The sequence below is a fragment of the Struthio camelus genome, chromosome W, assembly GCF_040807025.1.
Source record: "Struthio camelus isolate bStrCam1 chromosome W, bStrCam1.hap1, whole genome shotgun sequence".
Lineage (NCBI taxonomy): Eukaryota > Metazoa > Chordata > Aves > Struthioniformes > Struthionidae > Struthio > Struthio camelus.
In genome coordinates, this window is record NC_090981.1 from 9,694,882 (window position 1) to 9,839,060 (window position 144,179).

A 144,179-nucleotide genomic window follows, 5' to 3' on the forward strand; every position below is an offset into this window, starting at 1 on the left:
AAAGCATCATATCCTTTTTAAAGCACAATGCTATGGATATCATTTTCCAGAGGAAGCAACTACAGCATCCCCTCGCCACCACCTGCGGATATCACTGAATCTTTTTCCTACATCACCATAACAATGGACTGCCTTTTGAACAGCTTTTAAAACTGGACTCTAATGATGTAGTACAAAATGACCAGATAGTGATACATTTTGTAAAAAATGAATACGGAGCTTTCCCTGTGACCAGAACTACTCAAAATACGTTTCAAAAGACCCAGACCTGTGTTAAAGTTATCTTTTCCCCTTTTGTTCATTCGCGGGCACTGACAATGAGCAGCAGGAGTCAGATTTCTTAGTTGCTAAGTTTTTTATTGCTAGCAATAAGGTGCCTCATGGCTGGGAGCACAAGAAGGACCCCGAGTAGCTTTTTGTTACAGTTTTTAAGCGAAGGTAAGTTGTTACATATTCAATGCTTTAGTTTACATAACCAATCAGATCTATCCACGGTTCTTTTATGCTACCAATCCCCTTGCCACGTTACAGTACAAAGTAGTTCCGTTCCAGCCTTAAATGGTCCATCTTATGATTATTCATTAGCTGATTTGTACCTCTTCTGGTGTTACCTTTGAACAACTTTTGCACTGCTGGCTGGATTAAACTGGTTTCTTTGCAGTTCTTCAACTGTGTACAAAAAACAGGGCTGAGGCAGGGTCAGATAAGATGTTCTGCTTGCAGGGCGCGTGACCTTGCATGTTTTGTCTGCAGAAAACTAGAGTACAGTGGAAATTTTCTTAACACTTGCATCTCTTGTAATGATTTTCATAAATGTATTACATAAATAAAAACCCAAGTGAAGGGCTGTGTATGTTTTTGTGTTTGTTCTTTAACCAGCCCCCCCCCGCCCCACATGCACACATTTTTTAAATGGACACTACAGACAACCAAGTTGAAAGGTTTTATGGATATTTATTTTCAATAATAAACTTTACAGGGTGAGCCACTGGGCTTTAGGTATCTTTCTCTTCTTAGGTGGTATGTGTGGTGCTTCTTGGTCCTCCTCAGTCACTCTTAGTTGTTCCAAGAGTTCCCAGTTCACTGTATAACCCATGACAGAAAACGGGACATTCACCGCAGTCATGATTTTCATAGAAACATTTCAGGTATTTTCAGGCTAGAAGGGGTATGAGTCTGAAGGACACCTTGGACTAAATCAAGCTGGCTGGACCCCTTGATGACATCTCCTTTGTATACAAAACTTCCCTGGTTGTCCCAAGAAGAAATATGTCTGTGTTGCCCTAGTTTACCTAGGAGCGCTAGTGCATTCTTCCAATACCATGGATGCACATTATCTGATACTTCCTGAACAACAGGGTTGGGGTCCTCAGGAGTCTAAAGGGGCTTTTCCACTTCTGTCTCATTTTCTTCTGGAAAAACAAGAGTTCATTTCCCCCTTTCCTGATCTCTCTGCTTCACATGTGTCAAGTACTTTTGAAGAGTAGCTGTATACACATTAACTTTTTCATAGGCTGTCAAGCCTGGTTTCTGGAGAATGTCCCTTTTTCAGCATCCAAAGAGTGGACTGCATCAGCCCTAATGTCTTCCCCGGGTAATGGCAGCACCCTTAGCTGCTCCAGCTGATTTTCAGGCACCAGATACATTTTTTCCACATATTCCATCACTGCTTTACCAAAAGTCCCATGATGAACAGAAGGGCAAAACTTAGAAGAGGACTGATAAACCCACCAGCTTGCATCACCAGCAGCTTCTTTCTTTTGAAGGACACACTTTTACTTCCCAGGCTTTTAATGAATTTGCAGCCCTTTTTCAGCATGCATATCTGGTGGCATGTTAATAGAATGTTCCCCTTCAAGGTATTAAGGGCAGTTTCAGAAATGGCCTTCATCAGGTCATCAGAAGCAGTGCAGAGTACTGCTTTCCTCTGCTGGGGGGAGGACTGGATCAACAGCTTCAGGAGGGATAGGTTACTCTTCAGACACTGGGACATCACGCTCCTGAGTCTGCACTGATAGCAACTCAGGGTGTCAGTCTGGCTCCTCTCTATTTATTGCTGAGCACCAGTCTGTTTTTTTTTTTCAATATGTAAAAGGCCAGCCTCTCTGGCGGAAAAAGACCAATTCTTAGCCTAAAAGCCTCCAGCACAGAAGTGTTTAAATCAACAACCAGGTACTCATATGGTGCCTTCTTAGCATCCTCAAATGCTTCTAAAAAGAATCGGGCCTTGCCAGGATACAACTGCCTGTCTAGGGATACAACCTGGAGCTCATCTCAGAGGTTCTTAAATAACATCATATATTTTGCGTTGAGAATGATTGGTGCAGCTCTTTTTACCCTGGCAAAAAAACATTCTGGATAATGTACAGGATGCTAAGTTTCCTGTGATGCACATACTAAAAGCTTTCTCAGTTTCATTGCTCTCACATGCAGAGTTCATCAAATCATTGATCACAACCATGTTTACTTAATTGGGGGAAATAAACAGCTATCACTAAGACTTTCAGGCAAGTCCTCCAAAAATTTGATAAAAGGATATTTACACAGCAGTTCCTGATACAACAGTTGCCAACAACTGTAACACCACACAGTTTTCTCAGGCATAACAGAAAGCAAGCAGTTGGCATTCTCCAAAAGACTTTTTACACAACAACCTTTCCCACAGTTGCTAGGCCCTGCCAGAATAGCAGAAAAGGGGTGCTTCCAGTGCATGCCCATGATCAAAAGTCACAGGGGAGGCTTTCAAAATTTTCAGTCAGTACCCTTTTGTCATAGACCACCTTCTGCATCTTCTGGAGGGGGCCTCATTTCGATCACCTACTTCTGCTTGTTCCTGACCATAGAGTGCTGCTTTATCACAATCTTTTTAGGGTTGTCATTGTCTGGATTTATGTCATAGTCCAACATGAAGTCCCTCAACACCTCAAAATTGATCTTTTTTCTGTTGGTTGCATTTAGAGTGATGCCTTTAACGTTTAAACATCACTTTCCTCCAGACTGCAAGTAGCCATAGGATTTGGGGCCTGATGATGCAAACTCAGTAATGTGCTCATCTGGCAGCAACTTGCTCATGAGCTTCCCTAATCAATCACCAGGTGGGGGGGTTCCAATCCCCTGGATGGCTCACGAATATCACAGAATCTGTGTCATGATAAAGGCAATAGTCCTGCAGGGCATCTAAGAGATTGTAAAGCTCTAGGGGTGCATATGCCATGGTGAAGCAAGCTATAAAAATGTTAGTGTTGCGCTCCAGAGTCACATGTCCTTTGGCATGTTTCCACAAGACAGTGACTGCATCCTCATTGATAAAATCACAGGAGGACACATCATAAGTCAGAGAAAGGTAACCATGAAACTCATCTGGTTCTCTTACAATGGTGGTGTTGGGAAGGTTGGATCCCTGTCCAAATTTACCCCACAGATAATTTTAAAACAGTTTGATAATTTGGCATTTTGCAGGGTTTTTCTTAATATGTTCAGGCTTCAAAGCAACATCTTCTTTCTACCTGTAATCTTCAACATATTTAGCTTTTTTGTCATCATCTGTGCACTAGGCTGGGGAGCCTGAAGCTTCCTACTTCTGGCAGAGGTGTAGTTTTATATAACCTGAAAAAAGCCTCTTATCCCTCTGTTCAGAATGCCAAACCTTATAGATTTCACAGACCCTGTAGCCCTTCTCCAGAGCCTTGTTCTACTCTGGGGTACAGTAGGCGCACATCAGAGCTCTTTATTCACTGCTGTGGGTGCAAAGGGCCTGGCAGGTTTCAGCACAGGTATGGCACCAGGGAAACAATAACTTGCTGTTTACCCTCACGGGAAGAATGGGGAAAAAGAGCCCACGAGGTGGGTACACCTTTACTTTGACCATCCAAGAACTTTGCTGTCAGGGTGTCAAAATTCTCAAAAATAATATTTTGGTTGTGAAAGAGGGCCCACATAACTTTGATTTTCAGCAGTGTCAAAAAAAATGAGGGAAATAACCTTTGCAGCCCTTGATACTCAAAGCATGGGGAAGGCTGCTTCTTTTCATGGGTTAAAAAAAATTAGAAAGAGTCTATGAAATATATACTTAATCTGGGGACGTCTATGCACATGAGTTTACCTCCTTGAGTGATTAATTGCACGTCCATTTTTTCTTCAGAAGCTGGCTAACAACGTAGTAGCCATCATAGCCTTTGGCATTATGTGCTAGGAAAGTGTAACCTCAAAACTTTGTGTCCATAAACAACCCCAAGAACAAAACCATCCGGAGTAGGGTGCTGTGAACCGCCCACCCCCCCTGCATCTTAAAGCGATGGTGCTACCTGTGATTGGGGGGCGGGCACAGTGGGGGAGGCCGCAGCGCTGCTCTCCCGGGTAGCAGAGGCGTCCTCTGTTAGCAGAGGTGGGCAGCTGGGAAACAGGCGGGTAAACGTGAACCACAAAGAAAGGGCGAGTCGTGGCTCTGTGTTCCGAGACCTGCGGCGAGCGGCATGCCATGGGGGAATGTGGACGGCGAACCCAGCGCAGAGCTGCTCCAACGGTGGCTGCAGCTCCAGCTGGAGCAGCGCACGCAGCCCCCGGGGGTGGGGGAGCGTGGTGAGCAGCCTGGGGAGCGCAGGGGGGACCCGCGACACCCACTGTCCCGCCGGCAGCGTGCACGGAGAGGGAGCTGCCAGCGGCACAAAAACAGGCCAGGCAGTGTTGCCTCCATTGCACCCGCTTAGCTCCACAGCAGTTGCAGAGCAAAAAGCGTTATATCTGCAGAGGGCAAAAGCCTGGGGAGGAGCGGCAAATTGATTCTATTGGACCCTCACCGGAGAGCCAGCAGCGCAGCTATGTCTTGACCGCTGTAGATGCCTGCTCTGGTCCATCGCACACCCACTCTTGTGCCGCAGCTACCCAGGCTCACACCATTAAGAAAGGCATTAGAAGACTTGATTGGGTTATATGGTTCCCTGGTGGAAATCCAAAGTGATCAGGGCACTCATTTTACAGGGAATGACGTTCAAGATTGGGCTGGAGAGCGAGGAATAGCCTGGACATATCACATACCCCACCATCTGCAAAGGGCAGGATTGATAGAGCGAATGAATGGGCTGCTCAAAGAGCAGCTGCACAAGTTGTCCCCTACTGGTACAATCATGGGCTGGAGCAAAAATGTTTGTCAGGCAACTGCCTGCCTCAGTGACCGCCCACCGCATGGCTCTCCTCCATGTGCTCATTTCAAAGAGGAATCCATGGAGCGGCCGCATGTGCTTAGAGTGCAATGGCTGCACTTCCCAAGCCTACCTCCCCATGCAAACCATGCTCGGGAGTGCCAGGTTGGATCTGCAATTGCCATGCAAAGAAATAACCCTAGAACCGGAGAGCTGTCATCTTGTGAGTATGGGGTTGGCAAAAAAATGTCCTTACATTCAGTTTGCCTTGTTGCAACCTGTGCCTGTTGCTTCTCATCCTATCACTGTGCACCTCCAAGAAGAGTCTGTTGTTGTCTTCTCTACACCCTCCCATTAGGTAGTTGAAGACAGCAATAAGATCTCCCCTCAGCCTTCTTGTCTTTAGGCTGTGTGATGACACAATCAGGGTCCATGTGGGGGTGGCCCAAGCTGCAACTCAATGGAATTGGAAGCACTATTTACAAGCCCGGTTTAAGAGGGGAAGAAAGGACATGAGTACCCAGCATGCAACCTCATTAGGGGAAGTACATTTTGAACACATGCCTCTATTGTTTGAGCCAGAGGAACTGCCCCTCCCTGCTCCCCCAATAGAGCCATCGCCTGTCCAAGAGGCCCCTCCTTTCGAGACATGACCTCCTGAGCAATGAGAGTGGGCCTGGTTTTCTGATGGCAGTGCAGTATATTCCTGGGCAGGAGAGTGAGCGTGGTGCTCTGTAGCATATCATCCTGCCACGGATACTATCTGTTTTGCCTCAGGAATGGGATACTCAAGTCAGTGGGCCGAACTAAAGGCTGCAGCTATAGCTCTTGATGAGGGAGATGCACGCTACCTCTATACGGATAGGACCTGGTTACCAACATGGGCCACCGCACAGTGGAAGATACGTGATAAGGAACTCTGGGGGAGCCCCTTGTGGGAAAGGATTTGGGACACTGTGCAAACTAAAGCTGTGTCTGTGTGACATGTTGACGCTCATCAGAAACAAGAGACCCTCGAAACTCAGCATAACACAGCAGTCGATCAAATGGCAACCCCATCAGAGTTAAAGCAAACTTGGCAAGCGCACGAAAGATCAGGGCATCGTGGCCCCATCACAGCTCAAGCTTGAGATCTATCACGAGGGCATCCCATGTTAGCATTACATTGGTATAAGACAGCACGTGCTAACTGTCCCGTTTGTATGAAGATAACAAAAGTGCCTTTCACCATCAAGCGAGGCAAACAACCCTTTGCAACCTGGCAAATAGATTATGTAGGCCCATTGCCCCCCTCACAGGGCCAAAAGTATATATTAACTGCTGCAGACACTTACACAGGCCTTATGTATGCATATCCTACCTCCCATGCGACTCAATCCTCTACTGTGCAGGGCTTAGAGCAACTCATGTATACTTACAGTATACCAAAAGAAATACAGAGTGACCAAGATACCCACTTTGCAGGCCATGTAATATAAGAATGGGCAAAGGACTTGGGGATCACCTGGGTCTTGCATGTACCGTACCACCCTCAAGCTACTGGATTAATAGAGAGAATGAATGGCCTGCTGAAGGAACAAATTTGAAAACTTACCACCATGCAGATGTTAAGGGGGGTGGGTGAGCATGCTCCCACAAGTGCTGTTTATGCTTAACAACAGGCATGTTGGAATGCTTGCTCCCTATGAGTGAGTACAAGTCAAACCAATCATAGCAATCCCTGCTCAGATATCTGTAATGGAAGAGGGGATTGCCCCCCACATACTCGCCTCCGGGGAGGTAGAATTCTATGTACCTGAGCAACTGATGATTACTGAGCAAAGAGTTGTAAGCGTACATTTAAGACTTGACTGCCCTTCACAGTGTGTATGGCTGTTTACACCTTTAAAACCTGTTCAAATAGCCCCACTCTTATTAACCTCTCCTCAAGATTTATCTTTCCAGGTATCCATATCCACACCAGTGAATGTCTCGCAGGGAGCACCAATGCTGCGAGGAATTCTGATCCACAGTGCCGGAGCGCCTCAAGTTCAGCAAACACCCTCAGTGCACTCTTTAGCCAGTGTGTGGATACTAACTCCTCAGAAGGGAAAAATGGCCTGGCACTGTTTTAGCAGATGGCCCAGGAGCCACTGCTCGAGTTCTTCCTGATGGTGATACCATGCCTTTCTACCTTCCCATCAACAGGTTATCACGCTGGCATCTGTACGTTGCTGTTGGAATGTTGTCTTTTGCTGACTACGACAGATACCATTGACCTACAAGACCATCCAGTTTCCCATGTAAATACACGGATTTGGCGCGCACAAGATCAGCTAACCTTTCTGCTTTCTGCATTGCAGGGGGACGATCAGTGGATGATGTCTTAACTACGTATTACATCGATGTGCCGACTCCACTCGTGGTATTGCAGAGTTATACTTTCCTAAAAAATTTTGATACTTCTGTTACTCCCATGAATTTATACGATTTGGGTATTGCTTCCCAAAAGCTGACACCTTGGACTTACTCTTTTCGTATAGCTAACCTATCTAAAGCAGATATTTGCTTTCACTTTGTAAATGCTACCTCTGCTCTGCGGAATGTAACCAATACACAGCTAATTTGTAACAACACTGAATATTACCTATGTGTCTGCTCACCGGATACTACCACTAGGATGGTTCCTTCTGTGGGGCACTACAGCATATACATATGTGCCAGCCAACACCACAGGTGGCCCACGCACTGTGGGTCGTGTTACTTTAAGTGTCCTTTCCTTTATGATGGAGTGGCCAAGGACCCCACGGCATGTCCTGGATACTTGTAACCCCCATATAAATTTATTTTCTCATGCAGCAGCCTTAGGCCTATTGTTAAGCCTAGTTGGGATCCTGGGGGTGGTAGCACATAATTCTAAACAGTTAGAGCATGTTGCCTGTGCTTTAGCTCAAGGCTTAAATTGGACATCTAGAGCCATTCATTGCCTCTTTAAACAATGAATTGGGAGCAGTATGGCAAGGAACATTGCAAAACCGTCTAGTGATCGACTATCTCCTGCTGCGACATAACCATGTCATGTCATGACTTCGCCAGAATGTGCTGTTTTAACATCACTGATAAATTGGCGTCTATTGAGAATGCTATCAGCCACTTACAAGATATTATCTAACATATCTGGCAGAATAACGGAGATGTCTGGCTGGCTAATTGGTTTGGCTCCCTAACGGGATGGCTGAGCTGCCTCATACAAGGAGGAATCTTGTTTATCTTTGCTTTGTATTATGTTATGTTTTGATTTCATTGCTTTGTAAACTCCCTTGCCCTCATACCCCATGCCCTTCTGAAGATTGGGACAGCCTGTAACTAGCTTTCCATCACGGGGGTGGAGTGTATGGGAAAATGTATAAGAATGTTGAGGAGATAGGCGAGGGAAGCTAGCCAGACTGTTCCGTGGGAAAAGGAGCATCTGCAGGGCAGGCTGACCCATAGTCACGTGGCCGAGCCCATGTCAGAGTGGCGCTGCACCTGGGCTTTGAATCAGAAGTAGCGATGAGCTCAATATGTTTACTGTGCATGTGTATAGTCCATAAAAACCTCATATAGTGCCCCCCCGCCTGGCGTTCCTCGCCATGGGCTGACGCTCAGCAGTGCCGGGGACTCTCCTGCTCCATTATTGCCTCGATTGGGAAATCTCTGGTGAACCCCCACTCAGATGCAGAGGTAATAAACGCTCAGTATCAACCCTAGTGTGCCTTGTGTTTGTGTATCTGTCCCTGCCAGGAGTCCAGGCGATGCCCCTGCCTTACCCTTACACTTGGGTTTTATTTACGCAACAACACATTTATGAAAACCATTACAGGAGATACAGGTCTGGGTCTTTTGAAATATATTTTGAGTAATTCTGGTTATGAGCTGTAGTGAGAAGACCTGTGGAAGATCTGTCGAGGAGTCGAGGGACTGTCAGAGTACGTGATAGCAGTCCCAGAGTGTGCTCTCTACACACTGACCAAATTCCCGGCAGCGCCAGGCATGCGTATTCCATTTTGTCAGCAATGTCTAGCTGCTTCCCGGACAGTAGTAGCTACTCAAGGTTAGCACAGCTGAGATAAGGAAATAGCTCTAGTAGATTTAAGGGGCCCTTAGGATATGATGAGTCGAGTCCCGCCTGGGCATCTGACCTGTGCCTCCAGCAGCCTCCCATCTGCGGCCCCTCCGTGCAGTTCCTGATGCTCCTTGTGCAGCTTGGAGCATAAGTCCTTCATTAAAACTATCCTGTTTAACCCCTCATGAACCTTGAGTGCCTCTCTCTGCCAGGATCCGACCCTCCCTTGCCCACCTTGCAGTCACATTTGGCATAGCCAGCAGGATACCAGTGCGGAGATGCCTCTTTGGGGGTGAGAGGACAAGGGGGAGGCAGGGAGCCGCGTTCCTGGGTGGCCCACTACGGGTCGATGGGCACCCATGGCTCACAAGCTGACAGGACAGGTCACCCCTGCAGCGTGGCTGGAGCTAGAGAGTGAGCCAGGGGGATCCCCAGAGCAGCTCATGGAACTGGTCTCCAAGCTCTGGCTGGAGAAAGCAGGGCTGGCAGCGGGGGATCTGGGGTGGGTCTCGCTGACTGCGCTCCGCATCCCGGACGAGGCGTTGCTGATGCAGCGCCAGCGAAACAGGCAGGTGGAAAGCAGTCTTGAAGCCTCTAAGGAGGCTCGACAAATGACCCAGGAGGTCACAACTGCAACGGTGGATTGAGCCAAGAAGCTGGAGCACTGGTGTGCTGTTGTGGCCACCTGCATTGCAAGTCGCCAGTGGCAACAGCAGGGCAGCGAGATGTCTGTCCCTGGTGGTGCGGGCACTGGTGCGAAAAGCAGATGGGGATCTGGAAACTTGAGATGGCAATGTCTGGGGCCCCGATGAGCCCCCCAGCTCAGAGTCGGACCTCGAGCATGAGGGGGAGGCAGCCACCTGGCAGGTGGCAGCGCAGCCGCTTAGTGGACCGAGCGCAGCCAATCTGCAAGGGACCACAACTCCTCACGATTTTAAAGCATCAGAGCTGCAGGATGTGCAGGGGCGTGGTTAACCTGGCCAACTGCTGTGAACATTGATGACAGGCTCACCGGGTGGACTGCTATCACGGCAGGAACGAACTGGCTGCAGCTATTAGGAAATTTGTCTGGTATTTACTCCTCTGAGCTTACTGGACCAGATCAGATCCCCATGAGCAAAACCATCCGGAGTAGGGTGCTGCAAACCGCCCGCCCCCCTGCATCTTAAAGCGATGGTGCTACCTGTGATTGGGGGGCGGGCACAGTGGGGGAGGCCGCAGCGCTGCTCTCTCGGGTAGCAGAGGCGTCCTCTGTTAGCAGAGGTGGGCAGCTGGGAAACAGGCGGGTAAACGTGAACCACAAAGAAAGGGCGAGTCGCGGCTCTGTGTTCCGAGACCTGCGGCGAGCGGCATGCCATGGGGGAATGTGGACGGTGAATCCAGTGCAGAGCTGCTTGAACAGTGACTGCAGCTCCAGTTGGAGCAGCACACACAGTCCCTGGGGGTGGGGGAGCGCGGTGAGCAGCCTGGGGAGCGCAGGGGGGATCCGCAACACCCACTACCCCACCAGCAGCATGCACGGAAGGGGAGCTGCTAGCCCAATATTGATGGGGGGTGCGGGCCCCCCTCGTCCCTCCTCCAGATTAGACGATATGTCATGGGAGACCATCGCCCTTTTGTCCCAACTGAAATTTACTGGCCTAACGTGGGACGACAGCGAGTAATGATGCTGGTGGACATGGCGGGTGGAAGTTACCATTTTGCATGGGACCCGCTGGGGAGGCTCGGTAACTGTGAGCGGTCTCGGTGGGGCTGATGTGCAAGCCACTTCTGTGCAATTGGAACTGGCGATGGGCAAAACACTCCCTGTTAAGGTTGCTGTGTTGGTGGCCCCAATCCAAGAGTGTACTTTAGGCATCAATATACTCAGAGGGAAAACAATCAATGCTCAGTGGGGCCCCTTTTCTTTTGGGTGATCCCTATACATTAAAACAGCTATTACTATTCTGAGAAGGCACCCTAAATGGGACCTAGTAGAACTCCCAGTGCTACCACTGTGGTTAACACTGAACAGTACCGTATACCCGGAGGGCATGACGAGATAATGGATACCGTCCGTGGCCTTTTGCCTTCTGGCATCATTCACCCAGCAGCCAATGCCTTTAATAGCCCCATTTGACCAGTGAAAAAGAAAGATGGTTCCTGGAGAATGACGGTGGATTACCACAATTTCAACTGCATAACTCTGAATTTGACTGCAGCTGTGCCCAACATGGTGTCCATCATGGAACAATTGGCCACCAGAATAGGACACTGACATGTGGCAATAGATTTGGCAAATGCCTTTTTCTCCATTGCCATCACACAAAAGAGCCAAGATCAATTTGCATTTACCTGGGAAGGCCACCAATATACCTTTACGGTGCAGCCACAAGGTTACAAACATAGCCCCACCATTTTTCACCAGCTGGTAAGCAGGGACCTCGACCAGGTGACCCTGCCCAATAAGGGAATAATGGAACACTATATGGACGACATTTTGCTAAGTGGTCCCACTGAAGCAAGCCTTGTTGAAGCAAAGGCATGAGTCCTAGATGTATTAACCGATAGAGGGTGGGTAGTGAACCCAAAGAAAACACAGAGCCCCAGCAATGAAATTGTCTTTCTAGGTATACTCTGGTCAGGTCCCCAGGGGAAAATACCACAAAAAGCCATTGAGACCATTACTCACTTCCCTGAACCAACGTCAATAGGTCAGGCCCAATCCTTCCTAGGGCTTATGGGGTACTGGTGAACCTTTATCCCACATCTTGGGTACATTCTACAGCCCATACAGGACATAGTAAGGAAGAAAGCCGCCTTTGGGTGGGGCCCTAAACAGAAGGCAGCCTTTGCTCAAGCAAAAGAAGCCTTAAGTCAGCATGCAATTCTGAGCCCAGGAAGACGAGGAACCCCTTTCCAGCTGGAAGTCACCATAGCAGGTGACACAGCCTCATGGGGTCTGTGGCAACAGGGCTCGACCTGTAAAGAACCAATTGGATACTGGTCCAAAACATTACAGAGTTCGGCTGAACGATGCACTCCGATGGAACAGCAGATACTGGCTGTAGTCCAGGCTCTTCAACAAACAGAAGCTATCACAGGTCCAGATCCAGTGGTAGTGCTGACTCCTTTGCCCATAATGGGATGGATCCGAGATGAAGGTCCACTAGCTAGAAGTGGTACTGCACAGGTCCAAACTTTGTGGAAGTGGAAACATTATCTGCATCTATGCATGAAGGCCTCTAAACCAGGCATCACAGATGCTCACACTTGTCTCTTAGGGGCTGTCACCTTTGAGGAATTACCCCCAAGGATACTTGGCAGCATAGCCCTCTAGCCACAGCCCCAGAATCTCCATGCATAGAATCCCCCCTGTACAATCAGCTGACAGCGGAGCAGCAAGAACGCACATGGTTCACTGATGGCTCAGCCTCATACAAAGGGGCAGAGAGGTGGTGACAAGCTGTGGCCTTCAATCTGACTGTCAAAGAGATTCTGTATGAGACTGGCCTGGGACTATCAAGCCAGTGAGCCAAACTTCAGGCAGTCTCTCTGGTGCTCACCGAAAATGAAAGGCCTCTATTCATATACACTGAGAGTTGGGCAGTGTACAAGAGTCTTATTGTATGGATGGCGGCATGGTATACATCGGGATGGGCTATCCATGGCAAGCCAATATGGGGACAGCCCCTATGGCCTAGTATCTGTGAAGCCTGCACCCAATGTCAAATTGCCATAAGGTATGTGGACACCCATGCAACTAGTAATCCCGAGGAAGCCAAGTACAATGGTGAGGTAGGCACTATGGCAGCTGTTAGTGTGGCCATTGCTCCTGGTTTAATAGACTGGATTCACCATAGAAGCAGCCATCTGGGTGGAGATAGGGCCACCCAACGGGCTAGTGATCAGGGTCTTCACACCACCATTGCAGCACAAAAAGGTGCAAGGCAGCGTTGCCCACACTGTACCTGATTATCTCTGCAGCAGTTGCGGACCGAAAAGGGGTATATCTGCAGAGGGCAAAAGCCTGGGGATGTGTGGTAAATTTATTATATTGGACCCTTACCAGAGCGCCAGTGGCGCAAAAATACCCTGACTGCTGCAGATACCTACTCTGGTCTATTATACACCCACTCTTGTGCCGCAGCTACCCAGGATCACACCATTAAGGAAGTCATTAGAAGACTTGGTTGGGTTATATGGTTCCCTGGTGGAAATCCAAAGTGATCAGGGCACTCATTTTACAGGGAATAACATTTTAAATTTGGCCAGAGAGCGAAGAATAGCCTGGACATATCATATACTGTACCATCTGTAAGGGGCAGGATTGATCGAATGGGCTGCTCAAAGAGCAGCTGTGCAAGTTGTCCCCTACTGGTACTCTCACAGGTTGGAGCAAAAATGTTTGTCAGGCAACTGCCTGCCTCAGTGACCGCCCACCGCATGGCTCTACCCTGTGTGCTTGTTTCAAGGGGGAATCCATGGAGCGGCCGCATGTGCTTAGAGTGCAACAGCTGCACTCCCCAAGCCTACCTCCCCATGCGAGCCATGCTCAGGAGTGCAGGGTTGGATCTGCGATTGCCACACACAGAAATAACCCTAGAACTGGATAGCCGTCATCTTGTGAGTATGGGGTTGGCCATTGCCACACTTCAAGGGTACTATGGTCGCTTGTTGCCCTGCAATAGCTTAGCTCTTCCAGGGGGTGGACATTGTTGCAGGGGTCATTGACTCAAATTACCTTAAGGAGGTAAAGGTTATGATCCATTACACCGGATCCCAACCCCTGTGATGTACACAGGGAGAGCAAATAGCCCAACTGATATGTGAGTGGACAGGGGTCCCCACTATCCAGGAAGTAGATTCCTTGCGGCCTACCCAGCAACCAGGTGGTTTCGGGTCTCCAGGGCATGCTATGTGGGTGCATGATCAGACTTAACATGAACAGTCAGAAGGGGAAATTTTTGCTGTAGTCTCCGAGGACTACATGATGTAAAGTCCAAAGAATCAGCGTATTTAGGACTACAGGGAAAATGCATTATACTCCTGGTCTTGTGGGCTGATTAGTTTTGTGTGCATACATGTTCTAAATTACTATCACAGAATCACAGAATGGCCAAGGTTGGAAGGGACCTCTGGAGATCTTCTAGTCCAACTCCCCCCTGCTCAAGCAGGGTCACCTAGAGCACATTGCACAGGATCACGTCCAGGTGGGTTTTGAATATCTCTAGGGAAGGAGACTCTACCACCTCTCTGGGCAACCTGTTCCAATGCTCTGTCACCCTCATAGTGAAGAAGTTTTTCCTCATGTTTAGACAGAACTCCCTGTGTTTCAGTTTGTGCCCGTTGCCTCTTGTCCTGTCACTGGGCACCACTGAGAAGAGGCTGGCCTCATCCTCTTGACACCTTCCCTTCAGATACTTGTACACATTTATGAGATCCCCCCTCAGTCTTCTCTTCTCCAGGCTGAACAGGCCCAGCTCTCTCAGCCTTTCTTCATAGGAGAGATGCTCCAGTCCCCTCATCATCTTTGTAGCCCTCCGCTGGACTCTCTCCAGGAGTGCCATGTCTCTCTTGTCCTGGGGAGCCCAGAACTGGACACAGTACTCCAGGTGAGGCCTCACCAGGGCTGAGTAGAGGGGCAGGATCACCTCCCTCGACCTGCTGGCAACACTCTGCCTAATGCACCCCAGGATACCCTTGGCCTTCCTGACCACAAGGGCACACTGCTGGCTCATGTTTAACTTGTTGTCCACCAGCACTCCCAGGTCCTTCTCTGCAGAGCTGCTCTCCAGCAGGTCAACCCCCAGCCTGTACTGGTGCATGGGATTATTCCTCCCTAGGGGCAGGACCCTGCACTTGCCTTTGTTGAACTTCATGAAGTTCCCCTCTTCCCATCTCTCCAGCCTGTCCAGGTCCCTCTGAATGGCAGCACAGTCTTCTGGTGTGTCAGCCACTCCTCCCAGTTTAGTATCATCAGCAAACTTGCTGAGGGTGCACTCTGTCCCTTCCTCCAGGTCATCGATGAATACATTGAACAAGACTGGACCCAGGACTGACCCCTGGGGGACACCACTAGCCACAGGCCTCCAACTAGACTCTGCGCCATTCACCACAACCCTCTGAGCTCAGCCATCCAGCCGGGTCTCAATCCACCTCACTGTCCACTCGTCTAGCCCACACTTCCTGAGCTTACCTAGGAGGATGTGATGGGAGACAGTGTCAAAAGCCTTGCTGAAGTCCAGGGAGACAACATCCACTGCTCTGCCCTCATCTACCCAGCCAGTCATTCCGTCATAGAAGGCTATCAGGTTGGTTAAGCATGATTTCCCTTTGGTGAATCCATGCTGACTACTCCTGATCACCTTCTTGTCCTCCAGATGCTTAGTGATGACCTCCAGGAGGAGCTGTTCCATCACCTTTCCAGGGATGGAGGTGAGGCTGACAGGCCTGTAGTTCCCTGGCTCCTCCTTCTTGCCCTTTTTGAAGACTGGCGTGACATTGGCTTCCTTCCAGTCCTCAGGCACCTCTCCTGATCTCCAGGACCTTTCCAAGATGATGGAGAGTGGCCTAGCAAGAACATCCGCCAGCTCCCTCAGCACTCGTGGGTGCATCCCCTCAGGGCCCATGGATTTATGGATGTCAAGTTTGGACAAAAGATCTCTAATTCAATCCTCCTCAACCAAGGGAAAGTCTGCCTTTCCTCCAGACTTTCTCTCTTGTCCCCAGGGTGCCATCTGGCATCCCATGTCCAGTTTTGGGCTCCCTCAAACAAGACAGAAATGGACATACTGGAGTGAGTCCAGCACAACACCACCAAGATGCTTAGGGGGCTGGAGCACATGTACAAGGAGAGGCTGAGAACTGGGTTTGTTCAGCCTTAAGGCAGCAGCTAAGGGGAGACCTTATTGCTGTCTACAATTACCTGATCAGAGAATATAGAGAAGATGGAGCCAGACTCTTCTCGGAGGTGCACAGTGATAGGATGAGAAGCAATGGACACAAGTTGGAATATGAGACGGTCTAAGGTGATATAAAGAAAAAAGGTTTTGCCATGAGGGTGGTCAAATACTGGAACAGGGGCCCAGAGAGGCTATGGAATGTCTATCCTTGGAGGTGTCCAAGACTTGACTGGACAAGGCCCTGAGCAACCTGACCTAATTAGACCTGATTTGAGCAGGGGATTGAACTAGATGGCCTCCAGAGGTCCCTTCCAACCTAAATTATTTTGTGATTCTTTACTTCTAGGGATCTGAAAAAGATGAATCCTAGCTATGGTGAAGAGGATTAATTTTGCTATGCAGGGATTTAGTAGAAAATACATAGGTGTGCAAATCAAACAAAATAAAATATCAAAAATCATTGCCCTGTGCAGTTTAGCAGATAGATTACTCCTCACACAGGTTCAGGAGTGGGATATATAGGGCAAATGACATAAAATTGATGAGTCCCATTTGGAATGTTTAGTTTTTGCAAAGATGCAGTACATAGAATGAAGATTCACTTATCTAATTCTTTCACTGTCTGTGAGTCTGTCCCTATGGCGAATAATTTCTCTTAGGGGAAGCTATCCTCTTTTACAATGGTTTTGGTCTGGGAGTTTTGCTGGCCCAGGGTTCCTGCTCATAACAAAGGCAGACATGTAATAGGGCTCACAGCTGCCTCTTTGCTGCAGATGTTAATTTTAATGGTTTGCTCACTTTTTTCATCTTGTTGGAAGGCAGTGTGAGGGTATTATTTTCCCCAAAAGTTTCAAGGTAATATCTCATACATTATCATGTTGTCCATGCAAAGTCCCACAGTTTATGACTTCCATAAAGCAATAATTTTATTTGCAAGGGCAGAGCATGGCATGTTATGTATGTAAATAAAATCAAATCCTTTAGGATGATCAAGTCCAACCACTTTGCTTCCAATAGTCAACATCTTCTGAAGTGTGAAAACATGTTCTGGAATATTTCTGCTGATAGCACAATGCTATTTCAAGTATTTTCTTGATAGTGGTAAATCAACATGAAACCCAGATCTGAACAAAGATAGTGGGCTGACTATGCTGAAAGAGGTCTAACACAACATGATACCCTAGCGTCAGATCTCAGAATGTTCTTGCTGGGAGGAGATTCACTGATGTGAAGTACAAAATTCTTGCAGGGTTCCTCCTGCTGCTGCACAGTCAAAGCCACTCCATCAGCACCTCAGGACCTTCTGAGGACCAAATAACAGCCCTCCTCATTTGTAAATGGCTTTCTCTTTTCTTTTGTTAGTGGAAAGATTTTGCAGGATGAAGAGTACGACTTAGGAACTACAGCCACACTTAAAGCCAGGAATGTCAGTTTGGTTCATCCAAGCTAAGATGGCAAATAACATCTGAACCAGGGCTGTAACATAACCAACCATCTCAGAGGGCAGGCAGAAGAACCTGTGTCTACCCCTAGACACACCCTATTTACACATCTAACTCAATAGGGTGAGACAGGTGTAAACCAGCAGAATATACCCCCTACCTGCCTGTCCCACTCTAATCTCTTGAGATGCCTGTGGTCAGTGGAGAGAAATGGATATGAGCTAATTAGCCTGCACCTATTAACTCACCAGATCACATGATGAGGGGCTGCTTGCCATCCTTGAGGGAACATTTTCTCCCACCTGCCCAAGGACAAGCCGGCATGCTGGGGCACATGCAACTGAGAGGTGCATTCTCCCAGAGTCACCACTCCCGTCCTGGTCCTGTGGTCCTGGCAGCACAAGCTTGTATGGCAGAGAAGAGCGTTCAGCACTAAGCTCTCCTACACAGACTACACCAAGCACTATAAGGACATTAACATCTAGTTCATGCTTGCTGGAGCTCCCAGCTGTTCTAGTTATACAGATATTAAGTGATAACTGTAGGCATTAAAAATCCCAGTTCTCTAAAACTAGGGGAATTGGTCTGAATCTCTTGGCCTAAGGCCAGTGTCCCTCAGCTAGGGTTTAATGTTGTCTAAGCGATTGCGATACAAACTCTAAGTTCACAACAGAACTCCACCTTGATACTCCCGGGTGGGGGTGGGGGGGATTGGTGCCTAACTAACCTTGCACTTAGTCCAGTGCAAAAAGCTAATATTTTTTACAGCATTTGATAGTCTTAACCTACATGCTTTTCCTTTTGTATTTCCTGCTGCTCTTCTGTTTCTGACCTTAGCTTTAGATGGTGGCTGACACTTATCTTACTTCCCTTTAAGGTAGCTTTTCTAGACTGGGAAAGCAAGTAACACTTTTTGCCAATAGTCTTCTCTGCTGGCTGATAGGCTGAGGACTCATGGCTGGGAATCTTAGGAAAAGCAAACTTATCTTGAGAGAACTCCCTATATCTCTGGGATACTATTAGTAGCCCTGGAGAAGAGCCTTTACTCAGCATTTTATATGTCCCTTCAAACAGATACAGTAGATAATGATTGGCAGTACATAATAGATTATGCAAGCATCTTGTAGAAGCTGCCTTATGGTCTTGCTACTCTGAAGCTCTTCACTCAGTGCCAATGTTGTGCCACATGCTTTGTGAATGCCCCACGGGCAGGGGCTGTGCAGTCTGGTCTTCATTGTACCCTCAACAATTATGACCTGAAAAAAATTGTGTTGTTGACAAACTGCAGGGTTCAATATGGTGTTGGGGGGATTCTGGACTGGTAGTTTTATTCATAGGGAACCATTCAAGGTGAACGTGATTGTCTCATGAGGAATAGGAAATAAATGGCTGAAAATGCTTATGTAGATTCCCCTTTTCCTACAAGGAATCTTCTAGGTACTATTCCTTTAGTTCCCTGTGAAATTCTTGGCCACAAAACCTATCAGCTCTGTATTGCTTAGCTGTTGAACACTGGAGGATGGCAGTGGGGAGTGAATTACTACCTTAAGGCCATAGTACATGTAAGTGGGAGCTCTGTTAAAGCAATGGCTCAGAGTTTTTGAGAGAACAAGTTGCTTTGTTACATTCTTGATTCAGTTTTATTTATTTATCATACTAGTTCCATAATTTGATTAGAAATACTCAATGCAGATCTTTGGACATTAACATGTACCTGAAATACAGCATAGTAAGATATTATCAAGCAGTGAGGAGCACATTGTCAATCTCAGCTCAGAGTCATTGTTCAAGAAGGTTTTATAACTTCAGAATTAAGATACAAATGCTGATTTTTTGTTAACCATTTATTGACAAATACCACATTAAGTATTCCCTTGAAAATTTTCCTTGAAAATATCAATATTGTATTGCATGCAAGTTACCAAAATATGACATTTTCATATTTTTCAGGAAGAAAACACTAGTTTAAACTATGATTTTCTTTTTTTAAAGTGAATGACAACTTCAAGACCAAGAGGCCTGGTTTCAGTGCTTAAAGATAGAATCAGAAGTGTATTTTAGCAGGCCCCTGTAAAGAAAGAGAAAGTAAACTTTAGTCCATGCAAAAGCCAACTTTTGCAAAAAGTAAATTTGCAAAGCCAACCCAGTGCTTTAACAGCATTTTTGGTCCTCAGTGAAACTGCAGCTACAGCCATCCTAGGGTACTCCTGAACCACGGTACAAGAGTAAGCCAAGGGGACTGTTTGTATTGTTCTGTGCCTGTTGGGCAGGTTTGAGTTCTGTCAGACTTCACCAATCACAAAGGGCCATGAGTTTTTAGCTTGCTCTAACACCTAGGCACTCAGCCCACAAACCAGTTACCCTCTCTGCTACAGGAAGCAATACAGAGGGCAAAGGGCAGGGATCCCTCTACCAGCTCTATGACCTTACAGGATGTCCATATGTGCTCTGCAGCTGAGGGCTGGCTCACACAATGACATGCCATTCAGAGGTTTTTAGCAGCTACTTCCTGTCCAACTAGGCCTAACACATGTGCTACTGAGGGAATCCCCCAGTCTAGTTCCTTAAACCTGGTTTAGTTAAGAGCTCATCCCCAGTGAAGATGGTATGCATGTGGAGGGTGTGGGGCTCAAGCTGGGATCATGCTATCAAAAAAGTGGAGTTCTTGCCTCCAGTGTAACACTAGAAACTTATCTCCTCATCTCAGGGACACCAGATGAGCTGGAAGATAAGCTTCCATAGCTCCAGTCAAAGGTCCTCTCAAAACAGCTGCAAGACCCAGCAAAATGATCTGTTAATCTATTTGCACTTATGTGGAGCAACAGCTCACTCTCACTACCAGCAGACACAGGCAGAACTGCTGCTCAAAGTCTCTCAGTCTCTGCAGCCTCTGTTACACAGGAAGTCTAGGGTTCAAATCATGCTGACAGCTAAGAAAGATGAGTGTGTTCCTCACTGAAACTGGCTTTTCCTGTAGGGAACAGTGCGCAGAGCTAAAGTAATGCAATGTTATCCAGGTGGTCATGCCAGATATTTCCAAGTTCAGAAACACCATCTTACACCTGTCCAGGTCTATGTGTGTATCTCATGAGGAGAACCTGACAGAACTGGGTTTGTTCAACCTTAAGAAGAGAAGGCTAAGGATGGGGGGAGGGGGGGAGGTGGTCTTATTGCTGTTTTCAAATACCTAATGAGAAGATGTAGAGAAGATGAAGCCAGACTTCTCAGATTTGCACAGTTATAGGACGAGAGCCAACGGACACAACTTGCAACATGGGAAATTTTGACTTGATATAAGGAAAAACCTTTTTCCCTGTGAGGGTGGTCAAACACTGTAATAGGGGCCCAGAGAGGTGGAATCTCCATCCTTGGAAATATTCAAACCTCAACTGGACAAGGCCCTGAGCAACCTGCTCTAAGTTAGCCTTGCTTTGAGTAGGGGGCTGGACCAGAAGCCTCCAGAGGTCCCTTCCCACCTAAATTATTCTGTGATTCTTTTGGGATAACAAAGATGTTCTTCCTTTTGTAGAGTGCCAGCCTCAGAGCACAGGATTGCTATAAGGGGAAAATAAAGGTTGCAGAACCACCCTAAATCTGGCTCGCTCTCCCTTCCACAGACTTTGCTTTGCAGCCACTTTCTTATTAAATATGACATTACAAAAAATGTTTCTAAAAGAGTAAAAGTTAGTTTGCAATGGCTCTTTTGCATTTACAGCAGGTACAATTGCCTGGTCCTACAAGCTGCCAATATAATCACTCCAATGCATTTGTTAAGTAACTCAAAGTACCTGACTGCAGCACAGGCTGGAACTGGCCAGACATACAGATTTCCTCCTGCTTCTGATGAACAATGTGCTGAATGGCTGGAGGAAGGCCATGAGGGTTGCGTGAGAAGATCAGGGAGTAGCCATCATCACAGGAGCCGTCCTCTTTCAGACTGCGGCAGGCATAGGTAATAGCATAGTTGTTATAGTCGGTGTCAATCACCCAGTAGTTGTCCCCTGAAATATCATATCAGATGTGTTTGCCATGGTGGAAAACATAGGGCAAAGACATGCACATGCTCATTTAGTAGACAGAGGCTTTATATGGCAGGGACAGCTTCCCAAAGGACAAAAAGTCACCTCTGATTGTTTAGCTTATGTCTACATTGTGAAGTGAAGAATGGGGGCAAACATGGTGTGCCCTGAATCCACCATCTTCCCCATCACCTACAAGATAGACTCTTGTTCAGCCAGAATTTGCGCTTAGTGCATTTCCACATTTGTTTTCTGTTAGCTGGACCATCTCTCTTCAGGCTTTAGATGGCAAAATCCCTTTATATTTTCTGTCTAGGTGGGTGTGTGGGGACAAAAGGCAGGCAGATCATATTTCCTACATGAATAGTCTCAGTAAAACATGGCTTGTATTTCCAGCATTGTTCTTCAATTGAGTAGATTTTAGTGTGGTTTATCTGCCAGTACTGAAGGAATGTACTTTGTCATGCACTAGCAGGTTGAATACTGCCCAGCTTCCAGAATTAGCCTCTCTGGCAACCCAGCAGCTGTGGGAGATTCAGGCAGGAATTACAGGGTGTGAAGGATGCATAAATGAGTGTGGCACAAGGAATTTTTGTAAGGGGGACTTAAGGTAGTACTACAAACTCCCGTCATGCCTGTCTGATAGGATTAGTGCCTTGTTGCTGAGATGAAGATTTGGGTCCATGCCTCATGTTCCACTAGTTATGAGAAATGCTGGGAGTCCAGGAAGAATTGCTTCGCTAGGTTCAGCACAGTGCTTGGCTGTACAAAACTGATTTGCAATGCCAGCTCTCTGTAAGCTGTATCTTCCCTGTTAACTAAACTGGTGGATAGGTAGGGTCCCTGGGGAAACTCTGTATCCTACCCCTTCTGTGGAGATAAAAAGCACTGCTTGGAAAAAGCTTCCACCTCCAAGGATGCTTTGTCTCCATTTGGAACAATTTGAGCTCAGCTGTTTTGACTGCTCATCTACTAAAATACAGAAGTCTGGGCAGCCATAAACTATAGACTGACCCCAGGGGGGCATGAAGAAATTCACTCACCACCACTGGACAGGTAGCTAGCCAGGCCCTGGTAAGTCATGTACATTTTTGCTGGAGTGGTTGGGTCAGGTACCGTGTACTGAGCAGCCATATCAGCACAAATTACCCAGAACCTGTAATGAGATCCATGGGATTGAAGAGACAACCCTGCAATTCGTGCACTTCAAACGAATGTACCAGCCAAAGTCTCATTCAGGGCTTAGGCAAATACCAGGCTATGGTTCAATGCAACTGAACATCTCCATCCTTGGAGATATTCAAACCTCAACTGGACAAGGCCCTGAGCAACTTGATCTGGTTGGCCCTGCTTTGAGCAGAAGGTTGAACTGGAGACCTCCAGAGGTTCCTTCCAAACTAAATTATTCTATGATTCTATGTACTTTAAATAACACTTCTGTGTTTTGTCTCATTGTGATTAGCATTGGCTAGTTCTGTGGAGTGCTGAAAGGATCTTCATTCCCTTTTCTATACAGGGCAATCTTACTTTTTATCCTGATTACATACTACATATTCATGGAAACAGACTGAGCTCCTGCATGATTTCTGAAGAGGCCATTCAGAAATCCACAACTATCATTTGTTTATTCATCCCACACACGTTGCATGCCATGTTTAGCTTCATTTGGCCTTGTCTCAAAATATTCTAGAATGCTTTGCTATTAAACCTAAGGTTCAGGACAGCCTGCTTTACTCCACTGTTCACTCAGTTAAATATTTTTGGTTAGTTAACATGAATAGCAACAGAGTTAGTATTAGCCTGTAGAAAGTCTCAGTTTTTCTTCTCTATAGCCTGAAAGCCACTTAATCCCTTCACATGTTGTAATCCCTTATAGTAGCCATCACCAAGGGACTCTTAAACTGCCTTCCATCTAGCTATTCAGGTCTCACAAAAGTATCCAAGAGCTAACAGTATTTTCCACAGATGTCTAAACAATATCACATTGAACGACTCACTAATGTAACACTCATTTCAACTAATTTCCTTCCCTCAAACCTTCTAAGGAAATCTAATCTGTTGAGCTACTCACTTTCTTGCAGGCTACACTGGCTCCTCTCTTTTTATTCCAATTTATTTGCTTTACCAGTCTATCATTAAAGATTTGACTTTATCATTTAACTGGCAATTTTACAGTAGCTTTGTGATGGGCCTAGACCAGAACCAGGCTGAGAACTCAGGACTCAATCACCTTTGGCTTCTAATGTATTAATTTTATTGAGCTTCTCTTCTTGATAAAGACAACTCAGTCATGTTGTGTGCTCAGGACAGATTACCATTCACACCATCACTTTAGTATATCATGCCATCAGCTAGAATTAGGAGTTAGGCACACACTTACCCAAAAAGCTTCACTCGGCCTTTGGAAGATGCTGTCATTGTGCCATCTTCCTCAACAGTGTATTCAGCGGAGATATTGTCCTGAAGAAAAAGACCTTCTGGATCCTTCTTGGCTAGGGCATACCATTTCCCTGCATACTGAAATGAAAGATTATTCATGTCTGGATTAATCATCACTGGAAGACTGGCAGAAGACTAACTAGCCACTGCCTGGCCTATGGTGAAAGTTTGAGTTTGGGTGGGTATGTACCACACAGGTTTTGCTATATACTTCAACAAACTCACCTGTACGTTCTTTTGTGAGGCACTAAGAGGAAGTCTGAGCTTCTGTATGCATTTATGCTTTAGCACTTGAGACATTCATGGAGTGGTGGCCCAACACTGTAAGCTGCTCTGAAATGCCATCCTGAAATGCCTTACCCATAACTCAGTATCCACTGTTGTGAATCAGGCCAGTTATTCTCTGTTCTCGTTTAGGCCCTGGTTTCTTTGTGGAGGATGGCAACAAGGAGACCAAATCATAGCCACAAAGCCATTATCAAACTGGCTAGAGCCACTAGCCAATTTCCCCTATTGTTGCTGACAGGGGCTAAAGTTGAGCTTTTGCTCATGATCTTTAATGGTGTAAAGTGTCTACACAGAGAAGCAGATTATGCCCTTGACAAAGAAGAGTGTGTTAGGGTGACTAGCTGCAAGGGGAACTGAAATGAGATTAAGAACAATAATAAAATTCCTAAAAAAAAAAAAGTGACTTTGAAAATTTAAAACCAGTATCTGCTAAAATGAAAATAGGGTACAAGCAAGTCATTGCATGACTGGAAGAGCTTCAAAAGTTACCTGTATCAGTAGAAATAATGGGGGAAGCAGAACATAGCTCTTATCAATTGAATTCTTCAGTTAAAGTGATTAAATCTGTCTGGAAGTTACATGCTTAAGGAAGATTGAGATGGAGTTTATAACCCTCAAGTACATGAGGCTGAGCATAACACTGATTTATTAAAACACTATCAAAGCACTTTCCCCATAAATGTGGGGTTTTTTCAGCAAGTCTAATTTTGTAGGAAAAAAGTTCTGGAATCCCACAAATTCTGGTTGTGGCTGGAAGTGATATGGTAGCATGTTTTGTAGACAACCAGTCAAAACAGGTACTAGCACATCATTCTGAACCATTCTAAAACAGTTAGCCTTGGTTTTCTGTTCAGAAGCAGACAAATGAGACACCCTATTTAGAACTTAAGACAGTCTGTGTTTAGGACACCCAGTTTAGTGAAAAGTTTGGGTTGACCTGACTCCCAAGAATGGACAGCAGTGGATGTAAATCTTCCAGGGTACTTGTTTGAGCTTCCCCTCTATTAAGGATCTAAAAAGTGTTTCATTCATGGGACTGCCCAAAACAGAGCCATACCAAACTTGAGCTAATAGAAGATTATGCCAGTTATAATAGTCTAGCATCCCCAACATTTCTGTGGCTGGTGTTACCATAATGTCCAGCAGGTTAAACACTAGCAAAGAAGAGCAAACTATAGAAACAGTGTTCAAGAGACAGTATATATAAAAAATTAACTTCCTAGTGAGGAACCCTTTTAGATTAATACATCCTATACACAGGAAAACTAGTTTATATAGTGATGCTTCTCCTGGTATATTGTGTTTAGCAGATGAAGTAGCCATAATTACCCTCTTTGGATCAAAATTGTCTTTCACAGAGAAAGACTCCACTGAACAGGTCTGAGCTAGGCTATATTCAACAGTGGAGAAGAGCAATGCCAGGAAAACATACTGCGCGCATTTCATTCTGCAAGACAAAAGCAAACATGCAGAGTCTTATTTCATGTAGCACATATCAATAGTTAGTGCTGTGCCTACAAATCCATTCTCCCCATTTTAAAACTAGTTTCATTCCATGCTGAGCACAGTACTATTTCACTGAGAAACCTGGATCACTGCTATGCCTGAATCCAGTCAGATTTGTATCCCTGACCACCAATGGCAATTACTTTACCAGAGCATTTTGCTTGCCATTTGCAATACTGCAATTCACATCACTTTTACATTATAAATCAAGCCAGACTCTGGATAAGGTTGGTAAGAGTTGATAAAATTAGAAATTCACTGAATTTTTGTTTTGACAACAAAGATAATGTTCTGATGAGCTCTGGTAAAACCTTGTTGGTTGGAAATACATTGTTTCTAAATATTTCATGGTGCTTATCCATTTTTCTTTAAAACCAGCAAAACTGTGTTATGTTCAGTTTTCATCACCTAATCAGGCATTTCCTAGCTGTCTGCTCTAATGACAAAATACATTTTAACAATAGTCTCAGTCAGACCATTTACCCTACAAACTTAACAGATGATATTCAATCTCTGGAGGCTTGATCTGCAGTTATAACACAGCCATAAGCTGGCCAAGGTTGTATTTATCTCCTAGTCTATGCCAGCTCATCCATATCCCAGCATGCTTGATCCCAACACTTTGGGAGAAGAGAGCACCTACCTATACATTCTCACAGAATATTCATCCCTGAATATCTATTCTGATGCCAAGTTAAAACACAAATATTTAAAACTGAGCTGAGCTACCAACCCAAGGCTTGCAAACACCCAAGTAGCTATTCTGTTCTCAACTGCAGCCACGCAAGCTTCAGTTTCTTGTTTCTGGAGACACTAACCTGATTCCTCTCTGCTGAAGAGACCTACCTGTTAGGACAGAGATGCTGGAGGTCCCTGAGACTACTCTGCTACAGTCTTTGGGCTGCAGTCAGCAGGAGAGTTTTGCATGAATTGTCCTTCAGCTGCCTTTAAATAATGAGTCTGCAAAGTCCCTCATTGGTTATTTTTGCTTGTGTGCCTGAATAAAACGTTTAATCTTGGATAATCCATTATGTAAAAACCAACAGTAATCCCCACATTGGTGGGTCTGACTGCTATACTAATACAAATACAGCTTTTGCATAATGGAAAAAGTAGCCCAGAAAGCTAAGTAGTTTGCTGAAGCAGCTGTACCACACTTTTTCCTCATTTAATTCTTCCTGCTCCTTACACATGTTAATCAAACTCATGGATCAGACACATGCATCTACGTAGGCATGTGTTCACATTTGCCCACTTGCCTGGGGTAGATCTATCATGAGTGCTTCTAATACTTGCATCATCAAATTAAGGTGATCCTCCTGCAAGAGCTGATAGATGTTACGCATTATCTGCTGAATGGAAAACAAGATTTTGCCTCTAAGTCCACATCAAAACCTTGGAATCCCCAGTTCTCTTATGCATCAAAACTTCTCCATACACATTCTTCCCAGGTTGTCTCATCAACATTTCCAGTTGCACAAATGCTATAGCGCTCTCCTTCTCTAGATGTTCCTGCTAGAACCTTTCCACAGGGTTACAATAAAGCACAAATTAATAGGAAGACAGAAAATGCTTGAAAAAACTTTTTTGGTAGTGAACTGCGGTTACCTTGCTTATAATTTCTTTGACTGTCCAGAGAATTTCTCTTCTGCACAGGCTATCCAGGTACCCAGACTTTTTCTACCCAGAAAGTCTCACCTGGGTAGAAGTTAAAGATGTTGGACATTTATCCAGGACTTGCCAGCTTTGACAGTTACTTCTCCAACTGGGCTGCTGGGCATCCAAAAGTCTAGGACATATCCATTAGGGATGACTCTACAGTTCCTACAGAGTAAGCCCAGAGTCCTGAACTTTTGGTACTGCTTCAACAATCTGAACATTCATCATAAGTCTGAAGCTTTCTGAACACATTGGACTTGCTGCAATCACTTATCCAGGAACTCCTGAACAGAAACATGCAACCTCTCCCTATGCCTCGTGTGCAATGTGTTGCTTTCCAGACAATTTTTTTTAGGGTTGCCCATTATGTGGGAAAGACAATGCTTGCTGCCAGGGGAAACTGATTTGAGCTGCCTCTGTGCAGATTCCATCTACATTTTAGAGGCAGATATTCTGCATGCACGTCTGAGGGGAAGAACTTGGTGTAACCTGTTCTTCCAAGTGTTCAGAGTAAAACTGTCTTTTGGTGGTTGTTTTGCATGCAAACCCTTCACAAACGCCCTAAGTAAAAAGGCAGAAGCTTGCTGAGCACAGAATTGCTGCTCCCCTCTCATTCCGAAAGGCCTTGGCCCATTGGTCAGGAGAGCTGGCTTGAACAGTACCTATTTGCATAGGCTGCTCCAGGAACAAAGCTCTGGTCTCTGGGGCATCAGAGCTGCAGGGGAGAAGTTGCACATGGAGCAGGCAGATGACTTTGCTCATGGTAGGGATGCTAAGAGCCTAGAATAGGACCCCTTTGGAATTTTAACTTAGGGATTTTTTTTCCCCCCATCAGTCATATCAAAAAGTAAGTACCCTTGTGGGTGAGAGGATAAATGAGTTGTACACTATGCCTTTTAGCTTCCTCTCTTCTGCATTCCTTCCCATGCTTGTTTTCGTATGTTCTAGTTCATGGGAAGTGGCTCATGGGAAGCAGGACTGGCTTGGAGATGCAGATGATCCTGTGGGAATCCAAGCTTCTGCTCCTGATCCAAGATGACAAGAGGTTCCAGCTTAGTCTCCCTTCACCTGCTCTGAAGAGGGAGCTGAAGCACATCTCTTGTGTAGCTATGCAGCAGATTACTGCTAGCTCAGCTTTCTGATCCACAGAGCCCTGCCACTGGGAAATTCCTTTGTAGGAGAACACAGAACTGCAAGGAGTCATTGCCACTTGTACAGAAAGTTTTACGGAGATTTACAGAAATGTTTACACTTCACAACCTGAAACACCACCAACCAGTTTGTACTCAATCTCTGCCCCAGACATGCACACACAGAATATTGGTAACTATCCATGAAATGTAAGTAGAAGCTGCAGAGGTGTCCACCCTGAAAGTTTCTGCTGGTAGTGGGCACTGTCCTTCCCATAAAATGCGCATAAAAAATTGCCTCCTGAAAAGGAGGCAAGATGGTTAAGTCATGGATTTCATTGCAGCAGTATGTTGTAGATGCTAAAAATTTACATGAGCTCAAGGTAGACTGGACAAGTTCACAGAAGAGAAATCCACTGAGGACTGTTAAATACCTAAAACCTGCTCCTGGCTCAGGAACTGCTTAAGCTGCAAGTTGTTGGAGGCTGAGAGAGTACTTGAGGGAAGTTCCACTACATTCTTGCCCTCCTTTTTATCCTGTTCCCTAGGAGTCTGCTTTTGGGCACTGTCAGGATACCATGCTAGATAGAGCTTTGGTCCCCTGGTACTGATGAAAGGGGGTAGACAGGACCCTGCCTAGCCAGAGAGTGACCAGAAGAAAGTGCCACAGCATGCTTCCCTAAGCAGTGATTGAGGGGGCTGAATGCATTCTCTGTGTCCTCACTAGTAACAACAGGGCTGCACCATTCCACTCTGTATTGCTGCCAGCTAGCATAGCACCATCACAGCAATGCCTCAGGATCTACATTTCCATAGAGCTCAGTGTTCTTGGTAAGTGGCTTTCTTTGGGGAAGATGGAAGACTTTAGCGCTGGCCAGCATTACACTGCCAGTCCAGAAAGATTTTTGGAAAATACCAGAGGTTCCTTAAAAAAGAGCTTCACTCCTTACCCGACCTGAGGGTCTCTCAAAGCAATGGCCCCTTCTTCTCCCTGGGCATTTTGGATGGGCTTATCCAGGGATAGCAAGACCTGGAAGCATAGGGAGATGACATATGCTCAGCTGCTGTGACAAATTCCTGGATGCTCCACACCCTGGGCAATGTGGCTATACCTTGTACTGCTTGAACCCTTGGCTTATTTTTCTAGAATGATGCCAAATGACCATTCTCTTAACTAATCCTTCAGCTGCAGCTGTCTATGATAAAAGATCACTGCATATACTGTGTCACTGCATATGCTGTGCTCCAGAGATCAGCAGGGTCCTGGAGGAATTGCACAAGGTATGCTTTCCATACTGAGTGCCACGATAACAAGCTCTGTTAATTCAGGCACAAGTTGATACGTAAGTCCTCATGCACACACTACACCAGCTACCTGTTCAGCTTCCCTGGGCAGCACTCTTTTTCCTTGCATTCTTTGCCAACAGCATTTGCTCTGTTTAAGAGTGAAAGTAAAGCCAACTAAAGGCCCATTTAATTACTTTAAATTGTTTGGCCATTTAAAGAACAACATAAATCTTTTTAATCTGCTTTTTAAGGCCTGGATGCCCACTAACTTTTCAGAGGACTCTCACCTGAAACAGAATCCAAGTGCAGAACTGTTCCTTTCCAACACAAACAGAATGGTGATTTGAGAGAGACTGAATTGCAGTACTTACTGTAAATTAGAAAGGTTTCAAAACACTTAGCCTGTTTTCAACAAAAAAGATTAGTTTATGTCCCTGTGAGACATAGGTGACACCTGAAGCCACACTTAGGTGACCAGTTAATCCCATGGGGATTATACACATGCTAATAATAGCTAATTACAGCACAAGCTTTTGGTTGGTGGCCATAACATTGGCCACTGCATTATTTGCGGTTTGCAGCAAGAAAAAAAATACACTAACCTTTCAGTTTCACAGTATTGTGGTAGTTCATGTTGGGCATATAAAATAGAGAGGATTCTAGAAAAGCATCAAGGCATATTCCTGAATCAGTTAAACTTGATGTAACACGAAACGGCTCTACAAAAACAAAGGGGTGCAGGATGAGCTGGCTAAAGAAAAGGAGGGCCAAAGGCCTTTCCAGGTCTTCCCATCATGATGCTTGTCTTCAGATCAAGACTGAGACTGACTGTTATTTTTCTGAAAGAGTTGATCTGAACAAACAAAACATATGTTCCATTTACTGGACTCAGCACAGGAGTAATCAGTAGATTTAATGGCTTGCAGTAAAACATATATTCAGACAAGATGCTTTAGTGATACCTTCTGCCCTATCCTATGAAACATGGGAAAAGGAATTTTGGTCTTCCTATTTCAAACAGACCCTGTCCTCATGCCTGTATTTATTGGAATAAGCACTGGGTAAGCTGTTCTAGGATTTATTGCAATTGCTCTGCCAGCTTAGATTTAGCAACATGTGCTAGCTCAGCAGCAGATGGCACATTGTGAGATCTCTAAATAGCCTCCCCCATCGGGCATTAAATTCCCTGCTGTCCAGCTAGCAATCAAGTTGTGTGCTTGTTTACCAAGGTTCTTGAGAGCAACTAAATATAGATGTGTTTTGAGATGCCTTTGACAAATATTGGAGTGGTTATTGTTCGTTAAGTAGAGAGGATTTCCTGCTCTAGCTTTATCTCTAATTCATATTCTTAACAAAGCAGGGCTTCCTTACAGAGTATCATATACTCATACCTACGTATTGGGTGACCTAGGTTCTATTCCCAGATTTGCCAAGGACTGAAACATTGGCAGATTTTTTAGTCCCTCACCAAGACAAGAGGCGAAAGAAATAAGACTTTCCCATGGTGGTAGAGCACATGAAGGCCATCGGTTAAGGAATGCTTAGTTTTTGTGACATCAGCTCAGAATTGCTGATTTTTCCCAAATCAAGGAAGTGATACAATATAGATAGACAGGAAATCATTTGAAGTTTGTTCCTGCGTGATTCAAGGGTAAGGTTCTTGGGTATGTTACATCATTAGATAAAAGCAAGATAAATCATTGCCTTATGACTTTGAAGGTGCCATTTAAACACCTCACAGTTTTAAATGGCATAAACTGAAATGCCCCTTTCCTTTCTAGAGTAGGAGAATGTTATTCTCTTGGTTTGAAGACCAGGGCCTCTTGCTCTCTTGTGAACATGACACAGCTTGAACAGAGACAGTACACATTTCCCTGCACTTCTTAGCAAATAAAAACAGGGAGCAGCTGAAAGCAGGGAGGAGTGGACAGCCACAGCTCCTCTGATAGCAAAGGGGAGTCACTTCTTAATGGGAATGGTCTCTTCCATACTGTAGCTTCCATATAGTACTAATGGAGTTTAACCACTAGCTCACTTTCCCTAGGCTATGTGGGCAAAAAGAAAGGCTCTAAAGCACACTACAATTCCTTGCACACCACCTGCTTCCCTCACAATTTAAATGTTTACCAAGGAAGAGACCAGTGACTGGACTGTGCCAAGGACACACCAGATTGTTTGGAATGGGTTTAAGGCTTTCTACACTTCACTGGCTTATATAAAATAGACGTACTCTAGATGGTAGTGTTAGGGGTCTTCAGTCTCCCTGCCCCCAACCTCTTCCCCTTAACATACAGGCAGTTGTTTCATTTTGAGCAAACAAGTTGTGCTTACGTTTTGTTATGCAGAGCTCTAATTAGAGACAGTGTTATGAGAAGCATGAAAATTACTCTGTATATGGGCCTGGCTAGAGTCAATTCTTGAACTGAAGTTCCCTTAAAAAGCAGAAGTCTCAGTCCAGGATAAATTATATCTTATAGAGGACTGACTGCATAATATAATCATCAAATTACAGACTAGGCTAAGTAACGTATTAGAGATTAGCATGCTGAGGTTTGGCCTCTAAATTGGGTATTACAAGGAAATCAGTGTATGTAAGAAAGCTTGGAAAACCATAACAGAGGTAGCCATCCTATAAGTGATTATCTTCTGCTGAGCTTGACATAGATCTCAGGAATACTGCATCCAGCTGGGAGTATCACATTCCCATAGAGAAAAATAGAAAGAAGAAAAAGAGAAAGTTGAAGAGTGATATGATATCAGCCTTCAAACATGCAAGCTGCTTCTGTAAGGAGAAAGGGAATAATCTGTTCACCATGACCATGGTGGATGGGACAAGAAACATTGGCTTCAATTGCAGCCATGGAGACTTAGATTAGCATTGGCAATATAGCATTGGCAATATTTTCTAACAATAGGGACATAGCAGCATTAGAATAGATTGCCTGGGGACACTGGCTTCTCCATGTTCTGGGATCTTTAAGAACCATCTAGACAAATATCTGTTAGGAATGAGGTAGGTGTAGCTGACTCTGCACTGGAGTAAAGGAATGGACCAGGTGATCACTTGAGGTCACCTCCAAGACTTATGATTCCATGATTTAAAATCAGGGCCCCAAGAAAACATACTAGGCAATAATTAATAACTTTCATTACAAAACTAGACAAAGTGACATTTCTGTTATGACCCAGTATTCACAATACAGCAAAGTTATATGCCAACATCTGGCTTAACAACACAGGCTGGTTGATCACCTCTGTTCTAGGACTAGAACATGTGTGTGCATAGACAAGTTATACTTTACATATCCCAATCCTCAGTTCACTGCTTTATTCTCCTAATGGACAAAGTTCTAGACATTCATTACTACCCATTACATAGGGCAACAGTACACTCATGTAATTGGGATTTAACATGCTTATATAGGCCAATACAGAGACATTTCCAATTTGGTTATAGCTAGTATAAACTTCTGGGGGTGCAAATTGGCCCTTTACTTCTTAGACTCCCTGCCCAATGTTTGCTTCCTTCCAAAAGTTACATTAAAGTTATGCAGTTAGTATGATCATTGCTTTTTTTATTCCCACTAAGCACACTGAAGCATGTACTGCAATTGTCTTGCTGCAATAGGCCTGTGGACATTTATCTGGTTGTAGACCAATTGAAAACAAGGATTATCTCTCAATTTCATATGTTCTGGTGCTTTGAGAGCAGAATCGCAACTGTGGTGTTCCCAGAGCTTTTGTCATCAGGCTTTGCAGCAAAAGTAAACTACAGCATCAACCCCAAATCCTTTAGCATCCTGCTGCCTTAGAAGCACAGATTGGTTGCAGAACTGGCTGCTGTACTAAAGTGGGATTTTAAGTTATAGGAATCTGCTGGCCAAAGGAGCTACTCAGTTTCTGTACTGTTGCCTGATTTTAGCACAGCCACGGTGCAGTCTTGAAGATGGTTAAAACTTGAACAGCAAGCTGCTGTATTTCACTCTCCATGCCAGATTCCCTAACAGCCTCTCACTCATCTGTGCCAAGAGACCATCCAAGCCTGAGGAAACCTGATCACCAAGGTGGATCTTTTGGGTTTGCTTTCCTGGCATGTCTAGTATTTACTACTACTGTAATTGGGTTCATAAACAGTGTTTGCAGATTTTGTCATTTTAATCATAGCTCTTATAGTATTTGTTTAAAAAATTGGATATATATTTATATTTAATTTCCTCAGCTTCTGGAGTGCAGTGATTACCCATTTCAACAAAGAAAGTTTAGAGCACTTGCATTTTTCAGAGAGGATAAAGGTAATAACTACAAGCTAAGAAAGGAAAAAAAAAAAACATGAAGGGAAGCAAGCTTTCTGGTCCCCAACATCAGAGAGCAACAAGGACTGGTTGCCCCCTAAAGAAGAGGGAGCCAAACATGATAACAAGGCCAGCAGGACAGGGGCTGCGCCAGCCAGGGCCCAGTCCCACAGTACGTGAGGAAGGGAAACAAGGTAGGCCCAGAGTTGGTAACCAGGTTCAACCAAGAGTGCAGACCATCAGGCAACTTTGTGGTGATGAGACAACTCTGAGGTCAAGCCAGAAAGTCTGTCTACAGGTCAGGGTCCAGATCAACAGGATCCATGACCAAGCACAGGCATAACTGTGGCTAAGCTAGAAACTGGTACTCCTACAACAGACTCTCAAACAGAGAGTGAGGTCCCAGGCCTGGGCCTATGGGCAGAGGGTGTGGGGTGGAGGCCCCAGGTGAGGCTGGTCAGGGCCATTAAAGCCTATTAGTGCACTCAGGGCCCTGACAAGCAAATCTTTGTGCTTCAAGCTAGCCTCAGGATATTTTAATGGACTGATTTTTTTTTTTCTTTCTTGGGGGAAGCCTGGAGGAAAAATGGTTGTTTGCTTGAGGTAGACAGTACCCCTTACCACATTTTGTAGTGAGGTAACAGATCAGAGCCTATTTTATTCCCTGTGTTATTCCCAGTATGCCTTCTAAAGATGTGAAGTGTAGATTGTATATCGAGTGTTCTTGGGGAATTATGTATCATTTTGGCTCTAGGTCCTTTTTTTGTTCACAGAACTAAAGAAACATAGCACCAAAACTACAAGACCTATAAGCTCTAAGTTGTTATAAACCATGGTATAGAAATAGAACATCTTCTCTCCTATCATATTTTGCAAACAGTAAGTACTCCTTTCAGTATATTCCAACAGGACATTTAGTTTTTTTATATGATGTGCGTCTCAAGGTGCTTTACAAAAATGATACTGTAAGTAAGCAGCTTGAATAGTCCTGGATAAGTCAGGATGTACATGCCAGCCCTAAAGATGGATTTAAAAGCTAAAATGAGAAACACAAATTGCCAAAGCCAAAGGAAATTATAGATCTGTATGTGTATGCAGCCAAAGGCCATGAACCAGACACCTTGCTTCAGTAAGCTTTAACAGACAGTTTCAATCTGCAACAGAAGGTGGAAACAGACTGAGGAGAGAAGGTTTAAGTTAGAATATCCCTCTGCATTTCAAGGAGAGAGCAAGTATGAACATGAAGCTGATTAATGAGTCACAGAACTAGAAAATAAGCCAAAGGCTGTGCTGTACAACTGTATTTGAGTTTGCTGTCTGTGCTTTCTCTGCTGAAGAAAATAATAACTTACGTTATATTGCTTTCAATTTGAAAATGACCTGAAGGGAATCAGACTTTTGCTCCATTTAAGCTATAAAAGATATTCTAATCTCTCTCTTTTTTTTTTCCCCCCAGAGGACATTTTTTGCTTTAAACCTTAAACAGCTGATTGTCTCTGAGATAGGAGTATATTCTTCCATGGATAGAAAACTTGAGGATCTTTCCCAAGCCATTCTTTTCTTCAGCTGAGAACACTTAGGTAGCAAATTGATTTGTATTACAGAGGAGCCCAGAGGCTTCAGTCAACTCTGAGTCCCAGATATGTTACCAACTGTGCAAACTTGCAACTGGAATATCCTGGCCCCAAAGACAAAGTTTACATCCACTTCAGATTGGGCAACAAACTGGAGGAGTTGAGAACTGCAATACTGATTTGAACAGGTAGTTATCAATGTCAATTATGAATCTCAGAATCAGAGAATGGCCAAGGTTGGAAGGGACCTCTGGAGATCATCTAGTCCAACCCCCCTGCTCAAGCAGGGTCACCTAGAGCACATTGCCCAGGATCGCGTCCAGGGGAGTTTTGAATATCTCCAGAGAAGGAGACTCCACAACCTCTCTGGGCAACCTGGTCCAGTGCTCTGTCACCCTCACAGGAAAGAAGTTTTTCCTCATGTTCAGATGGAACTCCCTGTGTTTCAGTTTGTGCCCGTTGCCTCTTGTCCTGTCACTGGGCACCGTTGAGAAGAGTCTGGCCCCATCCTCTTGACACCCTCCCTTCAGATATTTATATACATTGATGAGATCCCCTCTCAGTCTTCTCTTCTCCAGGCTGAATAGGCCCAGCTCTCTCAGCCGTTCTTCATAGGAGAGATGCTCCAGTCCCCTAATCATCTTCGTAGTCCTCCGCTGGACTCTATCTATCGCTGATGAACACTACCACTATACCAAACTTAACCAAAGTTAAGTGATAAACATTAAGCGTTCCTCTTTCTGCAAGGAGAAAATTAGATGATTTTTTTCCACTGACAGAGCAGGTCATAGAGTGCCCAAATACCAGTAAAAACTGGTAGGCCCTGGTTCTCATGGGGGACTTGAACTACCCTGACATCTGCTGGGAAGACAACACAGCTAGGCACAAACAGTCCAGGAGGTTCCTGCAGAGCATTGAGGATAACTTCTTGACACAGGTGGTGGAGACGCCAACAAGGAAAGGTGTGCTGCTAGACCTTGTACTAACAAACAAAGAAGGTCTAGTTGGAGATGTGAAGGTTGGGGGCAGCCTTGGCTGCAGTGACCATGAGATGGTGGAGTTCAGGATCCTACGAGGAGGAAGCAGGGCAATAAGTAGGATTGCAACGCTGGACTTCAGGAGAGCTAACTTTGGCCTCTTCAGGGACCTACTTAGGGGAATCTCATGGGGGAGGGCCCTAGAAGGAAGAGGGGTCCAAGAAAGCTGGTTAATATTCAAGCATCACTTCCTCCAGGCTCAAGATCAGTGCATCCCTCTGAGTAAGAAGTCCAGCAAAGCGGGCAGGAGACCTGCATGGATGAGCAAGGAACTCCTGGCAAAACTCCAGCAGAAGAAGGAAGTACACAGAATGTGGAAAAGGGGACAGGCCACTTGGGAGGAATACAGGGACGTTGTCAGAGTGTGCAGGGATGCGACAAGGAAGGCTAAGGCCCATTTGGAATTAAATCTGGCAAGGGATGTCAAGGACAACAAGAAGGGCTTCTTCAAATACATCAATAGCAAAAGGAAGACTAGGGAAAACGTGGGCCCACTGCTGAATGGGGCGGGTGCCCTGGTGACGAAGGATACAGAGAAGGCAGAGTTGCTGAATGCCTTCTTTGCTTCAGCCTTTACTGCTAAGGCCAGCCCTCAGGAATTCCAGACCCTGGGGACAAGAGAGGAAGGCTGGAGAAAGGAAGACTCTCCCTTGGTCGAGGAGGATCAGGTTAGAGATCTTTTGTCCAAACTTGACATCCATAAATCCATGGGCCCTGATGGGATGCACCCACGAGTGCTGAGGGAGCTGGCGGATGTTCTCGCTAGGCCACTCTCCATCATCTTGGAAAGGTCCTGGAGATCAGGAGAGGTGCCTGAGGACTGGAAGGAAGCCAGTGTCACCCCAGCCTTCAAAAAGGGCAAGAAGGAGGAGCCAGGGAACTACAGGCCTGTCAGCCTCACCTCCATCCCTGGAAAGGTGATGGAAAAGCTCCTCCTGGAGGTCATCACTAAGCATGTGGAGGACAAGAAGGTGATCAGGAGTAGTCAGCATGGATTCACCAAAGGGAAATCATGCTTAGTCAATCTGATTGATAGCCTTCTATGATGGAATGACTGGCTGGGGGAGATGAGGGGAGAGCAGTGGATGTTGTCTACCTGTCTCCCATCACATCCTCCTAGGTAAGCTCAGGAAGTGTGGGTTGGATGAGTGGACAGTGAGGTGGATTGAGAACTGGCTGGATGGCCGAGCTCAGAGGGTTGTGGTCAGTGGCGCAGAGTCAAGTTGGAGGCCTGTGGCTAGTGGTGTCCCCCAGGGGTCAGTCCTGGGTCCAGTCTTGTTCAATGTATTCCTCAATGACCTGGAGGAAGGGACAGAGTGCACCCTCAGCAAGTTTGCTGATGATACTAAACTGGGGGGAGTGGCTGACACACCAGAGGGCTGTGCTGCCATTCAGAGGGACCTGGACAGGCTGGAGAGCTGGGCGGAGAGGAACCTCATGAAGTTCAACAAAGGCAAGTGCAGGGTCCTGCCCCTAGGGAGGAATAACCCCATGCACCAGTACAGGCTGGGGGCTGACCTGCTGGAAAGTAGCTCTGCAGAGAAGGACCTGGGAGTGCTGGTGGACAACAAGTTAAGCATGAGCCAGCAGTGTGCCCTTGTGGCCAAGAAGGCCAATGGTCTCCTGGGGTGCATTAGGCAGAGTGTTGCCAGCAGGTCGAGGGAGGTGATCCTGTCCCTCTACTCAGGCCTGGTCAGGCCACATCTGGAGTGCTGTCTCCAGTTCTGGGCTCCCCAGTACAAGAGAGACATGGCATTACTGGAGAGAGTGGAGTCTCCTTCCCTGGAGATATTCAAAACTCCCTTGGATGTGATCCTGGGCAATGTGCTCTAGATGACCCTGCTTGAGCAAGGGGGTTGGACTAGATGATCTCCAGAGGTCCCTTCCAACCTTGGCCATGCTCTGATTCTGTGATTCTGTGATTTTTTTCAGCTCAACCCCCAAGCCAAACATACTCAGCTCAGCTATTTGCATACCTCTCAACAAAACAACCATACCCCTTCATGTAAGATTCTACATAAAGAATGAAGCCACACAACCTAAAAAGCACCATATGGTACTGATTCCAACGGACTCTCTGTTCAGATAAAGGTCATCCTGAATATATTCTTCAGCTGTATAGCTGTGTTGTGATCTCCATTTGGTACAGAATCCAAATCAAGGCCAGTCTTTGACATTGAAATAATTAATGGAAGTGGCTTTGAACTCCTGAGATAGCTTTTCTACCTCCACAACTCTGAACTCTTGGGACCAAGAAATTCCACTAGGACAAGAAAACTGCCAGGAAATAGTATCCTCGGCTGTAAGGAGAGCTACACCTTGCCTCAGCTCTCCTCCTTCAAATTCCAGGAGATATGAGGCTTCATTCTTTTGGGATATCAAAATCCAAAATAAAATGTCCATTTTTAAAAACATTTTTATCTTATCTAGTCCTTTTTCTCCTTATCAGTACAGGATAAAATAAAGTTGGCAATTTTACAATATTCTGGAAGCATCCATGTTGATACTCGGAGGGAGGCTATAGAAGGTAGAAGGCTGCCTCCTGCTTTCAGCATGCATTAGTTAAGAAAAACTGCAGCAAGGAAAGTTTTTCCTGGTGTCTAGCCAACAGTTTCCTGATATCTAACAGACCATCTTGGGAGGCTGTGAGTTCTCAGAACTACAGGAAAAATATGTCCCTTGCAGTCCTAAGAAGTTGTTAATCTGTATCACTTCCACCAGGCACGTGTCATTACACTTACATGACATTATACTTACCTGACAGATGTTTGCTTGGGAGAGGATGGCATCTCCATTTTTAGAGGTACATATGATCAAGCAAGACAATCCGAGTGCTTCACTATTCTTACTGTTGAGAAACCCCTTCTAATGTCAATTTGAAATCTTGTCCCATCCAAAATGACGATGGAGAATTGACTATTCTTTTCCTTTTTGCAGTAGCCTTTTATGTATTTGGAGACTGTTTAGTCTAGAAAAGAGAGAACTGAGAAGGGACATGACAAACCTAACTCCTTCAGTCTTTCCTTATGGGTCACATTTTCCAGCTGTCTTACAGGTGACACTTCTGTTCAGTACATCCTCATATAATCTGTTATATAATAGAATGCACATTCTTTCTGCATGGCATTGTTGACATGTTCAGCCTGTGATAAGCCCAGATCCTTTTCTAGCTAGCGATTCACCATCCTGAATTCTATTATAGGTGACTGTTCTCCCCATATGTAGAGCCTTACACTTACCCTTGTTGAGTTGTATTCAACTTCCCCTGTACACACCTGTCTCCAACTCAGTTCTAATTTTGCCCTCAAACACATTTACAGACTCCTGACCTTGGCTTATATGCCAATTTAATATGCATATTTTCCACCTCATCAGTCAGGCTATTAGTAAAAATACTGACAAACTCTAGACCCAGGACAGCTCCCCCCGCCCAAGAATCCTACTCAATTAAACCTTCTATTTTGTTAGTGTACTATTAACAATCACTCTTCATTTTTCAAATAGATTTGTGACCACCTTATGGCTACTTAATCTAGGCTACACTTCCCTCATTTTATGAGAAAGAATATCTCATATGTCATTTTCTAAAGTCAGTATCTATGACATCTGTTACTTCTATCCCTAGGTTTGCTATTCTTGCACAGAGAAAATTAGATTGGTTCAACACAGTGGGCTCTTAACAAAACCACATTGGCTGCTACTTATATCCTTGTTATCATCTAGGTACTTATAAATAATTTATTTGTTCTAGTATTTTCTCAGGAACTGAATTTAAAGCTGTCTGTTGTAGAATTCTCTAACTTCCCCCTTTTTAATAAAGGGATCATTACATTTGCCTTTTTCTAGCATTTCAAAACCTCAAACATTCTCCTCAAATTGTCAGAAATAATCACTAACAGCTCAGAGAATACTTCAGCTAGTCCTCTAAGTACCTGATTAGGTATTTTCATTAGGTTCACCTGATGGAAAACTTTAATTTAGGTAAGTACTTATTAACCTGTTCCTTCTGTATGAGTTGAGTTTTTATTTCTTTGTTGTGGTGTTAACTGTATTAGCTATCAGATTACTTCAATTGTTTAATCCAAAGGTCAAAAAAGTATTTATTATCCCAACCTCTTGGTGTTGGTTCTGATATTTTTCCCTTTCTGCTGAGTAGTAAGTCAATACTTTCCTTGATCTTCCTACTCTTAGCAATGTACTGATAGAACAGTTTCTTGCTGCTCTTTATGTACCTTTCTACTTGCATCTTATTTTGCATCTTGACCTTTCTGACTTTTTTTTACTGGTTCCTGCTATTTTTTTTACTTGTCTTTACTAACCTGGTCTAGCTTCCACTCTCTGTGCTTTTCTTCTTGTGTTTGAGATTAATGAAGAGCTCACAATTTAGAAACTGGCCTCTTACTACACTTCCTATCATTCCTCTAAGTTGTGCTTTTGCCTATAATCACATTTCTTTAAACAATTGTCTGCTCTTCCTAACTCATTTTTTCCTTAGTTCTTGTCTCCCATAAGTTTTCATTTCATGGTCACTGACACCTGCCTTCCATCTTTGAATTTTCAACTAGTTCCTTCCTCTTGCCTAGAGTCAAAACCTAAGTAACCCCTGTTAAGAAAATGTCCACTGTACTCTAGTTTTCTGCAGACAAAACATGCAAGGTCATATGACCTGCAAGCAGAATATCTTATTTGAACTTGCCTCAGCTCCTGTTTTTTATATATAGCTGAAGAACTGCAAAGAAACCAGTTTAATCCAACCAGCAGTACAAAAGTTGTTCAAAGGTAACACCAGAAGAGGTGCAAATCAGCTAATGAATAATCATAAGCTGGACCATTTAAGGCTGGAACGGAACTATTTTGTGCTGTAACATGGCAAGGGGATTGGTAAAACTAAGAATCGTGGACAGATCTGATTGGTTATGTAAAATGAAGTATTGAATATGTAACAACTTACTTTCACTTAAAAACTGTAACAAAAAGCTACTCAGGGTCCCTTCTTGTGCTCTCAGCTAAGAGGCGCCTTATTGCTAGCAATAAAACTTAGCAACTAGAAATCTGACTCCTGCTGCTCATTACCTGTGCCCACAAATGAACAAAAAGATAATTTTAACACCCTCCTCGTGTTGTTTCCTCTATCTTCTGCATCCAAATGCTGTCACAACATATTCCAAGAACTTGTTGGACACTCTGTGACCTGGTGTATTCCCTTCCCTACAGATGTCAAACAGATAAAACTCCACATTACCATCAAGTCCTGTGTTTGGAACAATTCTGCTAGTTGCTCACAGAAAAGTTAATCTACCCAATCTCCCTGCTTTGGTGATCTAGAGTAGATTCCCCCCGTGACAGTGCTGAGCAGATTCTTGTCCCTCAATATTCTGGACATCTGAGCTACTATATTCACCATTACTATACAAAGCAACACCTCTTTCTTTTTTCCTCCACCAGTTTTCCCTTAGCAATCTTTTCATTTTGATATTCTGATTATGTGAATTATCCCAGCAAGTCTCTACTATGCTAGAATCAGAAACTGAAAATCCTCTTATTTCCCAGACATTTTACTCCAGCATAAAGGTATCTAGGATGTTTAGCCAGTTGACCCAATATCCTTCTTATTATGTCTCCAACAATCCAGAGAACTGGCAGAGAGAAAGGGAGGAAATGGGATTGTTAACAATTTGTAGGTCTTTATCCAGGTTGCCACTGTTTTACCTGTGATCTTTTGAGAACAGACAGCAGTTCTCTTTTAAGCCCTTCATCGCTGGTTTTGTGACCAACCAATAGCCCCTATTCATGGGAGAAGACTCAGACAGAGAGGCGCCCCTTTGGATCTCAAGGACAGTGTAGGATGCGGCTAGTTAATCCTTGCTGTTGCACAGAGAACTGACTTTATCTCAACACAAAGGGGGCTGGAGGGTGACCTTTGTGTTAGATAAATAGCCAGTTAAGTAGTTAGACCTGATGTAAATGTTTCTTCTGAGTTGTCCAAAAGAATGTGAAGGTCTCCCTGAGAACAGCCAGATCAGCATGGGAGAAGTGTATACGTGGCTCAGCCCAACAAAAAGTATAAAACCTCAACAACTAACAAAGAAATTTCGAAGAGAGCAACAGACTTGAGCTGGCATCAACCCATGTATTCCTTCCTGGCGACTGGGGACGCCCAGCATTGTGATGGTGAGTATATTTGAGATCAGTAATGGCAATCACATTGGTATTGTGATTGAACTGTCTAGCTAGATTTTGTTAAGTGTATACACTTGAATTGTGATTTCAGTATATTGCTGAATTACTCTGCTAAACGAAAAATCCTGTGTAGCATTAAATTCCTTAAAAATAAACTTTTATATGAAACATTGCACTCTCCGTATGCGTGGAATATCTAAAAGAACCTAGTCAGAGAGTACTGGACTCTGACAGGTTTGCATAACTCTGTGTGAAGATGCTCACTCCATTTTTCATGAGATGGGCAGAGATGGAGCCCAACAGTTCGTGGAACATTATTCTGTCCCTGAGGGAGCCAAAGCCCTCCTCATGCATCCATCTCCTGAGCTCTTGACCCTCAAATGGAAGGATTTATAACACTGCCACCAAAGCTCCTTCTCTCTTTATCCTCCTCCCAGACACTCATTTGATCTGCTTTGCACCATTTCTGGTAGCATTATTAGCACTCACATGGACAGGCAGCCTGGGATTTTATTGTATGCACAGGGTAACCCTCAACTTTCTTCCAATAACATATAGGATTTAGACTGATGGTTCCCTTTATTCCCCTCAGGAGGGAGTCACCAAATATCTTCTGCTTCATCTTAGGAGTGGTGGCCATTAATCTTGTGGCCTTTGTGGCATTTTGTCTTCCACCACAATACTGATCCTTGCTTGCTGTTAGGACAGCATGGTTGTTCTTGCTCTCAAGAGGTGGCTACATGAACATAAAATACCATCTGTCTCCAGATTCCTCCCAGGCATACAGCCTGCCCTTCCTCCATTGCCATTGATGTGGCAAACTTTTCTAGTTGTCCCAGGTGTTTTTTTTGTCCGTGGAGTTTCTCATGATCCCCAAAGTGTTTCAGCCCAGCCACCACTACCTGAAGTTCTACAATTTTCTTCCTAAAGTGATCCCACCAAGAGGCGCCTCTCATATTGGATGTTTTCCTATTTCTTGGTGTTCACTGGCAAGAAACGTGGGCCATAACCCTTGCAAATTCAGTTCAAAATCTCTATTGAAGCATTCAGGATTGGTGTCCCCATCTGGGCACAGCCCTTATAGCAGCAGATAGAGGAATATGTGATAATGGAGATGGCTCTGGGAGAGCAGCATAAACTCCCCATTCTTATTCTGTCTATTTTGTTCTTTGTTATCATAGAATACTTTAGATTGGAAAGGACCTCTGGAAGTCCAACACCCTGCTCAAAGCAGGGCCAAATTAGAGTAGGTTGCTCAGGGCCTTGTCCGGTCGAGGTTTGAATATTTCCAAGGATGGAGATCCCACAACCTCTCTGGGCCTCTGTTCAAGCGTTTGACCACACTCACGGTAAAAAAATTTTCCTTATATCTAATCAGAATTTCACATATTCCAACTTACATCCATTGCCTCTCATCCTATAGCTGTGCACGTCCAAGAAGAGCCTGGCTTCATCTTCTCTACATCCTCCCATTCAGTAGTTGAAGACAACAATAAGATTTTCCCCTGAGACTTCTCTTCTCAAGGCTGAACAAACCCAGTTCTCTCAGCCTCTCCTCATACATCATGTGCTCCAGCCCCTGACCATCTTGGTGGCTCTCTGCTGGACTCACTTGAGTATGTCCATATCTGTCTTGTTCTGGGGAGCCCAAAACAGGACACAGTACTCCAGATATGGTCTCACCAGTGCTGAACAGAGGGAAAGAATCATTTCCCTCAACCTGCTGGTTACACTCTTGCTAATACAGCCCAGGATGCAGTTGTCTGCCTTCTTTGCTGCAGGGGACACTGCTTCCTCATGTTCAACTGGGTGTCCACCAGGACTCCCAGATCCTTTTCTGCAGAGCTGATTCCTAGCCAGTCAACCCCCAGCCTGTACAGGTGCATGGGGTTATTCCAGCCCAGATACAGGACTTGGCATTTGTTTTTGTTGAACTTCCTGAGGTTCCTCTCTGCCCATTTCTCAAGCCTGTTGAGGTCCCTCTGAATAGCAGCTCAGCCCTCTAGCATACTGACCACTCCCTCCAATTTTGTATCATCCACAAATTTGCTGAGGGTGCACTCTGTCCCATTGTCCAGGTCATTGAGGAATAAGTTGAACAGGACTGGATCCAGTATCAATCTCTGAGGAATACCACTAAACCAGCTGCCAGCTGGACTTTGAACCACTGATCACAACCCTTTGAGCCTGGTGGTCCAGCCAATTTTCTACCCACTTTATCATCCACTTATCTAGTCCATATTTTACCAATGTAACGATAAGGATACTATCGGATACCATGTCAAAGGCCTTGTTGAAGTCAAGGTATACAACATCCACTGCCCTTCTGACATTATCCAATGAGTCATTCATGTCGTCATAGAAGGCTATCAGGTTCTTGTCCTTCATTTGCTTGGACATGGCTTCCAGGAGGATTTGTTCCATAATCCTCCTGGGGACTTAGGTTAAGCTGACTGGCCTGTAGTTCCTCAGATCCTCCTTCTTGCCTTTCTTGAAGATGGGCATGATGTTTGCCTTTTCCCAGTTACCAGGAACCTCCCCCCATTTCCATGGCCTTTTGAAGAGTGGCTTTGAGATGGCATCAGCCAGCTTCCTCAGCACTCTTGGATGCATCCCATCTGGTCCCATGGACTTGTGTATGTCCAGTTGGCTTAAGTGCTCTACTGTCCTCTGTTGTCAACTGTTCTATTGTCCTCTACTTAAACTCCCTCCTCTGTAAAACTTCCCATTTGCTACCTCTTCTATTGCAGTTCTTTAAGGAAACATTAGACCAACATATGTCAGGAACTTTTAGGGGTAGAGCTGATACCGTCTTGGGGCAAAGGATGAACTGGGTCACCTTATGAGATCCTGTCCTTATGAGGTCCCATTTTGCAATTCTTTGCAGGAGGGAGTAATTAAAATATATCCAATATTATTGTTTTTGCTTTACAATGGTCTCTTGTGTATTGGAAAGCCAGTATCCATATGATAACTGCTGTCATTTGACAAGACAGCTGTATGCTATTAAGCATAGGTGGGGTTCAGGTACTTCTCACTCTGTTTTAAAGCCTGTTCCACATGACTTGCTTCATACTACTGCATCCAGACTTATTATGATTGTGAAAGTCCATACTACTAGGTGAAATCCAGACTAACAAATCCGTCAGCATGCAGCTGTAGAGGTTCTTCATCACTATTGCAAGTGTTTGGACAAGATCAGCTCAAGGATGAACTGCAGCTGACTGCAGCCAAGCCCAAAAGGAAGAGCTGATAGCATTAGGCAGAGGAAAGCCTCTGAAGCAGGTTATAGTTGTGGTATGGCCTATAACGGTTGAAGGTGATCAGTTTAGTCCATAATTTTAAGTATCATGGGTTCTATCTCCCTGAGGCTAAGCTCTCCTCTCTTGAAGGTGGTTTGAGCCCAGTTTAACAAAAAGATCACCTTGTGTACTGCAGTGTCTGATGGTACAACACAGCTTTCAGTGCTAAGAACATAGCTCATCTCAAAGGCACAAGCATCAGCAGAAAGATCATCACGAGATTTCTGTTCCACATATTAGATGTGCAACTTCCCTTCTCCAGCATGGAGAGCAGAACAAAAAGATATACACAGCTAACCAACCAAAACCCTACCAAAGCAAGAGACATAGAACTGCAGTCAGTTTTTCTCTTCAGTGTTAGGGAGATTTTATCTTTTGATGCTGGATGTTAGTCATGTGGTTCAATGCACTATTCTGCTGGAAGAAACTCCAGTGCCCATTCCAGAACAGTGCATAAAAGGTCATTCTGAAGGTCACTTCCATCTTAGCCAACAGCAAGTTATTTTATATTTATTATATAAAGCACAGGCCAGAGCTGCTATATATTTCCCATAACAACAGGTTTACACAGTTGATATCCAGTCTGCATGGACATTCAGACTATGTGTGTACTTACCTTATCAAACCTCCCATTCTTTTTAGGCTCACCCATCATTAACCACCTTAGCAGTGAAACTTAGAGTAGCCAGTAAACACACATTGTTCACATGTTGTGCTGATCCTTCCATTAGGCTAAAAAGGCTGACAGATTTAACATTCAGTGAAGACTTTCTTAGACAATCTGGGAGAGCAGGAATAATAAGATGTTCCCCTTGTTAGCCAAGGATTAGATGGAAGCAGTATATACTTAATTAGACTTTAAAGAGCTTATTTCAATGTTAGGAGATGCAATTCTTCCATGTTTCTGGTGCTCAGTATCATTGTTTCAGAAAGTGTTCTGCTTATCAGGAGAAAGGAGACTGTTTTAAGATATTCTGAACACTCATTTTTGTTTGCATCTAGATTAAGGAGAGGAAAATTGACCCATTGCTTTTTTAGAGGTCATCTAATCTGTTTGGTTGAGAAGATCTATCCTCCCACATACTCACCTTCAGCACTATAAAGGAATATCTTCCTGATGGCAATCTCTCTTTGCAGTGTTCTCTCACTCCTGGCCATTCTAGAAACAGAATTTTAGAGCAGATTTTTTGTTATGAATATTTAAGGACTACATCAGAAAGAAGAGTGCTGTTCGCATAGACAATATTCCTGGGTTACTATCTATCACAAGACCCAGGAATCAAGGACATTCACAATGAGCATTAGTGAGGATGATGTGGAAAAGTTTCTTGATGGCAACTCTGTTTTTGCCAAGCAGTACTTTGAGAAGAAGATGAGAACAGAGTCTTGGGATGGCAATGAAAGTGACATCCTTTTTGAGCTGATCCAAGACATGCAAGAAAGCATCAACATGGAGAAAGTTGTTTTCAAGACCCTGAGAAGAATCAGCTCTCTCATCCATGCTGACCGCTGCAGCCTTTTCATGTACAGGCAGAGAAATGGCACACCTGAACTGGCTACAAGGCTTTTCAACGTCCAGGAGGGAAGTATACTTGAGGAATGCTTGGTCTCCCCAAACTGTGAGATTGTCTATCCCTTGGACATAGGTATTGTGGGCTATGTTGCTCAAATGAAGAAAACCATGAACATCAAGGATGTCAGCAAGGTAGGTTTGTCATTTATCCACTCAATAGAAGAAAGGCTCACATGCATATTAATACAGGGAGGGCCAGGAGAAGGCAGAGCATCTCAGGGATTGTACAAATCTTATGCAGTGTAACAGCTATATGAAGGGAAAACAAAGCAACAGTTGTCAGTCTGTTAGTGGTTTTTACTTTCTTTTACAGGGTGAGGTGGATCTAAACAAATTGAATTACACCAGATGTTAATGCATTGCAAATATATGCAGTGTCCCACCTTACCCTGTCTCAGGATAAAAAATAATCCTCTTCTAGTGCAGCAGAGAAGAGAGCCTGGTACTTGCTGCAGTCAGACCTGCATTGAATATACATGGATTTTTCCACACACATCTATATTCCATGAGTAATTGGAAAAGAGAGGAGAAACCTTTAGAGAGAGTCAAGAGTTTTCCAACACAAAAGGCATTTGAAAATATTTGCTGTCTGATGCAACCTGGACCAAAAGGCATTTTTATCAGCCAAAAAGAATGGTCCTTAGAGCAGGTAGGGTAGTTGTAGCCTGTGTACAGGTGAACTTCATAAGAAGCAGCAAGAGACAAACTTTGGCCAAATAACCCCTTTAAACTAACACTGCAATACTAGGAGGGATACAAGGAATTTTAATGTTATGTTCTTATGCATGCATGAGAATATTTGGCCATCACACTCCTTGGTTGAATTATGTAAATTTGCATGGCATCAATTACAATCTGCTTGCTCTAATCAGAGTTATAAAACGAAAATCCATGTGACCCAAATCTGGTATTTGGGATTATTCCATCTACTGTTTGCTTGTAACAAAAAGACCATCTGTTTATCTATCCACTCTGTGTTCAACATCAGTGTATCCAAATGCTTCATCAAAAGCTTCCCCGTCTAACAGGGAGCACACTAAAACATTGGTTTGGTATTGCAACCATTCTTGTGCAAAGGATGTACAAGAAGATAGATTTTTTTTTAAACCTGTCTGTTTAAATATTCCACCCATCATACTGAAGAGTTTCAGAGCTGTGAGCCCAGTGCTGCACTCCAAATCTAGCACTTTCAGGCATTGCTACTATTATGGCAATTCCTTTGAAAGACACAGAGTCTGAATGCTTGGTCTACCCCAGGCAGCAGGGAAGACCAGAAGTGGGGCTGCGGTATGGGGAGTAGGTATGTATGTGAGTGATTATTGATTTAGATGCAGTCTATTGAATATGCTCAGAGGCTCCTATACTTGGGCCTCAGTATATTCTACCTCAAATAGAAGTTACTGTAGCTGAAAGCTTATCTGACAGAGTGGGGAGAAGATTGGTAGGTGGGATCCCGTAGGAGGCAGCTCTGAAGGGCAAAGGAGATCAAAAGAGTTGGCAGGTCTTTAAGGGCAGCCTCCTCCAAGCGCAAGAACGGTCCATCCCGATATTCAGGAAAATGAGTAGATGTATCAAGAGACTGCCTTGACTAAACAGGGAACTCCTGACTGAGCTCCAATGCAAAAAAGACATATACAAGAAACGGAAGCAAGGACAGGCTACAAAGAAGGAATATAGAAACGTTACTTGGGCATGCAGGGATGGTATTAGGAAAACCAAAGCTCAACTAGAGTTGAGACTTGAAAGGGATGTCAAGGGCAACAAGAGTTTCTAATACTACGTTAACAGAAAGAAAGCAAAAGAAAAGAAAAATATGACCCACTGCTGAATGGGATGCGTGATTTAGTGACAGTGGACACAGACAAGGCTGAGGTACTCAATACCTTCTTTGCTTTGGTCTTCATCAACAAGGTCTCCCAGGCCTTTGTGCCTAGAGACAGCATTCAAGGAGGAGAGGAACTACCAGTAGTGGAGGAAGATTGAATCTGGGATTTTGTGAGAAAGCTCATCCCATACAAGTCCATGGGATGAGATGGGCTGCATCGAAGGGCATTGAGAGTGCTGGCTGATGCCCATGCAAGGCTGCTCTCTAGCATCTTTGAAAGGTTGTAGAAAACAGGGGAGGTGCCCAATGACTGGAGAAAGGCGGCTATCTTCAAAATGGGCAAGTGTCAAGGCCCTGAGCACACTCCCAGTCCTTCTTCTAGGCATTTAGCTGGCTGTGTTCAAGGTCACCTCGCTGATAAGAACTGTTGTGAAGAAAGAGCTGGAAAAAGCCTCAGCATAGGATCCCCCCACCTCCTTTGGGAGCTGCTTTTAAGCTGAGCCTCTCACCCTTGGCCCCTTCCTGAGCTACATTGCAGCTATGTTACACCTATATCTGTGCCTGGCCATGGATCCCACTGATCCAGATCCTGACTCATGGACTGACTTCCCAGCTTGACCTCATACCTGCTTCATCACTATGGACTTGTCTAGCAATCTGGACTCTAATCTGAACCTGGTTACTGTCAATGGGCCTGCTCTGCTCACCCTGCTCGTGTACTGTGGGACTGGGCCCTTGTTTGTGAGGCTACTGCCTCTGCCTGCCTTGTTACCACACTCAGCTCCTGGGTCCCTTCCCTTAGGGAGCAGCTGGCCCTTGCGGCTCCCTGACAGCAAGAAGGACAATCTGGGAGCCCTGAGCTGAACACCATGGACGGTGCCTCAAGACTCCCCTGTGTTGGAGGTATGGAAAAAAAGGAGATTAGGGCATTATTCAGTCTTTCACAGGTAGTTAACAAAACAAGGCCCTGAAGGAAGGAGCAAGACAACACCATTAGGCAACCAGATAAGGAAGTTCCCAAATAAGCCCGAAGAAGAGAACAAAAACAGTTGATAAACAGGAGAGAACTACTTGAACTACGGGTGAACTATCCTAATTAGCAGAATAAAAAACCCCACCCACAAGCAGGGAAGCCCCCTGCTGATCAAAGCCCCTTCCCCATAGAGCATGCATAGTAGAAAAAGAGGATACTGTGACTTTAAACGAAGATGAGACCTAGCAGAGCCATGTCTTAATGTAGTTGTAAACTGTAGTGATAACTGTTGCTTAAACTGTATAAAGTGTAGGCTGTGTAGTGCTAGGTGTGCTAGCTTTGTGGAATTACCACCTAGCACCCATCTCTGCGCAGAAATGAATTAAACAAATATCTCGACTCTGTGTTTCTCCGCTCATTGCCCACTGGGTGAAAGAACCCTTCTTTGGTACAACACCTGGGCCTTACCCCACAGTGCCCTCAGGACTCCATAGCAATCCTCCCGGCCCTGGGGCTCCTCAGTGCCAACACCTCCTCTCTGGCCTGGCTCTGGGCACCACTCAACAATACCCCTGAGCCAGCCCTGGGCTTCACAGAGCTAACCCTCCCCCGCCCGGCCTCCATGGCTCCTCAGTGGCAGCTTGACCCCTCCCCCAGACCACCCTTGGACTCTATGGCAACCCCACGGCAGCATCTGTATGGCACCACAGCAACTGTGGCCTGATCCCTGTCGACCCCAGCTAAGACACATGGAACTGCAAAGCCCCCTGAAATAGCCGCATGGTGACTCCTGACCTGGCCTGGGAACAAGTAGACAATGAACATGCTCCAGCTAAGACCAAGACATTTCATAACAATACTCCTCCAAACTGAGACCTTCGTAAGGTGTGATGACACACCTTGTTTAGGGGGTAGACTGCTCTCAGGGCCTTGAGCATACACAACCCCTTCTAGGAGTTTGGCTGCTGCACTCAAGGCCAGCTCACTTGCTAATAAGAGATTTTATGAAGAAAGAGGTGGAAGAATCCTCAATGATGGTTCCCCCCTCCTATGCTTGGGTGCTCCCTTTAAGCTGAGGCTCTTGCCCTTGGCCCTCACCTGAGCTACAGTTTCAGCTGTGTTGCAGCCATGTCCATGCCTGGCCATGTAACTTATTGATCTGTACCCTGACCATGCTTAACCAACCTGATAGCCTTCCATGATGGAATGACTGGCTGAATACATGAGGGGAGAGCAGTGGATGTTGTCTACCTGGACTTCAGCAAGGCTTTTGACACTGTCTCCCATCACATCCTCATAGACGAGCTGAGGAAGTACGGGCTAGATGAGTGGACAGTGAGGTGGATTGAGAACTGGCTGGATGGCCGAGCTCAGAGGGTTGTGGTGAATGGCGCAGAGTCTAGTTGGAGGCCTGTGGCTAGTGGTGTCCCCCAGGGGTCAGTCTTGGGTCCAGTCTTGTTCAATGTATTCCTCAATGACCTGGAGGAAGGGACAGAGTGCACCCTCAGCAAGTTTGCTGATGATACTAAACTGGGAGGAGTGGCTGACACACCAGAAGACTGTGCTGTCATTCAGAGGGACCTGGACAGGCTGGAGAGCTGGGCGGAGAGGAACCTCATGAAGTTCAACAAAGGCAAGTGCAAGGTCCTGCACCTAGGGAGGAATAACCCCATGCACCAGTACAGGCTGGGGGTTGACCTGCTGGAAAGTAGCTCTGCAGAGAAGGACCTGGGAGTGCTGGTAGACAACAAGTTAAACATGAACCAGCAGTGTGCCCTTGTGGCCAGGAAGGCCAATGGTCTCCTGGGGTGCATTAGGCAGAGTGTTGCCAGCAGGTCGAGGGAGGTGATCCTGCCCCTCTACTCAGCCCTGGTGAGGCCTCACCTGGAGTTCTGTCTCCAGTTCTGGGCTCCCCAGGACAAGAGAGACATGGCACTCCTGGAGAGAGTCCAGCGGAGGGCTACAAAGATGATTAGAGGGCTGGAGCACCTCTCCTATGAAGAAAGGCTGAGGGAGCTGGGCCTGTTCAGCCTGGAGAAGAGAAGATTGAGAGGCGATCTGATCAACGTGTACAAGTATCTGCAGGGGGAGTGTCGAGAGGATGAGGCCAGTCTCTTCTCAGTGGTGCCAAGTGACAGGACACGAGGCAATGGGCAGAAACTGAACCACAGGGAGTTCCATCTGAACCTGAGAAAAAACTTCTTCACTGTGAGAGTGACAGAGCATTGGAACAGGTTGCCCAGAGAGGTAGAGGAGTCTCCTTCCCTGGAGATATTCAAAAGCCATCTGGACAGGGTCCTGTGCAATGTGCTCTAGATGACCCTGCTTGAGCAAGAGGGGTTGGACTAGATGATCTCCAGAGGTCCCTTCCAACCGCAACCGTTCTGTGATTCGGACCCAGACCCACAGAGTGACTTCCCAACTTGACTTTGGGCCTGCCTCATCACTATGGGCTTGTCTGGCAACCTGGACTCTAATCTGAACCTGATTACCATCACTGGGCCTACTCTGCTTTCCTTGTTTGGGTACTGTGGAACTGGGCTCTTGTTGGTAAGGCAACTGCCTCTGCTTGCCTTGTTATCATGCTCAGCTACCAGCTCACCTTCCCTTGTAGAGCAGCCTGCTTTTTGCTGTTCCCTGACAGCAAGAAGGACGATCTGGGAGACCGCAGGCTGGTCAGCCTGCCTTCAGTCCCTGGGAAAATCATGGAGCAAGTCCTTTTGGAAGCCATCTCTTAGAACATGAAGGAGAAGGTGATTGGGAATAGCCCATCATTAAGGGAGTGGCTGTTGGTTCTGGCAGAGTTTGACATATTAAAGTTTATGATTTGCAAGATCTTTACAAAAGAAGAAAAAAAGTGCATGTGTTGAAGGCATAGGAAAACACAGCCAGGTCTCTTGATACTAGTTTTATCACCTTGACTTTGTCCAATTTTCTGCTATTCCCTCTCCACTCCCCAAGCATTCTTTAGACAAAACTTTCTTTAGGCAGTTTGAGCCCACAGGTTTCTGGCTTAGTTTTAAGACTGTAGACATTGTGCATAATGCTTACTTTGGAACTTCTCCTTTGAACAGTGTGCCCAGTTCAGTCCATTTGTTGATGAGCTCACAGACTACACTACAAAAAGCATCCTTGCAACACCCATCCTGAATGGCAAAGATGTAGTTGCTGTCATTATGGCTATTAATAAGCTGAACGGTCCATTCTTCACCAGCTCTGATGAAACAGTAAGTGGCCAGTAGTTAAGTTTCTATCATGCAGTTGTCCTTCTTGCCACATAACATACTCTTCTACACTAGGGATGTTTGCACTAGTGAAGCTCCACCAGTGCTAATTTCCCTACAGGAAACACCCTGTAGCAAAAGAGGCTTATATTAAAGTTGCTTATCTCAGTAAATTACCGGGGGAAGTTACAGTGGGGTAAGCCTCATCTTAGACCAGTGCAAGGGAAAGCATTTGCCCATAGGAATTACCATGATATTGTTGAAGCAGGGTTACGCAATCCAGTACACGCAAGGCTGCTACTGCATTCAACTGAACCTCACTGTTTGCCTTTTCAGCTTTTCCTGAAGTACCTGAATTTTGCCTCCTTAAACTTGAAAATTTATCACTTGAGTTATCTTCACAATTGTGAGACTCGAAGAGGCCAGGTAAGACTAAAAATTCAGGTGCCAACATTCCATCTTCCAAATCTGGGGTTATACCTCAAAATCAAGAGAGTTCATTCTTCTGATTTAAAAGGTATAGCCAATCTGCTTCAAAGATATGTGCCTGAAGAGCAGAGAGAGAGGTGTCCCTAAGCAATTTTGGGATACAGGTTCCTTAATCACAATCCCTCATTAATCTCACTTCCTGCGGCCATTGGCAAAACGTAGGAGTCGGGGCGGAGACATCAGCTTCAGCAGGATTGAGCTCTAAGTGTATTTTATGTTTGACTGCCAAATAATCTGAATTTAACAAAACACTATTGGGGTGTTTTACCTCTTCAGCTAGCAGTACCACAGGGACCTCTCAAAGCAATTAAGATTTTTTTTTCCCTCAACTGGTTAAAAAATGTTATAGAATTGATCCTTAGTACAATTAAAATAATTTCCATATGTTCTCAGTAAAGCCTCTAGCATCTGTTAAATTTGTCTCCTTAGGTATAAATGAATATATTTGAGAGTCTTAGAATATTTTGAATCAACATAATTCAGATCTCAATCTTTCTGGCAACTGTTAGATTGTGAGAAGACTCTTGAATTCATTGGAATGAATGTGAATCCATGGAATCAGTTTCTCGCAGCAGACAATTGGTTGTCATTGAAGAAGAGATGCAATTGAGTCTATGGTTCATGGCAGCCATGCTGTTGTCTCCAGTGGAAATTCATATGGGGGATAAATGTCTGTTTTAGCACAATGGATAGCAAAATCAAAGCTTATTTTCAGAGTTCTAGAACAGCACTTATTAACTGATTATCTCATGTTCTTGATCTGATTGTTTCAATAACCATAAAAACGTGAACGATGAACAGTTATGCAGTACAGCCACCTAGTAACAATGCCAAGTTATTCAACTAATGAATTCCTAAGATGTATTCCTGTTATAGGCTTAGTGGTAACACAATAGAGGTTGACTAGGAGGATGTTAAGGTTGCTAAGTCTCACTTGCAAAAGTTAGGAGATACTGTAAGTAATATGGCCTCTGCAGAGACAATCGAGCTAAACAGGGAACTCATGATGGAGTTCCAATGCAAAAAGGCGGTATACATGAGATGGAAGCAGGGACAGGCTACAAAGGGAATACTTTAGAAACACTGCCTGGGCATATAGGAATGGTGTCAGGAAAGCCAAAGCCCAACTAGAGTTGAGACTTGAAAAGGACATCAAGGGCAACGAGAAGACCTTTTACTGCTACATTAGTAGTAAAAGTCTGAATAAGGAAAACATGGGCCCATTGCTAAATGGGGGCAGGTGATTTAATGACTTAGTTGAGCTTTCTCACAAGATCTCAGATTCAATCCTCCTCCACTACTGGTAGTTCCTCTCCTCCTTGAATGCTGTCTCTAGGCACAAAGGCCTGGGAGACCTTGTTGATGAAGATTAAAGCAAAGAAGGTATTGAGTATCTCAGCCTTATCTGTGTCCACTGTCATTGGACATTGCACTGGACAAAACATGTTATATGGTCATGTAAGAAGATTCATAATACATAAAACACATCTCTGCAGAGGCCCTATTACTTACAGTATTTTTATTTTTTTATTATAGCTTTTGCAAGTGTGACTTAGTAACCTTAACATCCTAGATGAACTTTGAGAACATCGTTTCCTCACTCTGCATTTAACTACTTTTTAAAGCTATAATCCAACACAATGAACCATATTATCTTTAAAATTGACCTTCAGATCAGCAGCAATCCTCCCTAGATAGCAAGTCAGGTCAGCAGATGGGGGCTTCTGTTCCCCTCAGGACAGTGTCTTCCACTGCTATCACTTGTTGCTTCCTCTTGGTGCTGATGCATGGTTTAGGCTTGGCCAGCTCTGATGCCTCCCCAGATATGGCTTTCACCTCTCATCTGCTACATGAGCACTGAACTTCTGCAGTTGCAGGTCTGTGAGTGGAAATTTCTCTAGGACTCAGAAAGCAAAGCACACATGCTCACACACATACACACGTGTTCAGGCTAACCCATACATCTTCCATAAGTGACTCACCTACTCTTTCATGGAAACAGAAGCTCCCTCTGCTACCTCCCACTTCCTTGGGCCACTAGACCCTCTTTTTGTTGCCAGAAATACCTGCCTCATTCACTGATTAACCTCCTTTTCTTCAGCAAATAAAGCAGACAGCCTATAAGCAACAGCTTCCTTAAGGGTACACCCCCAGAGCAAGTGTGTGCATGGCATGGAATGGGGCAGGAGTCCCATGGGGAAAAAGATCATATGGTGATGCAAATACACAAGAGAGCTGTGTTAAAGCTGTGAGGACAGTGTTAATTCAAATATTTCCAACTTCCAACCACTTGACTTTGCAATTCTAATGTTAACTATTTTGGATGTAATATTTTACTTACAGAAAAGATACCACTCCAAAGGTAGAAAATGTAAATGGGGCAATCTCTTTAGGACTGCTACATTTTTGCATTATATTTCTAAGGTGGGATTTTTACATAGCACATAGCATTGGCCTAACTCTGCTCTTCAGAGTACATCCTTCCCTAATAATAGACCATGAATAAGTAATGTTTTTAAGTTCTGCAGTATAGAGTACTATTCCACTTTTCAGGAACTATGGCATAAAAGAACAATTACTTCCTTGTTCCTTCCCAGGACAGGCTATGCTCACATTTGGTTCTTATCCTGTAGGTGCTGCTGTGGTCAGCTAATAAGGTTTTTGAGGAACTGACAGATATAGAGAGGCAGTTCCACAAGGCTTTTTACACAGTAAGAGCATATCTGAACTGTGACAGGTACTCAGTAGGTCTCCTGGACATGACCAAGCAGAAGGTAAGCATTCACATGTGTGTTATACTAACACAGTGTATCTTTCTGCACTGCTGCTAGCTACTAAGGGGCAATTTCTGGGGATGTTTTATTTTGGCAGTCAAAGTGCAAGTCATGTTTGAGTCATGATTACTGGTTTTGTTTGGCATTTTTTCTTCCATTATACAAATGAAGACCCTGAGGATAAAGAAAGAAGGGGTAGAGGAGAGAATTTATCACTTGAGAATCAGGACCAGTAGAGGAAACCTGGGACAGGCTGGATGTGGAGAATGGATAAGTAGCTAGAGATAGAGAAGACAAGGGAGGGGGCAGATGTGTCTAACAATTAAACAGCATTCCTGGCTAGAGCCTGGAATGCAAGCCCAACCTCCCAAAGTCTGTGGCTAGCAAAAGTATAGTGAGATATCTGTGAAACCCCCAGTGGCAAAGTATCCATCTTCCTCAAGTACTCATCCACATAAACATTATCCAGGCTGTTAGGTGAAATGTTGATACATGCAAATACAAAATGACAGAAGTCAAGTTACTTGTGCAACACTAAATCCCACTATTTGCACCTTCAAATCTTTAATTTGAAGGTCATATTGCATCTTTCCATAGGACCCCTGCTTTGTTCCATGGTCAGCTGGACTGTGACTATCATTGGCTTTAATCTGTGCCTCATCATCAGAGCCTTACCACTGACCTGGAAAGAGGTGTATTAAAATAAGTTAACTTATGTGTTGAAGCCATATTGATCAGCACAATAGTAAAGCTTAAGGAAAAAATAATATTTCTGTTTAGCTTAATAGCAAGTGGTAGATCAGCCCAATGGCCACGCTCTGGAAAATGAGGAACACAAAATATTGAAATAGCTTCTTGTTAAGTGAGTACAGTCTGAGGCAGAGGTCTTATAGATAAGCAGTACATGATCACATATTGCTTTATAATGCACCTGACAATTCCTAAATTAAGCACACAATTCTGCTACCTAATAATGATCTAGCTATATTTTGTGCCTTGTGTACAGAGTACCAAAGACAGCATGGTAGAGCAGCAGGTATTTTGTGGTTTAAGGCAAAATACACTTTTTCTACATTAAAAATATTACTTTCATTTTAACAACAGGAATTTTTTGATTTGTGGCCAGTCCTGCTGGGAGAAGTTCCCCCCTACTCAGGACCTCGTACTCCTGATGGAAGAGTAAGTAATAACCAGATTTTTTAAATTCTTTCCTGTCTGGCTGGATTTTCTCACCGTTAATTTTAACACCACTCTTTCTATTTGTAGGAAATAGTCTTTTACAAAGTTATTGATTATATCTTACATGGAAAGGAAGATATTAAAGTCATCCCGTGAGTACACTAAATATTGGTACCCAGCCTACTGCTATTGTTTCTGCATAGTATATACTGATACAGAGTGTAACTGAAACAAAGACTCCCCATGATTTAATGAAATCCATAAGGAAATTTTCAAAAAGGCAATAAATGACTGAATAAGAGAGCCAGAACATATGTTGGTGCTTTAACTGTAAGCTCTGTAGGGCAAAGGTTATTCTTTTGTTCTGGGTTTGTATAGTTCCTGGCACAATGGGGTCCTGGCCTATAACTTAGTCTCCTAGAATCACTGCAATAAGTCTATATTGATGGATACATGGAAATAAACTGCTTTGATTGCCTGCAAATGCAACGTCCTCCTTATCACTCTCTACCATCACCCCTCATAGGTACACTTACTGCTTTAGCAGATATATCCATCTAGCTTTCCCCTTCTGTTCAGGTATCCATTGCCATTGCCCCTCCTTTCACATCTCAGTCTGGGTGATCTGCTGACCTTTTATGGTTACTTTCACAAATTGTTCCCCTACCAATCCTCAAGCTTCCTTCCTCCTCTCCTTTCCTCTGGGACACAAACCCAGTCTCAGGGCCATCTTTGACCTTTCCTTCTCTCCTGACCCTAGATACAAGCTCTTTCTTCTCTCTGGAAACTACCCCCTTTTCTTACCATTCAGTTTTTCATACAAACCTTGGGCACCATTTGACCTGGGCTCTGTGACAACTTTCTCCACAAACCACCATCACTCCTACTGACTTAGTTCTCCAAACTATGGCTTCCAGAAGTTCTCCTCTCTTTTTGGTCTCCCTTCACCCCCTCCTTCCAAAAGATGGGAGGGGAAAAGCAGCTTGTTGAATATCCCTCAGATGGAACTTTCTAGCCAATCATTGAGTCCAACAAGTTTCTTTCCATCTCTCACAGCTCCCCTCTACATATACCCACATCATGTGCTCTTCACCTCTTGAGATGCCTTCTTTTGTACCCTTCCACCTCCCTAAACACCCTCACTTTCCACCCTTTCTCATGCAGCTTTCCCAAATGTGAATTCTCTTGGTTCATCCAACCACCTCCATCATTCAGAACATATGAATTTCAACACACCAAAACAGAACATGTCCAAATGTCAAGTGACTGACTGAAATATCTGCCATTCTAGAAGTTCTGTCCAACTCTGGGCCACACCACTTTGCATCTACATAAGTTAGATATCCAACTTCATGTATCAAGAAGGCCTTCCACTATTTTTTGTAAAGCATTGTTCAAAAGTTCAGTCCGTGTAAGACTGGCAGGACTTGTCACACTTTTTACCTGACTGTTTCTTTTATCTTTCTGTGTGTTTAAATCCAGAAACACAAGCCCCGCTTCCAGTTACACCTTTTTATTCTAAATTAAATACTCCAAAGACTACAATATTTTATGAAGTATTCTGTACTGAATCCTTGGTAAGAGTTCTCCAACCTTAGCTACTAGAAAGAGCCTAATTCCATATAAAGCATTTACTTATATGATTTACTTATATGATATGATTTACTTACTAATTTTTCCTTGCACAATTAAGTTCTTTGAATATAACAGGACTGTTTGATAACTAAGAATGAACCATGGAAATGAGGGTTGTACAATTAATCAGATACATTTCAGCTCCATGATTATTAGCCTTATGATAAAGCTATATCCTGATTTTCCTTTTTCTTTCATTCAGAAATCCTACCCCAGAACACTGGGCACTTGTTACTGGACTCCCAACGTATGTGGCTGAGAGTGGATTTGTGAGTATTTAACTTAGGTTTCATTAAGGGTTTCTGACAGGAAGGTAAGTTAACACTGCTTTTCAACAATTCAGTTTTTGAGTTTAGTATTTAAACTTCACAATGCTCACATTGTAAACAGACAATGTTTTTTGATTCTCTAGATTTGCAACATTATGAATGCTGCTGCAGATGAGATGTTTAACTTTCAGGTACCATGAAAGTTCTCAATGCTATCAAGAATTCTTTTTTTCCTTTTTTTTTTCTTTTTTTTTTTTTACAGAAACGCAATTTAGAATCAGTATTAGGCACATAATGTTCCTTTAGCTCATAGCTTTGATGTAAAAAGGGAGTGCTGATACATTTAAAAATATATTAAGTATATGGCCTCTTTCTGCTTGCTATTGCTTCAAGGAAGGTCCTCTGGATGAATCAGGATGGACTATCAAAAATGTTCTTTCCATGCCAATAGTCAACAAAAAAGAAGAAATTGTGGGTGTTGTCACATTTTATAACAGAAAAGATGGGAAACCATTTGATGAACAAGATGAAATTCTCATGGAGGTATAGTTCCTTGCTATGGCCAAGAGTAGTTCATTTGGTTAATAGAGGTCATTGTTGCTCATTGTTGTACACCTGTACAAGCAGTCTCCAATGTTCTGCAGCTATGTTGGCTTATTTTTTGTTTATATATGTTTATGTATCTTGTTTATATTGGTATTATGCAGTAGCTTGAGGACTGTGAAATTAGCTCTATGAAATTTAGGCTCTTTCAGTTTTCTGGAAGCTGAGCAGATGATAGTGTTGTGCCAGAATTGTCAATAGATATTTCCATGATCTCCCTTCAGGGCATCCATGCACAACTAGCATATGGCCATCTAGCCCTTTCCTGTAGCACCCAGACTTATGGAACACACTGTGGAGCTGTGTATGGAATGCTGAGTGAGTTGGAGGAAGAAGCCCTTCCACACCCAGTTGTGTTTGCATCATTTAGTTTTAGCATTCTTTGATTTGACACTTAATTATAAACAGCTGCTGTATAGTAACATGGCCATTTTGACCTATTGTCTAAAGGTATAATAGTTTGAGTCACATGGGCTGGACAGCACACAACAAATTGCACAAAACCAGCATGCACATCTATGAGAAATAGTGTGGCCAGCTATTGTATCTGTCAATGACATCTGTAATTTAAGCCACTGCTGCTGAAAAATGTTACTATGCTAGCTTCAAATCCTATATAGACATCCAGCTCTTGGCTTCTCTTGAAAAAGATTTCTGTTAGCAAACAAAAGGACTGAATTACCAATTCAATTTACATTGGCCACTGAATAGCAAAAAATGTTGAGACCAAACACAGAGTCACTAAATATGTATGAAAGGTGACCAGACCATCTTGCTTTCCCTTCCAGATCCCAAGGTTTTCAGACTTGCTCTCACAGTTCTGATGTCTTGCCTTTCCACAGGCACAGAGTGTTATACCAACACCAAACTAGCTTTCCACATGCTGAACTGGACTGAGGTTCCTTGAGCCTCTATAGTACAGATACTCCTGAGATCTAGGCAGATTTGTCAGTTGAGGAGTTGGTGTACCAAAGGATCAGTAGTTGTTGGGAACCGACAGGTTCAGAACATACACACAATCACTTATTGCTAGATTGTGGCCAATTTAGAACTTAGGTTTACCTAAAAGTATATAATGTAATCTTATATTTCTGTGTCTTTAAGAAACAGATGCTTTGGCTATTTCAAAGTTTCCTTCTTTTTCCCTCTCCAAGTCCTTGACACAGTTTCTGGGCTGGTCCGTACTCAACACAGATATATATGATAAGATGAACAAACTGGAGAACCGGAAGGATGTTGCTCAGGATATGGTGCTCTACCACGTGAAATGTGACAAGGATGAAATTCAAGAAATTCTGGTACTGTCTCAAAGTGTGTATCATACCTTCTAGTGTACTTAAGTGTGGACTGGTCAGTGTTGAATAGCAGTTGTGTCTGTGGATGTAGTGCTCCTGTCCTAGAAGAGTCCTTCAACCTTTTACAAGAGGGACCATGTTCTCCCCTGCCCTGAGCTCCACTACTTTTGATAGGGAACAAGCCCAAGGAGCCATTACCTGGGAGTATTCAGAGCTCCATTCTAGACAAGAACAAATTCCACTGTACGGGCCCCTTATTAACAGAATTTCTCCTTCCTACTCCTCACTCTGCTGCCTGCCTCCCAAGTTACAGGCTACATCCATTCTTGACCACTGAGGGGCAGCCACCTCTAAGGTGTGAAAGCAGCATACAGAAATACTGTGCTGTACTATGGCAGAACAGAAAGGCAAGTCTTTATTCCACCTTGGAATGCTGAGCTATGGTCTTTCGAATTTTGTTCAGCAGCAGCAGCAAAGCCAACCCTAGAGGTGGATTCACACAAACACTACCCAGAGCAGGGCTACCCAGTGGGGTAATGGAGGAGCTAATTCAGCCTCTAGAACCTCCTTGATATGGAGGCTGCATGAGTTAGGGAATGCAGCTGGGACACTGTCCAGGAGAATTTTTGCAAGTGGGGGAAAAATTAACCAAAACAGTCTTCTGGGGAAAAAAAAAATCAATGAATGTGAATATGGCAACCTGCCAAAACCATGGAAGGGAGACACTTTTATAAGGAAGCCCTAGTAAAGATCAGAAATGGCAGTAAAATCCAGAAAAGAAAACAGAACTCAAATGTGAGAACTATGCCAAATGGGTTCACACTAGAATGCCCCAAAGCTGTGCAGCTTGAGATCCTATGGGATTCAGTAGTCAGTCTAACATGTCCATACTCTTTGTAGCCAACACGAGAAAAGCTGGGGAAGGAGCCAAATGAGTGTGAGGAAGAGGAGCTGGCAAGTATACTGGTAAGAGCTGTGCACTGCTGGACTTGACAGCAAGGGCAAACATTTCCTTGGCAGAGACAGGAAAGAGTTATCCATGGTGATAGACTGGTACCTGTCAACATGGCATCTCAGTACCTGTGAACAGTAAGGGCAAAGCCTACCCTCCCTTCTTCTGCTGTGCTAAGCGTGTGTGTGTGTGCGCACGTGTGTGTGTGTGTTAAGGGGTTGGGGGGGGTTATTAGGTATCAGGGAACATGTTCCAGAGCTCCTGGGAAGCAGCTGCTTTGTGTCAACTATTGCACAAGGGGCTCAAGGCTAATCCAAGAATAGCTCAGCCACCTGGGCTTGCCATGCATTTTGCTCTCCAGAGCAGTTACAGAGGGCTTTAAGGCTTCCCCTCTAAGATCTATCAAGTTTGGACTCTCTAAACTATATCAAATTTACCAGAAGATTGCTTACCAAAAAGTAACCAATTTCTAGTGCATTTGATAAAACACCCCCCTTTCTCCCCCTACTAACAGGGTTATCTTAAAAAGCTGCATTTCAGTCTACCTGCATGTCACTACTCTAAGAAGGTAATTTTCCAACATCAGCCTGATAAACTTTCATTGAGAGAAACTAATTTCCAAATGTTTCTAGGGATGGCATAAATAACATAGAAACAATCCAATCCACCTTTTTTTTTTTTAACAGAAGGAAGAACTCCCAGGGCCCACCAAGTTTGAAATCTATGAGTTCAGGTTCTCTGATTTTGACTGCACTGAACTAGAGCTGGTGAAGTGTGGCATTCAGATGTATTATGAACTTGGAGTGGTGAAAAAGTTCCAGATCCCACAGGAGGTAGGAGTTGGCAATATCTGGGACTCCCACCTTGTCAGGAACCTATGGACGAGGGATGGCCAAGCTTCCTTATTCTTAGAGCCACGTAGCAGAATCGTCATGTGATTGAGAGCCTTGAGACGTGCTACACACTCCACAGACCTTAGAGCAGACAGAGCCTTGGTTTACAGGCAGGAGAGGACTGAGTCCTGAGTCTCACCACTCCACTGTGGGACGTGGCTGAGTGTGCTGCTGGGTCCCTTGGCAACCCAGTGCTGTTACGTCAGCAGGCCCAGTTAGCTCAGTTCCTCCTATAACCTGGAATTTTGATTTCCTTGAAAAACCCTTATCAGCACAGCCCTGCTGCCAATCAAGTTCTGGGAGCCCTCTTCAAATTCCTTGGTTACTGTATGTGGCTTTAGAGTACAAAACTGGCCTGATCTGCTCTGTACTGTGGTGGGATGGAAAGTGCTCATATCCTGTTGCAGGTATGGGTTTACTATCTGGTCTATATGGTGGAGGACTGCATCATGTAGAGTTTGCTTCACTCTTGCTATGTCCAATATCATTAACAGTGAGACTGTATCAGCATGGTTCCCATGAGGAACATAGGGCATTTATTTGTACAGCTAACGTTTGCTGAAACCCACACCACAGGTTCCTTTGCTTTCAGTCCCCCATTTAACACAGTAATGTCTTCATATGGTGCAGCTTGTATATGGCTTCTTGACTAGTGATGGGAGTGGCATGACCCCAGTGGGAAGGAGCACCCCAAAGGAAAAGGTTGAAAGCCCCTGATTCACAAGTTCAAGCTCCTTTACCACAATTCATACCTCTGTAGGACTTGGGAAACTGGCATTTCAGCAGCTGTGCTGCTCACCAAGAGATTTTTCAGAACAACATGTGAAGTTTATTTTCATCTAGTGGGATCTAGTGGCAACTGCACAAGGAGTTTTCTGCCAGATATCCTTCACCTTGGAAAGGCAGGCTGGAAAGTATGAGGGAAGTGAAGGACTCTGAATGGGAATTACTTCTGTGCTTCATATTTGGTATTGTAGCATGAGTCATTGAAAAAAAAACACTCAAAGCACCTACTGTGGTATAATTAACTCTTGATACTCAGGTGAAAATAGGATGTTCTTTGTTGGCACTCTGAGTAGTTAAGATTAAAAAGATACATATTCATCCATGATTTGTTTGCTTTGTACCAAAAAAGCCTATAACTACAAGATCTAATGCTTATGTAGTAGAATGCAAAGGAAAAGATATCTTTGCTATCTAGTGCACTATATTACTATTGCTTAGGTGAGCTAATATCTTCTGTCCATATCTCAAGTCCCATGGAACCACCACTCTTTTAAAATAAGAATTTATATTAGTAATTCAAAATACATGGGAAGGAGATGCCCCAACAATGACAAGATAGTGAAACACAGAAATGTAAGAAATTCACACACACTAGAATGAAATCTGTTTTCCTCCAGCCCTTGCTCTTTCTCATTTCCCTCACAACCATCTTTGTATTTTATAAATCTTAAAAAAGAGAGAGAGAAACATCTAAGAAAGCAGAGACCTGCATTTTAGACCTCCCTCCCATTATGCTTTAGTATAATAGTGTTGTCAGGGAAGCCTCTTTTCCCAAAAGCAAGTAATACCAGGAGTCCACCTTGGAGATAAAGGATAAGGTCCCTATCACATTTCAAAGAATAGTAGTAGGAAAAATTTTGTAATATTTGTGTATAGTGTTAAAGGCAAAGAAACAATGCCTTTTTCTGATATTTCCATCTCAAAGGGCTTATACAGAGAGAGGCAGCACAGGGTGTTTTCTGTTTTTCTAAGCCACAGGCTCCTTCTTAATTCTTAGTGACAACTAGTTCAGTGAAAAGCTACAGACAACAAAAAACAATTAAATAGTATTATGGTTTCTGCTTCCTTTCTCTGGCCCCTTTTATAGAGCTGTTTCACCTATTCTGTATTCTTATCTGTGATTCCTGCACACTCTATTCCCAGAGCAGAAGTCACTGGCTTCAAAACAATCAAGTTAATATCAAATGAACTAACATCCTCTTCCCCAATTTGCAGGTACTGGTAAGGTTTGTGTACTCTGTCAGCAAAGGTTACCGGAAGATAACTTATCACAACTGGCGCCATGGCTTCAATGTCGCACAGACAATGTTCACACTTTTAATGGTAAAGTACCACCACCATAATTAATTCTGTGGCATGGTTTTATTTATAGGAGCTCTTACGTAGTGCCCTGGAGGTCTGCAAGGTTCCCTTAGAATCCTGTTATAAGATAAAACTTTGCCGTTTCTAGCACAATTCCTAACAAAAGAGAAGGTCTCAGTTTACCTTAAATGATGAGTCCATATGTTACATTTAGAACCGAGTGACCAATACTACCCAATGAATGGAGTCCTTTAATTCTAATAGGCATTGATGTGTATGGTGTTGAATAGCTTCCAGATTAAATCCTTCTGCAGGGGAGGGGAGAGAGACCACAAGTCTTCCTTCACTGGAAGGAATTAGCAGGAGTTTGTGATAGTAAGAGTCAGACTGACATTAGCTTAGATGAAGACAACCCCTCATTTTCCATTCCCAGGCAGGGTAGCCACAACTGTAAACCCCTTACTAGCCTGAATGTAGCAACTACTGTTTCTCATGTGCTGTCAAGGCAACAGACACCCCAAAAAGAAGAACACATCTCAGACATCCTTTCCACACCAGCTACAGATTGGCAGCATCATGCTCCAATAGGAAGGGAACAGGCCACAGAACTGAGGGCTGAATTATACCTAGTGCCCCCCTGAACATTTGGTGCAATTCAATTTGGGAACAGGCTCCTCATTGCTCTGTGCCCACAGAGATGCAGGGGCCCTTTGTGAGGTACTTTGGATCCAGAGGATGTGAGTGTCCCTAAGGCACTTGGCTGCTATGCTGGTAGTTAACCAACAAAACAGGTAGGCATCTAGCATATATGCACTATACACATGCCCACATAAACCCCTAATTAATTCTGAAACATTTTGTTTCCAGTTGCTTCCCCATTCTTAACCCAAGTGTATCATGCATTATATTTAGCATCACAAATATTTTCAGTTCTCCTGGATTGTTTCAATGAGGAGAGCCCTGGCACAGAGCAGTCACAGCCCAGTGCCTTTTCCTATAAGAGATACTAACAGATGATATACAACTTCTCACCCTCCAGACTGGCAAACTGAAGCGTTACTACACAGACCTTGAAGCCCTTGCTATGATAACTGCTGCTCTGTGCCACGATATTGACCACAGAGGAACCAACAACCTTTATCAAATGAAGTAAGCACTTTCCTACCACTTTAGACCATATCCTAGAATGTTTGGGGGGAGTATGATCAGACTGTGATCACACCAAACTCCAGTACAGCTCTGTTTCATATACAAAGAATAACATCCTCTCTTCTGCAAATAAACTTTTCTTTCAACTCATCATACTACCTTGGGCTGATGCTTTGACCAGTGGGGAAGCTTTAATTTTGCAGTGTTCTCTGAGGCGCTCTGTCTCATAGCAATCTGGCCCTAGCTGTTTGTTAAAAATAGGACAGTTACAGGGTGGGCCAAGTGCAGTGCAGGTGCCTAGTAACCTAAGCATCATGGGAGACTCAGGATGCTGCCAGGAGCATCCTGGTCATGAGGAGTCTGCTTTTTGCCAGGAGGGTACCTACACAAAAAGCACTATGGCTGGCCTGCTTGCAATACCTGCAGAAACAAAGTACCTACAAGCATTGAGGGAGCTGCTCTGATCAGTCAGGCCTCTACTGCAGACTTAAGGCAGCTTCAGATCACATTGCTTTTGCAATGCTTGCTGGCTGTACTGACTTACTGCTTTTTGGATTTTTGAAAAAATGTAAGTGCAGGGCTGACTGCTGCTTTGCATACAACAGGGTCTTAGAGGGATTCAGCTGGGAAAGTATGCAAGGACTGCTGTTTTTCCTGTTTCTGTGTTTGGACATAAATATGTAGTTACTCAGGAAGAAAAAAAAAGAATTAACTGTGTCCTGATAAAAAAATATAACAAATTTAAATACCAAATGGGGCACTTCTTGTTCATAAGTGCCATACTAATGCCTTTAATTTTTCATTTACACAACCAGATCTCAAAATCCTTTAGCAAAACTTCATGGCTCTTCAATTTTAGAGAGACACCATTTGGAATTTGGAAAGTTCTTGCTGTCGGAAGAGGTTTGTAATGCACAGTAATGTAAGAACCTGAATAATTTGCTTTCAGTAAAATCTTAAGCAGCAATTGACAGAGCTGCCAACTTCTGTGATTCCTGTACACAGGGTCTTGGGACAAGATCTTTCTCTGTTTTGGATTTCTGAGAAATTGCAGCAGCCCCCCACTCCCCCACCCCCATTACAGTTTGCTCACTGAGGACCAAAGCTCACAAGCTTCTAAATAAGTGACCTGATTTTATCAAAAACTGTATCGATAGCTCCCTTGGACTATCTTAAATCGTAGAATTGTTCTCCCATAGCCCACCCAATAGGGCCAATTGCTGACAAACTCTCTCAGTTAAATTTTTCACTTCAGGAAAACTCCCACTGGAGCCAAGGGAGGTTTACATGTTGTGTAACAACTTAAGGACATAGACCCCCATTCAGCATACAGCAAAAGAGACAGTGAATTGGGGTCTTAACCCTCACACTTTATGATTGCAGCTGAAGCTATTAAATAAAGACACATTTGAGAAAGGAAGATGACCAGTAGCACATAATAAAGCAGTGCTTGGACTTTTGGCAGCTTCTTTTGTTTGCTTTTTAGTCACTGAATATATGTCAGAACCTTAACCGGAGACAGCATGAGCACATGATTCACCTGATGGAAATTGCCATTATAGCAACAGACTTGGCATTGTACTTCAAGTAAGTCACATACACTGTATATGTAAGACCACAAGTAGCTGGTACTTAATGAGTCTAAAACATACTACTTTATTCTGAGAGGCCCTGTGTGCAGGGATTCTCTTCACAAATGCTTCCAGGAAGTGCTCCTGAAAATTATTTTTGAAGTGTGTGTGTGTGTGTGTGTGTGTGTGTGTGTGTAGGATGCAAATCATTTTAAAAAGAATGTTGAACTTTTACTAATCAATTGATTTACATTTTTTTAGCTCTCAGTTGCTAACAAGGCAGTGTTGTATAATCCCTCAATAGAAAGAGATATCTGATTTTATTTTTTTTTACCCAGTAGTTTCACATTAAAAATACTTATTAATGCCGATGACCTGGTCAGGGCTTCATTAACCTTTCTGTGAGAGCAGCACAAGCTTATAAACAGAATATCAAAAAGTAGGCAGCCCATTCTTCATGAATAGTCAATCTAGAATGTATTTCACTACCAAAACCCCAAAAAAACTGAAAGATTTAGGGCAGGATGTACTAATTCTCCAGGGCATAAAGCTGGAAGTCAACAACATATTCCAAAGCAAGGAGCCTTCAAAATACACTGCTCTCAAATGCCTGCACGAGAGATTGCTTCTGTATTTTGCACTAAAGAGTCATTAGGTAAAATACAAACAGCCCAAGAAACAGGAATTTGTCTCCTGGCTTCCTCACTTGCAACCTAAAATTCTAACCCTTAGTACATCTATGCTTTCTCTTGAGAGCTCTCTGGCTCTCTTGCAGTTCTTACTGTACAGTAATACAGCAACAACAAGAACAGCAGAGCAACTGCTATCTTTTCTCCTGAGCTAATGGACAGGGCACTCTCTTAAAAAACAGGATCTGTGTTTTTAAAACTTCTCATACGAAGGAAGACCTAAGATCCAGGCCTCTTACTTTGTAGGTAGGGACTCCAATATCTAGGTGATTTTATGAGAGGGAGATGCCACCACTTTGTTACCAGAGGAGAACAAGTCAATGTTTGTAGTCCTTGGTTCATAACCAAAATAATGATTTAGGTGCCTAAGTTCAAGCATTTCTTCCTGGCTGGGCCTAGACACGGCTGGCATGCTGGACAGGAATACCTATTTCTTACCATTCAAGGACATCTAACCAGGGTTTGCTAAATCCATGCTCAGACCTGAGCATCTAAGATTCAGACAAAGCGATGCTGACAACCCACACACCCAAGTCTCTATGGATATGGCCTAAGTATCTTTTTTGCTAATACTGAAACAGCAGTTTTTTCAAGATTTCATGCCACTCAGGAATATAGACACATTGTATGTAATTCCACCCAGACTTTGCTACATGAATTTAGGCATATAAACAATGCTAATGACGTCTATGTGCATATATAAAGATAGGTATCCTTATAAACATTCCAACAACAAAGCCAATTAGCTTTCATGAAAGTGATGATACATGCCTTTGTTGGGGCCTTCCTTGAAGAACTAAATGCCAGGACAGCAATGCTGGAAATGCTTTTGTAAAGGGATTTCAAACCCAGATTGGCTGTCTATTTTTAACACTTTTGTTTCCCCATTTGGGGGCTTGTTTTTTTTTTTCCTTAAGAAAGAGAACAATCTTTCAAAAGATCGTTGATGAATCTAAGACATATGATAGCACAACTGCCTGGACTGAATACCTGTCTCTGGAGACGACAAAAAAAGAGGTTGTCATGTGAGTAAATCAATTTCTGAGAGATTAATGATGTAGAAGTTCCTTCCTGGGCTGACTGGTGAGAGCTCCAAAACATACCTAAACCCATCAGTATTCCCAGTATAGAAAAACCTCCTTTTGTTTTCTCGGCAATAACCATCCCTGGCTAGAATACCTCATTGTTCTCAGTGTCTAGTCTGAGTTGAAGGAAAAACCCTTTGGCTTTGTACTATTAGTGCATTGTTGAGCCAACCTTAGAGTAACTATCAACACACACTAAATGATTGTCCACTCAAATCTGATCTTCTGGACCACCCTAGACATAGTTCACAAAGAAAAAAACTTTAAATGGTGCCTTGCCAGATAAGTGGCTGGTCTCAGGAGGTCCCTTATAGTCCTACATTCCTAACAGGTAAAAAGATCTCTCCCAAACCATAGATCCATCCGATGTGCCACAAACTGGAGTTCTTATAAAGTTGGTAGTCTGCAATGGCAGAGTGAAAAGAATCCCGTGTCCTTAGTCATTCTTCCTGATGATGGCATCCAGTATTAGTGATCTAATAATGCTGTTGTAACCTAGCAGATGTTCTGCAAGACACCTTGCACTGTGATGAAGTACACATGGAACCTCACTGCAGTCTGTGCTATTAAATTTCCATAAGGAAGTGTCAGGAATTACTTTGAAAGTCATGAAGATCAGCCCAGCAGTGATCAAAGCAGAGAACATCCCAGTGACAGAAGCAAGCAGTTCACTATCATGAATTCATTTTAATTGAGAGTGCTACTTGTTGCCTGCCCTGTCAGGGCCAGTGTTGCTATGCCAATCTGATCTTTATCTAGTACTTGGGGGGGGGAATACATGAGGGAGCACTGCTACCTATAGCATAAGCATCCTGGGCCCACTAGAAATAGGATGAAGGCTTTAGGGCAGAAACTAATTCCTGTTCTGTTCTTTAGGGCCATGATGATGACTGCCTGTGATTTGTCAGCGATCACTAAACCTTGGGAAATCCAGAGTAAGGTCAGGTGCCTGATACAGTCTGCTCTCTCTAGCTTGTACTTCAATATAATGCAATTTGCTAATTTGTCTGCAAGTGGCAGCAAGGCTTCCTACCAAAAGAGTGTTAGAAAAGTGATGGTTTTAGATGAACAAATCAAGACATTCCAGCTTTGGGCTCATAATTGTGAATTATGTAAGGAACTCATGTTTACCAAAAAAAAAAAAAAGAACCCAAACCAAAACAACCTCAAGCACTTAGCTTCCTGAATTACAATGCGGTTTTATGTGCATAACACAGAACTGTGTGGTTTTTTTTTTTTTACAGCAATACCTGCTTTTTGGTCAGCTGTTTATTTGTCTTTTGGGAGTTCCTTCTTGAACTGCATCCATTTCATCAGTTTCTAAATAGGAAACATTTGAATTTAAAGGAGGCTAAAATAAATAAAACCCACCCTCATATTCCTCCAAAATTCCTTCCTGGAGGGAACAGTGGGCCTGGACTATTCTTGAAAGCTACAATTTGGCAACATGGGAAAAGGACAAGTGAGGGGAAAACCCAAGAAGCAGCTATGGCTGTGACCAACCTCAGACTAAAGAGTCCAGCCAAGAAGCAAGTCCTTGCAGGGGATGTGTTGGGAACACTTAATAATAGACAAGCAGTGAACCAATGAGCTCTGCTGCAAAAGGGGGTTCTGTAATTCCATTGCCACCACTGCCTTTCCCAATAGAGGTTTGAGGGAGAGCAGTGGGAGGCCAAGTGGGTGAAGGTGGGGGGATTGGACAAGACAAGATTAAGGGATAAAGGAGCCAAAAGTGAGATTCTCTTCTTAGTGGAGATCTAAAGTGTTTCAAGTTAGAAAGCCAAAGTCAAACTCTTTTTTTTTTCTCCTCTGCAATGCAGGTAGCTCTTCTAGTAGCAGCTGAGTTCTGGGAACAAGGAGACTTAGAAATAAGCATACTTCAGCAACAGCCTATTGTAAGTAGCATGTAAGAGCCAGACAGCTCAGTCATTACTTTCTAACAAAAGTCAGACAGCAATACAAACAACACTGGCCTCCAAGTGCTGTGAGTCTTCTTGACACTGTCATCACAGTCCAAATCCCTCAAAAGATGTGAATTTTTAAATAGGCAAGAGCCTTTGGGACAGTGTTACTTTATACTTCTGCAGGAGCGGGGTAATCCAGCTGCTGCCTGTATTAGTGACAATGCCTTTATGTATTGACATGTCTAGCTCTCCATATAGTTAGATGGACCCCACTGACTGTGAACCAGTAAGACATGACTGTCCCCCTGGAGATTTTGGGCTTGTACATCAAAATCTATTCCCTTACAGAGAAGGGAGGGGGGGAATGAAAGACCTACTTACTTATAGGTAAGCAGAGATGAGCAGTGATATACAGGGGAAGTTTCCAGTAATGAGAAGGAGCTACAAACACAAAATTCACAGAGTTCAGAAACAACATTTAAGGAAATGTAAAAGACCATCTAACCTTTTTTTTGGGGAGGGGAATCTCTTGACTAGCTTGCATACCACTAGGGTGTTTCAGATGGGGGGGGGGAGAGTCATGAAATAGTTAGAATTTAGGTAAATTATATTTTGCAATGTCACACAGTTGTAATTCTGCTCCTATAATGACAAATATTTTAATTTGCCATTGACAGAGTCAGGGGCTACTTCCTGACTTGGCCTTCCGTGTGCTTTGTGAGTTTTTTAAATAGAAATTTTCATATGCCACCTCTGACTTCTTATATGCCTACTGATGCAACAGAAACCATATGTTAAGCAACACTGCTTTCAAAGACTACAATTTGATGTTCAGCTGACATTTTAGAAAATTAAGGACCTCTTTAGCACTTTCAAGAATGTGATCCTTCTCTCAGATATCCTGTTGAGAGGCAAAAAAAAGATAAACCCTTTGCCCTCCCCATCCATAGACACTGAAAGAGAAGTCTAAAACTATTACTAAAATGATGAAAGAAATGAGCTCACTTCATTCTTCTGTGGAGAAAGAAGAGGGCCGTGAAGGGAAGCCTTTATGAATGGCACAGCAGAACTGCTAGTCTGACACACCAAGGCAGTCCTGGGGAGAAAGCAGAGGTGGGGTTTTCTTTTATGAAGCATTCTCATAAATCATGAAGGACTCATGTTATCCCTCAGCCCATGATGGACAGGAGAAAAGCTGCTGAGCTTCCGAAGCTTCAAGTGGGTTTCATTGACTTTGTTTGCACATTTGTGTATAAGGTAAGCAAAGCACATCCTTGTACATCCTGCCTTACTCAAGATGTTTTCAAATTCTAGTCTCCTTGAGAATTCCTGGGGTAGCCACAACACTTAAGAACAGAGGAATAGGGAGAAGAGACAGTGGCAAGAGAAATCTTGTGTTTCTGCCAGTCTCTCCTCTGCCTGTTCTCAAAGGAAAAAAAAATGATAAGGGAAATAGGAAGTACTTAAATACTACAGTGACCGTTGGGTACAAAACTTCTACTGGTGAAGGACACAGGAGTGAAGAAAATAATGAATTTTCCTCCTGAGTTCAACATCTATGCAGTCATAACAAGAGTGTCATTTGCAACAGCAGCCTGCCTGTGGTGCAAGAAAATATATGTGATAGTGCAGCATTTTCCTGCTATCTTTCTCAACTACTCTCCCTCAACATGTGCAGCAGCAACTATGTTGGGCCATCCCTCTTCCACCACAGCAAAGACTGGAAGCACAGACCACTGGCAGGGAGTCTCCTCAGAGATGCCTCCTTGGCCCAGGGAGAGCTGGCAGGTCTGAGCAGAAACAAGCTCCATAGCCAGTTCTGCAGAACAGGCCTGTTCCAAGGCTGAACTCCCCTCCTGAATGGGAGCTCCTTATCCTAGGATCTCCTCAGACACAGGGAGGGGGCCTCCTACTTCTCCCCTAATCATTGACTGCACCTAGGAGGAATTGTTTCTTCCAACCAGCTGCTTCTCTCTAGGGTAGCACAACATCATCCCCTGTCATGCCATTAACGCTTCCACTGAATGAGCCAGACCGGGGGGGGGGGGGGGGGGGGGGGCGCTGTCCTCTGATATCATGAATGAATGATGTATTATCTCAGCATTGTACTATTTGACGAGTGTGTTTGGATCAGGAATTTTCACGTTTCCACAAAGAAATTCAACCAATGCTTGATGGGCTGCTGAATAACAGAAATGAGTGGAAGACCCATGCTGATGAGTATGATGCAAAAACAAAAGCTCTGGAGGAAGAGAAAAAAAAAGAGGAAGAGAAAATGACTACTAAGAAAGGTCTGAAACTATACTTAGCATTTTCATTCCCTGCTTGAAAACTCACGCAGCATCCTTCTAGACAAAACTCTCTATACAGCAGGCTTTCCAAAAGAACAGGTCTTGCCATGTCTGGAGACATGGTTCAGGGGTTACAGCAAAAGGCTGGATGCCAAGAATGGGCTCCTCAATCTTGTTCCATTGGCAAGGTTTAAAAAGAACTCCAAAATACACCTCATCTTCAAAACTGGCACCTTGGTTCATAACAGGTTGTCAGAAAGGCCACCTGCACAAATGCCCAGGGACTAATACCTATAAAATTGGTCAGTTCAAATGCAACTGTAGTCAGCAGGAAGTTCTTTGCAATGTAGGCAGGTCCCTGGGGAAGAGCAAGGGTGCATCCTTAAGGACGAGGGCCATGTATTTGATGTGCTGTCTGCCAGGATGTGAAACAGGACAATATAAGGAAAGCCAATGCACTCCCGGGGAGAAGACTCAAAGAACTGCAGTTCTTCCCATTTCTAGCCAAAATTAGACAGTAAGCTGGCAGTTTAGTTTGGCTGCATCTATTTTTTTTTCTCTGGGCCCAGTCTAGCTGGCAATTAAGTTTATCAACTTCAGTGAGTTGTATTAAAGCCTTCATTAATGACTGTGGTTGATAGGCTAAGGATGCATTTGACTCTCTCAGATGTGGAAGCAATGTATTCTCTGACTGCCTATCCCAAGAGGTCTGAATAAAATTTTGTCAGAACTATATGGTTTAGAATTTATAAAAGTGACCTAAATGTCTTTTTTCAACTTCATTATTAGAAATTAATTAAAATTTTCAAAATTAAATGCTTTGGCTGTGATTTGGGAGAGTTTCTGAAGAATTATTTCCTGGCTAAGTATTCAGTGTTTAAGTTGGAAATCTTTCTGCTAGCTGTAAAAAGCTATTTCAAAACAGCTTTGCATAGTATTATTACTTTGCATATTAAACAACTCTAATCATGGGTACTTTAGGTATGACATACATTGATCACTGGATTCTTTAAAAGTGTTAAAAATAAAAAGACTTTAAGAATTAAAAAGGGATTTCAAGACATTTATGACCATATTGCTGATTCTTTGTTTCTCTTTATACAGCAGATGAAGTAACCTGCAACAGAGGAACAGCTCCAACTTCTAAAACCTGTACTATACTTTAGACCTAGTCCCAATAGCATATACACTACCCAAAATGAGAAAAATCTTGTTGTTAAAATAAATAAATAAATAGATAGATAAATAAACAATCATCATGGCATACAAATACATTCCTGGTTTAACCACTCTGCTATTTGGATTAGGCTTATTACTAGCCATGGAAGGACCAAATCTTGTTTGCCTTACTCAATTGCATATTCTTCCTGATGGTGAGGAGACAGTTCTGTTGTGTCTCTCATTCCATTCAATGCACCTGATTTTGTTAGAATGGTACAGATGGCAAGTCCATCTCTTTGGCCTGATAAATCAAGTTGCATGACTATGGAAGAGGCATTTCTCCTGCACTCTGAAACAATTCCTATGCCTGTGCATGGCCAGCTGAATTGTTTGCCTGCTCAGTACAACCATGTGTGATTGACCACATGTGCAATCATAGCCTGCAGGGTAGGAAAACTGAAGAACTTAATTTATTATATCTAACTGTATCTTATAGAAGGATATGGAAAAGCCATCTACAGGCAAAGTATGAAAACTGACCTTCGACACCAGTAAACCTTGGGGTTTGTTTTGTTTATAAGAAACTGGGCCAAACTTTAGCCTGGTTTAAAAGATTATAATTCCATTTAAGTCCAAGAAACACATGATGACACTAATTCTACATTCACTTAAAGATTTGAATAGACTGTTTTAAGGCATTGAGCCATGCATTCAAGCTCTAGTAGCTACCCACTTCATGAGCAGGATTCATTTTGTGCACTAATCAAGGCAGGTGTTCTGTAAACATAATCTATGATTATATAAAGACTATATCATCACGCCTTATTCACAACAGTTAGGGTTGCCCAAGCAACTTGAATTGTGGCATCTCCTAACTGTTCTGTTTGACTTTGTAATGCCCATGTTCTTTAACACAGTCCCCTTCTGAAGAGTGTTGTTAAGGATGTTACGAAAGCCACCACCTCTGGTGGACTGTGGGACCTGGGGAATTCCTCCTTCCCAGCCACTGAAGACCAGCCCAGTGCAGTCTCAGACCCAGGATGTATCTCTGTCCCAGTCCAATGGATGCAGCTGCTGCTGTTCCCATTTGCAGGTTCGGCCAGTAGCGAGGCTGAGCGTGCGTCCCAGAGAGAGACACACACATACACAGGTCACTAACACAGCCAACCACACAGACTACCACAGAGCAGTGCCTTTACCAACACCCACATAAACATCCACAACTCTCACATAAAACAGAAGTACAGATAGCCCAGTCCTGTTCCTCCTCTCCAGCTGATCAGGATTGAAGTTCACCAGTGAAAACACACACGCCCTCACTCTAAATTCACAAACACACACACATTCATGGATCCCTTGAATATCAGCACAGCCTCTAAGTCCATCTAATATCCATGACTGGATCCTGGGCTCCCTTACCCAGTATGCAGGTCTCCACCTATTCGCCACCTAGTCCAGCTTGACATTCGCTAGCAAACAGATGCATGCACTCACACGTCCATCTCACAAGCACCCCCACAAACACAGATTCCTTGAATATTAGCACAGGCTTTCAGTCTGCCTAATATCCATGCCCATACCCCAGGCCTGTTTAGCCACCACTGGCTCAAGCCTTGAGTCTTTTCAGATGCAGGTCTCCTCCTACTCGCTGACTGGTCCAGCTTGAAGTTTCCTAGTGAATTACTCATACACGTACATGCACACAGGATTAAATTCACCAGGGAAAAATAAACACACCTAAGTCTTTCCAGTTGCTGACATTTAGACCTCACATATACACATACACCCTGGTCCCTCCAGTTGCTGACACATAGACCTATGGGCCCTGTGACCTGTGGCCCCTTCTCCAGTTGCTGGCACTTAGACCTTGCCACACTCACACATAGGATAGAGAGTGAGAGTACACTGAAAAATTAGTTAAGAAAAAATGTTTAATAAGAAGATAGGATAGACTGTGGTGATCAGGCACAGGACTCAGTCAGACAAGCGTACTGACCAGCAGCCTACTTACATGCAACCGGCTCCTTTTATCTCCCCTTCTCTCTATTTCCCCATGCTTTTTCCTCCCTCTTCCACCCTGATCCCTCCCCTTTCCCCACCTTTGGCCCTTCCTCTAAACAACCCATAATAAGTTTTGCACAGTCCCACAAGCCCCTTCTGGTATCCCATAATGTTTTGCACAGTCTCACAGCCCCCCCCCCCCCAGTATCCCATAATACTCATGTTAGTCTTGTTCCTCCCTTCTTATCAGTTACAAAGTTCAGATTGACCCTCTTCAAGGCTATGCCTGAGTAGTTTCTTTAATGGCCCATCAGTCAGTGGCTGAAGAGTTCTGGTCTTCATTATTGTCTCGATTATCACTTGCTTGCTAGGTTTCTGTATCTCTGTGTTTAATGTATTACTTTCCTTGTTACTTATTATTTCTCTTGTACTGATTAGTCCTTAACCAGATAACTTAATGAAGTAGATGCTCTCACATTCTACATACCCTTACAGTAAATAAAACTTAAAACCCAACTGAAGGGCTGTGTGTGTGTTCTAATCTAAACTAATCTCCCTGTCATGTTTTTTTTTTTTAAATGGGCACTATAGACAACAAAGTTGAAAGGTTTTATGATGATTTATTTTCAACAGTAAATTTAAAAGGGTGAGCTACTGGGCTTTAGGTCTCTTTTTCATTCTTAGGTGGCGTCTGTGGTGCTTCTTGGTTCTCCTCAGTCACCTTTAGTTGTTCCAAGAGATCCTGGTTTGCTGTACTACCTGTGACAGAAGATGGGACATTCACTGCAGCCATTGCTTTCATAAAAACAGTCCAATCTTCAGATGTTCTCAGTCTAGAAGAGGCACGAGTCTGAAGGATGCCTTGGACTAAATCAAGCTGGCTGGACCCCTTGATGACATCTCCTTTGTATACAAAACTTCCCTGGTTGTCCCAAGAAATATGTTTTTGTTGCCCCAGTTTACCTAGGAGCACTAGTACACTCTTCCTGTACCAGGGATGTACATTAGCCAATACTTCCTGAACAACAGGGTTAAGGTCCTCAGGAGTTTCGAGGGGCTTTTCCACTTCTGTCTCATTTTGTTCCAGAAAAGCAAGAGTTATTTTCCCCTTTCCTGATCGCTCTGCTTCATGTGTGCCAAGTACTTTTGAAGAGCAGCTGTATACACCTTAGCTTTTTCGTATGCCATCAAGCCCGAGTTTTGGAGAATGTCCGTCATTTCAGCACCCAAAGTTGAGAGATTTGAAAAAGTTTATGAGTCGCTGTTCAAGGAAAAATTTTCATAATAGCTGAAATGGTGAAAAGGGGTCAGATACGCAGCCAACAGAGGCAGCGAACAGATGCAGCAGTTTGCGCAGCAGTTTGCGCAGAAGGGCGCCAGAAGGCAAAGAAGGCACCTCTCCATTTTGCAAATTTTGCACAGTGGTGTGTCCTTCCCCGGGGCATGGTCATGACACGCCGCAGAGCACGTTCCCCAGTGGCTGCTGGAGGTGCTGCATCCGCTGTGTCTGAGGCTTCAACCCAGACAGACCCTCTGACAGCAGATGCAGCTCTGCAGGTGTCGGGCTGCAGGGAGTGCCTGGGGCCTCTCTGTGAGGCCTGGGCTGACAGTCAGCTCTCCTGCAGAAGGTGTGCTGTGGTTGACCAGTTGCGTCACCAGATAAAGGAGTTACAGGAGGAGGTTAGTAGGCTGCGTAGCATCCGAGAGGATGAGCAGGAGATTGACAGGGCGTTCTCGGAGACTGTTCAGCTCCAGGAGTCCCCACCCCCCACTGCAGCGGAGTTGTCAGAGGGCTCAGCACCATGTAAAGGTGCATCATAACACTGTTGAAGAGGGCTGGAAGCTGGTGACCTCTCATAGAAGGAGAAAGGCTCTTGCTCCTCATGAAGGCTTACCCTTGCAGAACAAGTTTAGCGCCCTCCAAGCTGAGGAGGAGCTGGGCATGGCTCCAAGGGAGGCAACTGGCCTGGCAGACCCTGTGCCATGCAGGAACACCTGGAAGAAGCGGCGAGTGATTGTTGTGGGTGACTCCCTGCTGCAGGGGACAGAGGCACCTATCTGCCTACCTGATCTCTTGTCCAGAGAGGTTTGCTGCCTGCCAGGGGCTCGAATAAGAGATGTCGTGGAAAGACTGCCAAGGCTTGTCCATGCATCAGACTACTACCCTCTGCTGATCTTCCATGTGGGCACTAATGACACAAAAGGCAAACTGGAAACCATCAAACGGGACTTCAGAGCTCTGGGAATGGTGGTGAAGGGTCTGGGAGCCCAGGTCGTTTTCTCCTCAATCCTGCCTGTGAGGGGAAAGGACAGGAGGAGGAGTAGACGAGTTTTCCAAGTTAACAGCTGGCTGCGCCGCTGGTGTTGGCAACAGGGCTTTGGTTTCTATGACCATGGGACCCTGTTTGAAGATCAACAGCTGATGGGGAGCGATGGGATCCACCTCACCAAGCAGGGCACACGTGTCTTTGCCAACAGATTGGCCAGCCTGGTAAGGAGGGCTTTAAACTAGGAGAGATGGGGGAAGGGGAGTGGTATAGTGGCAGGGGAGTCAGTAAAACACCGCTCAAGTCAGGATGCCTCCAGCGGGTGCATGCAGCCAGGGGAGACAGCATGCAACATGGCTATGGAGGATCCTCTTGCACCTCTCCTGGGAAGCCTGCGTGCTTGACTGGCTCTCTGAAATGCCTGTATACCAATGCACGCAGCATGGGGAATAAGCAGGAAGAACTAGAGATCTGTGTGCGGTCGCAGGGCCATGATCTCGTTGCAGTGACAGAGACATGGTGGGATAGTTCACATGACTGGGATGCTGTCATGGATGGCTATGTGCTTTTTAGGAAAGACAGGCCAGGAAGGCGAGGTGGTGGAGTTGCTCTTTATGTGAGGGAGCAACTGGAATGTCTGGAGCTCTGCCTCGGGGTGGATGAAGAGCAAGTTGAGAGCCTATGGGTAAGGATTAAAGGGCAGGGTAACATGGGCGACACTGTGGTGGGGGTTTACTCCAGGCCACCTGATCAGGAGGAAGTCATCGATGAGGCCTTCTACAGACAGCTGGAAGTAGCCTCACGATCACAGGCCCTGGTTCTCATGGGAGACTTGAACCCCCCTGACATCTGCTGGGAAGAGAGCACAGCTAGGCACAAACAGTCAAAGAGGTTCCTGCAGAGGATTGATGATAATTTCTTGACCCAGGTGGTGGAGACGCCAACAAGGAGAGGTGCAATGCTAGACCTTGTACTAACAAACAAAGAAGGTCTAGTTGGAGAGGTGAAGGTTGGGGGCAGCCTTGGCTGCAGTGACCATGAGATGGTGGAGTTCAGGATCCTACGAGGAGGGAGCAGGGCAATGAGTAGGATTGCAACGCTGGACTTCAGGAGAGCTAACTTTGGCCTCTTGAGGGACCTACTTAGGGGAATCTCATGGGGGAGGGCCCTAGAAGGAAGAGGGGTCCAAGAAAGCTGGTTAATATTCAAGCATCACTTCCTCCAGGCTCAAGATCAGTGCATCCCTCTGAGTAAGAAGTCCAGCAAAGCGGGCAGGAGACCTGCATGGATGAGCAAGGAACTCCTGGCAAAACTCCAACAGAAGAAGGAAGTACACAGAATGTGGAAAAGGGGACAGGCCACTTGGGAGGAATACAGGGACATTGTCAGAGCGTGCAGGGATGCGACAAGGAAGGCTAAAGCCCAGTTGGAATTAAATCTGGCAAGGGATGTCAAGGACAACAAGAAGGGCTTCTTCAAATACATCAATAGCAAAAGGAAGACTAGGGAAAACGTGGGCCCGCTGCTGAATGGGGTGGGTGCCCTGGTGACAAAGGATACAGAGAAGGCAGAGTTATTGAATGCTGCCTTTGCTTCCGTCTTCACTGCTAAGGCCAGTCCTCAGGAATTCCAGACCTTGGAGACAAGAGAGGAAGTCTGGAGAAAGGAAGACTCTCCCTTGGTGGAGGAGGATCAGGTTAGAGATCTTTTGTCCAAACTTGACATCCATAAATCCATGGGCCCTGATGGGATGCATCCACGAGTGCTGAGGGAGCTGGCGGATGTTCTCGCTAGGCCACTCTCCATCATCTTTGAAAGGTCCTGGAGATCAGGAGAGGTGCCTGAGGACTGGAAAAAAAGCCAGTGTCACACCAGTCTTCAAAAGGGCAAGAAGGAGGAGCCAGGGAACTACAGGCCTGTCAGCCTCACCTCCATCCCTGGAAAGGTGATGGAACAGCTCCTCCTGAAGGTCATCACTAAGCATCTGGAGGACAAGAAGGTGATCAGGAGTAGTCAGCATGGATTCACCAAAGGGAAATCATGCTTGACCAATCTGATAGCCTTCCATGATGGAATGACTGGCTGGGTAGATGAGGGCAGAGCAGTGGATGTTGTCTCCCTGGACTTCAGCAAGGCTTTTGACACTGTCTCCCATCACATCCTCCTAGGCAAGCTCAGGAAGTGTGGGCTAGACGAGTGGACAGTGAGGTGGATTGAGACCCGGCTGGATGGCCGAGCTCAGAGGGTTGTGGTGAATGGCGCAGAGTCAAGTTGGAGGCCTGTGGCTAGTGGTGTCCCCCAGGGGTCAGTCCTGGGTCCAGTCTTGTTCAATATATTCATCAATGACCTGGAGGAAGGGACAGAGTGCACCCTCAGCAAGTTTGCTGATGATACTAAACTGGGGGGAGAGGCTGACACACCAGAAGACTGTGCTGCCATTCAGAGGGACCTGGACAGGCTGGAGAGCTGGGCGGAGAGGAACCTCATGGAGTTCAACAAAGGCAAGTGCAAGGTCCTGCACCTAGGCAGGAATAATCCCATGCACCAGTACAGGCTGGGGGCTGACCTGCTGGAAAGTAGCTCTGCAGAGAAGGACCTGGGAGTGCTGGTGGACAACAAGTTAAACATGAGCCAGCAGTGTGCCCTTGTGGCCAGGAAGGCCAAGGGTATCCTGGGGTGCATTAGGCCGAGTGTTGCCAGCAGGTCGAGGGAGGTGATCCTGCCCCTCTACTCAGCCCTGGGGAGGCCCCACCTGGAGTGCTGTCTCCAGTGCTGGGCTCCCCAGGACAAGAGAGACATGGCACTCCTGGAGAGAGTCCAGCGGAGGGCTACCAAGATGATTAGAGGGCTGGAGCACCTCTCCTATGAAGAAAGACTGCAAGAGCTGGGCCTGTTCAGCCTGGAGAAGAGAAGATTGAGAGGCGATCTCATAAACGTGTACAAGTATCTGAAGGGGGAGTGTCAAGAGGATGAGGCCAGCCTCTTCTCCGTGGTGCCCAGCAACAGGACAAGAGGCAATGGGCAGAAACTGAACCACAGGGAGTTCCATCTGAACCTGAGAAAAAACTTCTTCACTGTGAGGGTGACAGAGCATTGGAACAGGTTGCCCAGAGAGGTAGTGGAGTCTCCTTCGCTGGAGATATTCAAAACCCGTCTGGATGTGATCCTGGGAAATATGCTCTAGGTGACCCTGCTTGAGCAGGGAGGTTGGACTAGATGATCTCCAGAGGTCCCATCCAACCTAAACGATTCTGTGATTCTGTGATACCCATGTATTGCTTAATAGATCACAGTCACAAAGCAATCGAGGGGACATGTTTAACCCAAAGAACTTCAGAAAGTCAACCCTGATGAGGACACCATCTAAATCTCTTCAAAAGGGAAAGGAAGAAAGAAACAGCTGCTGGGGAAGTGGTGTGGCTGGCCTCAGAAATTTGATAGTTGGATGGAAGCCTCCCAAGTCCAGGGCATCTAGTTAATTGGGGTTGGAGTTGGGGAAATAGGATTGGAGATGGGGGTTTCTACATCATGCTGCCCAGCAATGCCAGTGCCAGAATTTTCCCACAAAACACAAGCTCAAATTTTACCATACAGCTGGTGAGGCTCCTGGAACTCTCAGGCAAGTGGGATGTGGGATTCTCCAGGGATTGCCACTAAGAAATTTTCCTTTGTGGCAAATTTCACTGGGAGGGGGGGTTAACTGTCTCTACCTCTACTCAGATCTTGTAGAGCATGAGCTAGTCATGTTCCAAATAGTGGCAATAACAAGATTGTTACAGTGACATGATAAATCACGCTATGAGCCAGTGAACTGACAATACATCAACATATTGAGCACTGAAATAAAGATCAATCAGAACAATCACATCTTGTTTTGCTTTAGGAAGGTGATTGTGAAGTTGCATCTGTGGCACCAGAAGGCTCTGATGTTTTAAGAAAGCACATCAACATGGTGGTGGTAAAGAATTATGGGGACCGGGCCTTGTACATGAATTATTGCAGGGCCCAGGCCAGCTTTGGAGCCCAATTTTGAAAATGGCTGCTGTGTAAGAGAATGCATGTAGCTCATTCAGATGATCAGCAGCCATATGAAAGATCATTCCCTGCTGGTTGACAGGGAAGAGTTTGCCTATGGCTATACCCTGTTTGCCTTTGACCTGTCTCCAGACCAAGAATGTGCTGATTAAAACAGGAAGCCTGAGAGCAGAAATACTCTTTTCAGGAGCTTTGACCACCACCATTGATATGATCATGTATGGTATATTTGACAAGGAGACAGAGAGAAACCACAGGAGACACGTACTTTTTGACTACATGAGAAGATGAACACCAAAAGCTCTCCTGGTTTTCTTTGGCAGACCCCTATGCTAAAGAAACATTTCTAGGCACATACCCAAGCAACTGGCTCCCTAAGACCAGGTTTCTTCAAAACCAGCGAGCATGGTTGTGAATACGCATCCACATAACCATTCTGGAGAGCTTTGACTAGAAATTTCCCTGGCACATCAGAACCACACAGTTTTTTGACTTGTATGGCTACCCCACTAAACAGTGCTCTCTTTCCTGAAAATATCATGTCCTTTTGAAAACAGAATGCTACGGACATCACTTTCCAGAGGAAGCAGCTGCAACATCCCCTCTCCATGTCCTGCAGATATCACTGTGTCTTTTTCTTGCATAACTACAAAATCATAACAAGGGACTACCCTTTGAACAGCTTTTAAAACTTTATTCTAATCATTTAGTATAAAATGACCATATGGTGATGCATTTTTAAAAAAATGAATATAGAGAGTTCCCTGTAGCCAGGACTACTCAAAATATGTTTCAAAAGACCCATACCTGTATCTCTTGTATGCTGTTAAGCCTGTTTTTTGGAGAATTTCTCTCATTTCAGCATCCAAAGAGTGGGCCGCATCACCCTAATGTCTTCCCCAGGTAGTGGCAGCACCCTTAGCTGCTCCAGCTGGTTTGCAGGCACCAGATACATTTTTTCCACTTATTCCATCACTGCTTTACCAAAAGCCCTATGATGAGGGGAAGAGCAGAACTTAGAAGAGACCCAATAAACCCACTGGCTTGTTTCACTGTCAGCTTCCTTCTTTTGAAGGACACGCTTTTACTTCCCAGGCTTTTAATGAATTTGTGACCTTTTTTCAACACACATATTTGGTGAGACATTAATGGAATGTTCCCCTTCAAGGTATTCAGGGTGATTTCAGAAATGGCCTTCATCAGGTCATCAGAAGCAATGCAGAGTATTGCTTTCCCCTGCTGGGAGGAGGACCAAATCAACAGTTTCAGGAGGGACAGGTTACTCTTCAGACAGCGATGGTTCAGGATGCAGGACATTGGGCCGGCTCATCTCCATTTATTGCTGAGCGACAATCTTTTCTATTTTTAATATGTAAATGGCTGGCTACTCTGATGGGAAAAGTCCAGTTCTTAGCCTAAAAGCCTCTAGTGTGAAAGCATTTGAATCGATGACCAGGTACCCATGTGGTACCTTAGTAGCATCTTCAAATGTTTCTAAAAACAACTGGACCTTACTAGGATACATCTGTCTGGCTAGGTACATGACCTGAAGCTCATCTCAGGGGTTCTTAAATAATACCATGTATTTTGTGTTAAGGGTGATGACACAGCTCTTTTCACCCTAGTAAAAAACATTCTGGACAATGTATAGGATTCCTCTGATGCACAGACTTAGCAAAAGCTTTCTCAGTTTCATCACTCTCACAAGCAGAGTTCATCAAATCATTGATCACAATCATGTTTACTTTATTAGGGAGAAATAAAAGGTTATCACTAAGACTTTCAGCTAAGTTCTCTACAAATGTGATAAAAGGACATTTACAGAGCAGTTCTTGATACAACAGTTGCCAACAACTTTATCACCCCACAACATTCTCAGGCATAACAGAAAGCAACAGACTGAACTGTGAGATTAATTACCAGCATATCTGGTAATTATGCAGAATTATGCAGTTAAATAGTACAACTTCCCATCTGGTCTTACCTCATGATAATCTATATAGGTTTGAGAGTGGTAGCCTATAGTTCTTCATGGTGGTGTATGATCATTACCTGATTTACTAAATACTTATAATTAACATAACTGTAAGGGTAAGGCAGAGGCAACGCCTGGACTCCCGACAGGGACAGATACACAAACACAAGGCACACTAGGGTCAATACTGAGCGGTTATTACCTCTGCATCTGAGCAGGGGTTCCCCAACAATGTCCTGATTGAGGCAATAATGGAGCAGGAGATTCCCTGGCACTGCTGAGCCAGTTTTGTCAGTTCAGTTTTTGTCAGTTCATGGCAAGGAATGCCGGGGGGGGTGCTATATGAGGTTTTTATGGACTACACACATGCGCAGTAAGCACAGTGAGCTCATCACTATTCTCGATTCAAAGCCCAGGTGTAGCGCCACACTGGCACGGGCTCGGTCGTGTGACTATGGGTCAGCATGCCCTGTAGACTCTCCTTTTCCCACAGAACAGTCTGGCTAGCTTCCATCACCTATCTCCTCGACATTCTTCCGCATTTCCCCATACAATAATTTATTAAAAAAAAAACAACTTTTACAATTGCTAAAATTATCACTATTGTAGAGTCAAGTTAAAAATTCATGCAATTGCAGGAAACCTCTCTGAGTACAACAATAAGCTGCACACACCAGTGCCTATAGCTCAAGGCTAGCATCTGTTACTGAGTGAGGCTCTTCTGGCAGCCTGTGTAGCTCAACTCAGGCTTGCCTTAAGAGTTTACATGTTGCATTACAGCTTTGAAAGCAATTGCTTGTTGACAAAGTTGTAGTAAAATCTGTCACCCTACAAAAGCATAAAACAAAGCATAAATCAAAGCTACACAAAAAAGTATAAAACAATAAGGTTAGTATATAAGCATATAAGTAGATCTAATACACAAGCTACATCTATTTCAGTAGTATAGGTAAGTGAGGTGATCCTGCCCCTCTACTCAGCCCTGGTGAGGCCTCACCTGGAGTGCTGTCTCCAGTTCTGGGCTCCCCAGGACAAGAGAGACATGGCACTCCTGGAGAGAGTCCAGCGGAGGGCTACCAAGATGATTAGAGGGCTGGAGCACCTCTCCTATGAAGAAAGACTGCAAGAGCTGGGCCTGTTCAGCCTGGAGAAGAGAAAACTGAGAGGCGATCTCATCAACGTGTACAAGTATCTGAAGGGGGAGTGTCAAGAGGATGAGGCCAGCCTCTTCTCTGTGGTGCCCAGCAACAGGACAAGAGGCAACGGGCACAAACTGAACCACAAGAAGGTCCATCTGAACCTGAGAAAAAACTTCTTCACTGTGAGGGTGACAGAGCATTGGAACAGGTTGCCCAGAGAGGTAGTGGAGTCTCCTTCCCTGGAGATATTCAAAAGCCGTCTGGATGTGATCCTGGGAAATATGCTCTAGGTGACCCTGCTTGAGCAGGGAGGTTGGACTAGATGATCCCCAGAGGTCCCATCCAACCTAAACGATTCTGTGATTCTGTGATTCTGTGAAAATATGCAATTGCTTCTGAGGGATATGATTACATTTTGGACCTGCTGTGAGCAGGGAAGAGGAGCTGGCCAGAGCTTTGAGTTATCTCATCCTTCTGCTCAAATTGAACATTCTGAAGACACCAGCAGGGCTTAAGCCTCATCATGCATAGTTTTGTATTAGAACAGACACTAGACAACCAGCTCTTGAGGAAAACTCAGCATCAATGAAACAGAAATAAATATATTGTAAATTAACCTCCCTGTAGGTCAGTGTTTTGTGGGGCAGAGCCTTCAGGTTTATCCTCAAGTCGAGCACTCATCAGTTTCACTCAGTTGCAGCAAGAGTCCCTTGGATCCCTAGGAAAAGTCCCTTCTTCCATCCTCTCTGAGGCTTAGCTGTGGGTCTGCTCACAGTTGCTCTAAGTAGCCTCCCAGTCTGTGCTTCAGCTCTCTCCCACACTCTCCCTTCTTGCACTCTGGAAAGTTCATCTTCCCTCCCAGCACATTTCGCTGCTGTCAGTGCAGACACTATGTCCTCCTCTTCCAGAAAACAGTAACCTTTTAAAGGAACATATCACAGACAATATAGATATTGTACATCAACTGGCAAAAGAGAGCTTGTAGCTAATGCAGAGGTCTGTGATACCTATAAATTATAAATGTACTAATCAGGATATAATTAATATTAGCTTGCCTTGAACATGAATATGTATACTAAAATAGTGTAACTAACAATAGCATAGAAGTATTTTCTAACACTGTGATGGTGTTGGAGGTATGGGAAAAAAGGAGATTAGGGCATTATTCAGTCTTTCACAGGTAGTTAACAAAACAAGGCCCTGAAGGAAGGAGCAAGACAACACCATTAGGCAACCAGATAAGGAAGTTCCCAAATAAACCTGAAGAGAACAAAAACAGTTGATAAACAGGAGAGAACTACTTGAACTATGGGTGAACTATCCTAATTAGCAGAATAAAAAAACCACCCACAAGCAGGGAAGCCCCCTGCTGATCAAAGCCCCTTCCCCATAGAGCATGCATAGTAGAAAAAGAGGATACTGTGACTTTAAACGAAGATGAGACCTAGCAGAGCCAATGAGAACAAGGATGACTTAATGTAGTTGTAAACTGTAGCGATAACTGTTTCTTAAGCTGTATAAAGTGTAGGCTGTGTAGTGCTAGGTGTGCTAGCTTTGTGGAATTACCACCTAGCACCCATCTCTGTGCAGAAATGAATTAAACAAATATGTTGACTCTGTGTGTTTCTCCGCTCATTGCCCACTGGGTGAAAGAACCCTTCTTTTGGGACAACAATGGCATAGCCAGACACAATTTTACATAAGTATGTGAGCAATGTGATCACCAAAGGGCAAATATGGGTGTAGTTGCACTTAGGAGTCATCTAAGTAACAAAAGTTGGCAGACAAGGACAAGATAAGCACAAGGGACTGCAAATAGGCAGGACAGACTCTTGAACACACAAGAAGGATGACTGACAAGACAAAAGAAAACAAGACAAACAGTATTGAAAACAGAGGAGATCTTCCTTTTCTGGGGAGGGAGGAGAATAAAATAAAAACATCAGGTACAAGCAAGGAAAATCGGAGAAGAAATAAGACAAGCTGACTTCGGTTCCAAGTTTTCTCAGCAAAGAGCTCTCGAGCCTGTTTACCTTGACCTCTGTGACTAAGAACCACCAAGGAAGGTATCTATAAGTGCTCATTATATGACATCAGCTCTGTGGTATTGTATACTCACAGCTAATTTAGAATATGATTGTTAAACACTAACAGTTTTGTATATGTAGTGGTGATGATTAATATTGTGTAAGAGTTGACCATTAGCACAAAGTGTGTTGTTAATGAATGAATTTAGTAAAGTTTAGTTTTTAAGTTGAAAACTGGCCTGTTTTATCAGTCTTCTAAACAATCCCATCACAACAAGCTCTAATTCTCTAACTGATATACACACACACACACACACACACACACACATATATACATATATTCAGTTGCAACAAAATTGGTTGCTGGACTTGGATGAACTACCCTGGCAAAGTCTGTACAATACAGGTGCCCCCAGCAGTGCTAGACTTGCAAGACAGCAAGACAGAGCTAGACTAGCCTGACCTACAGTATTAAAAAAAACTCTTGTATTCAGTTCTTCAGATACTCACAGGTGTTAAAGGAATTAAACCATTAACCTCTCTGAATGCTGGAGAAACTAGAACAAGGGTAGGGAGCAAACTAATATCACACCATTAAAAATGTATAAATCACAGATTTAGTTGCTGTTAGATCTAACACTGACTGGGGAGAAGGGGGAATAGAGGATACCATTATTAAAGCATGATCTCTTTGGAGGGGGTGCAGGGTGGTTACATGGAGGGAATCAGGCTGGCACAGCTTTCTTAGATTTCTCATAAAGTATCTGACATATTTCTGTATGATATTCCAAACAAATAGCATTTGTACTAAAGGACTCAGCAGCAAGGTTGTTTGCAAATCGCAAGAAGCAGCAGTGACCCAGTCAGAGTGCTTTCTTCTTGGGAGGGCCCACAAAAATATGCTTCTGGCAGAGCTATTCAATCTTGATACATTTTCTTCTCACTCACTGAAAGCCTCAGTGCAGCAAGGTGACACATACACTGCTAAAGGTGTTTGTCCCAAGGAGCTCATGCTCAGCACTGCTCAGAGCTGGTACCTTCTAGAGCAGACTGGGTCATGTCCACACTGCATAGTATTTAGTGTGGGTCTCCTCTGGGTTACATGTCATGTCCTTGTGGATCCAATACATAACTATGGGAGGTGGGAGTGGTTTTTTACTGTTCTCAATGCCCCATAATAATGCAAGGATGATGCTGCAAAACACCAGAGTGCTGCTTTTACAGCAGGATGTGAAGGGCCTGAGGGTGTGTGAGAACACAAGGCCTGCTGGAATAATGTCAGAGGACTGTGGAAGGGAGCTAATTCTGGCTTGGTCTCTTCCATACTGCCTATATGGAGCACATACTATTCATAACCACACTTGCTTTTGTCTCAGATCTAGCTGTTAAGGATTGCCAAACCTGGTGGCCTTCAGGACCCGGGGGATTCCTCCCCTCTGTGTCTGCTAGATGTGAGGCTGCTGCCATTCCCTGTTCCCATGTCCCACCAGTAGCAAGACTGAGGGTGATTCCCAATACACACACCCTGTACTGATATGGTTAGTCACCAGCAGATTAATACAGACAGGAGAACAGTGCCTTCACAGACACCCACATAAACATAAACAGCATAAATAGCCTGATCCTATTTTTGAGGATTGATGCTCAGGGGAAAAAAAAATCCCTTCATGGATCTTTCTAGTGTCTAGCCTCCAGAGCCCCAGTCTCTCCAGTATCTGGCCCTCAGACCTCTTGTTCTACTCGCTGATGTTGCAAAAAGGATGTTGAGACAGGCTTAACGGGGTCCATAGCTGGTGGTGCACATTGACTTCAAAGTTACCATAGTGGAAAAAAAAAAAAGGAAAGAAAAAAGAGAGTGAGAAAAGGGAAAACTCCCCAGAGATCAGATGGGAAAAGAAATGATGGGCGGGCAGGGCAGAGAGAATGTCCTCAGACAGGCATCCTCCTCTGGGCTCCTTTCCAGTGCAGCAGGTGGTCCCCCCCAATACTTTTCCCACAGTAACTATATAGTTTTCATCAGGACTTGCTCAAATATCCTATTGGTTGCTCCTGCTTATGAGGCTGTTAGTGCTGATTGGAGCATGCTTTGACCAGGGGCAGGTGCTGCACAGTGATTGGTTGTTAAGCTTTGTACATATTATTGGGTAACATTTAGTGGATAGGTAGGATCTCATAGGAGGCACCTACAAAGGGCAGAGTCGCTCAGAAACACTGGTGGGTCTTTAAGGACAGTTTCTTCCAAGTGCAAGAATGGTCCATCCTGATACTCAGAAAAACAGGTAGACATAGCAGGAGACAGGCTTGGCTAAGCAGGGAACTCATGATGGCGCTCTAATGCAAAAAGGCAGGATGCAGGGGGTGGACGTGAGGACAGGCTGCAAAGGAGGAATTTAGAAGCATTGCCTGTGCATGTATGCATGGTGTTAGGAAAGCCAAAGCTCAAATGGAGTTGATGCTTGCAAGGGACGTCAAGGGCAAAAAAGAAGAGCTTCTACCATAACATTAGTAGTAAAAGGCTGAACAAGGAAAATATAAGCCTGTTGCTGAATGGAATGGGTGAGTTAGTGACAGCAGATACAGATAAGGCTGAGGTACTCAATGCCTTCTGTGCCTTGGTCTTCACTAACAAAGCCTCCCAGGCTTCTGTACTTATTTGAAAGAGTTCAAGGGGAAGAAAAAAACTACCAGCTGTGGCTGAGGATCAAGACAGGAACTACTTGAGAGAACTCAACCCATACAAGTCCATGGGGCCAGATGGCATGCATCCAAGGGTGCTAAGAGAACTGGATGATGTCTTTGCAAGGCTGCTCCCTATCTTTGAAAGGTTGATGAGAACAGGGGAGGTCCCCAACGATTGGAAAAAGGCAAATGTCACATCCTTCTTCAAAAAAATGCCAAAAGGTCAACCAGGGGAACTACAGGCCAGTCAGCCTCACTTTTGTTAGGTTATGTGAGAAAAGGCTCATCTTCACAAACACAAAGGAGCCCAGAGGAACAATGGCAGGTGAGGGAACCAGAATAATATCCTGACCCAGCCACTCCTAGGGCTCATCACAGGAGAGCCATCAGCTCATAAAAGGTTCATCTCTACAAACATGAAGGAACTCAGAAAACAATGGCAGGCAGGGTAGCCCCAATAACCCAGGCAGGGAAAGAGACACCCTGCCCCAACCCCTCTCAGGGCTGTCACAGGGGAGCCATCAGCCCCATTGGCCAGGTGTGAAAACCCTCAAGATGAGTCAAAAGCAGTCAGATTCTCCAAAAGACTTTTTACACAACAACCTTTCCCACAGTTGCTAGGCCCTGCCAGAATAGCAGAAAAGGGGTGCTTCCAGTGCATGCCCATGATCAAAAGTCACAGGGGAGGCTTTCAAAATTTTCAGTCAGTACCCTTTTGTCATAGACCACCTTCTGCATCTTCTGGAGGGGCCTGGTTTCTATTGCCCACTTCTGCTTGTTCCTGACGATAGAGCACTGCTCTATCACAATCTTTTTAGGGTCGTCACTGTCTGGATTTATGCCATAGTCCAACACGAAGTCCCTCAACACCTCAAAATTGATCTTTTCTCTGTTGGTTTCATTTAGAGTGATGCCTTTCACTTTTAAACGCTTTCCTCAAGACTGCAGGTAGCCGTAGGATTTGGGGTCTGATGACACAAACCCAGTAATGTGCTTGTCTGGCAACAACTCACCTGCCAATTCACCTAAATAGTCACTGAGGGGTTTCCAATCCCCCAGATGACTCACGAGTATCACAGAGTCTATGTTGTGATAAAGGCAATAGTCTTGCAGCACATCTAAGAGATCATAAAGCTCTAGACACACTTATGCCATGGTGAAGCAAACTATAAAACTGTTAGTGTTGCGCTCCAGGGTCACATGTCATTTGGACAGGAAGACACATCATAAACTGGAGAAAAGAGGTACCTATACAACTCATCTGGTTCTCTTACAATGGTGGTGTTGGGGAGGTTGGATCTCTGTCCAAATTTTCCCCACAGAGAATTTAAAAACAGTTTGTCAATTTGGCATTTGGCAGGGTTCTTCTTAATATGTCCAGGCAGCAAAACAATATCTCCTTTCTGCCTGCCATCTTCGACATATTTAGCTTTTTTATCATCACCTGTGCACCAGCCTGGGTAGGCTGAAACATTCTGCTTCTGATGGAGATGTGGTTTTATATAATCTGAAGAAAGGCTGTTCTCCCTCTGTTCAACATGCCAAACCTCATAAACTTCACAGAGCCTGTAGCCCTTTTCCAGAGCCTTGTTCAGTTCCAGGATACCCCAGGTGCCCACAAGGGCTCTTTCTTCATCTTTGTGGCAGGTGCAGGACTTGGCACTTCCCTTTATTGCCAGCTTGGACAGAGCTGTTGGAGGCCTGTAGTAGGCTGAGGCAAGCGGCATCTCAACTGGCTGTCCTTATTAAAAAAGAGTGGAAGGGAGCAGAGATCTGGGCACTGCTTCTGAGAGCTGGAGAATGGGATGAGATTATTTTATGGGATGATCTAGACCTCGACCCTCCTCTGGAAAATCCGTGTGTCACTGAGAACACAATTGCTTTCTATATAGACTGTTATCTTTGCCGATGCTGCAACTCCCCAATATCCTTAAAGCAGGGGGAGGGAAGAAGAATTTGAGTAAGTTTCAGGTTAATTTTAAATTTTAGTAAATCTGTAATTGTTAATTTGGTAAATTTAAGGGTTGGTTGGAAAATAAAGAGCCCCTGTATTCTGTTGGATACTAGCACATCCATCAGTACAATGCAAAACCTTCAAATATTAAGTGCAAGCTAGTAGTTGATGAAATTAAGACAGCAACTCTCATAAAGTAAATGCAGAAAGAAAATGAAGTGCTGAAAGGTTAATAAACAAGGAAGGAGAAGCTGAATATTCAAATAGAAGAAATCAGAGCTGCTGTGAGAGCAGTTATTACTAATGCATGCTGTCCTGCTGCAGAGGCTGATCACAAGAACGCAAGAAACAGATAGTGGCCCTGGAAGAACAGTTACAAAAACAAGAAAACCCCATAAATTAGAGGAGATAATAGCACCTTTGTTTACCAAAATTTTGTAAAACAAAAGGAACCAGAGATGTGGTCCAGCAAATAGAAAGTCACCATACATTAAACAGTTCATACTTAAGTAATGGATGAGAGAAGTGGTTCCATCAGTCACAGTTAAAGCCAAACTATGATAAACTAATGACCTTGGTGGGTCTTTTGGTTTGTTTTACAGGGTAATCCTCCAAAGGATAACTTAAAGAGAAGCAGCCAGGCCTATCAAATCATTGACTTTGGTCATGTTCTTTGAAACAAGTGTGCAAGTAACTGCTGTATCAAGTGTTTCTAAAAGTTAACCCTATAACGCGTGATTCTAAGTGATGAGTTAACACCTTTCTCATAAAGGAAAAGAAGATGGCAAAATCTGTGCATAAATGTAAGAACTGCTCATTTAAACTGAAATATGAAGTTTGTTGGTTATAGAGAGGAGCTGAAACCAACAGATAACAAACACAAACTAATGGAAACAAATTGCCACTGAGTAGACCAGAAACTCCTATAGAGAGAGATGTTTCCCTCTCCAAACAAAAGAGATTGTTTTTCTCAGTGAGGATGGATGTACTCCATATTATTAATAGTGAGCATGATTAAGAGATTAATATATGAATGCAATGTCTGTGTATCTAATGTATATGTGCATGTGTGTATATATAGTTGCAACTATGTATTTACAAACAGAAGATTCTGAGAGCTACAAAGAACAAAAGAAAATCAATTAAGTATAGGAATGTTTCCCACAGTAAATTGCACTTTAACAGATTGTACACCAATAAGTGTACTTCTGCAACACTGGAATTGAGAAGACTGCATCTTCACATAGTATGCTACTTGTCACCAATATCTTGTCACCTATGCATAAATGGTCCTAGGATTAATAAAATATAGTATAGTATAATAAAATATAGTGTGTGATAGATATCAGAGATTCTTCAATGTTGAGGATATCAAAGCACTACATGTGTATAATATGTAATCTTGTATCAACTTAATGGGAAAGTTCATTATCAAGGAACGAATCAAGTAACTAAAAAAAAGTACAATTATAGTGTTCCTGTTTTAAGGAAAGAGCAGCAGAAATTCATCAAGAAGACCTGTGATCTGGAAAATCATCTTTTAAGATCTTTTAAGTTTGGTAAAAGCATGTATTGTATGCATTATCTTAGCCACATTTTAAAGTTGAAATCCACGCTATACCTTGTAAAGTAGCAGAACAACAAAATCAGTCAGTGATTGATTGTAAGTGCAAATCAATGGGACCTTGTGGGAGCTAATTGTGCGAGTTGCATATTTTCAGTACCTAAGGATGAGAATTGCTCTAGCAAATAATGCAAAGGTTCCTGAATGAATTACATCACCTGTGCACCAGAATCCCCCCGCCCCAGCCACTCAGTTACAAGAACCATTAACTTCTCATTTCTAGTGAGAACACCTGCAGGAGACCTGGTGCGGAGCTCCTCTATGTGGCTGGGCACAAGGTCAAATTAGAGAGGCAGTTAACTCATAACTAGGGCCTTGGAAATTAAAATCCTCCTTCTCTAAAATTGTCTTTAAAAAAGGACAACAGTGAATGGATTCACTGGCCCAAATTCTACCTCAGTCTCTGCGTGCAGCATTTTCTACTGATGGGCTGTAGAATTGCAGAGGTGCTTGGCTGATAGGAAAATGCAAGGCATGGTGACTGAAGGGAAATTTGGGGTCAAAAACTTGTGTTCATTGGGGATTGGGTTGTTTTTTTTTTTTGCTTTGAAGAAATGCTTTAAAAGAGACTAAAGTGACTGGTGCAGCATTCTTGGCCTGAGTCAACAGCCTAGAAATGGGTGAATAGCCTCATGCATTTTGACTTGGTATGAACTCCTGCTGAGCTTCACTAGTCACAACACAGCAAAGTTCTTTGTGCTGCAGGATGGAAAACTGTAATGAAGGCCTGATCCCTCCCAGGCCTGGTGGAGGTGCCTTGTCTGTTGAGGGAAGTAGTGGGTCTTTCCTATTAATAAGTGGGATAGAGGAGACCTCTGCTGAGAAGAGACAGAGACCCATAAAAGAGAACTGCCAATCACACTGCCTTATCTGGGGAAGGAGGGGGCTTGTGTCACTGTCCCTTAAAATAAGGGTATTTGTGGAGCAGACACTGAGGGCTCCCTAAGAGATCTCTGAGCTGTTCACTGGGCCCTGCTGCATGGTTGTCATGTTGATAGAGTGGCTGGAGGTCTTGGTACAACTGTGTTAATATTTAAACAAATGTAATGGCTTGGGAATGGTAGAAATTCTCTTCTAAGTTAAAACTTCCTGTATCAAAGCTTCACAAAGTTTATTGTACACTCAGACTGTGGATATTTATTCACTTAATTATTTAGTTCTGCTGCCTACTCTTGTTCATATCCTCTTCATGTCAAATAGAGGACAAGACTGTTAAGCTCATAGCCAGAGATGCAGTCGTAACTGGGTTTTTGCAGAATCAGCCAATGATGTGTTTGTGGGCAAGTGAATACCTCCCTTCTGTTGAGTGTTGAAAGAAAAAAAAACCTTCTGGTGTTTATCTAAGTCTTCTTGCTAGACAGTATGTTACAGCAGGAAAGGAGGAGACAAGTCTCACATTTTCTTATTAACCCACTAGGCTAGTCTATTGAGTTAGACCACTGGAAGTAAATCTGAACATGTTGTCAAGGAAAATACAATGCAGTACTTATGCTGAGGTGACTGCATATGGTGAAGTCTTTGGTGAATAGCACTGTGGGACATAACTTTGATTTATGAAGTACAGGCTGATGAGTGAAGCATGATAAAGATTTATAAGTAGAGAAATTCTCTCCTCTCACCTGCTTATTTGGCCTCCTAGAAGCAGGTTTCAAGAGAACACAGAATCAAAGAATGGTTTAGGTTGGAAGGGACCTCTGGAGATCATCTAGTCCAACCTCCCTGCTCAAGCAGGGTCACCTAGAGCATATTGCCCAGGATCACATCCAGACGGCTTTTGAATATCTCCAGCGAAGGAGACTCCACTACCTCTCTGGGCAACCTGTTCCAATGCTCTGTCACCCTCACAGTGAAGAAGTTTTTTCTCAGGTTCAGATGGAACTTCCTGTGGTTCAGTTTCTGCCCATTGCCTCTTGTCCTGTTGCTGGGCACCACGGAGAAGAGGCTGGCCTCATCCTCTTGACACTCCCCCTTCAGATACTTGTACACCTTTATGAGATCGCCTCTCAATCTTCTCTTCTCCAGGCTGAACAGGCCCAGCTCCCTCAGCCTTTCTTCATAGGAGAGATGCTCCAGTCCCCTCATCATCTTTGTAGCCCTCCGCTGGACTCTCTCCAGGAGTGCCATGTCTCTCTTGCACTGGGGAGCCCAGAACTGGAGACAGCACTCCAGGTGAGGCCTCACCAGGGCTGAGTAGAGGGGCAGGATCACCTCCCTCGACCTGCTGGCAACACTCTGCCTAATGCAGCCCAGGAGACCATTGGCCTTCTTGGCCACAAGAGCACACTGCTGGCTCATGGTCAACTTGTTGTCCACCAGCACTCCCAGGTCCTTCTCTGCAGAGCTACTTTCCAGCAGGTCAACCCCCAGCCTGTACTGGTGCATGGGATTATTCCTCCCTAGGGGCAGGACCCTGCACTTGCCTTGGTTGAACTTCATGAGGTTCCTCTCCGCCCAGCTCTCCAGCCTGTCCAGGTCCCTCTGAATGGCAGCACAGTCTTCTGGTGTGTTAGCCTCTCCCCCCAGTTTAGTATCATCAGCAAACTTGCTGAGGGTGCACTCTGTCCCTTCCTCCAGGTCATTGAGGAATATATTGAACAAGACTGGACCCAGGACTGACCCCTGGGGGACACCGCTAGCCACAGGCCTCCATCTTGACTCTGTGCCACTGACCACAACCCTCTGAGCTCGGCCATCCAGCCAGTTCTCAATCCACCTCACTATCCACTCGTCTAGCCCACACTTCCTGAGCTTACCTAGGAGGATGTGATGGGAGACAGTGTCAAAAGCCTTGCTGAAGTCCAGGGAGACAACATCCACTGCTCTCTCCTCATCTACCCAGCCAGTCATTCCATCATGGAAGGCTATCAGATTGGTCAAGCATGATTTCCCTTTGGTGAATCCATGCTGACTACTCCTGATCACCTTCTGGTCCTCCACATGCTTAGTGATGACCTCCAGGAGGAGCTGTTCCATCACCTTTCCAGGGATGGAGGTGAGGCTGACAGGCCTGTAGTTTCCTGGCTCCTCCTTCTTGCCCTTTTTGAAGACTGGGGTGACACTGGCTTCCTTCCAGTCCTCAGGCACCTCTCCTGATCTCCAGGACCTTTCCAAGATGATGGAGAGTGGCCTAGCAAGAATATCCGCCAGCTCCCTCAGCACTCGTGGGTGCGTCCCATCAGGGCCCATGGATTTATGGATGTCAAGTTTGGACAAAAGATCTCTAACCTGATCCTCCTCGACCAAGGGAGAGTCTTCCTTTCTCCAGCCTTCCTCTCTTGTCCCCAGGGTCTGGAATTCCTGAGGACTGGCCTTAGCAGTAAAGGCTGAAGCAAAGAAGGCATTCAGCAACTCTGCCTTCTCTGTATCCTTCGTCACCAGGGCACCCACCCCATTCAGCAGTGGGCCCACGTTTTCCCTAGTCTTCCTTTTGCTATTGATGTATTTGAAGAAGCCCTTCTTGTTGTCCTTGACATCCCTTGCCAGATTTAATTCCAAATGGGCCTTAGCCTTCCTTGTCGCATCCCTGCACACTCTGACAACGTCCCTGTATTCCTCCCAAGTGGCCTGTCCCCTTTTCCACATTCTGTGTACTTCCTTCTTCTGCTGGAGTTTTGCCAGGAGTTCCTTGCTCATCCATGCAGGTCTCCTGCCCGCTTTGCTGGACTTCTTACTCAGAGGGATGCACCGATCTTGAGCCTGGAGGAAGTGATGCTTGAATATTAACCAGCTTTCTTGGACCCCTCTTCCTTCTAGGGCCCTACCCCATGAGATTCCCCTAAGTAGGTCCCTCAAGAGGCCAAAGTTAGCTCTCCTGAAGTCCAGCGTTGCAATCCTACTCATTGCCCTGCTCCCTCCTCATAGGATCCTGAACTCCACCATCTCATGGTCACTGCAGCCAAGGCTGCCCCCAACCTGCACATCTCCAACTAGACCTTCTTTGTTTGTTAGTACAAGGTCTAGCATTGCACCTCTCCTTGTTGGCGTCTCCACCACCTGGGTCAAGAAATTATCATCAATCCTCTGCAGGAACCTCTTTGACTGTTTGTGCCTAGCTGTGCTGTCTTCCCAGCAGATGTCAGGCTGGTTCAAGTCTCCCATGAGAACCAGGGCCTGTGATCGGGAGGCTACTTCCAGCTGTCTGTAGAAGGCCTCATCGATGACTTCCTCCTGGTCAGGTGGCCTGTAGTAAACCCCCACCACAGTGTCACCCATGTTACCCTGCCCTTTAATCCTTACCCATAGGCTCTCAACTTGCTCTTCATCCACCCCGAGGCAGAGCTCCAGACATTCCAGTTGCTCCCTCACATAAAGGGCAACTCCACCACCTCGCCTTCCTGACCATGTCTCTGTAACCGCAATGAGATCATGGCCCTGCGACCGCACACAGATCTCTAACTCTTCCTGCTTATTCCCCATGCTGCGTGCATTGGTATACAGGCATTTCAGAGAGCCAGTCAAGCATGCAAGCTTCCCAGGAGAGGTGCAAGAGGATCCTCCATAGCCATGTTGCATGCTGTCTCCCCTGGCTGCATGCACCTGCTGGAGGCATCCTGACTTGAGCGGTGTTTTACTGACTCCCCTGCCACTATACCACTCCCCTTCCCCCCATCTCTCCTAGTTTAAAGCCCTCCTTACCAGGCTGGCCAATCTGTTGGCAAAGACACACGTGCCCTGCTTGGTGAGGTGGATCCCATCTCTCCCCATCAGCTGTTGATCTTCAAACAGGGTCCCATGGTCATAGAAACCAAAACTCTGCTGCCAACACCAGCGGCGCAGCCAGTTGTTAACTTGGAAAACTCGTCTACTCCTCCTCCTGTCCTTTCCCCTCACAGGCAGGATTGAGGAGAAAACGACCTGGGCTCCCAGACCCTTAACCACCACCCCCAGAGCTCTGAAGTCCCGTTTGATGGTTTCCAGTTTGCCTTTCGTGTCATTAGCGCCCACATGGAAGATCAGCAGAGGGTAGTAGTCCGATGCATGGACAAGCCTTGGCAGTCTTTCCACGACATCTCTTATTCGAGCCCCTGGCAGGCAGCAAACCTCTCTGGACAAGAGATCAGGTAGGCAGATAGGTGCCTCTGTCCCCTGCAGCAGGGAGTCACCCACAACAATCACTCGCTGCTTCTTCCAGGTGTTCCTGCATGGCACAGGGTCTGCCAGGCCAGTTGCCTCCCTTGGAGCCATGCCCAGCCTCTCCTCAGCTTGGAGGGCACTAAACTTGTTCTGCAAGGGTAAGCCTTCATGAGGAGCAAGAGCCTTTCTCCTTCTATGAGAGGTCACCAGCTTCCAGCCCTCTTCAACAGTGTTATGATGCACCTTTACACGGTGCTGAGCCCTCTGACAACTCCGCTGCAGTGGGGGGTGGGGACTCCTGGAGCTGCACAGTCTCCGAGAATACCCTGTCAATCTCCTGCTCATCCTCTCGGATGCTACGCAGCCTACTGACTTCCTCCCATAACTCCTTTACCTAGTGATATAACTGGTCAACCACAGCACACCTTCTGCAGGAGAGCTGACTGTCAGCCCAGGCCTCACAGAGAGGCCCCAGGCACTCCCTGCAGCCTGACACCTGTAGAGCTGCATCTGCTGTCAGAGGGTCTGTCTGGGTTGAAGCCTCAGACACAGCTGATGCAGCACCTCCAGCAGCCACTGGGGAACGTGCTCTGCAGCATGTCATGACCATGCCCCGGGGAAGGACACACCACTGTGCAAAATGGAGAGGTGCCTTCTGGCACCCTTCTGCACAAACTGCTGCATAAACTGCTGCATCTGTTCACTGTGCCTGTTGGCTGCACTGTAGGAGCTGTGTTCTAGGCCTGGCTCTTATATAGGCCTCTGCCTAGCAGTGACTCACAAGGGTGCTTGACCCACCCAATCAGGAGCCACCTGAATCAAAAGCCCCAACTCCCTCTGACCAGGGCAGCCCAGAGAGCTCGTTAGCAGCAGCCCCACCTAGCTAGAACTTCCCAGGAGAAGTTAAGTCAAGGCCCCCTGCAGGAGTCCTTGCCTAGCTCTCCCTTCCTGCTAGCAGCAAGCACCATCTAGTTCCTCGGGGGTCCCCAGAAAGTCTCCCCAACTTCCAACAAGGCCCACAAAAGGCCCAGGCAGAGCCCAGATTTCCCTGTGGGGTTTTTAAACCTGCTGGCTCTATGCTGTTTAGGTTTGGGTACACAGGAGAGTTCAAGAAAGTTTCTTGAGAGCATCAGGGCTCCCTGCAAGGAGTTTCAAGAGTGATTAAAGATGAGTCACAGATGGGATGGAAAGAGCACTTAAGGGAAGGTGGAGCTGAAGTGAGGGAAGTACAGGGATGAAACAAAAGAAGAGATTGGAAGCAACAGACAGAAATCGGCTTGTTTTGTGGTGGTTTTTGCTGGGTGATCAGGGCCAAAGAAGAATACTGTACATCCCCTTCTGTCCTTGTCACACACTATAATGGACATAAGTTATAAGTTTTAAGTAGCAGGGAGCTGCAGTGGTGACTAGGATGAGGTCATGAACTACCATGTGCAGAGTCACGGCTGGTTCCCGCCAGCTCTGAAACCAGTGTAAACAACAGTGGGAAAAAACCTACTGTGTGCCAAAACTTCAGCCATTTAGTGAAGCACATGGCACCCCTGATCAAATTTATTTAATAAAGAAACTGACAGCTGCAGGAGGGTGAAGACACTTTTGCGGGGGGCACTGTATGCCAAAAGGGGGTATGTACACCCCTGAAGGGACTGCACCTTGTGGGCAACCCACACTGTAGTAGGTACACTAAGGAATAGAGCAGCAGGAAAACCAGTAAGAAGCAAAGAGCAGCAGGAAACCTTCACACATACAACTTCAACATCCTATGCTGCTTGTCACCTCACTGCAGGAATTTTGATGAACTGAGTGTAACCCACAGCAAAAATGCAGAAAGTTGAGATGGGGGAGGGGGAAAATAGGTGTTATGTAAGTATGTGTGTCCTTTTTTACTCAATATTAAATCAGTGATCAGAATTTTGTGTTGCTTGGAAAATTAAGTAAAATTCCCCAGCTCAAGATGGTTTTGTCCATGACATACACAAAATATCTAAGAGTAGGCAAAAATAGAACCATTTTATGAAGACTAGGGGGTGGGGCTCTGCCTTTTTTGCCTTGGTCTTTCCAGGTAAGACTTGCCTTTGAGAATCTCAGGTCCCTGAGATGAGTGGGAAAGTCTGGAGAAATGAAGGCTTAACCTCAGTGGAGGAGGATCACACGAGGAAGCATTTAAGCAAACCAGACACACAGAAGTCCATAGGACGTGATGGGATGCACCCACAAGCGATGAGGGAGCTGGCCGATGTTATCACAAGGCCACTCTCAGAATCACAGAATAGTTAGGTGGAAGAGACCTCTGGAGATTGTCTAGTCCAACCCCCCGCCCCGCTAAAAGCAGGGTCAACTAAAGCAGCTTGCTCAGGACTGTGTCGAGTCAGGTTTTGAATATTTCCAAGGATGGAGACTCCACAACCTCTCTGGATAACCTATTCCAGTGTTTGAGCACCCTCACCATAAGAATGTTTCCTATGTTTAAATGGAATTCCCTGCATTTCAAATTGTGCCTATTGCCTCTTGTCCATTCACTAGATACCACTGAGAAGAGTTTTTTTTCCCCTCCTTTACTCCCTCCCATCAGGTATCTATACACACAGATAAGATTTCCCCTGAGCCTTCTCTTCTCCAGGCTAAACAATCCCAGCTCTCAGACTCCCTGTGTATGTCAGATGCTCCAGTTCCTTAATCATCTTTGTGGCCCTCCTCTGGACTCGCTCCAGTACGTCCATGTCTCTCTTGTAGGAGCCCAGAACTGGACACAGCACTCCAGGTGTGGCCTCGCCAGGGCTGAGTAGAGGGGAAGGATTACCTCCTGGGGCACCTGGTGGGCTGGCCCCAACAGCTTGCATATGGATCCCAAGAAGGTTGAAGCTGTCGTGAGTTGGCAGCCCCCTTCTAGTATTTGGGAGGGAGGTACAGAGGTTCATAGAGTTTGCCAGTACTGTGGCTCCTATAACAGCACTCACCTGGAAGGGGGCTCACGTCTACTCTCCACACGAAGTACAAGCAGCTTTGAAAATCTGAAATGGGCTTTCACCAGGGCTCCCATCCCAGTTCACCCAGACCCTAGCTAGCCTTTCATTGTGGAAGTAGATGCCTCAGACCCAGCCATAGGGGGGCCATCCTCTCCCAGAAGGTTGGCCTAACTCAGGAGCTCCACCCCATGCCTTTTTTCCCCCCAGTAGCTCACCACTGAGAGGAATTACGACATCTGGGACAAGGAGCTCCTGGCAGTCTCGGCTGCCTTCAAGGAGTGGTGGCACCTCCTTGAAGGGGCGGAAGAACTAACAGGAATGCTGACCAACCACCAGGACCTGGAATACTATGGAGGGATGAAGTGCCTCTCTCCCTGCCTCACCCCTGCTGGGCCTCCTGCTTTTCACACTTCCCCTTCACGTTCACCTACTAACCAGGGAAGCAGAACAGCAAGGCAGATGCCTTACTGCAGGAGGACCCAGATTCAGATGCACACCTCATGCCCTCTTTTCTCTGAGGCACTTAATTGCAGCCATGGCAGAAGATGTGCTGCAGAAGTTTACCAGGCCACTGCAGATGACCCACTCCTGGCACAGCATCGTGCTGGCACAGCCACCCCCAACCTGCAAGAACAGGACAGCTGCCTGTACTGGGACAGGCAGCTGTCCATCCCACAGGGGCTGCTGTGAGTACAAGTCCTCCACCAATGTCATGATGCACCTGCAGCCAGACATGGAGGCCACTGGAAGACACAGCACCTGATTACCTGGGCCTACTGGTGGGCAAATGTAGCTGACCACATCCGGGCCTGCGACACCTGCATTGGAACCAAAAGGCCTCAGCAAAGACCACAGGGTCTCTTGCAGCTCCTCCCCATGCCCCCCCCCCCCGACCAGTCATGGCAGTTCATGTCCATGGATTTTAGAGTAGACCTGCCCCCCTCACAGGGAAACACAGCCACCCTAGCAATTGTGGACCTGCTCACCAAGGTGACTCACCTTGTCCCCCTCAGGAAGTTGCCCGTAGACTGCCTGACTCTTCCTACAGCATATTTTCTGATGCCATGGCCTCCCAGACAGCATCATTACCAACCAGGAGGCCCAGTTCACAGCTAGATTTTAGAAAAAGCTCATGGGCCTCCTCCATGTACACACCTGCCTCTCTTCCTCACACCACCCCCCAGACCAATGAGCAGACAGAGTGAATCAGATCCCAGAGCAATACCTCCGGTGTTACAGCAGTTTCCTCCAAGATGACTGGGTCATTCTCCTCCCACTGGTGGAGTTTGCCTATAATAACAACACCCACACATCTACACAGCAGACCCCATTCTTCTCTAACTCATTTCCACCCCTGTAATTATCCAGCCACCTCACATGTACCTGCATCCAGTTACCTGTCCACACAACTCCAGCAGGTTCATACCCTCTTCATAACACAGCTGGACAAAACCAAAAGCACCTACAAAAGACAGTGTTGCCCAACCAGTCTTCTCTATTGGCAGCCAGGTTCGGCTTTCCAGCAAGCACATCCAGACCACCCGACCACTTGCCAAGCTGGACCATTGTTATCTGGATCCTTTCCCCATTGTAGGTCAAGACAACCCAGTTACCTACTGCCTGGAGTTCCCACGATCTATGAAGACCCACAGTTTTTCATGCATCTCTCAAAGCTTCATCATCCAGATCCTTTACATCAGCAGCACCCCCCCCCCCCCCCCGCGGTCATGGTGCAGCTAGAGTATTGTGTGAAGCAAACTTTGGACTCAAAATTCATTCGGGGACAGCTTCACTATCCCATCAATTGGCAAGGCTACAGACCTGAGGAGCGCTTCTGGGAACCAGTGGACATCATGCACACTCCAGCTAAAATCAGGGCATTTCACAAGTATAACTCCAAACCCAGACCTTTGTACAGTGTGGGGACACACCCCTCACACACAACCTGATGGCCATACACAGTCTAGTTCCTGGATATGTGCTAAAAAATATCAGTATACAAAAGGTTTTTACTGATTCTGTAAGAAAGATTGGGGGGAGGAGGAGGTGGTGTTGGCTTTTTTTAATTCTTATGAGAATGAGGGTAAAGGGAGCTACAAACTAAAAATCTGGAGTCCGAGTGCCTTGTGTTGTTGCAGAAAAGGTACAGCACTGACAGTAACAGATGCAAATGTGGTGCTCTCACAGAGATAGTTTTAAGCACAAATCAGTCCCCAGGCCCTATTTAGTCCTTGGTTTCTCTAGCACACCTCCCTATTAACACCAGGTGGGACAGTATGGGCAGCAGTTTCCCCATCTACCATGAACAGAGACAAGGCCAACAGCTAACAGGTGGCCACCACTGAATTCACACTACTACCACCAAGGCAAGAAAAAGATTAATTAATCTCATTACCAGCTGAAAAATCACTAAAATGCACACTAATGGGGCTTCGCTTGAACAATCGGAGTTTTATCAAGCAATCGGGTACAAGAAGGACAGGGAAGAGGAGTCTGTGTAGCTAGAAAATTACTGCACTACAAAGCAAAGCAAAGCGGGAAAGACAAACAACCCCCATCAAGGTAAAGGGGATCAGAGCATTCCAGTAATGGGACAAGCAGGTTTTCTGTCCCATTTTGTTCATGTCTTTGCAGAAAATGAAGAATAGATGCATCGCTACTTGAAAGCTTACCATCTTCTAGAAATTATGGACAAACAATGAAAGACTGCATATTTCAGCAGTGAGTATATCACAGAATCACAGAATAGTTCAGGTTCAAAGGCAACTCTGAAGATCATCTATCCCAACCCCCCCCAGCTCAAAGCAGGGTCAACTAAAGCAGCTTGCTCAGGATATTGTTGAGTCAAGTTTTGACTATCTCCAAAGATGGAGACTCCACAACCTCACTGAGCAACCTGTTCCAGTACTTGACCACCCTCACAGTAAAATGTTTTCTTCTTATGTCTAAGTGGAATTTCTTGTATTTAAATTTCTGCCCATTTCCTCTTGTCCTTCCACTGGATACCACCGAGAAAAATCACAGAATGGTTTAGGTTGGAAGGGACCTCTGGAGATCATCTAGTTCAACCTCCCTGCTCAAGCAGGGTCACCTAGAGCATATTTCCCAGGATCACATCCAGACGGGTTTTGAATATCTCCAGCGAAGGAGACTCCACTACCTCTCTGGGCAACCTGTTCCAATGCTCTGTCACCCTCACAGTGAAGAAGTTTTTTCTCAGGTTCAGATGGAACTCCCTGTGGTTCAGTTTCTGCCCATTGCCTCTTGTCCTGTTGCTGGGCACCACGGAGAAGAGGCTGGCCTCATCCTCTCGACACTCCCCCTTCAGATACTTGTACACGTTTATGAGATCGCCTCTCAATCTTCTCTTCTCCAGGCTGAACAGGCCCAGCTCTCTCAGCCTTTCTTCATAGGAGAGGTGCTCCAGTCCCCTCATCATCTTTGTAGCCCTCCGCTGGACTCTCTCCAGTAGCTCCATGTCTCTCTTGTCCTGGGGAGCCCAGAACTGGACACAGGACTCCAGGTGAGGCCTCACCAGGGCTGAGTAGAGGGGCAGGATCACCTCCCTCGACCTGCTGGCAACACTCTGCCTAATGCACCCCAGGAGACCATTGGCCTTCTTGGCCACAAGGGCACACTGCTGGCTCATGCTTAACTTGTTGTCCACCAGCACTCCCAGGTCCTTCTCTGCAGAGCTGCTCTCCAGCAGGTCAACCCCCAACCTGTACTGGTGCATGGGGTTATTCCTCCCTAGGGGCAGGACCTTGCACTTGCCTTTGTTGAACTTCATGAGGTTCCTCTCCACCCAGCTCTCCAGCCTGTCCAGGTCCCTCTGAATGGCAGCACAGTCTTCTGGTGTCAGCCTCTCCCCCCAGTTTAGTATCATCAGCAAACTTGCTGAGGAGGCACTCTGTCCCTTCCTCCAGGTCATTGAGGAATACATTGAACAAGACTGGACCCAGGACTGACCCCTGGGGGACACCACTAGCCACAGGCCTCCAACTTGACTCTGCGCCATTCACCACAACCCTCTGAGCTCGGCCATCCAGCCAGTTCTCAATCCACCTCACTGTCCACTCGTCTAGCCCACACTTCCTGAGCTTACCTACAAGGATGTGATGGGAGACAGTGTCAAAAGCCTTGCTGAAGTCCAGGGAGACAACATCCACTGCTCTGCCCTCATCTCCCCCAGCCAGTCATTCCATCATGGAAGGCTATCAGATTGGTCAAGCATGATTTCCCTTTGGTGAATCCATGCTGACTACTCCTGATCACCTTCTGGTCCTCCACATGCTTAGTGAGGACCTCCAGGATGAGCTGTTCCATCACCTTTCCAGGGATGGAGGTGAGGCTGACAGGCCTGTAGTTCCCTGGCTCCTCCTTCTTGCCCTTTTTGAAGGCTGGAGTGACACTGGCTTTCTTCCAGTCCTCAGGCACCTCTCCTGATCTCCAGGACCTTTCCGAGATGATGGAGAGCGGCCTAGCGAGAACATCCGCCAGCTCCCTCAGCACTCGTGGGTGCGTCCCATCAGGGCCCATGGATTTATGGATGTCAAGTTTGGACAAAAGATCTCTAACCTGATCCTCCTCGACCAAGGGAGAGTCTTCCTTTCTCCAGCCTTCCTCTCTTGTCCCCAGGGTCTGGAATTCCTGAGGACTGGCCTTAGCAGTGAAGACTGAAGCAAAGAAGGCATTCAGCAACTCTGCCTTCTCTGGCTTGAGTGGACCCAGGACTGACCCCTGGGGGACACCGCTAGCTACAGGCCTCCAACTTGACTCGGCGCCATTCACCACAAGCCTCAGACACAGCTGATGCAGCACCTCTAGCAGCCACTGGGGAACATGCTCTGCAGCATGTCATGATAATGCCTGAGGAAGGACACACCGCTACAGAAAATTAAGGTGCCTTCTTTGACTTTCAGCACCCTTCTGCACAAACTGCTACCTCTATTCACTGTGCCTGTTAGCTGCATTGTAGGAGCTGTGTTCTAGCCCTGGCTCTTATATAGGCCTCTGCCTAGCAGTGACTCACAAGGGTGCTTGACCCACCCAATCAGGAGGCACCTGAATCAAAAGCCCCAACTCCCTCTGACCAGGGCAACCCAGAGAGCTCGTTAGCAGCAGCCACACCTAGCTAGAAATTCCCTGGGAGAAGTTAAGTCAAGGCCTCCTGCAGGAGTCCTTGCCCAGCTCTCCCTTCCTGCTAGCAGCAAGTACTGTCTAGTTCCTCGGGGGTCCCCAGAAAGCCTCCCCAACTTCCAACAAGGCCCACAAAAGGCCCAGGCAGAGCCCAGACACTGCTGCACAAACTGCTGTGTCTGTTCGCTGCCTCTGTTTGCTGCGCTCTCTGAAGAACCTGACTCTGAAGAACCAGACTGTATTCTGTACTCTCTTATTTAGACACATTGATAAGATTTCCCCCTGAGCTTTCTCTTCTCAAGGCTACACAATTTCAGCTCTCTTTGCCTCTCCTCATATGACAGATCCTCCAGTCCTTTAATCATCTTTATGGGCCTTCATTAGATTCACTCCAGTATATCCATGTCTCTCTTGTACTGGGGAGCCCAGAACTGGACACATCACTCCAGATGCAGCCTCACCAGAGCTGAAGAGAGGAGAAGAATCACCTCCCTTAACCTGTTGGCAATGCTCTTCCTGATGCAGCCCAGGATGCTGTTGGCCTTCTTTCCTGCAAGGGTAAGAAGCGCAGCCAACTGAGGCAGCGAACAGTTTGCGCAGCAGTTCGTGCAGAAGGGTGCCAGAAGGCAAAGAAGGCACCTCTCCATTTTGCACAGGGGTGTGTCCTTCCCCGGGGCATGGTCATGACGTGCTGCAGAGCACGTTCCCCAGTGGCTGCTGGAGGTGCTGCATCAGCTGTGTCTGAGGCTTCAACTGTGTCCAGTTCTGGGCTCCTACAAGAGAGACATGGACGTACTGGAGCGAGTCCAGAGGAGGGCCACAAAGATGATTAAGGAACTGGAGCATCTGACATACACAGGGAGTCTGAGAGCTGGGATTGTTTAGCCTGGAGAAGAGAAGGCTCAGGGGAAATCTTATCTGTGTGTATAGATACCTGATGGGAGGGAGTAAAGGAGGGGAAAAAAAACTCTTCTCAGTGGTATCTAGTGAATGGACAAGAGGCAATAGGCACAATTTGAAATGCAGGGAATTCCATTTAAACATAGGAAACATTCTTATGGTGAGGGTGCTCAAACACTGGAATAGGTTATCCAGAGAGGTTGTGGAGTCTCCATCCTTGGAAATATTCAAAACCTGACTCGACACAGTCCTGAGCAAGCTGCTTTAGTTGACCCTGCTTTTAGCGGGGCGGGGGGTTGGACTAGACAATCTCCAGAGGTCTCTTCCACCTAACTATTCTGTGATTCTGAGAGTGGCCTTGTGATAACATCGGCCAGCTCCCTCATCGCTTGTGGGTGCATCCCATCACGTCCTATGGACTTCTGTGTGTCTGGTTTGCTTAAATGCTTCCTCGTGTGATCCTCCTCCACTGAGGTTAAGCCTTCATTTCTCCAGACTTTCCCACTCATCTCAGGGACCTGAGATTCTCAAAGGCAAGTCTTACCTGGAAAGACCAAGGCAAAAAAGGCAGAGCCCCACCCCCTAGTCTTCATAAAATGGTTCTATTTTTGCCTACTCTTAGATATTTTGTGTATGTCATGGACAAAACCATCTTGAGCTGGGGAATTTTACTTAATTTTCCAAGCAACACAAAATTCTGATCACTGATTTAATATTGAGTAAAAAAGGACACACATACTTACATAACACCTATTTTCCCCCTCCCCCATCTCAACTTTCTGCATTTTTGCTGTGGGTTACACTCAGTTCATCAAAATTCCTGCAGTGAGGTGACAAGCAGCATAGGATGTTGAAGTTGTATGTGTGAAGGTTTCCTGCTGCTCTTTGCTTCTTACTGGTTTTCCTGCTGCTCTATTCCTTAGTGTACCTACTACAGTGTGGGTTGCCCACAAGGTGCAGTCCCTTCAGGGGTGTACATACCCCCTTTTGGCATACAGTGCCCCCCGCAAAAGTGTCTTCACCCTCCTGCAGCTGTCAGTTTCTTTATTAAATAAATTTGATCAGGGGTGCCATGTGCTTCACTAAATGGCTGAAGTTTTGGCACACAGTAGGTTTTTTCCCACTGTTGTTTACACTGGTTTCAGAGCTGGCGGGAACCAGCCGTGACTCTGCACATGGTAGTTCATGACCTCATCCTAGTCACCACTGCAGCTCCCTGCTACTTAAAACTTATAACTTATGTCCATTATAGTGTGTGACAAGGACAGAAGGGGATGTACAGTATTCTTCTTTGGCCCTGATCACCCAGCAAAAACCACCACAAAACAAGCCGATTTCTGTCTGTTGCTTCCAATCTCTTCTTTTGTTTCATCCCTGTACTTCCCTCACTTCAGCTCCACCTTCCCTTAAGTGCTCTTTCCATCCCATCTGTGACTCATCTTTAATCACTCTTGAAACTCCTTGCAGGGAGCCCTGATGCTCTCAAGAAACTTTCTTGAACTCTCCTGTGTACCCAAACCTAAACAGCATAGAGCCAGCAGGTTTAAAAACCCCACAGGGAAATCTGGGCTCTGCCTGGGCCTTTTGTGGGCCTTGTTGGAAGTTGGGGAGACTTTCTGGGGACCCCCGAGGAACTAGATGGTGCTTGCTGCTAGCAGGAAGGGAGAGCTAGGCAAGGACTCCTGCAGGGGGCCTTGACTTAACTTCTCCTGGGAAGTTCTAGCTAGGTGGGGCTGCTGCTAACGAGCTCTCTGGGCTGCCCTGGTCAGAGGGAGTTGGGGCTTTTGATTCAGGTGGCTCCTGATTGGGTGGGTCAAGCACCCTTGTGAGTCACTGCTAGGCAGAGGCCTATATAAGAGCCAGGCCTAGAACACAGCTCCTACAGTGCAGCCAACAGGCACAGTGAACAGATGCAGCAGTTTATGCAGCAGTTTGTGCAGAAGGGTGCCAGAAGGCACCTCTCCATTTTGCACAGTGGTGTGTCCTTCCCCGGGGCATGGTCATGACATGCTGCAGAGCACGTTTCCCAGTGGCTGCTGGAGGTGCTGCATCAGCTGTGTCTGAGGCTTCAACCCAGACAGACCCTCTGACAGCAGATGCAGCTCTACAGGTGTCAGGCTGCAGGGAGTGCCTGGGGCCTCTCTGTGAGGCCTGGGCTGACAGTCAGCTCTCCTGCAGAAGGTGTGCTGTGGTTGACCAGTTATATCACTAGGTAAAGGAGTTATGGGAGGAAGTCAGTAGGCTGCGTAGCATCCGAGAGGATGAGCAGGAGATTGACAGGGTATTCTCGGAGACTGTGCAGCTCCAGGAGTCCCCACCCCCCACTGCAGCGGAGTTGTCAGAGGGCTCAGCACCGTGTAAAGGTGCATCATAACACTGTTGAAGAGGGCTGGAAGCTGGTGACCTCTCATAGAAGGAGAAAGGCTCTTGCTCCTCATGAAGGCTTACCCTTGCAGAACAAGTTTAGTGCCCTCCAAGCTGAGGAGAGGCTGGGCATGGCTCCAAGGGAGGCAACTGGCCTGGCAGACCCTGTGCCATGCAGGAACACCCGGAAGAAGCAGCGAGTGATTGTTGTGGGTGACTGCCTGCTGCAGGGGACAGAGGCACCTATCTGCCTACCTGATCTCTTGTCCAGAGAGGTTTGCTGCCTGCCAGGGGCTCGAATAAGAGATGTCGTGGAAAGACTGCCAAGGCTTGTCCATGCATCGGACTACTACCCTCTGCTGATCTTCCATGTGGGCGCTAATGACACGAAAGGCAAACTGGAAACCATCAAACGGGACTTCAGAGCTCTGGGGGTGGTGGTTAAGGGTCTGGGAGCCCAGGTCGTTTTCTCCTCAATCCTGCCTGTGAGGGGAAAGGACAGGAGGAGGAGTAGACGAGTTTTCCAAGTTAACAACTGGCTGCGCCGCTGGTGTTGGCAGCAGAGTTTTGGTTTCTATGACCATGGGACCCTGTTTGAAGATCAACAGCTGATGGGGAGAGATGGGATCCACCTCACCAAGCAGGGCACGTGTGTCTTTGCCAACAGATTGGCCAGCCTGGTAAGGAGGGCTTTAAACTAGGAGAGATGGGGGGAAGGGGAGTGGTATAGTGGCAGGGGAGTCAGTAAAACACCGCTCAAGTCAGGATGCCTCCAGCAGGTGCATGCAGCCAGGGGAGACAGCATGCAACATGGCTATGGAGGATCCTCTTGCACCTCTCCTGGGAAGCTTGCATGCTTGACTGGCTCTCTGAAATGCCTGTATACCAATGCACGCAGCATGGGGAATAAGCAGGAAGAGTTAGAGATCTGTGTGCGGTCGCAGGGCCATGATCTCATTGCGGTTACAGAGACATGGTCAGGAAGGCGAGGTGGTGGAGTTGCCCTTTATGTGAGGGAGCAACTGGAATGTCTGGAGCTCTGCCTCGGGGTGGATGAAGAGCAAGTTGAGAGCCTATGGGTAAGGATTAAAGGGCAGGGTAACATGGGTGACACTGTGGTGGGGGTTTACTCCAGGCCACCTGATCAGGAAGAAGTCATCGATGAGGCCTTCTACAGACAGCTGGAAGTAGCCTCCCGATCACAGGCCCTGGTTCTCATGGGAGACTTGAACCAGCCTGACATCTGCTGGGAAGACAGCACAGCTAGGCACAAACAGTCAAAGAGGTTCCTGCAGAGGATTGATGATAATTTCTTGACCCAGGTGGTGGAGACGCCAACAAGGAGAGGTGCAATGCTAGACCTTGTACTAACAAACAAAGAAGGTCTAGTTGGAGATGTGCAGGTTGGGGGCAGCCTTGGCTGCAGTGACCATGAGATGGTGGAGTTCAGGGCCCTACGAGGAGGGAGCAGGGCAATGAGTAGGATTGCAACGCTGGACCTCAGGAGAGCTAACTTTGGCCTCTTGAGGGACCTACTTAGGGGAATCTCATGGGGTAGGGCCCTAGAAGGAAGAGGGGTCCAAGAAAGCTGGTTAATATTCAAGCATCACTTCCTCCAGGCTCAAGATCGGTGCATCCCTCTGAGTAAGAAGTCCAGCAAAGCGGGCAGGAGACCTGCATGGATGAGCAAGGAACTCCTGGCAAAACTCCAGCAGAAGAAGGAAGTACACAGAATGTGGAAAAGGGGACAGGCCACTTGGGAGGAATACAGGGACGTTGTCAGAGTGTGCAGGGATGCGACAAGGAAGGCTAAGGCCCATTTGGAATTAAATCTGGCAAGGGATGTCAAGGACAACAAGAAGGGCTTCTTCAAATACATCAATAGCAAAAGGAAGACTAGGGAAAACGTGGGCCCACTGCTGAATGGGGTGGGTGCCCTGGTGACGAAGGATACAGAGAAGGCAGAGTTGCTGAATGCCTTCTTTGCTTCAGCCTTTACTGCTAAGGCCAGTCCTCAGGAATTCCAGACCCTGGGGACAAGAGAGGAAGGCTGGAGAAAGGAAGACTCTCCCTTGGTCGAGGAGGATCAGGTTAGAGATCTTTTGTCCAAACTTGACATCCATAAATCCATGGGCCCTGATGGGATGCACCCACGAGTGCTGAGAGAGCTGGCGGATGTTATCGCTAGGCCACTCTCCACCATCTTTGAAAGGTCCTGGAGAACAGGAGAGGTGCCTGAGGACTGGAAGGAAGCCAGTGTCACCCCAGTCTTCAAAAAGGGCAAGAAGGAGGAGCCAGGGAACTACAGGCCTGTCAGCCTCACCTCCATCCCTGGAAAGGTGATGGAACAGCTCCTCCCGGAGGTCATCACTAAGCATGTGGAGGACCAGAAGGTGATCAGGAGTAGTCAGCATGGATTCACCAAAGGGAAATCATGCTTGACCAATCTGATAGCCTTCTATGATGGGATGACTGGCTGGGTAGATGAGGGCAGAGCAGTGGATGTTGTCTCCCTGGACTTCAGCAAGGCTTTTGACACTGTCTCCCATCACATCCTTGTAGGTAAGCTCAGGAAGTGTGGGTTGGATGAGTGGACAGTGAGGTGGATTGAGAACTGGCTGGATGGCTGAGCTCAGAGGGTTGTGGTCAGTGGCGCAGAGTCTAGTTGGAGGCCTGTGGCTAGTGGTGTCCCCCAGGGGTCAGTCCTGGGTCCAGTCTTGTTCAATGTATTCCTCAATGACCTGGAGGAAGGGACAGAGTGCACCCTCAGCAAGTTTGCTGATGATACTAAACTGGGGGGAGTGGCTGACACACCAGAGGGCTGTGCTTCCATTCAGAGGGACCTGGACAGGCTGGAGAGGTGGGTGGAGAGGAACCTCATGGAGTTCAACAAAGGCAAGTGCAGGGTCCTGCCCCTAGGGAGGAATAACCCCAGGCACCAGTACAGGCTGGGGGTTGACCTGCTGGAAAGCAGCTCTGCAGAGAAGGACCTGGGAGTGCTGGTGGACAACAAGTTAAACATGAGCCAGCAGTGTGCCCTTGTGGCCAGGAAGGCCAATGGTCTCCTGGGGTGCATTAGGCAGAGTGTTGCCAGCAGGTCGAGGGAGGTGATCCTGCCCCTCTACTCAGCCCTGGTGAGGCCTCACCTGGAGTGCTGTCTCCAGTACTGGGCTCCCCAGTGCAAGAGAGACATGGCACTCCTGGAGAGAGTCCAGCGGAGGGCTACAAAGATGATGAGGGGACTGGAGCATCTCTCCTATGAAGAAAGGCTGAGGGAGCTGGGCCTGTTCATCCTGGAGAAGAGAAGATTGAGAGGTGATCTGATCAATGTGTACAAGTATCTGAAGGGGGAGTGTCAAGAGGATGAGGCCAGCCTCTTCTCCGTGGTGCCCAGCAACAGGACAAGAGGCAATGGGCAGAAACTTAACCACAGGGAGTTCCATCTGAACCTGAGAAAAAACTTCTTCACTGTGAGGGTGACAGAGCATTGGAACAGGTTGCCCAGAGAGGTAGTGGAGTCTCCTTCGCTGGAGATATTCAAAACCCGTCTGGATGTGATCCTGGGAAATATGCTCTAGGTGACCCTGCTTGAGCAGGGAGGTTGGACTAGATGATCTCCAGAGGTCCCTTCCAACCTAAACCATTCTGTGATTCTGTGATTCTGTGTTTGCTGGCTCACATTCAACTTGTCCACCAGGACCCCTAGGTTCTTCTCTGCAAAACTGCTTTCCAGCTGGTAGACCCTCAGCGTGTACTGGTCCGCTGAGTCTATTTATCTCGTCTGTACTTCATCAGTTTGTCTGCGAGAATGTTATGGAAGACTTTGTCAAAAGCCTTCCTGAAGTCGAGATAAACAACAGTCACTTCTCTCCCCTTGTCCACCAAACCAGTCATTTCATCATAGAAGGTTTTCAGGTTGGTCAGGCATGATTTCCCCTTCATAAATTCATGCTGACTACTACCAATCACCTTCTTGTCCTTCATGTGTCTGGAAATGGTTTCCAGGATTAGTTGCTCCAACACCTTCCCAGGGATCAAGGTGAGGCTGACTGGCCTGTAGTTCCCCGGATCCTCCTTCTTGCCCTTCTTGAAGATAGGGGTGACATTTGCTTTCTTCCAGTCCTCAGGCACCTCTCCTGATTGCCATGATCTGTCAAAGTTTATAGAGAGTGGCCTTGCAATGACATAAGCCAGCTCCCTCAGCGCTTATGGGTGCATCCCGTCAGGGCCTGTGGACTTGTTTATGTCCAGTTTGTTTAAATGAACCCTAACCTGATCCTCCTCCAGCAAGGGTAAGTCTACCTTGCCCTGGACTTTCCCACTGGTCTCAGGGACCTGGGAATCCTGAAAGTCAGTTTTACCAGTAAAGACCAAGGCAAAGAAGGCTTTGAGTACCTCAGCCTTCTCCATCTCCTTTGTAACCAGGTCTCTGTTCCTGTTCAGCAGCAGGCCCACATTTTCCCTGCAGCCGCTCCTTCTTTTATCAAACAGTCTGGCTAGCTTCCATCACCTATCTCCTCAACATTTGTATGGGAAAATGCAGAAGAATGTCGAGGAGATAGGTGATGGAAGCAAGCCAGACCGTTCCATGGGAAAAGGAGAGTCTGCAGGGCAGGCTGACCCATAGTCACGTGGCCGAGCCTGTGCCAGTGTGGCGCTACACCTGAGCTTTGAATTGAGATTAGCAATAAGCTCAATATGCTTACTGCGCATGTGTGTAGTCCATAATAACCTCATATAGTGCTCCTCCCCTCGGCATTCCTCGCCATGGACTGACGCTCAGCGGTGCCAGGGACTCTCCCGCTCCATTATTGCCTTGATTGGGAAATCGTTGGGGAACCCCCGCTTTGACGCAGAGGTAACAAACGCTCAGTATCAACCCTAGTGTGCCTTGTGTTTGTGTATCTGTCCCTGCCGGGAGTCCAGGCGTTGCCCCCGCCTTACAATTGGCGTAGTTGGCAGGATGCACAAACGACAATGCCGTGGCTGAGGAGAGTGAAGGGGGAGGGCGAGAGCCCAGAAGGGACTGCTCGCCTGCGGCTGCCAGGATGGCCCCAGACTGAGCGGTGGGGGCCGATAGCTGCATTGCTTGCTACTCTGGCAGTCCCCGAGGACTGGCCAGAGTTGGCACAGGGGGAAAATGTTACCCCAAAGGCGGCTGAATCTGCTTTACGGGCTATGCCCTTCCGTGCCGCTTCAGAAGTGGCTTGGAAGCTAGCTGGACGATTAGGGTGGGCACGATTAGGGAGGAGCTGAATTTAATGAGTCCCTTATCAATTGATGCTCAAGTACAGTATTATCTTACCCAATTAACTGCTGTGTGTGATGGAGCAGGGAATGTTATTGAAGCTCCAACATTATATCTAACATTATATATATAACATATAACATATATAACATTATATATATAACATTATGTGCCACTGTGGTAGGTGATTACCCATCCACAGGTGAATTAGTCACTACAGTGGGAACATGGCGTACTTTTGAGGAAGGGATCAACACGTTGTGGCAGCTTGGGGCAGCTATTGGGTTAGCAGATGGAGAAGGATCAGATGGTGTGGAAATAACAGAATCACAGAATGGTTGAGGTTGGAAGGGACCTCTGGAGATCATCTAGTCCAACCCCCCTGCTCAAGCAGGGTCCTCTAGAGCATATTGCCCAGGATTGTGTCCAGACAGGTTTTGAATATCTCCAGGGAAGGAGACTCCACTACCTCTCTGGGCAACCTGTTCCAGTGCTCAGTCACCCTCACAGTAAAGAAGTTTTTCCTCATGTTCAGATGGAACTGCCTGTGTTTCAGTTTGTGCCCGTTGCCTCTTGTCCCATTGCTGGGCACCACTGAGAAGAGTCTGGCCCCATCCTCTTGACACCCCAGCTTAAGATACTTATACACATTAATCAGATCTTCTCTCAGTCTTCTCTTCTCCAGGCTGAACAGTCCCAGCTCCCTCAGCCTTTCCTCATATGAGAGATGCTCCAGTCCCTTAATCATAACGCAGCAAATGAAAACCCAATTATTAAAGGGGGCTCCAAGTGCCTTAAAGCCATTACTACTTGGCACAGTAATGCCTGCAACTGGGACAGTAGGGGCTTTGGTAAACAATATAAGGGATTTAGCACTTGTTGGTGGACCGGATACTAAGCAAGTGGGAGCAGCTCGGAATTCCAAGGTGAAAAAATTGGCAGGGACTACTAAATTGAGTGGAAAGGTAATGAGAAGACAGATATGGACTGATTTGCTGCAGGCAGGGGTATTATGTCAGGAGGTAAATGGTCTTTCTACTACTGCCTTGTTTAAGCGGTGGCAGTGGTTACCTGCTAATCAACACTATCCAACACAGCCTACCGCCCCACCCACCCCAGCCACAGCATGGAAACTGCCAGCCAAAAGACAATGAGGGGGAGGCGGGTCCCCTGCAATAGGAGCATCAGTTGCAAACTGCTACATCTATCAGCTGCTTTTGTTAGCTGCACTCTAGGAACTATGCTCCCAGCCAGCACTTATAAAGGCCTCTCCCTAACACCTGCTGAAGGGATGTTTGACCCTTGCTATTCAGGGATCAGCTGAAGCAAAAAGTCAAAGTTCCCTTTGATCAAGAGCAGCTGACTAAGCTTGTTAGATGCTGCTAGAACTGGCTGGCAACAGCCTCCTGAACCTATCCTTTCCTGGAAGCAGTAGGCATCCTAAAGTTCTTTGAAGGGTCCTCAGAGTCCCCCCAAGATCTCAGATGCTGTTCCCAGAAGTCCCCAGAAGATGAAGACAGTCACAAGAAGCAGATCCCAGGAACTGCTGTGCAAACTGCTGTGTCTGTTGACTGCTTCTGTTAGCTGTGCTCTTGACTCCCTTTGAACAGTTTTAGTGATTGGGGTCCTCCACTGAGGTTAAGCCTTCATTTCTCCAGACTTTCCCACTCATCTCAGGGACCTGAGATTCTCAAAGGCAAGTCTTACCTGGAAAGACCAAGGCAAAAAAGGCAGAGCCCCACCCCCTAGTCTTCATAAAATGGTTCTATTTTTGCCTACTCTTAGATATTTTGTGTATGTCATGGACAAAACCATCTTGAGCTGGGGAATTTTACTTAATTTTCCAAGCAACACAAAATTCTGATCACTGATTTAATATTGAGTAAAAAAGGACACACATACTTACATAACACCTATTTTCCCCCTCCCCCATCTCAACTTTCTGCATTTTTGCTGTGGGTTACACTCAGTTCATCAAAATTCCTGCAGTGAGGTGACAAGCAGCATAGGATGTTGAAGTTGTATGTGTGAAGGTTTCCTGCTGCTCTTTGCTTCTTACTGGTTTTCCTGCTGCTCCTATTCCAGCGCAGTGAACCAGCGAGCCCCCTGCAGACGTTCAAAGAGCTCTGGGATGAGAAGCAGGGGCTGCTAGCTCTTTACTGTGGTGTCATTCAGTCCCCTGTAATCTACACAGGGACAAAGACCCCCATCCTTCTGTTTGACCAAAAAAATGTGGGAGCCCCAGTGGAGGAGGTGGAGGGGCAGATGAATCCACATGCTAGATTGTCCTTGAGATACTCCTTGAGAGCTACTAATTCAGGGTGTGACAAGGCACAGATGCTCCTGAAGGGCACCTTCTTTCCTGAGATTAGGTCAGTGAGGCAGTCACATGGGTGATGGGGCAGCAGCGTTTCTGCCTCCTTCTCGGAGGCATCAGCAAAGCTGTACTCGTCTGGGAGCATTGTTGGGAGGTCCAGTGGTTGAGGTAGGGGCATGGTCCTGGGGTCTGGGTAATTCAGGGTTGTGGGGCTGGGCAGGGCCATGGGAGTGTAGAGATTTTGGGGCTGAGGCTATGCCTTGGTGAGGACAGGGCTGTGATCTGAGGGCATCATACTTGGTATGGATACAGTGTAATTATGCTCCTTGGTTGCAGTCCTCTGCGGGGGTCATTGTATGGCTCTCAGTAGCAAACAAGGCTATGACAGTCATTTGGCCAGACAACTGCTCATGAGGTGTAGAGTCAGTAACATGGGAATCTCTGGATCAACCCACATGGGGTACTGTGGTGAGGGAAGCAACCCCAATGGATCCCAGGGCAGGCTCCTGCCCTCAAGCTCTGGGCTTCCCTTTCCCACTGAGAAGCACAAGGATCCTGACTGCCAGTCAATGACAGGGTTGTGCTTCCATAACCAGGGCAGCCTGAGGAGGACAGAAAAGAGGGAGGTAGGCAGGATGGGGAAGGACAGTCTCTGAGTGTCCAGGTGGCACAGTTACCCAAATGGGAATGGTCTCATGAGTGATGCCCCTCCCCCCCCCCTTGGGTGATCCTCCTACCTATAGCAGTGACTGTGGTTGGGGTGGGTTGGGACTGGGTAGGGATCTGGGCACTTTGGGCAAACTCAGAGGCCACAAAATTACAGGAAGCCCATCAGTCCACCAGAGCAGTAGTTTGGATGGTGCATCCACCCAGGAGGCTGAGGGTAAGGGGTACTGCGAGATGGGCTCTAGTGTACCCGCTCTGACAATACTCCTCTACACGTTCCTGCCAACCCACCTTTCCTATCTTTTTCTTCTCTCAGGTTTCCTTCCTGCCCCTTATTTTCCTTTTTGATGTTCTCCTGCCTTTGTTTCCTTCATACCTATAGTCTCTCTGCTCCCTCCCCATTATTTCAGCCTCCTGACAGTTCCCTACGCTCTCCATACACCATTCAGCAGCAGCCATTCTCTTTCAAGAGAGCTGGAGTTTTGCTCCAGCAAGAATATTGGAGGCAATGAGGGGCATGTTTTCTGAGGGCTTGTGGTGGCTTTAAGCAGAAAGAAATCCTGGTGTGAGTGGTGTGTGCTTCATGTGACATGAGGGGGAGAAGCTGTGCTATGTTGCTGCAGGAGTGGGGCTGGGGAAAGATGTCTGGCAATGGTGGGGTCTCTCTGAATGTAGCACCCAGGGTCATCGTAATGATTGCACTGGTCTAAAGTTCACTCCTGCTGAGGCTGGTCTCTCTCCCCCTTTCAGAGCCTGTAGGGAACAGGAGCTGATGTGACCAAGGAGAACTTTTTCTGTCACCCCACTTGTAAGTGGGAAAGGAATCATGACAACAAAGGAAACTTGAATTACAGATATGGGAGTCATGAAAGTTGCTAAGAGCTAGTCACGCTGACCTTTATTGATCAAGAAGATAGAGAAGGTAGTTGGGGCATGGAGAGAAGGTAAAAAGGGTGTGCTACTTTTCTGTGTCCACCCACAGCAGGGCACTGCACAGATTAGATTATGAAGGTCTTTCAAATGTGTTCACATTGCTGCTTCGGTTCACATTAGGTAGATATTCAGCAGAACCGTTGGGTTCCTTGATCTCCTGATTCCTCTTAAGGATATTGAATTTTTGGTTAGGACTTCTCTGCTGGTTACTCTTGTCAGGGACCTGAGTGCACTAATAGGCCTTAATGATCTTAACCAGCCTCACCACAGGCCTAAGAGCAGACCCAGAGATGGTAGCCAGATTAAAACAAAAGTCCAGATCATCAGGCAAATTTGTGGTAATGAGGCAGATTTGAGATCAAGCCAGGAAATCAATCTGTAGGTCAGGATCAGGTCCAGTGAGGGTAACTGGAGTTAGACACAGTCCAGTGATCACCTGGCAGGTCTATAGTGACAAGACAGGTCCAAGGTCAAGCCAGGAAGTCAGTCTGCAGATCAGGATCAACAGAGTCCATAGCCCAGCACAGACATGGCTGTAATCAAGCTGAAGACTAGCACTCCTACAACATAATTCAGTCAGTAACTGAAGGCCCAAGCCTGAACTTAAATGGAGATCCTGGGCCCATGGGTGGGGGTGGGATGTTGAGACCCCAGGTGAGGCTGGTCAAGCCCATTAAGGCCTATTAGTGCACTCTGGGCCTTGACAACTCTAATCCTATTTTACTGTTTCCTTTCCAGTCATAATAGCAAGAGATTTCACTCTTGCTTATATTGAATACTGAAAGTTTTAAAAGCATGACTAGTTTTAGAGAAGTGATGCTTATGCTTTTTTGATCTTTAGTTTGTTAGGGGCTTTTATGATCACAAATATTATCTTCACAGGAAATGCAAAACTGGACAATTCTGAGGAGTTTCTAGTCTTTTTGGTACATTTTATAGGAATGAAATTTGGTAAAGAGGCAAGACAGGTGACCACTAAGGTTTAATTTTTGGTTTTAAAAAGTCTGAGACTTCCAGGGAATTTGAAAGGTGCATGAATGGGATTTCAGTGATGCTGACTATTTAACCCTTGGCTTCTTTGGAAATGTGGAAGATGAAAACATCTTTTCTGAATTTCCTGGGAAAGAAATCATGGATGCATCTGGGATGGTTGTTGGATTTTTGTTTTGTTTTATTTTTTTGTGTTGCTTCAAACTCACAGCAAGATTTTTCCTCTCACCTTTCCTGTTTGGTTCAGGCCTGCCCCAAAGCCCATTTCAGCTTGCGTCCTCCCAGACAGCACGTGGTTTTTGAATGTTGATAAGAACCTGAAAGGCATCTCACTTGCAAATCCTCTTTCTGATGAAGCTCCTTTTTTTTTGCTTTTTCTTTTTTTTTTTTTTTGAGGAGCATGACAACAGTTTTCTCAGGCAAGCACAGAGAAGTCCTGAGAGGCAAGAATGTGCTACTGTGCTATGGATGCCTGATTCATCCTGGAAATGCTGCTGATCCATCTGGTGTCCAAGGGTGAAGGATAGATCTGTGTTGAAAAGGAGGGCCTGATATCAAAGTTCAATAACAACCTTGAACACCTCCATGCCTCCCCAGGCAGGCTCAAACAGGCTCTAATATGCACAACAGCTTCAACTCACCAAAATTTGATGTGTCTGGGTTTAATGCACTCTCTGCTGTGCCCACCCCAATCCTCTTGGTTTTGGAAGAAATCTGGGTAGGGGTGGGGGTAAAGAAAGCAATGCCAAAAGGAGAGCAGGCAAGAGGAACTACTCTATCTTTGACTGCAGCTACTGTTCAGCTCAGACAGTCATAGATAGTGTTTTATTATCCCTTGCATGGAATCCAGGGGAACCTCAGGAGCTCCCTTGCAACCATGCAGTAGGAAAATGAAGTTTCTTAATTCCTAGACTGTGTGTCTGTGCAGGGCTGTCTGCCCATCAGGGCTATCTAGCCCTGACTGTAATGGAAGAGAGAGGGATGTTATCTCCTTTTGTGGCAGTGCCAGACTGCAAAAAGTGAACAGAGGTTGCAATCCCTGGATCTGATAAAGAGAAAAAGGAAAAGCCATGGATGGGGGTGCTCTATGAGGATGTTCCCTTCAGGCTCTAGGTGACTAGCTGAGACACCCAAACTGCTACTAAATCTGATAGGGAAAAGTTGATGTGACCCTCCCCATTTCCCCTGCCCTTGCAAAAGTCTAGCTCTTCAAGGTTACTTCTCTCCTTTTCTGTCTTCCTTTAATCATCCCCACAGCCAAATTTTGTGTTTCCCTGTTTCTGAAGATTCTAGTCCTCATCTTGCTTATGTCTCTCTTACTACTCCTCTAAAAGAGGGTCATTTCAAGAAAATGGGAAAGGATTGGCTTTCTAAAAGGCCTTTCCTTGATGAGAAGGCTTTTGTTTGCAGACAGCACTAAAGACAAAATGTATCCCTCTGTGACAAGTTAATAGCAGGTACTAAGCGTATTTGTCTTCTTACACTTAAAGTCCCCTGGGAATCGACAGACCACTGGCCTTTGAGACAAATGACTCCATATGTAAATGTCACCTTACAATTTTGATTTTAGGTTTTTCATTTCTGGAATTGTGTTTATGTACCTCTCCCTTTATTAAAAAAGGTTATTAGTGCATCTTTAATTTCCCTCGGATCTTGGGTTTGTTCACCTGATGCAGTTCCTCTGGAAAGGTATCATGACAAAATGCACTTTTTAAGTGTTGTTCAACTTCAGATGAAGTGGCTGAAGTTAATATCTGAGAGTTGGTTGTGCCTCTCTAGTTCCTCCTTCACTTGACAGGACTGGTAATCTGGTCATGTTTCTCTGCAGGAAAAAGTGGATGTCTGCTCCTCCTGTCCCAGTTAGTGGGTGAGGAGCAAGCAATTCCTCAGCTCTGTCCCCAGTACATTAGCACAGACAGCAATAGCATATGTATGTGTCTATAGATAGAGACACCCTAAACCAGGAAGGAAATTAGAGCTTCTAGGGTGGGGTGATTACATTACATTAATTACTTTGAGATTAGGGTTGCCTGAAACATAAAAGAAGGTTCACCTGTTAGGGTTCCAGCCAAAATAAACATCTGTAACCAAAACTGAATGCAGTTAACCAAAATTTTGTCTTCCCCTCATGAAGCCTTGAAAAGCCATTGTGTGGCATAGTTATCTCCACATGTATCCTGTGCTCTTGGCAGACATGGGAGTGTTGGCCCACTATTCCTCCAGAGATGGGATCGCATTTCTGGTAAATGCTGGGCAGTTGTCTCCTTCTTATCTGTTTTTTGGTGTCCGCAGGACTGGTGGCTTCTGCTTCTTCTGTTCACCAGGGTGAAACTTCCAGGAAGGTCTAGGCATCTTGTTCTGGTAAGAGCTACAGACACCTTGGAGTCTGGAGTCCATCAGCCCTGCTGTTTGGGAGTGTATGAAATATTTTAGCTAAAGCACTGTGGTTTTCCTCTAGATTATTCTGAAAGATTGGAAAGGGATGGAAAATTGAAAATTCCATTCTACCATCATCACCTCCCCTTGTCTTGAAATTAACAGTTTTTCTGAGGATGAAGAAAGGCTCATCCATAGCTGGGGAATTTTGCTTGTTCCCTAGAGCATTCTGACTAAGGGAGAAGAAAATTGCTGTGCAACTGATGCACATTCCACTGCAGAGCTCCTGTCACTGGTGTAAGTCTTTCCTTTGTTCATTTAACTCTGCTATGCTTAACTGTGTATTATGCCACTTGCCATATGAATTGTATAAAAAGGAAGGAAAAATCTCTTCTGGGAGCTTCTTCTTCACAGATCATCTTCTGGGAGCTTCTGGTGGTTTGCTGCTGCTGGTGAGGGTTTGCTTCTGGAGATTTTTGCTCCTGTCAGCTCTAACAGTCAGCTTCTGTTGGCTGTTTCCTGATTAGGGAGTGCCTACAGCTATTGTCTTCAACTGACTGCTGATCAGGGAGTGTCAAAAACCAATTCAACTGGTGCTGGGGGAGCAGCTATGTAACCGGTAGGCAGGAGCACAGCTCCCAGAGACCAAAAAAGTCACAGCAGTTAGCACAGCAGGGATGACACACTTGTAGAGCTATGACCTCATTGGAATTACAGAGAAGTGGTGGGATAGCTCACACAACTGGAGTGCTGCAATAGATGGATACAGGCGCTTTAGGAAGGACAGGCTAGGAAGGCAAGGAGGAGAGGTTGCACCCTATGCAAAGGAGGGGCTGTAACGCATGGAGCCTTGCCTTGGAATGGATGATGAGCTGGTCAAGAACTTATGGGCAAGGATCAGAGGACAGACCCACGCAGATGGCATGATGGTAGGTGTGTGCTATAGACCACCTGATCAAGAAGAGAAAGCAGATGAAACCACCTTTATATAGCTAGATGGAACCTCACGATTGCAGGCCCTGGTTCTCAAAAAGGATGTCAACCTCCTTGATATCTGCTGGAAGGGCAATAGGACTGGGTGCAAGCAGTCCGGGAGATTTCTGGAGTGCATTGAGGTAAGCTTGATAACACAAGCGATTGACAAGCTGACTAGGAGAGGAGCTCTGTTTGGCCTATTACTCATGGATATTCAAGACCTGGTCAGGAATGTGAAGACTGATGGCAGCCTTGGCTGCAGCAACCATGAGATAGTGCAGTTTAAGATCTTGAGAGAAGTGAGCAAGATGAATGGTAGGATTACAACCCTAGACTTCAGGAGAACAGATTTTTGGCTCATTCAGGGGTGTCATTTGGAGGATCCCATTGGAGATTGTCCTGGAAGGCAAAGGAGCCCAGGAGAGCTGGATGATCTTCAAGGACAACCTTCTCAAAAAACAACAATTGTCCATTCCAATGTGCAACCTATTGAAGAAGTGTGACAGAAAGCCAGCATGGCAAACAGGGAGCTCTTGACTGAGCTCAAAAACAAAAAAGGAAGCACAGAGAAGGTGGAAGTGGGGATGGGTTACCCAGGAGGAATATAGAGGCATTGTCCAAACATGCAGGGGTGGAATTAGGAAAGCCAAAGCTCAACTGGAGTTAAAGCTAGTGAGGGATGTGAAAGGCAACAAGAAGGGCTTCTAGAAGCACATCAGTAGCAAAAGAAAGACTAAGGAAACTGTGGACTCACTGTTCAATGAGGCGGGAGAGCTAGTGACAAAGGACAGTGGAAAGGCTGAAGTACTTAATGCTATCTTTGTCTCAGTTTTCACTGGTAAAGTTTGCCCTCAGGGCTCTCAGGTCCCTGAGCCTAGTGACAGAGTCTGTGGGCATGAAGCATTACCCACAGTAGAGGAAGATTGAATCAGGGAGCACTTACACAAGTCCATGGTACCAGATGGGATGTATTTGCAGGTGCTAGAGGGAGCTGACTGATGTCATTGCAAGACTGCTCTCTATCATCTTTGAAAGGTCACGGTGATCGGGGAAAGTTCCCAATGACTGGAAAAAGGCAAATGTCACACCCATCTTCAAGAAGGAAGACCCAGGGAACTACAGGTTGGTCAGCCTCACCTCAGTCCCTGAGAAGGTTATGGAGCAAATTCTCTAGGAAGCCATGTCCAAGCACATGGAGGACAAGAGGGTGATTGGGGACAGCTGGCATGGACTTACTAAGGGTAAATAGTGCCTGACCAACTTGATTGCCTTCTATGGTGAGATGACTGGCTCTGTTGATGAGAAGAGAACAGTGGATGTTGTTTACCTTGATTTTAGCAAGGTTTTTGACACCATCTACCATGATATCCTTATACTCAAATGAGTGATGTATGGACTGGGTAAGTGGACGATAAGGTTGGTAGAAAATTGGCTGGATTGCAAAACTCAAGGGATTGTGATCAGCAATACGAAGTCCTACTGATGTCTGATTACTAGTGGTGTCCTTCAGGGAGCGATATGGGGCCAATCCTGTTTAACCTCTGCATTAATGATCTGGATGATGAGACAGAGTGCACCCTCAGCAATTTGGCAGATGATACAATACAGGGAGGAGTGGCTGATATGCCACAGGGTTGAGTTGCCATTCAGAGGGACTTCAACAAGCTGGAGAAATGGGCAGAGAGGAACCTCATGAAGTTCAACAACTTGAGGAGGAACAACCTTATGCACCAGTCCAGGCTGGGGGCCGACCAGCTGGAAAGCAGCTTTGCAGAAAAGAACCTGGGGGTCTGTGACCACAAGGTGGGCAAGAGAGGGTCGGATACTGGCAGAGAGAGGCACTAAAGGTTCATAAGGGGTTAAACAGGATAGATTTAATAAAGGACTTACACTCCAAACTGCATGGGGAGCCACAGGAAACCACATGGAGGGGTCGCGGACGGGAGGCTGCTGGACGCATGGGTCGGACGTCCAGGCGGGACTCAACTCATTGTATCCTAAGGGCCCCTTTTATCTAATAGAGCTATTTCCTTATCTCAGCTGTGCTAACCTTGAGTAGCTACTGTCTGGGAAGCAGCTAGACATTGTTGACAAAACAGAATATGCATGCCTGGCCCTGCTGGGAATTCGGTCAATGTCTATTTTCACACTCTGGGGTTGCTACCACATACTCTGCCAGTCACTGACTCCTCGCCACATCTTCCGCAGGTGTTCTCACTACAGGGTCCTGGTGGACACCAAGTTGAACATGAGCCAACAATGTGCCCTTGCAGCAAAGGCAGCCACAGAATCACAGAATGGTTTAGGATGGAAGTGACCTCTGGAGATCATCTAGTCCAACCTCCCTGCTCAAGCAGGGTCCTCTAGAGCATATTTCCCAGGATCACATCCAGATGGGTTTTGAATATCTCCAGGGAAGGAGACTCCACTACCTCTCTGGGCAACCTGTTCCAGTGCTCTGTCACCCTCACAGGAAAGAAGTTTTTCCTCAGGTTTAGGTGGAACTCCCTGTGGTTAAGTTTCTGCCCATTGCCTCTTGTCCTGTTGCTGGGCACCACGGAGAAGAGGCTGGCCTCATCCTCTTGACACTCCCCCTTCAGATACTTGTACACCTTTATGAGATCGCCTCTCAATCTTCTCTTCTCCAGGCTGAACAGGCCCAGCTCCCTCAGCCTTTCTTCATAGGAGAGATGCTCCAGTCCCCTCATCATCTTTGTAGCCCTCCGCTGGACTCTCTCCAGTAGCTCCATGTCTCTCTTGTCCTGGGGAGCCCAGAACTGGACACAGGACTCCAGGTGAGGCCTCACCAGGGCTGAGTAGAGGGGCAGGATCACCTCCCTCGACCTGCTGGCAACACTCTGCCTAATGCACCCCAGGATCCCATTGGCCTTCTTGGCCACAAGGGCACACTGCTGGCTCATGTTTAACTTGTTGTCCACCAGCACTCCCAGGTCCTTCTCTGCAGAGCAGCTTTCCAGCAGGTCAACCCCCAGCCTGTACTGGTGCATGGGGTTATTCCTCCCTAGGGGCAGGACCTTGCACTTGCCTTTGTTGAACTTCATGAGGTTCCTCTCCACCCACCTCTCCAGCCTGTCCAGGTCCCTCTGAATGGCAGCACAGCCTTCTGGTGTGTTAGCCTCTCCCCCCAGTTTAGTATCATCAGCAAACTTGCTGAGGGTGCACTCTGTCCCTTCCTCCAGGTCATTGAGGAATACATTGAACAAGACTGGACCCAAGACTGACCCCTGGGGGACACCACTAGCCACAGGCCTCCAACTAGACTCTGCGCCACTGACCACAACCCTCTGAGCTCGGCCATCCAGCCAGTTCTCAATCCACCTCACTGTCCAGTCGTCTAGCCCACACTTCCTGAGTTTACCTATGAGGATGTGATGGGAGACAGTGTCAAAAGCCTTGCTGAAGTCCAGGGAGACAACATCCACTGCTCTGCCCTCATCTACCCAGCCATTCATTCCATCATAGAAAGCTACCAGGTTGGTCAAGCATGATTTCAAGCATGATTACACTTTCTTCTTCTGTTTGAGTTTTGCCAGGAGTTCCTTGCTCATCCATGCAGGTCTCCTGCCCGCTTTGCTCGACTTCTTACTCAGAGGGATGCACTGATCTTGAGCCTGGAGGAGGTGATGCTTGAATATTAACCAGCTTTCTTGGACCCCTCTTCCTTCTAGGGCCCTACCCCATGGGATTCCCCTAAGTAGGTCCCTGAAGAGGCCAAAGTTAGCTCTCCTGAAGTCCAGGGTTGCAATCCTACTCATTGCCCTGCTCCCTCCTCGTAGGATCCTGAACTCCACCATCTCATGGTCACTGCAGCTAAGGCTGCCCCCAACCTACACATCTCCAACTAGACCTTCTTTGTTAGTACAAGGTCTAGCAATGCACCTCTCCTCGTTGGCTCCTCCACCACCTGGGTCAAGAAGTTATCCTCAATGCTCTGCAGGAACCTCCTGGATTGTTTGTGCCTTGCTGTGTTGTTCCTCCAGCAGATGTCAGGGTGGTTCAAGTCTCCCATGAGAACCAGGGCCTGTGATTGCGAGGCTACTTCCAGCTGTCTGTAGAAGGCCTCATCAACTTCCTCTTCCTGATCAGGTGGCCTGCAGCAAACACTCACAACAGTGTCACCCATGTTAGCCTGCCCTTTAATCCTTACCCATAGGCTCTCAACTTGCTCTTCATCCACCCCTAGGCAGAGCTCCATAAATTCTAGTTGCTCTCTCACATAAAGGGTGACTACCTCTCCTCACCTTCCTGGCCTTTCCTTCCTAAAGAGCCTGTAGCCATCCATGACAGCATCCCAGTCATGTGAACTATCCCACCAAGTCTCTGTAATTGCAATGAGATCATAGCCCTGCGACTGCACACAGATCTCTAACTCTTCCTGTTTATTTCCCATGCTGCACGCATTGGTGTACAGGCACTTCAGAGAGCCAGTCAAGCATGCAAGCTTCCCAGGAGAGGTGCAAGAGGATCCTCCATAGCCATGTTGCATGCTGTCTCCCCTGGCTGCATGCACCCGCTGGAGGCATCCTGACTTGAGCGGTGTTTTACTGATTCTCCTGCCACTATACCACTCCCCTTCCCCCATCTCTCCTAGTTTAAAGCCCTCCTTACCAGGCTGGCCAATCTGTTGGCACAGATGCGCGTGCCCCACTTGATAAGGGGGATCCCATCTCTCCCCATCAGCTGTTGATCTTCAAACAGGGTCCCATGGTCATAGAAACCAAAGCCCTGCTGCCAACACCAGCGGCGCAGCCAGTTGTTAACTTGGAAAACTCGTCTACTCCTCCTCCCGTCCTTTCCCCTCACAGGCAAGATTGAGGAGAAAATGACCTGGGCTCCCAGACCCTTAACCACCATTCCCAGAGCTCTGAAGTCCCGTTTGATGGTTTCCAGTTTGCCTTTCGTGTCGTTAGCACCCACATGGAAGAGCTGCAGAGGGTAGTAGTCTGTGTAGATGTGTATGACACAACAGGCAACCTCCCTTGGTACTTCTGTCCATATAAATAAATATCTGAGAAATAATGTCATTGCTGCATCCTCTCCATCATGCCAGAAGATCAATACTTTTTAAAACATTATTTATAGTAGATATTACATGTCATTTGTGTCCAGTCCCACTGCAGTGAATAAAATAATTCCTCCTGGCTTCTGCAGGAGTCTGACTTGGGACTTGGTTCTGGCAACTTATCTACCACTGAATTAAACTATTGAGGTGGGTGTGGGTGTGTGGGTGTGCGTTGGTGGGGGTGGGTCTTAATGAAGAAAGGTAAAAATTCAGAAAGTAACTGAGCCATAAAGAATATTTTAACTGAATGGCATTCTGAAGAGATTTAAGTAAAACATATACAAAAAGTACTATGAATGTAACAATCTTAGAAGTTCAGTGTTTAAAATTAGTTAATATTTAAACTTGAGTATAATAGGTAGCCTTCTTGACTTTCCATTTATTTCCCTGAGCACTGATCTTTGGAATATCTGGAGTTTCAAAATTGTCTAGTTCATAATTTCTAAAATAGTTGTCTTAAGTAAAATATTTTTATGTCATAAATCAGTTCCTTAAGTAAAACTAAGATACAGCTTCAATGAGCTATAATATATATAGCCAATTTTTTGTAAAGCAGACACCTATTATCAAGCTTCTAAGTCTGTATTTAGGCACTTAAGTAGTCTGTTCAAAACTACTCTGCACCTAAATAATTCCCGCTTAATTCAGTACTGGGTGCTACATGCTCTTATCAAATTACCCATTTGGATACCTATATAAGGATTTAGCCTCTTTACTGTAGTTACTCATGTTGCAAAATATCTTGTCTATATAACCTATAGTTTGTTGTGGGTTTGGTTTGGTGCCAAAATAAGTACTATAGGTAATGACTACAGGACTGGGATTTAGGGGTTAAAGAGGTTGCATCTGCAGAGACCCAGCATAAAACCAATCTTGAAGATTAAAATAAGATTTAAATAGTGGATATGTTTTATGCTGGCCTTCTGCACAGGGAAATGTTTTAGCGAAAAAGAACTGTACTTCATCTCTAGTTTTCTGCCATTTGGAACTTATTTGCAAATTAGCAATAGCTACTTTTGATCTTCTTGTCTAGATTCAAGATTAATTATGAGTTTCATAGATAAGCTTGTAATTTCTAAGACTTGTAATGCATTCTGCATTTTAGGCTATACATAGTGTGCAAGTCAAAACACTTCAGAAAAAACAATGCAAAGGGACTTGGATATTTTAGGCTAAAAGCTTCTCTTTCTGATTCTAAGGCTATACTTCACTGTCTCTGAGGTTTGAAATTTTTTAAAAATAATTTTCTGTTGACCATGAAAATATGCAGTAATTCGACATTTCCTTAATTAGCACACATTCTTTCTGTATGTGACACACTAGAATTATGCAGCAGACTCCCAAAAGATTAACAGAAAGGTTCTTATTTTTATGAGATTTAATTTCAATATGTGATTGAAATGAGGCAGAGGTAAACCAAATATAATCTGAAGAATGGCTTTTTCATTCTTTGTGGAACATTAAATTAAGCCTGCTTCCCTTAATTATTACTCTCTGATACTGACATTCCACAGGAAAATCCAAAATGAGGATTAGCAGAGCTGTGGGTTTTTTTTCTTTTTGAGAAACCTTTTTTTAATAAAGTGTTAACAGTATACAATCCCACTATTTTTTCTCTTCAGAAATTAAAGTTAAGCCTTTTTTATTAAAGATGTTCTTGCTTTGTAAGGAGAATTTAAATATGATTTTGAAAACATACTTGGAAGACATCTTCCAAGATGTTCTATAGCTTTTCCTTTAAAATTGTGACCATTGCATCAGTTAAGGCTATTTTAAAATATATATTTTTAATGTAAACATTAATATTCAAGCATATTCAATATTCAACTGATGGTTTGATAACAGGTAAAATGAAATTAATTACAAAGTAAACTCTGTAGTTGCACAAAATAGGATTAAACCATCCATTTGTGTAAAACAAAAATAAACCCTGCCTTGCATTTAAAATATAGAACCTGTTTAAAGAAGGTATGTGTATTACATTTGTACTGCCTTTTAATTGACATATCCTATTATTTTAGTAAAGGAACTAATCATTAATTTTAAATTGCTGTTAATTTGTTAAATATTTTCACTGTAGACTTCTGAAAGCTTTAATAGTAAGACGTTATCAACAAAAGCAGGCACATTAGCGTACAAAAATGTTGCTGTTGATTTTTTTTCTCCTTGAAAGTATAGAGCTTTTAACGTGCATCTTACACAACCAACGGAAGTGTTAACTCACTGAATTTTAAATAGAACTGAGTTCTTCAAGAAGTAGTATAAATGTAAGTATCCTCAGAACAGCTCTAGTAAGCATTACATGAATGTCTCTTGTTTTAAAAATTGTCTGCAGGGTAAGGAAGCTGCCTTACGCTTTTTCCTTATGCTGGCTGGTTATCATAAATGGGGTAATTTTGTACTGCTAAAGTTGAACCCTGATAATTCACTTAAAAATAACTAAAATTGGCTAAGGACAAATAACGATGGGAGGAACCAACCCTTAGGCATTTCTTGTTCAGCCTTTTAAAAACTCAATCTTGATATTTAACTGACAGACAAGAAATCCCATCAGACCCAAATGTATGAATGAGCTTGTTTAGTATCCCCAGCTGTCTTGAGCACTTTATGCTCATGGTGCTTATCTACCGGGGTGTCACTCAGTGCAGACTCTCAGTGCTAATGCAGGAGAGGGAGACAGAGGGTGGTTGTTTATGAACAGATCGCCCCGGATCAGCCCAGGAGGTGGCAGCAAGGGGAGGAAAGGAGCTTCTTTCCCAGATACAGTGCTGAGATTGGAGAGGAACCCAGCTCCAGCCTTCCCTGTTGGGGAGTGCCATGACCATGCCATCTATGTTACAAAACCTCTCTCTGAGCTGTGTGGCAGGGGCACCCAGTCCCAGTGGCTGATTGTCAGTGCAGGTGAGGAGGAGGGCTGGAGGAAGAAGAGTGCCACGCAGGCAGGCTCTACCCCACCCCCCCCCCGTCTTTTTTCCTTGTTTCCATACCCTAGGTGCTGTTGGTGCAGGGCTTCCCCAGGTAGATTTCCTCATAGGCAGGGGGCTGCTCGCTGGGCAAGGGGTAGAAGTACAGATAAGACGTGTTGAGCTCGGGGTCCACGGGCGAGTAGCCAGGCAGCTCAATGGAGGGGTGGCCTCCGCAGTGCACCTCTGTTCCTGCCTCGTCAAACACATGAAGGATACCCACGTTGATGTAGGAGACTGTCTGGAAGGGGCAATCCCCAGGGGGGAGCCTGGGCTCCTCACCGGAGAAAATGGAGCCCTGGCTCTGACACTGCGCCCGATGGCCGCCACCCCTCCACTGTCCGCCCACTTGCTGCTGCTGCCATAGGCGCTGCCGTCTAAGCCCGCGCTTCTGGGATACCTTGTAGTTCTTGACGAGCAGCAGGTTGAGCAGGCCCAGGAGACACTCCAGTGCATTGAAGATGGTGGAGAGTACCAAGCCACGCTGGTAGCCCCGTAGCTTCTGGCAGTGCAATGCTGCTACAACTGAGGAGGAGCCCTCTGGGGACGAGCCACTCGGATGAACCGTGCTGCCGGGCTGCTCCGGTACTTCTTCTCCACGACCGACACAGTGTCACCGTCAATGACAGCACCAGTGAAGGCACTCAGCACACCCAGCAAGAACATGAGCACCCCTAGCAGCAGGAAGTTTTGCCAGCCCCCAGGGGGCGCCTTCTGCTCCGCCTCTCACTCTGCACCCTGCCCTGCAGACTGCTGAGCATGCAGCTGCTCGCCGGCCCTGCCGCCACTGCCCACTTTGTCAGGCTGGCGGCAGCAGAGCAGCGCTGAGCTCAAAAGCGACAGGCCAGTGGTGAGCAGCGGCCCCGAGTAGAAGGCGCCAGCAGCCATGCCCAGGCAGAAGGGCTCGACCTTGAATTCTGAGCCCAACAAGAAGCACTTCAGGCCCATGGCGGCAGTGCTGAGCACGCAGGCAAGCAGGAGGCTGCTGGAGAGCACAGCGCAGGCTCCTGGGACACTCCACTTCATCCTCCACGCCGCCGCTTCCCCCGACTGCCCACTGCCAGCCTCTCCGCCACCTCCTCCCTCCTCATCCTCCTGTGTCCTCCTCGGCCACCGTGCGCAGTAGGGACATGGTGGAGAGGGGACAGAGAACTCTCCAAAGGTGGCAGCGGCACCGCCGCCGCTCCGCCCGGCAGGCAGCCACCAGCCTCAGTGAGCCGAGCGCACACGCTCTTCTCCTCCTCGCTCGCCCGCCCTCTCTTATTGCTGCTGGTCCCTCTCGCCGCCACTGCTGCTGGGAGGCGATTAATTATTGATGGGAACCGCGTTTGTGGCTGTCACTGGAGCTAGGATGAACGAGCACTGGTCAGATGGCAAACCAAGAGGAGAGGTGACCTTTGCTGAGCGGTGTGCCTGCAAAGAGGCAGGGCAGCCCCCTCCCCTCAAGGCACCTGGCAGCACAGCAAGGCAAAATGGCAGAAGGGGGAGAGGGGTGGAGGTTGGATTTCCAACCCCTCCCTCCGCCTGGGTGTCGCCTGGTGGCAGAGGGAAGGGGGCTATGCCACGGGGAAAATTTGTGCAGGGTAGGTGCTTCTGGTTACAAGGATCCTCTCGTCTCAGGCCGAGTTCTTGTTGCACACACACACACAGAGGGGGAAGTGGTTTTACAGTCACTACAAGAAAAGGGGGATGCGTGGCACAAACTTGGTGACAATGTTGGCATGAAAGGCTGCATTTTGCTCTCCTCTTCCCAGCCCATCACTACTAACCTGGAAAGGCTTCCACGTATTTTAATTCTCTCTTTTTTTTTTAACCTGTTCTTGCATTGTGACAGTTATTTTGATGCATGCCACTGTCATTTGTAGTGCAGCAGTCTAGCCAGCGGCTGTGCTTTCAGTCCCAGAGGAGGATGGGCAGACAGTGTGTGCATACAGATGGCTGGCTGCTCTTTGTTTTAACATGACAAATGTGAAAGTTTAGTACTCTTAATCGTGTTATCTTGGAGCTGCCTGGGTGGAGGCACCCAGATCTAAGGCAGCCCATGGGAGTGCTGCATGACATTTCATTCACCATGCCTGCAGCAGCTGTGCAAGGCACAGGCTCAGGCTCCCCATGCTGGGGTGCTCTGCCCAACACAGCCCTCAGCTGCCAGAAAGGGAACGGTCTCCAGGATAGAAAAGGAGCCCTGGCGCCCTGCTCACTGGGAGAGCTGCTTTCTTTGGCTCTGCTCTGAGCTTTGCCAATGAAATCTGTCCAGCTCTCTCTTGCTGGACTGATGCTACCCTGTGGGCAGTCATGCTCTGAGGACTGGCTTTCTCCAAAGAAACCCCTATGCCACCAACCTCCCCTCCTTCGCACACTGCATAGGGTGGGCTGCCAGACGCCCCCCTCCTGGGAGCGGAACACATTGAACTCTGCCAGGATGTGCTGTGGGGAGCAGCAGGGTGGAGGCTGCAAAGAACATCAGTCCATAACTGGGCACTCAGTGATCTGACAACTCTCTGTCTTTGCTGCTCGCTCGGTGTGGCCAAGAACTGGGATCGCCTCCTTAAGGAAGGATAGAAACCTAAGAAGAAGGCTTGGAAGGAGAGGAGAACTGGGGGAGGGAAACCATGCCTGTGCCAGGAGCTATGTCTTGTGGGGATTGCATGGGAAGGGAAGTTGGCGAGGAAGTTCTTATTTGCCTGTCCCTTCTCTTTCCAGAAATCCGCAGCATCCAGCACCCCCATTTCCTCCTTCTGCTGTGCACACACCAGTCTTGCTGGGTATTTTTAGCAGGTGCTGCTGATTAGTATTCAGGGGAGAGAAAGCAGTTTCTAAGCCTTTTTTTCCTTCCTTTCTAACAGGAGCTGCCATGTGCAAAGGCAGTGCACTTGATTGCAGTGGGGAGAGGAGGCCATTATCTGTGGTTTAACTTTCTCCAGAGAAACCTGCATGCCACCATCAGGACCCCTCTGCCCCCCACACACTAAGCTCACCACGAGGAGTAGGCAGTGAGGTGCCCCTGCACCAGGCATCCCTCCTGCCCTGTCTGTGCACAGGGTCCAACCAGCACCATGATCCTGCCTTTGAGGCCACAGAGACAAAGATACTTTGGGTGCCTCACTCCCATTGAGGTCCCACAAAGTGCTTCTTTATTGAAAGAGGAAATAAAGCAATCCTACTAGTTTGGGGCTGGCCAGCTTGTGACTTCCAAGTTCCTCAGCTGTGGTTCCCTTGCCTGCTTCCAATCCCTGGCTATGGGAGGAAGGGAGCCAGAAAGAGCACAAGGCTGACACTGTTGGGTCTCCCCTGGACCAGGTGGTGTGCCCAGCCAGCCCCAGGGTCATTATAACATCTTCCTGATCCCAGACTGTCCCCAGCTCTCTGAGGAATGGGACATGTGGGTCTGATGGTTCTTGACCACATGAAGATTTTGTTATGCTTCTTGTAGGATCTGGGAATTCAGCTACCCTTGTGTCAGGTGCTTGTGCTGTTGGTGAAAATCTGACCTTTAGATATCTTTAAAATAACTTGCCCTGTGTTCTTATATCTCCTAAAATGTAAATGCATACTGGGCATAGAGTATTATACAAAGTACGGCACTTACCTGCTGAGGTCTCTGTTGAACCCTAAGCACTGCCTTGAAAAGCATATACAAACTCTCCCTTTATCCACCAAGTCAGTGGCCTTGGGGGAGACACTGTGTGTGTGTGCATGTGCGTGAGAGAGAGAGCGAGAACTGTAGCTAGAAGGAATTAAACAATGAACCAGTTGTATGTAGAATGGGCAGTGCCTTATTCCCTCACACACAACATAAATATTCTTATTTAAATGTGAAGGAAATATGTGATTTGTGTCACCTCATTGTTATTGCCAAGTTCTTAATGGGATTAAAAAATGGATTAGCTCCTTATTATGGACTCACTCAAATGAGTTATTTTTCCTGGTGACTTGGTACAGTAGGTTCATGAGCTGACTGTATCCAGGGATGTGCATTCACCAAAATCCCACCATTCCAAGAAAAATTTGTGCTTAATTTTTATTGGTCACTGATCACTGCCACGATCTTGTCAATCACATCAGTAGGAATGTGACAGCACCCATCTTGCCATTTGACACCCATAAACTGTATTTCTTGCACAGGTCCCTTCACCTTATTCCTCTTGATTACAAATCCTGCATTTAGTAAAATTCCAATTATCTGTTTGCCTTTGTTATACACCTCTTGGGCAGTGTTTCCCCATACCATGATGCCACCGATGTACTGTAAGTGATCTGCGGCATTCCCCTCCTCCAAAACCATTTGTATAAGTCCATGACAGATGGTGGGGCTATGCCTCCATCCTTGTTGCAGGTGGTTCCAGGTGTATTGTACTCCTCTCCAGGTAAAGGCAAACTGCAGTTTACACTCAGGGGCCAGGGGAATGGAGAAAAATGCATTAGCTATGTTGATGGTTGCATACCAGGCAGCATTTTTTTGCTTTGAGTTCATACTGTAGTTCCAGCATACTGGTACTGCCATGCTCAAGGGTGGTGTTACCTCATTCAAATCTTGATAGTCTATGGTTAATCTCCAATCCCCATTGGGTTTTTGCACCAGCCAGTTGGGGCTGTTGAAGGGTGACTGGATTCAAGTAACCACCTCTTGACTTTCTAGTTCTTTGATAAGACCATTTATGGGACCAAGTGAATCTCTGTTGGTCTGATATTGTCGTCGATGCACCATTCGAGGTGCAACAGGCAATGACTGAGGTGACATCTGTAGCAATCCTACTACTGACTTTCCTTCTGAGAGATCAGGCAGTTGAGACAGCAAAGGGGTGTCCTCACTCATTTCCACCAAGGCGATGCCAAATGCCCATCAATGTCCTCGCGGGTCCTTAAAATGTCCATTCCTTAAAAAGTCAATGCCTAAGATGCAAGAGGAACCAGGTCCTATAACCACTTTGTGAGGTTTCCAGTTTCCTTTATTAAGACCGAGTTCAGCTTCTACTATATATAGTTTCTGTTGGCCTCCAGTGACTCCTTTGATGATGACTGGCATCTTTCCACTCAGGGAGATCCTGTGACCACCAAGGCTTGATGCCCTATGGGTCAATGTGTGCCAAGTCACTGGACCCACACAGTCCAGTAAATTTGGTTATCCTCTGTAGCATCTTCATGATCCCTTTCCCCCACCTGGATGGGGGCAGAGCCTCCCTATTGGAGGTTTACCAAAGCCAGTTCTTCTAGGAGAAGGGTGTAGGAGGAATAATCCACTGGTAGGGCTGATGGTGTGAGGCCTTCCTCAACCTTTTGTGGCTTAGCAGATGTCTATCAGGGATCAGTGAGGGCCAGCTGCTCTCTAAGGGATGGGGAGCCAGGAGCTGAGCATGATAACAAGGCTGGCAGGGCAGGGGCCTCACCAGCCAGGTCCCAGTCCCATGGTACCCAAGCAAGGTAAGCAGAACAGGCCCAGAGATGGTAGCCAGGTTCAACCAAGAGTCCAGGTCCTCAGGTAAGTCCATGGTGACAAGGCAGGTCTGAGGTCAAGCTGGGAAGTTGAGTCAGAGGTCCAGTGGTGGTAACCAGGGTCAAACACAGTCCAGTAATCATCAGGGAGGTCCATAATGATGAGGCAGGTCCAAGGTCAAATGGGGAAGTCAGTCCACAGGTCAAGGTTCAGATCAACAAGGTCCATAGCCAGGCACAGGCATGGCTGTGATGGAGTTTCAGACAGGTACACCTACAATGTAGCTTGGGCAGTGACTGTAGGCCCAGACCTGAGCTGAAATGGGGCCCCTGGGCCCATGGGCAGAGGGTGTGGGTGGAGGTCCCAGGTGAGGCTGGTCAGGGCCATTAAGGCTTACTAGTGCACTCAGTGCCCTGACAATGTCCTTCATTGCTGCTTGAGTTCATATATCTGGCTGGCCAACTCCTTGGTGATTGCACTATCCATGGCTCCGTCATTGGACAGAGATCCCAGCCACTGTGCCTCCTGGTTATCTTGCTCTAAGCAGCTGACACCTTCATCCTAACATCGTAATAGTCAGGTTAGTAGGATTTCCTCTACTTCAAATTTAAAATCAGTCTTTAGATCTCACAATTTAGCACTATTTAAGAGTAATGTGGTTTCAGTTTCTTATGTCACTAGTGTTTTGTGTGACTATTCTCAGCCCCTCTCCTAGCCTGGCAGAAACTGCTGCAAGAAGCAACCTCTTCACATGGATGCCAGGAGAAGAAGAGTTAAGATACGCTGTTCAGAGCACAGACACACAACCTTGACTCCTGTTTCCTTCCACTGCTCTTCAAGGAGCACATAATCTCTCAAGTCCCCCTGCCCTCCTGCCCCCCCCAAAACACAGTCTCATACCAAGGATGTTTCAGACAGCACAGGGAGAATTTGTTGCTGTTGCTTGTTGATTGGTGCAGCAAGTCACTGGGCAAATGTTTTTGTATAAGTTTAGTTCTGGTATTTCTGCCAATTATGTGGGTTTTTTTCATAACACCTGCCTAATTGTGCTTTATCTAACAAAAGTTACATCCCTAACAACTACACTGCAACATAGCAAAGGTCAAACTGTGGGCCTCTGACATCAGCCTAACTACTTGAGTGATGCCAGCTCTGTAGGCAAAGACAGAGGTTTCCAGCTGTCTTCAGGAAAGCACTAGAGCAGGTTGAGTCTTATTACCTAAGTGGTCTGACAGACAAGCTCTGGTGAATCTTGCTTTGCCTGAAGTTACTGCTCCTGTAGCAGAGCTGGCAGGAGGTGGTATTCACCTTTGTCTCAGCCTTTAGCTGATGAACTGACAAAATAACATGGATTTCTTGTAAAGTCCTGTTCCCTTCTGCCTAGTCTCCTACAAAACAGTCACCTCTGGAAGAGAGAGAGTTTAAAGAACCCCGAACAGACTTTGAGGAAGGACTTTAAAGTTTACTCTTGCTACAGCCATTTGGTCTGTTGGAATCCAGTCCAAATCCATTGACTTGCATGAGATGTTATCATGTGCTAAATGTTAAATACACAGTTAAGTGATTTGATGTACAGGGATAAGTGGAGATACACAGGTGAAATTTTGCTGAATTGGGTCCTTTCTGAGTTTTTGACTGGAGATTTGAGTTTTCAGCTCTTTGTTTAGCTGGCGGCTAATTTATGCAAAATTACTCACCCATACTTATAGAATAAATAACAACCTCAAATATATCTGCCATGCAATTGTCTTTCCACAACTTTCCACAGCTTTTCAGAACTTGCTTGTTTCCTGGATTTGCTCCCCTCTCCTGGCTGAAACATGTGCTTCATGTCATGCTGAAGAGTCTGAGAGGAGCTGTTCAGGGACCTGTGAACAAACTTTATTACCTTTTTAGTTAGTTTAAATGCTCTGGGATCAGAATGAGAAAGGAGGGTTCCTCTATTCAGTAGGATTGCATCTTTTAAATCTATTAGTAATTATGTGAAAAACAATTCTGTGTTTAGAAGACTATAAAATATAGTGCAGAGTATTCTGAGAAGAGGTCAGATATTTGCTGTGGCATTTATAAAAATTAGTTATTTGGTATTATTTGAAAAAATACTTAAACAAGGGCATCTTTCTTGTGCATATTTCATAGAGTTGTTCAACTATGATCAAATTGCACAAAATGTACCTGGTACATTCCTAATTGCTGTCCTAATAGTGGAACTTGGATGGCAGTTAATTCCATAAGTTCTGGGAAACAGCTAAGTTAATGATAAATGATTGATGAAAACCTCCTTCCAAGCCAAAAGGGCTCTCAAAATGCTTCTCTTCAGGATTTCAGTTTATTTCACACTGTGTCTCAGTTTAGCTCTCATACTTCATCTAATACCTTAACCTTGAAATTCACACCTATGCAAAGGCTTAAGGCTTATGCATCACTTAAGTTGTACTAAGGCCGTCAAAAATAGGACTTGAGTAGCACTTCTATGCCTGGGCTGTGTGCCTACCTTCTGCAGAACAACGAACATGTAGAGCGCTGCCAAGGTGCTATGATATCCTTCAAGAAGTTAGCAGACCTTATTCCAAGTTCATATGCATGACAACCTATTTCCTCTTTCCATAGGAAGACAATCAGTTTGCTTGTGCCCTGTCATTTGATGTAGACTGGGCTGAGATAGGGCAAAGAGCCTGTTTGCATGTGAGGAGAGGAAAGATGGAGTCCCAGGTGACTTGAGGTAGGGCTAAAGTCAGATTAGACATACAATAATTCAGTTTGCAACGGACCTTGGGAGGTCTCTAGTTCAACCCTCTGCTCAAAGCAGGGTATACACTGAATTCAGACCAGGTTGCTTAGGGCTTTGTCCAGTCAGATCTTGAAACCTTCCAAAGATGGAGATGCCACCACCTTTCTGGGCCCCTGTTCCAATGCTTAATTATCCTCATTTTGAAAAAAATTCTTCCTTATATTCAGTCAGGACCTCCCCTGGCTCAATTTATGACCAATCTCTTGTTCTGCTGCCATGCACCTTAGCAAAGAGCCTGGCTCCATCTTCTCTGTAACCCTCTCATATTGGAAGGCTGCTATTAGCGCCCCCCTCCCCGAAGCCACCTTCTCTTTTCCAGACTAAACAAGCCCAGTTCCCTCAGCCTCTTCTCATAGGGCAAGTGCTCCAGCACTCTGACCATCTTGGTGGCCCTCCGCTGGACTCAGTCCCAAAAATGGACACAGTACTCCAGATGCAGTCTAATGAGTGCCAAGTAGAAGGGGATAATCACTTCCCTTGATCTACTGACTATCCTCTTGATATAGCCCAGGATGCTGTTAGCCTTTGCTGCCAGGGCATGCTGCTGACTCATGTTTAGCCTCCTGTCCACCAGGATCCCCAGGTTCCTTTCAGCAGAGCTTCTACCCAGCTAGTTGGTCCCTGATGTACCAAAGCAGGGGGTTATTCCTCCCCAGGTGTAGGACTTGGCATTTGTCCTTGTTGAATTTCATGAGGTTCCTGCTAGCCCATTCCTCTCACCTGTGTAGGTCCCTCTGAATGGCAGCCCTGCCCTCAAGCATATTGACTGGTTCCCCCAGTTTGGTGTTGTCCCCAAACTTGATGAGGGTGCCTTCCATCTCTTCCTCTGGGTTGTTGATAAAGATACTAAACAGGACAGGTCCCAGGATGAACCCCTGTGGAACTCCACTTGTAACTGGCCTCCAGGTAGAGTATGAACCATTAAACACTACCCTTTGAGCACAATGATCTAGTCAGTTCTTTACCCATCTAGTAGTCCACCCATCTAGACAGTAACATCTCAACTTGGATACAAAGATGCTGTGGGAGACCATGTTGAAAGCATTGCTAAAGTCAAGGTAGATGACATCCGCTGCTCTCCCCTCACCCACAGATCCAGTCATTTCATCATAGAAGGCAATCAGGTTGGTCAAGCATAATTTACACTTGGGAAATCCATGCTGGCTATTCCCAATCACCTTCTTCTCCTTCAGATGATAAGAACCAGGGTCTGTGACCTGGATTACTGGAGTTGCTTAAAGAAGACTTTGTCCAATTCCTCACCCTGATTGGATGGTCTATAGCAAACTCCCACCATGAGCACAGCTAACAGAGGCAGCCAACAGACACAGCAATTTGTGCAGCAGTGTCTGGGATCTGCTTAGAACTTCTGAGAACCTTGCTGGAGGTTATGGGGGCTTTCTGGGGACCCTCTAAGGAACTAGAGGGTGCTTGCTACTGACAGGGAAGGAGAGCTAGGCAAGGACAGCTACAGGAGGCCTTAACTTCTCCAGGGAAGCTCTAGCTAGGTGTAGCAGCTGCTAACAAGCTCTGTTGGTTGCCCCTGATAAGAGGGAGATGGAGGCCTGTGTTCCAGCCAGCCCTTGATTAGGGTGGGTCAAGCACCCTGTGAGTCAGTGCTAGGCAGAGGCCTATATAAGAGCCAGGCCCAGAATGCACTGAACAGATGCAGCAGTTTGTGCAGAAGGGTGTAAGAAGGCCCCTTTGTCTCCAGTCTTAGTAATGTAGGCTTCCTCAGATATGATTTTGACATGCTGCAAAGTTCATTCCCCAGTTGCTGTTGGAGTTGCTGTGTCAGAGGCTTCCACCCAGACAGACCTTCTGACAGTGGATGCAGGTCTCAGGCTGCAGGGAGTGCCTGGGGCCTCTCTGTGAGGCTGGGACTGACAGTCATCTCTTCTGCAAAAGGTGTGCTGTTGTTGATGAGTTCTGTTGCCAGGTAAAGGAGTTATGGGAGGAAGTTGGCAGGCTGTGTAGCATCTGTGAAGATGAGTGAGAGATAGATAGGATACTCTCAGAGATCCTACAGCTTCAGGAGTCTCAATCCCCCACAGCAGTGGAGATGTAGGTGGGTTCTGTGCCATGTGGAACAGCAAGTCATAAGTCTGTAGAAGGTGGCGGCTGGAAGCTGGTCACTCCTTGTACGAGGAGAAAGGCTCTTGCTCCTCCTGAAGACTTGCAGTTGATGAACAAGTTCAGTGCCCTCCAAGCTGAGGAGGAGCTGGGCATGGCTTCAGGGGAAGCAACTGGCCTGACAGACCCTGTGCCATGCAGGAACACCCAGAAGAAGCAGTGAGTGATTGTTGTGGGTGACTCCCTGCTGCAGGGGACAGAGGCACCCATCTGCTGCCCTGACCTCTTGTCTAGAGAGGTTTGT

At 45.8% G+C, this 144,179-nt stretch overlaps 2 protein-coding genes and 1 pseudogene across 10 annotated transcripts; 1 reads left to right on the forward strand and 2 right to left on the reverse strand.

The window, feature by feature from the left end:
* Positions 1-19,163: 19,163 nt before the first annotated feature.
* On the reverse strand, positions 19,164-77,970 carry LOC104139555 (purpurin). Of its 6 annotated transcripts, XM_068925755.1 has the most exons (9): positions 77,895-77,927; positions 73,437-73,527; positions 47,350-47,420; positions 39,537-39,747; positions 25,624-25,741; positions 23,948-24,084; positions 22,611-22,723; positions 21,337-21,549; positions 19,172-19,616 (listed from the first exon to the last, which is right to left on the reverse strand). In XM_068925755.1, exons 4-9 carry the CDS (start codon positions 39,572-39,574, stop codon positions 19,606-19,608), a joined length of 630 nt encoding a protein of 209 aa, XP_068781856.1. In that variant the 5' UTR covers positions 39,575-39,747; positions 47,350-47,420; positions 73,437-73,527; positions 77,895-77,927; the 3' UTR covers positions 19,172-19,605. The 6 variants fall into 6 exon arrangements, with proteins under 6 accessions (XP_068781858.1, XP_068781856.1, XP_068781853.1 ...); XM_068925752.1 differs by lacking the exons at positions 39,537-39,747; positions 47,350-47,420 and adding an exon at positions 29,540-29,619 and having other exon boundaries at positions 77,895-77,970; XM_068925754.1 differs by lacking the exon at positions 73,437-73,527 and having other exon boundaries at positions 77,895-77,946.
* LOC104139551 (rod cGMP-specific 3',5'-cyclic phosphodiesterase subunit beta) lies at positions 42,760-78,398 on the forward strand. Of its 4 annotated transcripts, none has more exons than XM_068925749.1 (23): positions 42,760-42,950; positions 47,264-47,966; positions 53,707-53,859; positions 54,193-54,282; positions 56,979-57,119; positions 58,224-58,298; positions 58,386-58,450; positions 60,136-60,202; positions 60,346-60,393; positions 60,596-60,745; positions 61,960-62,103; positions 63,001-63,066; positions 63,739-63,885; positions 65,947-66,054; positions 67,073-67,182; positions 67,998-68,085; positions 68,669-68,769; positions 70,360-70,467; positions 71,404-71,467; positions 72,348-72,422; positions 73,605-73,688; positions 74,566-74,722; positions 75,827-78,398. In XM_068925749.1, exons 2-23 carry the CDS (start codon positions 47,556-47,558, stop codon positions 75,886-75,888), a joined length of 2,514 nt encoding a protein of 837 aa, XP_068781850.1. In that variant the 5' UTR covers positions 42,760-42,950; positions 47,264-47,555; the 3' UTR covers positions 75,889-78,398. The 4 variants fall into 4 exon arrangements, with proteins under 4 accessions (XP_068781850.1, XP_009666034.2, XP_068781852.1 ...); XM_009667739.2 differs by having other exon boundaries at positions 75,830-75,917; XM_068925750.1 differs by having other exon boundaries at positions 42,804-42,950; positions 47,619-47,966.
* Positions 78,399-132,394: 53,996 nt separating this feature from the next.
* On the reverse strand, positions 132,395-134,603 carry LOC138064187 (transmembrane protein 271-like; annotated as a pseudogene).
* Positions 134,604-144,179: the final 9,576 nt, after the last annotated feature.

Excerpts from the sequence above, each read along its gene's own strand:
- LOC104139555 (XM_068925752.1), bottom strand. Across the intron at positions 25,742-29,539 it reads TTGAGAGACCCTCAGGTCGG|AATGAAATGCGCGCAGTATG; the intron begins GTAAGGAGTGAA and ends TTTGTCTTGCAG. Across the intron at positions 21,550-22,610 it reads TAGCTACCTGTCCAGTGGTG|GGGACAACTACTGGGTGATT; the intron begins GTGAGTGAATTT and ends ATGATATTTCAG.
- LOC104139551 (XM_068925749.1), top strand. The coding sequence starts at position 47,556 with ATGAGCATTAGTGAGGATGATGTGGAAAAGTTTCTTGATGGCAACTCT. Across the intron at positions 62,104-63,000 it reads ATGAAATTCAAGAAATTCTG|CCAACACGAGAAAAGCTGGG; the intron begins GTACTGTCTCAA and ends TACTCTTTGTAG. Across the intron at positions 66,055-67,072 it reads CAATGTTCACACTTTTAATG|ACTGGCAAACTGAAGCGTTA; the intron begins GTAAAGTACCAC and ends CTCACCCTCCAG.